General features: G+C 40.6%; 3 protein-coding genes and 2 long non-coding RNA genes across 5 annotated transcripts in view; 3 read left to right on the top strand and 2 right to left on the bottom strand.

The window, feature by feature from the left end:
* LOC138975750 (FACT complex subunit SSRP1-like) overlaps positions 1 to 12,645 on the top strand; it is a gene marked incomplete at its 5' end in the record, with an annotated part of 34,689 nt that extends 22,044 nt beyond the window's left edge. The window contains 7 exon segments of the mRNA XM_070348498.1: positions 681 to 753; positions 1,101 to 1,236; positions 2,342 to 2,387; positions 3,081 to 3,279; positions 3,700 to 3,897; positions 9,563 to 9,847; positions 10,662 to 12,645. Coding sequence (XP_070204599.1) covers positions 681 to 753; positions 1,101 to 1,236; positions 2,342 to 2,387; positions 3,081 to 3,279; positions 3,700 to 3,897; positions 9,563 to 9,847; positions 10,662 to 10,844 — 1,120 coding nt within the window.
* Positions 12,646 to 79,270: 66,625 nt separating this feature from the next.
* Positions 79,271 to 97,150, top strand: LOC138976900 (serine-rich adhesin for platelets-like). The gene is made up of 9 exons (XM_070349794.1): positions 79,271 to 79,300; positions 80,103 to 83,684; positions 87,429 to 87,584; positions 88,036 to 88,176; positions 88,658 to 88,834; positions 89,799 to 90,026; positions 90,690 to 90,879; positions 91,579 to 91,665; positions 92,753 to 97,150. Exons 1-9 carry the CDS (start codon positions 79,271 to 79,273, stop codon positions 92,875 to 92,877), a joined length of 4,716 nt encoding a protein of 1,571 aa, XP_070205895.1. The 3' UTR covers positions 92,878 to 97,150.
* Positions 97,151 to 103,741: 6,591 nt separating this feature from the next.
* On the top strand, positions 103,742 to 112,316 carry LOC138975755 (synaptosomal-associated protein 29-like). The gene is made up of 4 exons (XM_070348502.1): positions 103,742 to 104,101; positions 105,102 to 105,543; positions 106,847 to 109,846; positions 110,373 to 112,316. Exons 1-3 carry the CDS (start codon positions 103,880 to 103,882, stop codon positions 107,011 to 107,013), a joined length of 831 nt encoding a protein of 276 aa, XP_070204603.1. The 5' UTR covers positions 103,742 to 103,879; the 3' UTR covers positions 107,014 to 109,846; positions 110,373 to 112,316.
* Positions 112,317 to 124,359: 12,043 nt separating this feature from the next.
* Positions 124,360 to 131,427, bottom strand: LOC138975748 (uncharacterized). The gene is made up of 3 exons (XR_011458734.1): positions 131,287 to 131,427; positions 125,492 to 125,538; positions 124,360 to 124,556 (listed from the first exon to the last, which is right to left on the bottom strand). It is a non-coding gene; the product is annotated as an uncharacterized lncRNA (long non-coding RNA).
* A 595-nt stretch (positions 131,428 to 132,022) lies between these two features.
* Positions 132,023 to 133,844, bottom strand: LOC138977404 (uncharacterized). The gene is made up of 3 exons (XR_011459262.1): positions 133,139 to 133,844; positions 132,629 to 132,670; positions 132,023 to 132,101 (listed from the first exon to the last, which is right to left on the bottom strand). It is a non-coding gene; the product is annotated as an uncharacterized lncRNA (long non-coding RNA).
* Positions 133,845 to 144,179: the final 10,335 nt, after the last annotated feature.

The following is a 144,179-nucleotide window of genomic DNA, read 5'->3' as shown; positions in this document are numbered from 1 at the left end:
GTCCCTACATTGCAGGTTGCTTTATTTTTTTTTAGATGTCCCCTCATCGGAGGGGCCTGGCATCGTAGATACCACGACATTGTGTCTCTGGCTGAAGGGGTGTTTGAATGTCAGATTTGATATTCAAAATCTGTGTATTGGTAATAGTATTCGAAATCAGCATAGGATTTGGTATTCAGAATCTGCATCGGATTTGGTATTCAGAATATGCATTGGATTTGGTATTCAAAATCTGCATAGGATTTGGTATTCAGAATTCGCAAAGGATTTGGTATGCAGAATCTGCATCGGACTTAGTATTCAGAATCTGCATCCGATTTAGTATTCAGAATCTGCACCCGATTTGGATATTCTGAATTGCCAGCTTTTAGGATATCAAAAAGTTAAATGAAAACTTTTCTTAAGTGTCAGAAGGGCTCGTAAACAAGGGCAGATACAGAATGTGTTTTCTTTCATACAGAGAGAGAAAGGTATTGCTGTGGGTGTACAACCACACAAGACATGTGGGCTTTATACAGATGTATGTTTCAGGTTGCTTTTGTTTGGTTGTGTCAGGTTGCTATCATTGCAGGCACCACTGAAAAATCTGACAGAGTTTGGATACTGTTTGGTTAGGTTCTGTCTGTGATGCCCAAATGAAGTGCATGATTACAGATGCTTTTCTTTATGTTTTATTTTAGAGATGAATATGGCAAGCTGTACGACTTTGTCACAGGCAAGAACCTGCGCGTCAAGAACATCGGTGGAACCTTGGTAAGTGATGGATAATTAAACGAGAGAAAAATTGAAAGAAGACATGAAAACTCGGTATCTTAGATACAAAAGTAATCACATCAGTCGTGCTTTTTATTCTGAACAGAAACACATTGTTATGGGTTTGTTATCTGATGATTTAAGTACTTTCATTGTGTGAGTGCGCATGCAAGCGTGCGTGCGTGCATGCATGCATGCATGCATGCATGCATGTGTGTGTGAAAATGTGTAAGAGGGAAAATGTGAGTCATTGAAAGTTTAGTATGTGTGTATTTAGCACAGCAATGAGAATGCTGCGATGACAACTAAAACAGCTGTGAAGAGTCTGATGGTGGTTATGTTAACAGGACAACAAAGCGTCTGCCAACTACGAAGACATGGCAGACAGTGACGAAGACAAGGGCGACCATGACGCTTACATGGAGAAGATGAAGAGGGAGGGCAAGCAGAGGCAGGATGACGACGATGATGACGACAGTTCAGGTCAGTATCCACCTTTCTTCTTGGGCAATAAACACAAAATAAAAGTGGAAAGAATACTAACAACAATAATCTCAGAACGTCAGGTCTGGACAAGGAGTGTGCCTTAAAAATGGAGGTTAATTTGCAGACAATAAGAACAGAAAATCTAACAAAAAATATGGTCTTAAAAGGAGGGAAGTCTTAACATTTGGGGGATCTTAAAAAGTGGGGTTGTGTTGGATCCCCCTGCGGGTTAGGGGGAAGAATTTACCCGATGCTCCCCAGCATGTCGTAAGAGGCGACTAACGGATTCTGTTTCTCCTTTTACCCTTGTTAAGTGTTTCTTGTATAGAATATAGTCAATGTTTGTAAAGATTTTAGTCAAGCAGTATGTAAGAAATGTTAAGTCCTTTGTACTGGAAACTTGCATTCTCCCAGTAAGGTAATATATTGTACTACATTGCAAGTCCCTGGAGCAATTTTTTGATTAGTGCTTTTGTGAACAAGAAACAATTGACAAGTGGCTCTATCCCATCTCCCCCGTTTCCCCGTCGCGATATAGCCTTCGTGGTTGAAAACGACGTTAAACACCAAATAAAGAAAGAATTTTTCTTCCAAACCTAAAACTTGAGGTGTGCGGAATCAATATTAGCTGAATGGAAAACAATGAAAAATAAGTAGCAAAACCCCTTCCAGATCATACTTTTTTTGGCCATGGTTACCTAACCTAATCTAACATCGGGGGGGGGGGGGAGGGGAGGGGGGGGTTTGAAGGTGTATGTCTTACTTGTGGGGGGGGGGGGCTTTTGAAGGTGAACATCTTGCTTGCTGGGCATGAACAACTTTTCAGATATTAACTAAGGTTGTGTGTGTCTACAGAAAGAAATTAGAAAGGGTCCTTGTTTTTCCTTGTGAAGCATTTTGTTGCATTGATGCCTGCAGGGTTAAAGTTTGTGCACGTGCACACATGAGAGAAGTATTTATGTGTATGTGTAGAAGTTCCTCTGACTAGACAATGAGTCTTTTGTCTTAAATTTATGACTGGGCGTATGGTTCTGTGTTCTGTTTGAGGACCAAAAAAACCATGCTGTTCTGTTCAAAAGTGACATGGTTTACTGTTTTACAGATGTATCGTTCAACCCTGGCGACAGTGGCAGTGAAGTGGCTGAAGAGTAAGTCAGATTTTAGTTGGGTTTTTTTTCCCACCGTCATTTGAAGAGATGTTTGTGTGTCACTCTTCGTGCAGACATAAAATGCATGCGGCACTATAAACTCTTTTCTTTTTAGTACCCTATTCCCATTCCTGAACAAGGACTGGTTTCGACACATATGTCTTGTAATTTAACTCATCGTTTGTATTTGTTAGTGTTCTCCGACGAGTACATTTTCATAGTTATTTATTTGTACTATTTCACCTGCAGTGTCACTCATTTCATATTATTAAGGACTTAGAGATCTAAGTGGGGCAGGGAAAAAGCTGTCGGTAGCGGCGGTGGCTTCAAAACCAGTTGTCTCTATTGACGTGTGTTCGATCCCCACATTCCCAAGGGATTTATTTCCCAGAGTCAACTTTGTGCAGACTCTCCTCGGTGTCTGAACACCCTTGTTTGCACGCATGCATACGATAAAGGACCCAAGTTCACAGCAAAAGTCTCAGGGCTTGGAAACAGGAATACACGCATGCAGGAAAAATAAGATAACAAAATGGGTAGCACCGCACTGTATGGCAGCTCGCTTTGCCAAGCAAGACATCAGTCTGAATTTCCACGAGGGTAACCTCACATGACTATATGAAATCTTATCCTCATCCTTATCTCTACAACCCCCTCCCCATCCTTCTCATTTCATGCATTTTGTTCGGACAGGTACGACAGCAATCCGCCGTCAACAGATTTTGATGACGACTCGGATTCAGACTACAGCGGAGCGGGTGCGGCCTCTGGGAGCGAAGACTCTGCCGCTGATGAAAAACGAGAGAAAGAGAGGGAGAAAAGGAGAGCAGACAAAGAGAAAGCGAAGAAGGAGAAGAAAGACAAGAAGAGACCAAGGACAGCCAAGACTGTGGTGCGTTGGTGAAGGCTGTCTGTTCTGTGTGTGTGTGTTTTCACACTGATATTTAAGGAATGTTAGGTAAACGCTCAGTACATACGAGTTAGCAATAGGTAGCTGGGCGAAATCTGAGTCTCTGAACTATTGCCCGAGAAGGAAAATGTGATTTGTCTTTCTCTCTACTGTCTCTGCGATAGGAGACTGGTTTTAAGAAAATAATTAAGGTGATTACCAAATATGTACCGTATTGCCATAATTATATGCGCCTACATTTTTCATACTTTTATTCTTTTCCTTTTGAAATTTTTTTTTTATGTGAAAACATTTTTATTTTTAAAAATTTGTTTGCGGTTGTCTTGTTATTTTATGTGTGCATTTTAAAGCAGCTCTCTCCTTCCTATGTAATAAATGTCTGTGTTCTCATGTCCTCCCCAGCCCGAGGGTGGTGAACGCAAGAAGCGAAAGAGCAAAAAAGGCAACAAAGACCCCAACGCCCCCAAACGGCCGCAGTCTGCGTACTTCCTGTGGCTGAACGAAACCCGGGATTCCATCAGGCAGGACCACCCTGGCATTGCCATCACGGAAGTGTCCAAGATTGCTGGAGAACTCTGGAAGGGGATCGACGATAAAACTGTAAGTGTTACACTGCAATTAATTTATCTCCCACAATTCCAAGAAGAATTGGATAACGTGAGAGCGAACGCGGGAAATCGTCAATTGACCGTGTGGTTTTGTCAAGTGTAGACGTGCTGGTGCTCTTTTCTTTCTTGACTGTCCTTTTGACGGGCGCAGTGGCGTGGTGGTAAGACGTTGGCCTCCTAATCGGGAGGTCGTGAGTTCGAATCCCGGTCGCTGCCGCCTGGTGGGTTAAGAGTGGAGATTTTTCTGATCTCCCAGGTCAACTTATATGCAGACCTGCTAGTGACTTAACCCCCTTCGTGTGTACACGCAAGCACAAGACCAAGTGCGCACGGAAAAGATCCTGTAATCCATGTCAGAGTTCGGTGGGTTATGGAAACATGAAAATACCCAGCATGCCTACTCAACGAAAACAGAGTGAAGCCAGAGTTCCACATCACGTAGAATTAAGGGTATAATACCCTTTGACCCTCCAAATCACGTACGAGATGCTCTCTGAAGAGGTATAAATACGTAACTGTTTTCTTCCAAAGAGGTAAAAAAAAACATTCAAGTCAAACGCTGAAAGGGTATAGCCTTTGCTAGTTTACAAAAACAGCACGCATGCCGCCTGCTCCTCTGTCGACACTGACACGCCGTGAAGCAGAGGTTGCCTCCCTTGTCCTCAAACTGCGCGATATCTTTAAACTGATCATCTCGATGGCACTGTTCGCTTTAGCCTATCCGGTGCTGTCGCCTGCTCAAAAAAATGCCTCGCAAAACAAAAGAACAAAAACCTGACCCCAAACAGACAAAATTGTCGTTTGGTGGTTGCAGCCAGAGCAGCAGTGAGTCGGTATCATTATGGGTTGCAGCAAGAGCAGCAGACTTGAATGCATTGATACACTATGATATACATGTATTGTCACATCGTCAAAATGGCAAAGGTGATAACTACAGGGGTGAGTTTTGGCGCTCGCCCCCGGCGACTTCAAATCGCGTCGGGCGGGTTCGAAATTCCTCTAAAATCGCCCGCCTGGCGAGTTCAAATTTCGCTGAAGCACAAAGTTGTTAGGCAACGTAGTCAATCGGAACGGCCGGCGAACAAATATCTCTGCGGGCGATCTCAAAATCTGTCACTTCTCTACTGCCCACTCATCCCCACTTTCAGAAGGACTCAGGACTACCACCAATCAAGGCCAGACACATTGGCAAGACATCTACCCCCCTCCGCCTCACTTGACCGTGTCATCACCCTCAGCAGTCAAAATAGTTAAACCCCCCTTCGTCCCCCCTCTTTGCGCTATTCACTTCACCCCCTCTCTTATATCTTATCCTGCGCTCACCAATCCTTCAGAGACTTTCACATGTTGTAAAACAGTTTCCTCTCAGATAAAAACTCGGTCATTGACCCCGAGTAAGAAGGTCAGTGTCTCCACAGGCAGCTGTGTTCAGATTGCAAGTACCGTTCATTGACCCAGGTCTCAAGGCCAACCAGCTTTTACAATGCATCTGCCTTTGATCTGACCGCCCATCCAGAGCAAACATATTCCCCCTAGCCCTCTGTATTTTCCTTTGATGTGCCTGCTATGTACCACTGATCCAGTTTCTGGGAAATGTATAATTATGTCATTGACTGCAGGGATACTCATTGAGACCATTTTCCAAAATATGTTAACACCAGCTTTGCTGACCAACTTAGTACAAGTAGTGACAGTACTACTGCTGTCAATTATTTCCCTTCAACTAAGGAAGTAAAAAAAAAAACAACCTGATCCACTATATGTGATAAAGAAGAAAAGACAGACCTTCAACAATAGGACAAGGGATGCAACTCTGCTGAATCAAAAGCATAAAGATCACCTGTGAACAATTCTAGGATCAGGAAATCTGAACATCTGTTTGTTTTCATTAGGAAATAGAAATGAAATATAATGCTTTTGATTATTTATGACTTGAGCTGTGGTAAATTTGGCTGGTATGCAACTTTTATACTTCTGCTTGATCTAAGGCCTAAAAAAAAAATAGGTGTGGTTACGGTAACCCGACCTACCCTATTTTTAGGGGCCGATCCTATAACTTTTTATTACATTTGTCAAAAACAAAAAAAAAAAAAAAAAAAAAAAAACCGAGTGCAAAAAACGCAATGAAAGCGAAAGCGCCCGTGTCGCACACTTATTTCCCTGTCAAGTACCGTACTTTCCGGGTCATAAGGCGCGACTTTTTTCCTCGAGTTCGACCCCTGCGTCTTGTATAACGAAGCGCCTAATCCGTGTATGAAATACGAAAAAAATCAAAGAGACCGCTTGAGTACCAGTCAAACAACTTGTGATAATGCATGTTTCAGCTAGGTACTGCCCTGCCTTCGATCTGGCCGCACACACAGATTTCCACTCTGTTAAACTCGGTCACTGACCGGTCACTGACCCCGATGCAGGAAGTGTTTCCTCTCTCAGATATGACAGGGGAACCACCTCTCATGGCAAAAACTGGGTCATTGACCCCTGGGAAGAAGGTCGTGTCTTTTAACAAGGCCACCCAGCTATCACAATGCCTTTGGTCACTGACCGGTCACTGACCCCGATGCAGGAAGTGTTTCCTCTCTCAGATATGACAGGGGAACCACCTCTCATGGCAAAAACTGGGTCATTTTGGTGCGCCCTATTGGCCCCCTGCGTCCAATGGGTGACTGGATTACATTTTTTTTTTAAAAGAAGGGGGTGCGTCTTAGATAACGAAGCCCTTGTCACCCGGAAAGTACGGTAGGTTTAATTTGTACACATTAGAAAAAAAAGTTAAAAAAAAAAAAAGTGATTGCCTACCTACCTACCCTATTTTTTTTGGCTATGTTACCGTAACCACACCTATTTTTTTGGGGGGGGGCCTAATAGTAATATTAATAACACAGACATAAAGAAAAAGAAACAAAACAAGAAAGCAACTTAGAATTTTTTTGTTTTGTAGTCAGCTTTTTGAGTCACTTGAGAAAAAGTGACTCTATGTAATCGGTCAGTGTTAGTCTGTCCGGCTGGCCGGCCGGCCGGCCGGCCGGCCGTAGACACCACCTTAACGTTGGACTTTTCTCGGAAACTATCAAAGCGATCGGGCTCATATTTTGTTTAGTCGTGACCTCCAATGACCTCTACACTTTAACGATGGTTTCGTTGACCTTTGACCTTTTTCAAGGTCACAGGTCAGCGTCAAAGGAAAAATTAGACATTTTATATCTTTGACAAAGTTCATCGGATGTGATTGAAACTTTGTAGGATTATTCTTTACATCAAAGTATTTACATCTGTAGCCTTTTACGAACGTTATCAGAAAAACAAGGGAGATAACTAGCCTTTTCTGTTCGGCAACACACAACTTAACGTTGGGCTTTTCTCGGAAACTATAAAAGTGACCGGGCTCAAATTTTATGTGAACGTGACTCATTGTGTTGTGAATAGCAATTTCTTCCTGTCCATCTGATGCCTCATATAATATTCAGAACTGCGAAAGTGACTCGATCGAGCGTTTGCTCTTCTTGTTATACTTGGTTTTACACAACAAAAAACATAATTTAAATTTAAAAAAAATGCTGACTTACTCTTTTGTAGTGTGTGTTTATGTGGTAAGTAGAGTTCCATAGTAAATTACTTTGTAAATTGTGTGGTGGGGGGTACATAAAGGGGGTAACTTTTAGTGAGGTTTAGTGTGTGATTGTGTGACAGGGTGTGAATGTGGTTTTGATTTCTTGTTTCTTTGTGGCGGCTTTTATTTTAAATTCTTTATAAAAACAAGGTTAATTATCATTATATTAAAACATAGCACTTTAGTCATCAAGTTTTGTGTGTGTTTGTGGTAGTTATTAGTAGTGCAAATCCACATGTATGCATTATAAGTATGAATGTACGTCGTTTGTGTATGTGGTTAGCACGCGACGAGCCACTGGGGCGGTTGTAAGAAATCCCGGCAGGTTGGGGGCCGGTTTGGGATTTTGGGGGGCCGGTTCAATTTTTGACTTACCGGCCCCCCTGGCCGGTAGCAAAAAAAGTTAAGGTACACCCCTGTAACTACCAAACAGGCAATCATATGGGAAAAAAAATGACATTTCATGGATACACCGATTGTTACTCATACCCTGTGAAAAATCTGGAAGGGGTATAAAAACCCTTTACTTTTTTCCTGACAGGATATGAATACCCTTGACGTTTGGGGTTGTGTGGAACCCTGGAAGCTGACTACGCTCTCAGAGTATAGTTTGGGGAACCCAAATGGACAAACGAGCTCACACGTAACCAGAAAATTCTGGAACGCTGAAGAAGAAGACTGTCCTTCTGAACCTTTTCTTTGTGCAGGGTTGTGTGTGCTGAGCTGGATTAGGGTAACCATAAAAACAAGTCGTCTAAAGCGATGTCGAAGTATTCGGTCAATCTGTCAGCCTAATCATTAACACTGAACTAAACTGAGTTCACTGCTGATCGAAACCCGTATCCCCAGGGGACCTAATTAGCCTAAAACTGATTTTTGTTGTCCATGAGTTTAATATCAATTCAAACAATCTATATCTTTGGATGGATCGGCACGGTTGGCCTAGTGGTAAGGCGTCTGCCCTGTGATCAGGAGGTCGTGGGTTCGAACCCCGGCCGGGTCATACCTAAGACTTTAAAATTGGCAATCTAGTGGCTGCTCCGCCTGGCGTCTGGCATTATGGGGTTAGTGCTAGGACTGGTTGGTCCGGTGTCAGAATAATGTGACTGGGTGAGACATGAAGCCTGTGCTGCGACTTCTGTCTTGTGTGTGGCGCACGTTAAATGTCAAAGCAGCACCGCCCTGATATGGCCCTTCGTGGTCGGCTGGGCGTTAAGCAAACAAACAAATATTTTTGGATTCAAGGGTGAGAAAAAAAATGTGACGCAACCACTTTTGTGTCTGTTGTTGCAATTTTAGTTTCCAGGGAACTTTTGATTTACAAATTAATTGGAGTTTAGTTTTTAAGTTTTCATGCTCAAATGCAATCACATAGTGTAAACTGAATCAATGAATGTTTGACCAAAATTTCAATCAATTTGATGGGAAAATGCAGACCTGTGACGACTGCATTTTCCCATCGAATTGATTGAAATTTTGGTCAAACTTTCATTGATTCAGTCTAGACTATCAATGCAATGGTCAAACATTCATTGATTCAGTCTAGACTATCAATGCAATGGTCAAACATTCATTGATTCAGTCTAGACTATCAATGCAGTCATCACAGGTCTGCAACAATGTTTTGTTTTTTTGAAAGTCATTAGTGACATTTATGAGAAAAAAACTTATCTTTGAAAACAATCCACATTGTTGGGATCAAGACAGGCAAATGTCCACGTGTCCTTCTGACCGGAAGTTCATGTAACCCTTAAGGGGTATGGATTTCACCCTGGATCTGCTATTATAGGCTGGGTCACAGGGTACTGCAAGTCGGGAATAGAGCACTCTCACTTGATAGAATTCAAGCTGTACTTTTTTAAGTTTTGCCAGTTTTAATCTTTGAAACAAGGTGTCTAATTTTTAAGCTCAAACCCATCACATACAACATACTTTTTTTCTTTTCTTAAAGTCAGTTATTTTTTAACAGTAATGAGCTCATGAAGTACAGGAATGATTATAATTAGCCTGCTCCTGTAATTTTTGCTCTTGACACTATTTCTCACAGGAATGGGAGCAGAAAGCAAAGGAAGCGAAGGCAGCCTATGAGGTGAAAAAGGCGGAGTACCTGGAAAAGATAAAGAACGAACCGCAGGTTTCAGACTCGGAGGATGATGGGGGCAAGAAAAAGAAAGCCAAAAAGGCTGCCTCTCCCCGTAAAGCTGCGAAGAGCCCCAAGAAAGCAGCAGGAAAAACAGAAACAAGCTCCTCTTTCAAGTCAAAGGAGTACATCTCGTCAGATGAATCCAGTTCGGATTCTGACAAGCCGTTGAAGAAAAAGTCCAAGAAGAAGGTGAGTGGAACCCCCCCACCCCCCAAAAAAAACTCACCAAAAACACCAAAAAACAAACAAAGAACAAGATAACACTAAAATGAACATGGACATTCATTGGGCAAGTTTTGACTAAGGCCTTCCTCTGCAAATAAAAGAATTAAAATCGAGAGTTAACAGGGATAGAGAGATAATGAAGAAAATGAGCTCACAAGAAGACAAGACAGAACCTAAGGTTACACAAGTTTGTAGTGTAGTTTACTGTCAGTACTCGGTTTGCTATGAAAAGTTGAACAAGATTAATTCTTTGTGAAGCAGTAAACAGCATCATGGTCATTAGGGAATCAAGACGAGCGCAATGGCCTAGTGGATAAGACGGCGGCCTCCCAAGCAGAAGGTCATGGGTTCGAATCCCGTCCGCGTCTTGTGGGTTAACGGTGGATCCGATCTCCCAGGTCAACTGATGTGCAGACCTGCTAGTGCCTTATGCTAGTGTACACGAAAGCACGAGACCAAGTGCGCATGTAAAAGATCCTGTAATCAATGTCAGAGTTTGGTGGGTTATAGAAACACGAAAACACCAAGCATGCATCCCCGAAATATGCGTATGGTTGCCTAAATGGTGGCGTTAAAACGGTCATACATAGTTGGGGTTTTAGCCCATGAACGAAGAAAAGAGATCAAGTGAGTTACTGCCTGTCTTCTCTTCATTCAGGAATAAGACAAATATATGCAAAATCTTTGACATTTTTTCTCATTTTGAAACTTGTAAACACTTTTTTCCCATTTTGGGCTATTTCCCATTCTCATCACTGTGTGTGTCTGTGGTCTCCAGGAGAAGAAGGAAGAAGAAGCAAAGAGTTCTCCACCGGCGTCAAGCGGCGAGGGGGAAGCCGCTGCATCTGGCGACGAAGAGAAAGAGGAAGCCGCCGCATCTGGCAGCGAGAAAGAAGCCGCCGCATCTGGAAGTGAGAAGTCGGGAGGAGAGGAATCGGGCGGAGGGTCTGGATCTGACTAAGGGTTGACTTGATTGCCGGAGCGCCGAGAGACCGACTTGAGCTTTGACGGACTGGCTGGAGAGTTGAAGGACTATTTGGAGAGTTGACGGAGTGGCCAGAATATTGACAGAATGGCAGGAGTGTTGACGGACTGGCATGAGTGTTGACATACTGGCTGGAAAGTTGACGGACTGGCTGGACTGTCGACGCACTGGCTTGAGTGTTGATATACCGGCTGGAGAGTTGATGGACTGGCTGGTATGTTTACAGACTCACTGTCTGAAGAGTTGACAAACTGGCTGGACTGTTGACGGACTGGCTTGAGTGTTAATATATCGGCTGGAGAGTTGACGGACTTGCTGGTATGTTAACAGACTGTCTGAAGAGGTGACAAACTGCCTGGACTGATAAGTGGGCGGACAAGACTGTTGACTGACAGACAGACAGTAAACTCTTTTTTGGAGGCTGAGTTTTGGAATTGCGGAAACTGGTAGGACAAGGCAGTGAAGACCAATTGACAAGCAGTGATATTTTAGTTGCGGGGGGGAGGGGGGGGGGGGGGGGTGTCTGACAGGGATATGGTACCAAACATATTTTTTAGTTTGCTCCGTAAAACAATTGCATTCAGGGTGGGTGAAAATTTAAAAAAAAGGTATTTTTATTTTACTCTCATATTTCTTTATTTGCCGAATTTTACTCTGGAAAAAATATTAGAAATAGTGAAGAGAGCTAGATGATAGGATATCAAGTTAGATCTTATTTATCAATGTTCTTGTCAAGCATATTATTAAATGTCATCTAAATTGGATGTTCAGTGAACTTACATGCCTCTTCAAACATCTGAAAATAGAGTGAAAATGTGGTTAAGCAAAAATTTGGGAGCGAATTGAAAATGGGTACATATTTATGACCACCCTGTATTTCAAAATTGTTGTCTTGCATTTTCTTTGGCGTTTCTTTATTTTTGTTTTGTTAATTTTGTGTGTGCTTGGGAGCATACCTGAAGAAGGCAGAAGAACTTGTTACTCCTTGACTTTACTCTGAGTGTAAAGATTGGGGGCTTTAACCCTTACACTGGTGCAATTCTGTAACACATGTTACATAGCTACTGGTGAATCAACAAAGAGGAAAATAAAGAAAAACGGTCATATAGGTTTTGACATCCATGGGAGGTAATCGGAACCGACCAAACAGGCTGAGCCAGTAGCGCGACATATGTCGTGACAACCAGCCTAAGGGTTAATTGTACAACTGGACAAAGCAATGTTATTTAGAATGTTTTGTACCCTAGTGGAATACATTTATACATGTACTGTGGAAAGTGTTATCATTCACAAAGCAAAGCTGTCAAGGATTTTTTTCTGTTTTTGTGTCGTAACTCTTATTGATTTATCCCATCCCAGTAATGAAAAAAGTTATTATTTGAAGATTTTCCAAGGCATTTTTTTCTGGAAGGGGATGCTGGGAGACGGAATAAGTCACTTTTTTCCTTTGTTTTTATTTACAAACGCTGAAGTTTTGTAAACTTGTTGATTTGGTACATCAGTGCAGTTTCAGATCAGTTCCTATGTTCGGTAAAGGCTGCAAATTATGTGAATGTGATAAGGTGGTTACTTACTTTGATGTCAGTTGAAAAATAACATGGATAAGATATGTGAAAATGATGATGGGCATTGCTTGTCATGTTCGAATAACTGTATTATTTGTTGGCATGAGTTGCAGAAGAATGTACTGTACATGTTTCTAGTGAAAGACTGTAAATGGTACTGCGAAAGTGTGTTAGATCAATAGCATGTGAATAAAAGGTTTGTTGTACAGTAAGCTCCTGTGTTGATTGGTCTTTTTTGAAGCTAGACTTCAAGAAACTGTCCATCATGTGTGCATTTCTTAAACAAAGAACAAATAATTCAAAACAATGTTAAGGATTCCCCTCAGCTCCAGTCCTATTTTTCCCTCCTGACCCTAGAGCTTTTTTTTGTTGTACAAGTAGATATTGTACAAGTAGATACAATACTCGTTGATTGTCATTCAGGTGCCCCAAAGAAAGATCACACACACACACACACACACACATCAGGAAAAAAAAACAAGTCGCGTAAGGCGAAAATACAATATTTAGTCAAGTAGCTGTCGAACTCACAGAATGAAACTGAACGCAATGCAACGCAGCAAGACCGTATACTCGTGGTCCACCGCTCACGGCATAGGCAGTGAAATTGACAAGAAGAGCGGGGTAGTGGTTACGCTATGCTGCATAGCACGCTTTTCTGTACCTCTCTTCGTTTTAACTTTCTGAGCGTGTTTTTAATCCAAACATATCATATCTATATATTTTTGGAATCAGGAACCGACAAGGAATAAGATGAAAGTGTTTTTAAATTGATTTCGAAAAAAAAATTTTGATAATAATTTTTATATATTTAATTTTCAGAGCTTGTTTTTAATCCGAATATAACATATTTATATGTTTTTTGGAATCAGCAAATGATGGAGAATAAGATAAACGTAAATTTGGATCGTTTTATAAATTTTAATTTTTTTTTACAATTTTCAGATTTTTAATGACCAAAGTCATTAATTAATTTTTAAGCCACCAAGCTGAAATGCAATACCGAACCCCGGGCTTCGTCGAAGAGTACTTGACCAAAATTTCAACCAATTTGGTTGAAAAATGAGGGCGTGACAGTGCCGCCTCAACTTTCACGAAAAGCCGGATATGACGTCATCAAAGACATTTATCAAAAAAATGAAAAAAACGTTCGGGGATTTCATACCCAGGAACTCTCATGTCAAATTTCATAAAGATCGGTCCAGTAGTTTAGTCTGAATCGCTCTACACACACAGACACACAGACACACGCACATACACCACGACCCTCGTTTCGATTCCCCCTCGATGTTAAAATATTTAGTCAAAACTTGACTAAATATAAAAAAAGTTACCAAGATTTATTTGTAAACTAATTCATATTAATATTATCTGCAACGTGAAAGGAAACGAACGTCATCTGTGTTCTTTCATCCCCTGCGGCTCTCTCTCCCCCTCTCTCTCTCTGACACAAGTCAGAAATGTAAATGCAGACATGCAATTTTGACGGACAACTGTAGCTTCAAATTACTAATAAAATATTGGCAGAGTAACACAGAAGGTTGACAGACATGGAAACAAAATACAACTGATTCAAGTAGCCGTATTATGAGCAGTAAACCTGTACGACTCGCAAGATCTAGCTGTGACCAAAATACTGGCAGAACAACACAGAAGTTTGACAGACATGGAAACAAAATACAACTGCTGCACTAAGAGCAGCAAACCTGCACGACTCTAAGAACTAGCTGTGACCCAAATATTAATGTGTTTGCACAGTGTGCGTGTGTCTCTGCCATGTAATAGACGTGTTTCCAGAACAGCTAAGTATAAAGATTCTGGATTTTAAAAAAATGTTTGTTTTATTTTCGGAAAATGGAGTTTGAGTCAATTTGAAAAGGCTTATGAAATAAATGGTTGGCACCTCCAAAAACATGACTGGCATGTCGTGTTTTAAACAATGAGATAATCATTAAACACATTATTTGAAAGAAGAAGAGGCGAAGCCATCAAGGCTCACGTAAGAAATCGACAAACAGTAACACTCACTCCGTCACACACACACACACACACACACACAGAAAGAGCATAGGTGAAACTGTGCAAGAAAGCGAAGACACTAGATCTAGATCTGTCTGTCTGCATGTAGCCTACTTACAGGGACACGACTGCCAACTAGTTTCGGCCCGCTCAAAATAATAATGACCGAGACTTTCAGTACTTCCTTCGCGTGACGTCTAACCCTCTTACGTCATAATCTGACGTCAATGTAATGTGACGTCTTCAAATGTTAGAGTTTCTACCACAGACATACGCACGCACGCACAGACAGACAAAGTTACGATCGCATGGGCTACACTTACGTGAGCCAAAAAAGTCACGATACGGATCAAAATTTCACGACTTCTCTCCCTTTGTATCAGGTGCCTGTGACGGGAGCCGAAAAATAAGGTTAGTGCGAGTATGACGTATGTAGTGACGTAATTTATATGTAGTGACGTACTTCCGCGCTTTTTTTCTTTTGAACGAAACGGCTAAGGATCGTGTTTATAACGCTCATCGTTCACGTTACTGTGCATCTTGCAGATAATGTCAAAAATGAAAGATTCAGGTAGGTGATCCTAATCGAAGCATGTGTCGATGTGAGTCGGAGTGTGGCTTGGCTCTGAATGACCCTCTTTCTTCAAAGGGCAGAGGAACGAGAAATGAGCCACAGATCACACGTCCCGGGTAAGATGTCATCATCATGGTTGATTAAAATTTAAATAATGGGTGACTTTTTTCCCCATGACGATTTCATCTGTGTTTTGTTCCTGTTGTTGTCCTGCGTCAAGTGAGTCTTTGATTAGAATCTTGACATTCTGCGTGAGCTGGGGAACTGACAGAGGTTTTCCGTCGCAGCTGAACTGAAAGACTGTCTTTTCAGCTTGCTGTCTCAGTGTCTGAGAATCAGATTCCTGAAAGACAGCTGTGTCATCAAAGCTTTCTTCTTCTCCAGAAGGGTGTTGATTCCATTCAGTGGCTGATCCACACCCAGCAAACATTATGCATGCGTGAAAGCGTGCGTATCGCATACGATTTTGCAAATCGTTTGGCATGCGATACGCATGCGTATTTTGCTCGAATATCACACGGCACATGTACCGCATGCGTATCGCATGCGTATTGAGGATTGTTCATGCTCTTTATAGAGCTGCTCATATTTTCATGCACTCTCAGTCTCTGACATTGTGTGACAACACTCACTTAAACATACAACCATGTAAGCAGAAACTCAAAAACAAATTGTTTCATCAAAATATTATGTTATTCAACAATTTTCAATTTGTAAAAACATTCACAATCTCAGTGAAAATGCGTAATTAATTTTAGATACACTTACAACTAACATTATGAATCATATTCTACCTAGGCTTTACATTTTGAATTTCAAGGCATTTTGACACATTTTTGATTAGGACAAATATAATTAGAAACCCTTGCGTACCAAAGAAATAGTCACATTTGTTTCAAAATACAAAACCTTGTAATGCTGATCAATTAGTGATTTTTAAAGAATAAGCATCAAAATTGCGAGAGAGAAAAATTGAGCATTTGAAAATCCAGTAATAAAAGAATATTTAACAAAAGAACACAACCCTCAAATAAACGTTAGATAATTACATAACTACACGTACACTGAATACATAGTACAAAGTTTATAAATGTACATAATATAATAACATCTGTCTTCAAAACAAGAAGCACATGTCAACTAAATATGAAGTTTTGTCGGCCTCTGACGTCACATGGCTCAAAGAAGGGAAATCCAGTATTCAGTTGATACATTGTCGCTTATTTCTCTTGCCATTTCTGTCGGCGGCGGACCTAAACCATTCTTGAGCACATTTCTTAATGTCGTTGTTGGTAGCGTCTTTGGTCTTGGAGTTCTTGCGGACGGCTCCTGTTTTGAAAACAGATAACAAAACAAAATAATGTGTGTTTGTTTTCTTCAACATCAATACTTGGCAGTCACAGCAACTTAGACACACACAAATGTTCCCCAGGAAACTGGATATAATTATAATTTATATAAATATTTTTCATTAGAAATGTTCAAAATGTGCTATAAGCAGAGAAACATTGTGCAATGAACATCTTAAACATGACAACATGACATCAGAAGAGAACTGAACATAACTGAAAACAAACTTATACAAATAAAACAAAGCATAAGTTTCAGGGTACTGCCACAGGCCGTAGTACAGTATCCGGTTTACAAGTTTTTCTCGCACTGTAATTTCTTCCAAATCCTTCTTTGCCTTTGCTCGTCTTTTTTCTGCAAGGATCAGCCTCTGCCCTTCTCCCATTTAGGTCACCTACGCTAAACAAGATGGCTGGGTGTCCTAAATGCCCTTCTCCAAGCTCCTCTCCAGGTACTTCCTTCTCATCCTCTTTCCTTCTTTACGGGACTTATCTAGGTGTAGCATTCTTTCTTCAGGTATCAGGGACTTGAGCCATTCGGCAGTTTTGTTGAGACTGAACATTGTTAATTAGAAAAAAAACACAGTAAACACCAAGTTCCAAAGACTTTCGGGCCACGCCCTTCTTCAGTGAAATGAATGTAAGCAAACAATGACGTAAAATTCTTGATTAAAATAGAAAAAAATCGTCATGTAAAACGTCACAGCCAAACGTCGTAAGTTTCGTTAAGATTTCCCGGACAAGATTGATAACGTTCTAAATAAGATCAAGAGTTTTAACAAGATTTAACTGAACATTGTGTAAGTCTCGTTACAAAGTGTAGTGGCTGCAGATCGACACCGAGTCAGAGCGTCCAGCAGGGCAACCACACGTTCTGGACATTTATTGTGCGTGGGGACAGATCTGGTTTCACTTACCAATGCTTCATTTGGTTCTGCAAAGGAGAACAAAACAAGTTCTACATCACCCACTTTTTCTGACGCTTGCCTCTCCCTCTTTCTTCTTCTTCGGCCTCGTCAGCAGTTGCCAAGTCTGAGGTGATGAGGGACTTTGGCAACACTTTCATGGCCCTTTCGTAGGAATGTGAGATACAAACATATAATATCAAACTTACATGCCCATTTCATGCATAGAGTATGAATGACCATAATGTCATAAGTAAACCACACCATACTGCTTTGAGTGCGATGAAGCATTGAACACGTCCTAACCAAGTGTGTCGACGTTCAAGAGATTCGTGACAAACACTACAGTGCAGAAACTCGAAGGTTTTATTCCGGGATGTTCCCCCGGACAAGATTGATAACATTCTAAATAAGATCAAGAGTTTTAACAAGATTTAAAGTACAAAAAGTGAAAGTGAGGACGTTTTAGAACCTTCTTTTTACAGTGATGGGCCTGATTGTAAATAGATTTTAAGCATGGAGGTTACCATGTGAACTGAAAAAGGAAACACGTTTGCATCGGTCTCGAATAGCATTAACTGCTGAAGAGACAATAAACAATAATAACTAACCAACCAGGTTCTGCAAAACGACCTCCACAAAGGTGGTCACTTGCAGCTTACCATAGAACATGCCAAGCAGTAAACAGAAGCTGCTGAACAGCACACGTCTCACCATCAAAATCGTCAGCCTCCATCAGACGAGGGTACAAAATTCATCTTCTTGGACAAGATCGGGAAAGGGGACGAAATCCCCTGTGAGGACGTCTTTTGTTTGTTTGTTTGTTTTGCTTAACGCCCAGCCGACCACGAAGGGCCATATCAGGGCGGTGCTGCTTTGACATTTAACGTGAGGACGTCTTTTGCAGCTTGCAGGAAATCATTGGGACTCTTGTATACAACAGTATTTGCCCCCTGAAGATTGTATTTTCTTTTCCATGTGACGTCAGAAAGGAGATGTAACTAACTTTGAGCACAGGCCCAGGGCTTTCAAGATTGCACGGTAGAGATGATGCTCTTGAACGTCAAAGAGAACAGCTTTTTGGAGTCTGTTTGTTGGCGTGTTGACGTTGTTCGTGTTGACGTTGTTGAAGAAATTCGTTACGCCATCAGCAAGAAAGAACACACGTTCAGCGTTGAAAAAATAAAATGTTGAATCTGTTCCCCTTAAATGGCACAAGGAGCTTCCCTGATTTGGTTGACTCAGTTTCACAAGAAAAGTAATCTTTGAAGTCCCTAAAACAATCATTCTTGTCATCACCTCCTTTTGCCAGGCACTTACAAGCTGTTCTGACTAGCCTAATACTAATAGCTCCACTTTTACTTTCTTTCTTTTTTAGTATATGTAGCTGTTTCAGGGTAAGCTTCTGCTCTAAGCCTGCTGCGGTCTTCCTTCATTGAATCTTCAAAACTGCCTGTAACAGTATCCGCAACTTCTGCAAAGTCAACCAACAAATGCAAACCACAAACAAAGTTGTTCACGTTAGACAAATGTTGCTGTTCACCAGCTGATAGTTCATTCCAATATGCAATGTGAAAATACAGTTCGAAGAACATGGTTACAATACGACTGAAGGAGTACCGTACATAGAACTTCTTTTCTGTCGCTGCTCTATCCGACATTGTTTTTAATGGTGTCACAAAGCAAGACATGGGTTGTTTGGTTTTTCCCCCCACTGACGGACAAAAGGTCTTCGGTTTCTTCTGTTTTGACCCCCCATCCACACCCACCATCTATGTTTCACGATATAAAGCTTTGTTTTTCTGGATGTTGGTTCTTAGGTCTGTCTGCATTGTCTTGGCTTGAGACTGAGAAGAACTTTGCACCAGCCAAAGAGAAGGCCCAGAACGAAACTGAGATTAAGATCGATACTGCATCAGTCACGCATGACCCTCTGGGTTCTCGAGACAAAAAAGAAGAACAACAGCAATAAACAAACACACACTGTGACACACTGAGTTCTCGAGACAAGAAACAACAATAAACAAAACAAAACATTGTCTGAGGTTGAGAAGAACTTTGCACTAGCCAAAGCGGCAAGACTTGACTATGAACAGCCGCAGGGAGTGTGCATTCTGAGATAGGGCGTTATTGTTGGATGGGGGCAACAACTACTTGGTGTCAACGATATACGGGAGTGGGCAGGTATCCTCCACCGTCCTGGCACTCAGGCCACGGGTAGTCTATTAACCTTCATATTATAGTTTAGTAATGTGGGTTTGTGCGTGGGGACAATATGTGTGTTGTCCTATCTGACCCCTTGGGTTGTGCGGGGGAGAAAGACGTAATACACGTCCCGTCAATGGGCGGAGTCTGGACACGTCCATCTTTACGTCGATATATTTTGAGCATTCAATCCAATTGTTGTATGTTGATAGAAATAGAACATTTTCAATTTATTTTGTATTAATAGTTACGAAGAATTGTTTGTTTAATCAACAAGATTTAAAACACTGACTGCCAACGAATCTGAGTTTTAATGAACCTTCTACCTCACACCGTGATACGCCTTAGATTTAAATATGTTTTCAAAGAGTAGACCGAGAACGAAACAGTGCTGAATCGGTCTCGCATGACCCCTTGGGTTCTCGAGACAAAAAAACAACAACAATAATCAAACAAACAAACAGACAAAACAACAAACGATTATAGTCTTGAGTGCGATTGAATCCATGCAATTGTGGTTAATAAAGTATGAAGCTCAACATATCACCGCAGAAGCCGAACAATTATACTTGACGAGTTTTTTTTTTAGCTGTTCTGGATCGTTCGACCGCTTTCGCCGTCTTGGCCATAGAACTTGTGCATATGGGTCCTTCCACAAAGCTGTGTACCAAAAGCGTGACATGCTTTGTGAAAATTGAAAGTGTCTGAATAGGTTGTTTTTACGGTTTATGTAAAAGATATAGACATATGTCACGTTGCCATGCTAAACAAAAGATAAGTTTATGCTTTTTGGATACGAGGGGTGGTCAGAAAGTTGTGTAACATCACACATGTTTAACGTAACATGGGATCCAAACACACAAAACAGATAACAAAAAGCCATAGTATATAGTAACAAGTTTTATTTGCTTCACATTTAGAGCTTATTCCGAACAAAATGCAGTCAGGAAAAAGAAATTGAACTAGTTATAGGTAACAAAAACGTATTTTTTGGTTGTGTCAACCAACAAACAAACATCGTCTGTGTGAAGTAACAAACAAATCCATTCGTGTGAGTCAATAAATAACACTGAGTCAACATGTAGCAACAAGATGTACACTGAATGCCCAGAATCAGGTTATCACAGAGACAAGTAACGCTAGGTTAGCCGAAACCCGAAAGTTGAGACGGTGAGCGCGTGTCTCCGCGAATACCGTTTTGTCTATTTTTGTGCACATTTTTAAAGCAAACATGACATATCTATATCTATTTTATTCGGGAACTGATCAAGAATGCAAAGAAATCATGTTTGGAATTGTCATTACAATTTTCTTAGTTGGGAAGAAATTCAGCCTCAGAAATTATTTGCCCAAAATGTCTATAAATTTAGTGTTAAGGCGATGTGTGGCACTAAAATTAAACTTGGAGAATAGTTTTCTTGGTAGTCATTGAAGTGACATAACAATAAATGAAAAATGTGTAAATATTAATTGACACAGATTACCGTTGCTATGGAAACAGCCGCCATATTGGATTTCTAGGAAACGGTTATACAGCGACATCATACATCAGAAATGCATAATATTTGGCACACAAATACATATGACTTTTATCTACAATCATATAGAACGATAAATTTACTAAAGACTACAGTTGAATTTATATCAATTTTTGTAACAAGGATTAACGAATTTTTAACCGCATATTCATTAATCTTTATGTAGTCTTTTCTAAAACAATCGTTCTATAGGATTGTAGATAAAAGGCATGTGTATCTTTGTGCCAAATATCAAGCATTTCTGGTGTAAGATGTTGCTGCAAAATTTGTTTCATAGAAATCCAATATGGCGCTGTTTAAGCCAGTTTCCATAGCAACGGCAGTCTATGTCCTGTAGTATTAACACATTTTTTTTAAATTTTAGTCTTATTTTAAATTTAGTGATTTTAGTGCCTCACATCGCATTAAAAAAGCACACGCACACACACGCCCGCGCGCACACCCTCTATGATCTTGAAACGCAAAGAAGATGCATTAAACATGAGTGATACCAGGTGTCAATGCTTTTGAGAAGTCGTGCGCAGCAGGCATGCACGCACCCACGAACAGGAATTACTCGTACCGTCTATACATCAAGCTGTGCTTGTGGAGGTGCGACCTTACGTGCTGGTGGAGGTACGACCTTGCGTGCTGTTGGAGATGCGGCCTTGCGTGCTGCAGGAGGTGCGCTTTTGCGTTCCGGTGGAGGTGCGATCTTGCGTGCTGGAGGAGGTGCGACCTTGCGTGCTGGTGGAGGTGCGACTTGGCGTGCTGTATGAGATGCGACCTTGGGTGCTGGTGGAGGTGCGACCAGTCGTGCTGGTGTAGAAGCGACCTTGCGTGCTGGTTGAGGTGAAAACTTGTGTGCTGGTGGAGTTGCGACCTGGCGTGCTGCATGAGATGCAACCTTGCGTGCTGCATGAGATGCGACCTTGCGTGCTGCAGAAGGTGCGACCTTACCTGCTGGTTGAGGTGCGGCCTGACGTGCTGGTGGAGATGCGACATTGCGTGTTGGTGGAGATGTGACCTTACGTGCTGGTGGAGATGCGACATTGCGTGCTGGTGGAGATGTGACCCTGCGTGCTGGTGGAGATGCGACCTTGCGAGCTGCAACCTTGCGTGTTGGTTGAGATGCGACCTGGCGTGCTGCGTGAGATGCGACCTTGCGTGCTGGTAGAGATGCGACCTTGCGGGCTGGTGGAGATGCGAACTTGCGTGGTAGTGGAGGTGCAACCTGGCGTGCTGGTGGAGATGTGACCTTGCGTGCTGGTGGAGTTGCGACTTGCCGTGCTGGTGGAGATGCGACCTCTAGTGCTGGTGGAGATGCGACCTGGCGTTCTGGTGGAGATGTGACCTTGCGAGCTAGTGGAGATGCGACTTGCCGTGCTGGGTGAGGTGCGACCTGGCGTGCTGGTGGAGGTGCGACCTTGCGAGCTGGTGGAAATGCGACCTGGCGTTCTGGAGGAGATGCGACTTTGCGTGGTGCATGAGATGCGACCTTGCGTGCTGGTGGAGATGGGACCTTGCGTGCTGGTGGAGATGCGACCTTGCAAGCTGGTGGAGATGCAACCTGCCGTGCTGGTGGAGATGGGACCTTGCGTGCTTGTGGAGGTGCGACCTTGCGTGTTGGTTGAGATGCGACCTTGTGTGCTGGTGGAGATGCGGGCTTGCGGAGATGCGAACTTGCGTGGTAGTGCGACCTTGCGGGCTGGTGGAGATTCTCTTTTTCCAAGACGTGATATGAGGATGGAGATCTTATTGAGCTGGTTAGAGCGAGGCAACTACTTTGGGATCCTAGGCATCCTGATTATAAGGATAAGGATCAACGAAACCAGGTGTGGGAAGATCTACATGAACTACTTCGACCGCCAAAAGGTTAGTTTTGATTGATTTTTTGAATGAAAATCCAACAGACACAGACGTGGCAAACAAAATAGGCTATGGCCGAGAGCATACACTGATAATTGTCCAGAAATTTGTTTTCATCTGAAGAATCCATTTTCGAGCGCTAAAAATCAAAAACAAACCATCAACATAGGGAGCGTGAGGCGTGATGTCCTACCAAAAAAAGACGTGATACGTGAGGCGTGATAGTCCATGGCCCAGCAGCCTAAGACACCAACTGACGCTGCCCTTGTTGAGCAGATTTTTCTCATTTTCTGCTGTCAGCTAGGATTTGACAGTCAGAAAAGTGCAATTGAATTGTTACTCTTACATTTTTTTCTGTCATCCATAGCAGTGACATCGCCTTGTTTAGCTTACATTTAGGCGAGCATCTGTAGACAGACCGGCGTTCATTTGGTCCCAACGATTGAGCCCTCGTTGCTGTCGAATTCCCGGAATGAAACTGAACGCACTTCGTTTTTTCACCAAGACAATACAGCTTGGTCAATCCCCGCGACGAGGAAATCGCTCACTCTTCACGTGGAAAACGAAGTGAAATTGACAAGCCAGTATAGCGGGGTAGCAAATTGCGCTAAGCAGGAAAGCACGCTTTTCTGTATTCTTTTTAACTTTCTGAGCTTGTTTTTAATACATACATAACAATCATACATCACAATAAAAAGTTCAACACCAAGCCAGAATGTCTCATCTTTTGTTTCCAAATTTTCGGCCCGCAGGCCTTCTTCAAAGGTACACAACCAAGCGTCTATAGTAAAAACATAACATAACATAACAATCATATCTATATGTTTTTCAAATCAGGAAAATTCTTTCCACTGGAGTCCTTCTGCAGGGAGACGTCTTTCCACTTCATGTGGTGGTCCGTGACAGCTCGGAGTCCGAAAATAATGTCTCGTGTTGTTCCACCAGAGGGTATTCAGTATGGTGTCCGGTGTGGTCATTCCAAGCTGCTGGGTGGTATGAAGCAGCCCGATTTCTTCTTCTGTAAGGGGGGCAGCTTTGTTTACCAGGTTCCCATGACCCTGCTTTTTCAGACCTTTTAGTTTTGCGGCGAGTGTGGCTCGGGCCTGTTGAAACTCAACATCTTTGAAAATGTCACGCGGGTATACCATATCTTTCAGTTGGCGGTGAATACTGGCCCAGAAGCTTCGGATTGATGTTGTTTCGTAGTCGCTGCCGTCTGCTTTCTAAGAAGGATTATGTATTCGCTGAGGATAACATTTAGCTTTTTTGGTGGCAGTTGGCTGATGCCAGTAGTGATGTTTTGGTGTTTTTCTTTAACGAAGGTTGTGGGCAGTTTGATGTCACATTTTGTTTTTTGTAGAGTGTTTTTGTTTGCTTGTGATTTTATATAGCCATGGATGTCGTGTACGTTTCCAAACCTTGGCTTCTTGGATGGTGGTGGTGGTGCATAAGGTTCTTCTGAGTCATCCATGTCGAACTCAAAGCTTGTGAGATCGTTCAACACCTCTGGTGACAAGAATAAGGTGCCAGTGATGTTATGAGTGGTGCCAGTCAGACTAGCCAGTCGTTGTACCGGGCAATGATCGGGTTGACTTTCCTTGTCAAATCGCTGCTTGTCTTCACCTCAAGTACTGCGAACCCCAGTGGTTTCGTTATTTTGGTCACCACTCCCTCCTCAGCTCCGTTTATCTTCACTATGTCGTTTACTTTAATGGGCGACAGGCCTGTCATTTTGCCTTTGAAGGTTTCACGGAAGAACCGGTTATAATGAGCCAGAGGACTTCACTGATACAGTCCGATGCACTTCAGTTCCTGCCATCGTTCAGAATTGACAAATCAAGGCCTTTCATTTTAAAACTTGTCTAAAATTCTACCAGAACCGCGAAGGCTGTTCGGTGTTACTCCCACTGAACCTTATTTGTGTGATCTGTTTGTAAGATATTTTAATTTTTTCTTTCTTTTTCTTCTTCTTCTTCTGCGTTCGATTTTTTTTTCTTTTTTTCTTGAGGCTGGAGGCCCGGCGCCGTCCTACCCTGGCTGCGGGACACCAGGACGACACCACATCGATCCAAGGATAATTGTACGGCCATATTATCGCGGGAGCGTAGACAGCCGATTTTCTCCCCACGCCAAGTTGGCTGCTGTTTTCCGTCTTCGGTGGTTGAGGTTCTTACTCAGGGTTGCCTCCTCCCCAAGAGTAGCTGCCTTGCTGGGCTGTCGAGTCCACTCTACCCGGTTCTTTCTTTTGAAATGCCTTATTTTCGTCTTAAAAAACGAAAGAGTATAATTTGAAAAACGAAAAGATCAGCAGCAAAGTTGCGAAGCCAGGATTTTAAAAGACAATCCTACATTTCCTACATCAGTGGCACTAAGTAGCCTTCCTTCATTTTGACCGAAATCGAATGCGTTAAAATCGTTGACGTTAGATTTGACTTTGATATTCAAATGTATGAATTTATCAGTCAAATCTAACAATAAGCCTAACTCCCGCCGCGCTTCGTTCAATAATCATTTTCTCGATTAGCCCACACCTCTCAGTGATGTTTCAATAATCCAAATTTATGATTTTATCGGTCAAATCTAACGATAAGCCTAACTCGACCTGCCCAAGCAGTGCAGCTCACTGAAAAAACACGGCAGCGGATAAACGTGGGCTTGTCTTGCGTTTACTGAAAATCATCACAATATCGTTTTTGAAACAGAGTGTGCTAAGAGATTTAGAGAGGGAATCACAAAAACGATTATTGAAATCTGCGTCCCGCCGAGCTTTGTTTAATAATCATGTTCTCGATTAGCCCACACCTCTCAGTGATGACTGATAATGCTGAGTTGGTGGCATTTGGCCGATGATCGGACAATCCATTTTAAAATCAACAAACACACAAACGGTAAACAAAGTAACCACTGAAACAAGATTGCGAATGTTGCATTGGAAAATATTGCACAATATTTACCCCACAAATATTTTATTGTATAAAATAGGCATTTCCGTGAGTAATTGCTGTACTCACTGTGAGAACGAAATTGATTATATTGAACATTTTTTTTACTTTTGCCCGAAAATTATGTCCATTTGGAAATGCGTTGAGGATAAAGTGAATTGTAAATATAATATGATTATTAAAATTACCGTAAAGGAAGTTTTTTTGGGCGTATTTGAAAATTCACAAAGTTCCAAGGCACTAATAAGTTATGTGAATTATTTGATTGTGATAGCCAAAATGTGTGTTGGTATTTATAGATATGGCTCCCCTCTGGATATTGTATGCATTTTTGAGAGGGAATTGTTATATAGAAAAGTTACTTAAAATACATTTAGATATAGTAATGTTATAGTAAAAACATTACTTAAAAAAAAAAATTAAAAAAAAATAAAAAAATCAATGAAGAAGGATGCTCCCCGCCAACAACAACAACAACAACAACAACAACAACAAAAAAAGGCAAAAAAGAAAGGGTTGAAGCAGCCTGCATGCAACTGAGATTTAAAAAAAAAAAGAAGAAAAAAAAAAAAAAAAAAAAAAAACAAACAAACACACAAACAATTAACCTACCGTTCCAGCATCCCGGTGCCTGCTGCTGGTCTCTCTCTCTCGATCTCCCTCCTCCTCTCATCTATAACCCTAATCGCCTCTTCTCTGAGAGCCGCGGCAGCCATTTCGTCGGAACTGACTCGGAACCGGCTCTGAAGTCAGTTTGCCGCCAAAATTTGAACTCCACACTGTGTGCCGGTAAAATTCCGGTTACACTTTTTGTCGACACCGGATCCAGTAAAAGGATGCATACGTTCCGAAAAGGATCGATCCTTTTGCACGATCGTTTGACCCTTTCTGCGCGTCGGGCGGAAAGGGTCAAACGCAAAAAGTATGCATCCTTTTACTCGATCATTTGACCTTTTTCGCCTTTCATAGTTTGCAAGGTGGCCTGCACGACCTTTTGCAGCCACACTTGACAAACTCCTTGCAGGCAGCTGCAGCGTCAGGGAGGTCAGTCCAGTGTGGTGTCCAGCTGCTGCCCGACGCTGGACGCCACCCCCAGTGGGCAGGGTCCGGGAAGTCTTGCAGTGCACATAAAACTTAGCCCAATGTGTGCCCCCTTTGCAGTGTTGCTCTGTTGGTGCGTTTCGACGGTGCTCCTTGGATTTAACAAACAGCTTCTTTCTTGCAACATTGACATCAGGTTTTTCCTTAAAGGAACACCTCACATCTCTCAACTGGTCTGTATGTCTCATCGTTTACTATTCTGATTCCTGCTGAGAGTACAAAGAAAGCATCTGTAACAGGGGGGATAGCTTTCCAGACCTCCCGTGCTGTCTTCTTCCCAACAATAGCGCACTGGAGACTGTATCACAGCCGGTAATTAAACTGTGAAACACTGGTAGGCAATCACATTTGATGTCACCCAGCTGTGCAGCTATGGAATGGACTTGAATGTAACGCAAACTGCTGTCCACACCAAAAGGATCCAAAGTTCTGTCAGTGAAATCTTCCTGAACACAGCGATTGCTATGACGACAACATCGGCGTCAACCGTCAACAGCTGTGTGTCAACATAACCACACACAAAAACACCACTTAACTTCCAGGCCCTGGCTGCGTAATACATTGTAGGCGCCTCAAACACAAGTTCACGCAGTTTAGGTGTCGCTGTTCATCCAAGTTCAGAAAATAAAGATATTTGGAGAGATTCAAAGTTCTGGCATTGCTCTCTGAGCAGACGGCAGGAATTTCGCGCGGCAACAATAGTCCTAGGGGGCCACAACGGCGAATTGCCAATAAACCAGGATCGCATTCGCATGCGCAGTTGATGATGTTCGTGACAGTCCATACCCGGTTCGGAACCGTACCAGCCAGCAAAAGTCAGCTTCGTGAGTGTCGCCATTTTTCCTCTTCTCTTTTTCTATGACTGACCCAAACAAAAAAGTCAAAGTAAATGTCACTAGGTTATTTAGAGGAGGCCGAGAAAAAAACAGAGAATAAGAACAATGGTGAATCGGTCTTGCATGACCCCTTGGGTTCTCGAGACAAAATGCAACAACAAACAAACAACTCTCAATCCGTCTTCAAGGGCCAGTTTCAGCCCAGTTTTGTTTTCTCGGTAATTTTAGGCTATTTTAACCCAAGCCTCTCGGTGCTTTCCACACCCTCTAAGGCCAAAAAGAAAAATATGTCTGTTTCCGGTAACCCGACCGACCCTATTTTTAAGCGCCGACCCTAAAGTTTTTTTTCGCTTTTCGCACACACACACACACACACACACACACACACACACACAAATGAAGTCAAGTATACTTTATTTAGTTTCAATATATCTAGGTCAAAAACATGTGCTAAATAATTGTAAGTAATCTAAGGAAGCGTTTAAAAAAATTTTTTAAAACACGTAAACAGACGTTAACAAAACGTAAGAAAAAGGTAAACAACAAAAAAAACGACCGACCAACCCTATTTTTTTCGGCGATGTTACCGGAAACAGACATATTTTTCTTTTTGGCCTAATGCGAGAGCTGCAGTATTTCAGAGTTACATTAATTTTGTAAGAATGTGATGGCTGTCTATCACGCCAAGTAGAGGAAGAGTCGTCCCACGCTCGTTAGTTCTTGTTGCCGGGTAAGAAAACCAGTGAAAAGAGTCCTTGTCATTTTAGTCTTGGTTTTGTCAGAATGTCATGGCTGTCTATCACGCCAAGTAGAGGAAGAGTGGTCCCATGCTCTGTAATTCTTGTCACAGGGTGGAAAAAAAAACTATGAATATCAATTCCCAATCAGTCTCGCATGACCACCTGGGTTCTCGAGACAAAATGCAACGAACAAACAAACAAACAAGCGAAAACAAACAAACAAAACTCAGCTGTGCCAGTTTAAGCCCATTTTTGTTTTTCTCTACAATTTTTAGCTATTTTAACCCATGCCTCTCGATGCTGTCCACACCCTCTAATGCCAGAGCTGCAGCATTTCGGTCTTACATTAATTTGTAAGTATGTGATGGCTATTATCACACGGGGCAGAGGAAGAGTGGTCCCACGCTCGGTGATTCTATGAAAACCAACGAATTTTCGGCTATTTTAACCCATGCCTCTTGATGCTGTCCACACCCTCTAATGCCAGAGCTGCAGCATTTCGGTCTTACATTTGTAAGTATGTGATGGCTATCTATCACACGGGGCATGATATGGCCCTTCGTGGTCGGCTGGGCATTTCTGTGCACATGGTGCACTTGCACCATGGTGGCGGCGAATAACTTCCAGTGGGTTGTGGGCCTGCTGGACTGCTGCTTCCACTCTCCTGCAACAGCTCTGTCATGAGTCCAGGGTTCAGTTCCACCATTCGGAGGGCTAGGGCTTGCAGTTTTTCCTGGCCTGCTTCGTGGATAATTTTCTGGAAGTGGAAAGTTTTTGTGGGGTGTATTTCCACACAGAATACATTACATGTAAATATAACATGATATATCATAGATTATATGTATCAGGAAAGTAATGTGATAAATGTTTGATAACTATGATTATGAATGAATCGTTGAATCACACCAAAATAAACAATGATTCAATGAATTGTCACATTGGTGTTGTCCATTTTTATTTGTGTGTGCCTCTCTATGTTAAAATGTTTGGAAAAAGTTCAAGAACTGTTTACAAAAGGCATTCTTGCAGTAAAATTGTATCACACAACTGTAGTATAACTTTCTTGCTCTTCAGAAAATGTTTGGTGGGCCCTATAGACAGACACATGCACAGCACACCTGTATTCCTATCATACTTTTAACTATGAAATCCTTTTTATATTCTTCACACCACAAAATAATATCTTCTTTTACTGTGTTAGTGTTATTGTAATCCAAGTTCACCCCACTCTCATTTCAAATTCTAAAAACCTTTCATTGTGTAGATTACCTTTGCAGGAAAAAGCTTATAAGTACTCGTGAAAGTGCTTATGTCATTTATGATTCTCTCTGTGTGTGTGTGTGTGCGTGTGTGTGTGAACCCGTGCAGGGAAAGTTCTAGGAAAAGCACTAAAAGTAATCCTGATTTACCTTCAAATTCGTTTTGCGGTCAGCCAACTTGGTCGGCAGTCCACTTTCTGATTGGGACGGAACACCTGTTGACCCCTCCCCCTGCTTCTTCCCACACCTCTCCTGCCCCTGCCTGCACCTCTGCTTCTCTCCGCACCTCTTCCTCTCCTGCCTCCCCGCCTTTCTCAAGCACTACCAGGGGCAGCATGCTGTGCTTGAAGCAAAACTTCCATATCCTGGAAATTTAGAGAAACGTTTAGTTCTCATACTTCATCCTTACACACGTTACACTTACAGTATCTGTATCAAAGCTATCATACTAAAAAAAAGAGCTCGGTTGCGTATAAATTATAAATATAATGTCTATTGGGTTTTTGTTGAAAAGAAAACAAATTTAGCTCTCATTTTCTATCACTCCTATGAGCTCTTCTAGTAAATGTACTAGTAACATTGTTGGTAGCATACTGAGCGGTTGCTCTGAGTCTGATAATGACTGTTCTTCTCACTCTTGCAAACAAAGCACACTTCTACTGTTTGTTCAGTGGCATGAATGGTAGTTCTTAAAATGCATACATATGGTCAAAAGAGTAAAAATGCAGAGGCTTATAATTCCCATTTACTTTGGAAGGGAAGTCCTTGATTATCCATGATCTGTAAGTACAACCACACATACTGATGCAGTTATTGGGAGGGCGTCATCCCAAATTACCTTCACACTGAATTAATGTTTCTCGGGCTGGTGACAGAAAAGGTTTGTGGACAGAAAAAGGGGAATAAGAAAGAGAGAGAAGGAGAGATCCTGCGTAAATGTGAAAACGTTGTAACAACCTTGAATTTGACGAGGTGTAGAATACGTATTTGACAATCACACATATAATAAAACAAACAAACAGAAAATGTATAATAATATCAATTTTATTGTGATCAACAATATTCAGATCATGCAAAAACAAACACCATACTTTGAAAAATCCGAAAGAACAACTGACAACATAATGTGCCGGATATACAACAATAAAGCTTAAAGCAAAAGGCAACTAATACTGCTAGTGCTGTCCATATGTGTTTTATCTGCCACTCATGGAAACAAAGTGCACCTCACCAGGCTTTCTGTCCAATACCTGCAATATAAAGTTTATAGTATCAATCTTTGGATTGTATTATTGTTACGGAGGGTTTTTCGTGTAATTGTCTGTGTGTGTTTATGCTCCTAACAGAAAAATGCGTGTGCTACTCTGTTTACAAACTCTCGTCTCACACACACACACACACAACACTCAAACAAGGCACAAAGACTGAACTTAATTTCTGCCCTTTGCCCTCGTACCTATATTCAAGCAATCGCAAGTATTCACCAGTAATCACAACAAAATATAAATATAATATCTCACATTCACTCAAAAGACTCTTTCATTCAATACAACATATTATTAGCTTGAGTAGGATGAAATGAAAGCCTCTCCCTCGATGATGTCGTCCTTGTTGACTCTCAGTTCAAGGATCACACATACTTAACTAATTACTTCACGTGTCAACTCACAATTCAGTGGCCGCACACACTATTCTGGATTCGTCCAATCCTTTTCTACACAACTTAGCTGGTTACCTCACTTGTCAACTCACAGTTCAGTGGTTACAAGTTATTCTGGATTCGCACAATCCTTTTCTATACACACAGTTCTGTGGGTGCGCACACTCTCCTAGGTCGCACAATTCTGTTTACTCACGAATCAGCGGGTCCGACACTTGCACCATATCACACCCATGACATGTCGACATTCATGGTGATATGGGGTGGGGTTCCACCGGATACAAGTTCTCCTGCGCTGCTTTACAACCCTGCGCCGTCTCTACTCGTCCTGGCAGCAAGGAGGGGACGCTCCTCTTCTCATCTCGTCTACCCTTCGGTCGAGCGCGTCCTGCTCCCACAGGGATGCTGTGTTAAAAGTTTATGCTACCGTGAGTTTCAATTCTTAGATAAACTTCTCCACATAATAATACTTCCATTCTTTCTCAATATTATTCAATTATCCGTCAACTAACTTATGCTGTTATATTATTTACATCAGCTCATTTACAAGTGACTTCATTACAAAAGAACATACAACACTCCTTTTCAAAAATGGCTGACAACAGCTCACGCTTTCCAACCCATTTCACAACATGACTCTCACAGTCATTTCACAAGTTAAGGTTACTGAACAAAAATACAATTCAATAAATACCTGTATTCACAGCATTTGAATCATACTCAGATTCATTCCACAGTATAGTCACTAAACAGTTGACTCACTGCTCCTTGAGAAACATCTTACAACAGTGTAGAGTAAACACACCCTCTCCCGAGAGCGATCTGAGATGTTCTACCCAATATCAATATGGCCACTTCAAGGTTGTCATATTTTAGTCATCTTCTCTCTCATTGGTCAATAGTAGCCAATGACAATACAGTTCACAAAAATCAGCTCACTATTTCAACAGGTGACACTACGATCACGCAGTCGACTCATGCTAACTAAAAGTATGGCAAGCCAATCTGTACATATTTGTTAAATACTTTTAATACTGAATTATGTACAAATCCATTTGTCACAATTATTACTGTCCAAATATATAAACAAATTAACTTGCAATTCTATATGTGTTTTATTTGTATGCTATGCATGACCGCTTTACTTACCGGCACGGTTGGCCTAGTGGTAAGGCGTCCGCCCCGTGATCGGGAGGTCGTGGGTTCGAACCCCGGCCGGGTCATACCTAAGACTTTAAAATTGGCAATCTAGTGGCTGCTCCGCCTGGCGTCTGGCATTATGGGGTTAGTGCTAGGACTGGTTGGTCCGGTGTCAGAATAATGTGACTGGGTGAGACATGAAGCCTGTGCTGCGACTTCTGTCTTGTGTGTGGCGCACGTTAAATGTCAAAGCAGCACCGCCCTGATATGGCCCTTCGTGGTCGGCTGGGCGTTAAGCAAACAAACAAACAAAATGACCGCTTTACACTTCTCTTGCTAGCATGATTATAATTATTTCTACAATGAACGCTTTAAGTTTTATATTCACCATTCCTTTAAGAACGTTTGGTGACTTTGTCCCTCTTGCTTGGTCCATTTTCACAGGAACCTTGTCCTCCACAAAATATAAACAGTCCTCAACGTGAAAACAGCAATATGTCACTTCTAAAATGCAAAGCAAAACTGTAAACGTGTTGTGCATACAGGAGACAACCGTTCTATGTAAACTGCCCCCCGGACAATTGCCCCCCGACAACTGCCCCATGACAATTGCCCCCCTAGGACAATAACCCCTCGTGATAATTGCCCCTTGACCCCCATTATTTGTTGGTGTTAACTGAGATATTAGGTGCTTTATTGCTGTTTCAAGGTAAATAAAGGTAGTTCACTTGTATGATTAACTCTTCATCGCTTTGACGCTTTCTGGTTTCGACATATACAGACATACACAGGTTCAAACAAATACACACACGCACAAACACACACACACAAACACAAACACAAACACACATACGATTCTGGGGAGGGAGGGGGTATTCGGGGGGCAGTTGTCTGGGGGGGAGGGTGGCACCTGTCCGCCCATGGTTTGGGGCATTTGTCTGGGGGGCAATTGTCATAGGGGCAATTGTTCAGAGGGCAGATGTACAAGGGGGATTTGTCCGGGGGATAATTAGCCTTCTACCGGAGACATCATTCACTGGTGCGCACAAAATTTGGTCACTGGATAAAGCATCAGATTCATAATATTCGCTTTTGAGAATGCAATACAATGTCATAAGTGAGCAATCTAGGTGAGCATACACCTTTGTTTTAAGAAAAGGTTTTATTTTAAATCGCAAGCCATTCCGAAGATGCCGTTTCGCTCACTTCATGAGATTACAGGACTGACAAGCGAAACCCGGTGGGGCTGAAGAACTTCATGGAATTCACCCTTGCGTGATTTTAATTTGATTTTTTTTTTTACAAACATGCTTATAAATGAATGAGCAACAAAATAATACCAACCTTGTCATGTGAGATTCCCAGGAGTTCAAGCAATCGGGGTCTGCATCTCGCCGGTAGCAGAGGGCGTTACGAACGTAGCCGTCCAAAATGTCAACTACACCTTCTTTTTTCATGAATTACGTCATTATTCACGACAAATTGTGAAAAAAACCGTCACGCATCTGTATGCTTTCATTCAGTTGAATTGATGCTAGCTTATAATGAAAACGGCCGTTACGAAGCCATCACGTGTGACACAAAACACTCTCTGAGACATCAAATTCGTCCAAAGTGTGTCCTCGGTTGAATGAATGCATTTTCTGCATCTTCAAGCTGCACTTGTTGACTTGATCGTAAAAAAATTAGTGATTATAAAGAAATTCATTTGGTTACAGAGGTCGGAAAAATCTAAGTGAGCGTGACAACATTCGATGCGTACGTCAGGCTGTTTTCAACTTCATGTTTGGGGGTCTCAAACACAAAGAAAATAACAACAATTGCACAGGAATGAACCTTTATCGTTTCACAAAGTGACTTTTCAACAAATCATGCATAATAAATTTATCGTGTCAATGGACCGTAGCTTCCAATATATGTACCGAGCCTGTTCCCATTTTTCTGACGCCATTTTTGTTGATTTACTGACATTATTACACTATATTAAATATCAAAATACAAATATGTTCATTCATTTTGCTGTGGGTGCTTCTTCAAACATATCTTTATCCACATAAATAGGGGGAAAGGTCTAACCACATTTGCTTCTGTAAAAATTTCGTTTTAAGTGACCGACCTAAGAATTCACCAGCTTTGGAGAATGACTCGTAAACAATTCATTATATATGTTCTGCGCGAACTTAGAATCCGGTTTCATTCTAGAATGGACCGGGTCCAGGTTGGAATTCTAACCCTGCGCAAGTACAGGGGTGCCATTCTAGAATGAAACCCTTGTTGCTGGTCCATTCTAGAATCGGCCGTGCGCAAGGTTGGAATTTGGGTCCAAGTTGGAATAGTCATTTCAGTTAGACTATCACACAGCCAAAGCCACAAATGTGGATTTTCTGTTTGTTTTTGTTTTTTGTGTGTTTGGTTGGGGTTTTTTCCGGGTTTTTTACACTTTACTCAAAGACATTGGGATTGTGATGTTCTGAAAGTGATTACGATTTTGAGAGACACTCAGCACTGATCGCTACGAACGGAAATTTCCGGACTGACAGTGTTTTGCCGATCTCGCTTGTATTTTTTAATCTTATTCATATACATGAAGTTGGTCTTCTGAATTGTGAAGATATAATGTCAACTTTTTTTTAAACCTGTGACAACAGCTCTATAACTCACTCTGTCCTTCTGTTGGTCTGTCTGTCGGTTAGTCGGTCTGACCGTCTGTCTGTCTGTCTGTCAAAAAAATTGTCAAAAAACCGGACATTTCCGAGAGGGAGACAGCGCTGACATTGCAAGCGGCCGCAACCGGCTCTCATCACAAAAACAACTGCCCTGCAAACATTACCGCCCTGGTAGTCCCCCTTGCTATGGTCTGCCTTTGTTTATTCCAGCGTACTCAGGAGTGTCAACTTTCTTGACATGACATGACATCGCAAGATCGCCAAAAGATTTTTTTCAGGGGTAGACAAATCAGCCCCATTTTATCAAAGGGAAGGTGCAGGTGGAGATAATTCAAGGGAAGACAACTCTGTCTTACCTACAAACATTACGGCCCCCTTTATTCAAGGGTTTCATTCTAGAATGGCACCCCTGTACTTACGCAGGGTTAGAATTCCAACCTGGACCCGGTCCATTCTAGAATGAAACCGGATTCTAAGTTCGCGCAGAACATATATAACTAAATCTCTGTTTCCTTTCACTCAATCATTATCTTATCAATAATGAATCAATTCTAAAATACATACAGTAATAATTACATGCACATTGTAAACAAAACGATAACTATTCATTGTTATGTCTTGCCGAGATCTCGTGTATTACGTCATCCAAAATGGCGTCATCGAAGAGAAGATTATGTTCAATCGTGTTCAGGCACGTTTCATGATATTGAGGATTGCAGTTTCCCCCTCACACACAATATTCCAAAATAATAAATAGTCAAACAGGGGCCAAAAACAGTTTTGCACCAAGAGTTCAACTTTTTATCTATCCAAAACAGTAAAAAAAATTATATGAACAGTCGTATTTTCAAGATGATTGGCGTTCCAAGACGCTATATCCTAAAACCCCCAAAACATGCTTTTACAACTTCAGTGCATAATAACTGCCCAAAGGTGCTGTTTAAAGCAACCATTGATAATAATTTTTTACATACTCCTTGAACACATTAAGAAAAATGGTTAACTTGCAAATAAAGGGACAGCATTGATCAGAACAATGGTAAGATAAAGGACGCTACTTATATTTTGTACATTTTTTATCTTTATCGTTTCCTGTAGACCTCAGAAGTTCTAGCCAGCTTAAGAAATCATTCTAAAATCGAAAAACAAACATCTATACATTTTGTACGCAAAGTAGATTGATATTTGACACAGTCACACAGACATACGTGGGCTATGGGGCAACCCTACTCCCTAAATTTGAAAACGGGGTCAATTTCTTAACTGCATGCATTCAGCAAAACAATCCCTAAAAAACATTTTTTCACAAATGAACTTATGACTTTAGAAAAGCATTCAAAAATGCATATATACAACGCTTTTTCTTTGGTCCCAATTCAAGGGGGGGTGCTATTCTCAGGTAACACTGTGAACGCTCAAATGAGACTTGGTCACATGTCAAAAATAGTAATCCCCCCTGTTGTTCATGGTTGGTTGGTGGGATTTTTTATTTTATCTGAGCCATTGGCAAGCATGAAATGTCATCAACATTAGGAAAGACATAGTATCTCCCATTGTCTTTTGCGCGCAAACACTTCACACAGATCTCCTCTCGATCTGGCCCATCGGGGAAATGGGTTGACTTGGGGATGATCACCGCCCTGTATCTCTCCACCTTTCCATCCATGCTGACAAAGTCAGCGGTCACAAAGTCCCCAACTTGAATGTCTCACTGTGGGACAAAGAACCTGGTTTTCACGACTGGCACCACATGGTTGGCTGACCACGCGGCATCCAGTGGCGTGTTGTGGGTAGACGTCCATTGGACATAAATTGGGAAGGACGTCGCTGGATCATCTGGTTTGCATACTTTGTTCATGTACAACATTTAGTCAAGCTGTCGAACTAACAGAATGAAACTGAACTCACTGCATTTTTACAGCAAGAGCGTATACTCGTAGCATCGTCAGTTCACCGCTCGATGCAAAGGCAGTGACATTGACAAGAAGAGCGGGGTAGTAGTTGCGCCGAGAAGGATAGCACGCTTTTCTTTATCTCTATTCTTTTTAACTTTCTGAGCGTGTTTTTAATCCAAACATATCACATCTATATGTTTTTGGAATCAGGAACCCACAAGGAATAAGATGAAATTGTTTTTAAATCGATTTCAGAAATTTTGTTTTAATAATAATTTTTATATTTTTAATTTTCAGAGCTTGTTTTTAATCCGAATATAACATATTTATGTTTTTGGAATCAGAAAATGATGAAAAATAAGATGAACATAAATTTGTATCGTTTTAAAAACAAATTATTTTTTTTTACAATTTTCAGGTTTTCAATTACCAAAGTTATCAATTAATTTTTAAGCCACCAAATTGAAATGCAATACCGAAGTCCGGCCTTCGTCAGAGATTGCTTGGCCAAAATTTCAATCAATTTGATTGAAAAATGAGGGTGTGACAGTGCCGCATCAACTTTTACAAAAAGCCGGATATGACGTCATCAAAGGTATTTATCGAAAAAAATAAAAAAATATCCGGGGATATCATTCCCAGGAATTCTCATGTCAAATTTCATAAAGATCGGTCCAGTAGTTTACTCTGAATCGCTCTACACACACACGCGCGCGCACAGACAGACACACACACATACACCACGACCCTCGTCTCGATTCCCCCTCTACGTTAAAACATTTAGTCAAAACTTGACTAAATGTAAAAATAAAAAATAAAAAATAAAAAAAATGGGATAGCGGCGAAACGGGATTGCGCCAAAATGGGATGCGGTAGTAAGATGACGCTTGGCTTGTGAAATGTCGCCAAAATGGGACGGCGGCAAAACGGGATTGCACGTAAATGGGATATTGCGCGAATTATAAACGAAGGAGTAGGCCCTAAGTTTCTCGTACGAGATGTTTACTGGGAGTAAATATTTGGGGAGTAAAAATTTAGTTCCTTGTGGAGTTCTTTTTTCGTACAAGATTTTTACTGGAAGTTTACTCCGGAGTCAATTTTTCGTAGGGTAAAAATTTCGTGTTACACCGGTTCATGACCGTTGTGGTAACGAGCGCACATTGCTGTCTCCATATTGTGTTCCTACGAATCGAAAGTACGATCGCCAAGCCCTTCTGTCATTGAAGGCAACGTTCGATATTTCCGTCTGTCAGCGTCGCCAACGTTCGACAGATTGTACTACTGTTACTCACAAACTTTCCATTTACACAATGAAATGCCAATAACATGCAAACACAACAATGGGAGACGAAGGGAAAACCTACTAGCGATTGAAATTATGCAAACGAACTCACAAATCCCTCACTTTCCGAATGCAAACGCTGCAAATCCGTATTCGTGCGTCGCTGTGTCGAACGTTGGGTTGACGAACGTTGCTGACAGACGCAACAAAACTTGATCAAAAGGCACTAAAAACGATTAAATGTTTTACTCACTGTGTATCGCATTCCTCTTTTTCTTCCTGCAGACGATATGAAGCGGTTGAAACGTCGTTTCCGATGAAAGGATCGGTTATTTCCGTTAAAAACGAAGTTTGCCGAACGTGTGATTCAGTCTACAGACACCGTCGGATCACAACAAAAATGTTCATTCTTTGCGATTTTGTGATACTGTTGATGATACACCTGCTTTCCAGTGAAGAACATCAATAAAATGATGTTCACAAGCAAGAATAACAGACAAAAGCACGCGTTGTGTAAAATTAGGCTTTGCTTTTCAAACAAAGCACGTGTTTTTTTTACTGACAGACACTTTCGGTGGCGATTGAAAATTTTTCCAGAAACGGTTTTATGCTCCCATTTGATATTTTTTCCCTATTTTTATCTAGTCAGGGACTAACCTTGTGTATTAATTGAATTAATAACCCCATTATCATAAGTTTTGTGTAAGAATAAAAAATAACACCCAAACACCAAAATGAAATAAATATTTCGGAGTAAAAACTCCTTCTTCAGTAATGGAATCAAAACAAACGATCCCGCTATTACGAGCTAGTCGTGTGACAGAGAGTTTTCTTGCACACGAGACTGTAGATGTTTCACGACGGCTTTAGCCGGAGTGAAAGAGCAGCAGTCGAGTGTGCAAGAAAACTCTCTGTCACACGACTAGCTCGTAATGGCGATTATGTCTCACAGCTTCAACAGAGGAGAGAACAAACACGTTTTGCGTACTCACGCTTGATAAACCTAAACACAGGAGCAGCCATTGTGGAGAGATCTACTTTTTGACGAAAGTGACCGAACAACTATAAATGACGTCTCGGTATATGTGAATGACGTCACAGTCATCGTCACAGTCTGTATCTTTTGAAGCATCGCAATCTTCATGACGTCTTTCTGTGTCTGCATCCGCGAAATGTTTGTTCTTTCCGGGATCTTTGTCATCTATGTTCATAACTCTGTCCTTCTAGATTCAGACTAACAGGCCTCCTGAGCGAGCCACTTTCCAAGGGCAGCTAAATTCGCGTATGGAAACAGTACTGTCGTCTGGGATGCCGTTTTCAGTATTCTCAGCGTTGAAGAATTTGTAAAGAGAAGAAACGATAACAGCAGGAGAAATAAAAGTCGTGTGTGCATTTTGGGGTTTTTGGAGGGACAATTTCGAGTTTGAATCCGTTCTTGCACATGCTCCAAAGCGTGTAACATACAATCTTGCACACGTTTGCTTTAGTAGTGGCAAAGAAGGAAAGCGTGTGACATACGTCTATATTACAATACACACAGTATTACCCACTATCTTCTAAAACTAACCGAGACCGAGTAACATTGTTCGGATTGAAATCTTGCAACAGTACCTTCGTGCTTTATGTTTCACATCGCCCAACAATAACTCGACTCCTTGAGAACTCCACCTGTCTAGCTTGAATAATCTTCTTGGCCTAGTGCCTCAAATTATTCTCACACGGGGATATATATTTGTCTCGAAACCAGCCTCGATTTACCTTGAGTTACGCCGGATTATTTTCTTCATGTGATTATTCACGGATTATTATCTTCATGTGATATCTTCTTGTTGTAAAGTGTTGGGTGAACTTGTCATTTCTCCTACTCTGAGAAGCGCATAAAACGCTAACGTGCACATGGCCTTGAAACGGTTTTGAGCATACAAATTGCCAATTGTTTCCTGACTAGCTCCTACTACCTTGTCTAAAATGTGCAAAGTAATAGGAAGCCTTGCATCTGCCGGATTGCTCAATCTTTTGCAGCCTTGCAACATTTTACGTACAAAAAGGGAGTCAGCAGGATCGTCTGCCCCTACTACTTTGTGGACAAAACTTATTTCGGAAACAGCCGATGTAATAGAACTAGAGGCATACTTGCGCTCATGCATGAACGCTACAAATCGGATCAAAACAATTTCAGCAGAAGGAAATTCAAACATTATTTCGTGTAACCGGTGAAATTCTATAAAAAAAAACTTCCATGTGCGGTGATACGCTTGCCGAGTGGAATTGCTTATAGAAGAATATAACAGAGTGTGAGCTGTCTCATCTAGATGAAAGCAACTGGTAGAGGGGGAATCGGCACTGCTTCTCCGTCTGCCCAAGAACACAGGGTCTTGAACCGCTCCATCTGCAATCGCGACAAAGCATCCGCAATTGAGTTGTCAATACCTGGTACGTGCCTTGCTGATATGACAATGTTATGTTTTTAAACACATTAAAACTAGTTTCCTGACTAAAACCATCACCAAGGGCTCCTTAGATGTTTGCTTTTGAAGAACACCTACAATCGCCATGTTGTCTGTGTACAAAACCAGGTGTTTGTTCTTTAGCCTAAGGCTCCATATTTCTACCGCCAACACTATGGGGTAGAGCTCTAGCAGTTTTATGTTCTGGTCCAGCCACCAGGGGCTCCATTCCCCATTGAACCATTCCGAACCACAGAGAGCACCATACCCAATTGACCCAGAGGCGTCTGTGTACAATTTAATGTCTGGGGAATGGACTGGTTGCTGGTCCAGAAACATACATCTGCCGTTATGTTTAAGTAAGAAATGTAGCCACAATTTCAAATCTTCTTTTACCCCTTTGTTTAACCGGATCCTAAAATGAGGCGCTGCCACCTCAATTGTCAGATCAATGAGTCTTCTCAATAATCGTCTGCTTGGCAATACAACTGCGCAGGTAAAGTTAAGGAGGCCGATGATTGACTGAAGCTCTCTAAGGGTGGCTTTGGTTTTCTGTAACAAGTTCTGTATCTCTTGAGCGCACTTCTGCAGTTTATCCAGAGGTAGTCTTACTTCATGGGCTAGTGAGTCGATTTCATACCCTACGAAAGACATAGTTGTGTTGGGTGGAAAAGTTTTTTTTCTGGTGCCATTGGTAGTCCAATGTCTCAGCACATGGCTAAAAATATTTCAGCTGAAATTTCACAACTTCTCTTGACACCGAATCCAGGAAAACATCATCTAGCATATGTAGCAGGTTAATGCCTAGCTTTGTTTGGGCTATCCATTCAATTGCGGTGCTAAATGACTGAAAGATCTTACATGAGGAGGAGCACCCCGTGTACAGCCCGATCGACCTAGTACATACCACCCCAGCAAAACATGAATAAGTGATAATCGTCCGGGTGAAGGGGCAGAATCATGAAAGCCTTTTCAACATCAGTTTTTGCCATGAAAGCCCCAGGACATAAACCCCTCACCAAGCAAAATTGTGAAAAAGAACGCTCCTGAACAATACAAGTTAAGCTGTTACTTTCATCTTTTAGTACCACAAACACAGGTTATAGTTTGGCTCACAAGCAGTTTGGTAGTAACTTTTATTTGTTTTTACATTTGCTGTTTTTTGGGTGACATGACTGTGGCAGCGAGTGCCGCTTTTTCTACAAGTGCATCTCTTGAAGTTGCAGGATGTCTGACAGGCGCATTTTGAATACCCCTGACCACCATGGGCGGAATGCACAGTAGCGATCTTTCTAAAAGAAGAAACGGCCGGGTTTGTATCTTCAAGCTGTAGGATTTGACAATCTGCCTTCTGTTACTGGTTTCTGGAATAAGCAGTATTGACGACGCCGTGCTTTGTAGCGATCCTATACGCCCCGTGTTCTGTGATTTCCGACACGACTCCAGGGATATTTCTGGCGTCGAGTCGACCCCTGTCAAACTCCGACACTGGAAGTAGGACACAGTCCCCGACGTTTAGGGAGGGTTGTTTGACATTGCTTGAAGACAGCCTCCACTCGGCGCGCCCTTTTCTTCTTCATGTGTTCAGCAACTGTGGGGTCATCAGATGTATTGTCATTCTGTTCTTCTTGAGATCTGGGAACAATCGGATTGTGCTGTAGTAAACGTTTCTGTTCTTTCGATCTCCATCGCTGGACAAGACATTCACCATGTACCGGTAGTCGTCTGCGTTGGGCAATGTGTACTTGGAAAACTTCATTTTTCATTTTTTTCATCAAAACACGCATGATGCTTGCCGTCCATGCTGACTGTTCCTCTCCTGTCAGCAAAATGAAAGCTTAAACTAAAAGTTTAAAGTTGGTATTGTTTGTGAGTTTCAATCACTAAGGCCCCTTGTTTGATTGACAATACTGGCACACGAGAACAAGTATTTTCTGAGGATATGCTCACAAACCGTCCACCATGTGTGTGGCTCGTGTTCTTTTCTGTTATACTGTCATCGACACTGTTAGCGAGAGAGAGAGAGAGAGAGAGAGAGAGAGAGATCGACCACACACACACATACACACTAAACTCACTATTGCCGATTTCGCGGAATGGGCAACGTGACTTGCCCATTACGCGTAATCGGCTGCCGATTTTGACCCCACTTTGAAGATGATAATATAAATATGTTGGTCTCCTCATTCAGTGAAGGCTGAAAATTTAAACAAACAAAACAAAGCAAAAACCGGGATTAGGCGATTTGAGAACAAACAAACGAACAAGAATTCAAGAATTGATTAAAAACTAAAAAAAAGCTCTCGACCTACCCACTCTGTTACTTTGAGTGTTACATAGAGAATACTAAATGGCTTGATGTGTCGTACCATATTTACACGAGTTGCTTTTTTACATATTGAACTGCGAGCGAAAGCGAGCTTTTCAATATTTGAAAAAGCAATGAGTGTTAATGTGGTACACACAGCGAGCCATGTAATATTCTGTTTATCTTACATACTGTACTTACAAGCCTTCAGCTCAAAAAATCCCTGATACTAGTCGACGCCTACAATTTGAAGAGGCTTCTAATGGAACCTCGATCTGTTACAATGCCTGGTGCAATTTTTGACGTCAAAGCGAAGTAACGTCACTGTGGAAAGTATTGCGTCACGTGTTTGTTCTATAAATTCTTTCATGGGAAACATCAAGGGCAAAAGTGTTTCCATAATGACGTTTGTCTCGGTGACTCTGGCATCATTCGCAGCGGAAAAACAGGTCCCTGCCAGACTAGTTTTACATGACCTCATTCACATGAACTGTGGTGAACGATATTGTTATGTCATGAGTGGTATCTCACAGTATGTAGGATAAATAACTGTTAACACAGAAATTATGGTAAGTTCAAAACATAACAGATCACAAGGGAAACACTTAAAGACGGACAAAAGGAGCAAATTTTTGATTAGTGCTTTTGTGAACAAGAAACAATTAACAAGTGGCTCTATCCCATCTCCCCCCTTTCCCCGTCGCGATATAACCTTCGTGGTTGAAAACGACGTTAAACACCAAATAAAGAAAGAAAGAAGAAAGAAAGAATGAACATAAAATGGAAATCCTTCCAAGACGGACAGTGACATTACGTCGGAGCCATCCCAAGTCACGAATCGACAGCTTTGAAAGTTATGATAGTTTTTGGTTTGGTGACTGCAGCAATGTTGGTGAATGTGCATTGTCCCAACGTGCACCGGTCCAGTAAAAAGTGTAGTCAAAGTCTGCCGAGCTGTAATCGTGGAATTCTGACTGGATACTGTGGCTACTGTGGCTGTAGTCGGCGCGGGCAAAGTGACGTCTGTCGACAGCCCGGCCGAGACCGATCCGTTGCCGTTCAACATCGTTAGAAAGTTAACTTCGGGAGTTCCCACTTTCAAAAGAGGCCTCTACTTCCAGTGTTTCTGACTTCCAGTTCATGCATACGGGCCCAGGCTGAAGTCACGGTGCTCGGTGTCATCGTAACCTGCCGCATCCCAGCCTGCCGCACCTTACACGCAGGTGATGGGAAGCGTGTGCAAGAGTCAAGTCTGAGAGTTCTGTACCGGGAGAATCATCATGTCAAAAAGTTTTTGAGGATACTCATGGCAATTGCATTCTTGCCAGTCATAACGGTGCGAACCGTTTTCATGGCACTGAAGGATGCCGAAGTCTGCAGAGATATTCCTGACGTGGTGAGCTTGGCTCTGTATTACCAGTCTACCTGGCTGTCTGGCGAATATCCCCCTTCGATGTGGAACGTCCACGACACGGACATCAGAACAAACAATCGCGTGGAATCATGGCATAGCAAATTGAACAAGATTGTGGGCCGTCAACATCTAGACGGAAGAGCAGGCTCAAATGGAGATATCGTTGAACAGGGCTCGTCTCGAGGCAAGACCACCATCTCGTCGCCGAAAGTACCGTGAGCTGGACGACCGTCTCATACGACTTCGGGAAATGTCCCCCCACGGCGATATGACAACGGAGGAGTTCCTCACCTATGTGTGCCACATCGTACACCACTACCGTAAACAAAGTGCGTGTGTGTGTGTATGTGAGCGTGAATGGAATGGCAGAGTGCTAACTGCACATATACAACATACAGTTTTTGTCAGTCTTTCATAACTTTAATACCATACGTAAACTTTTAATATGAGAATGTTTTAACGTCAACGACAGGTATTTCTAATGGCATTGAACATAATTATGCTTCTACGTACGTTGGAAGTTAATCTGACAACTATTCTGTTTTCGAGTGTGTGTCTGTATGTATGTCTGCCTGGGTGTCTGTACTGGTATACTCATGTGTGTGTGTCTCTCACTCTCTCTCTCTCTCTCTCTCTCTCTCTCTCTCTCTCTCTCTCTCTCTCTCTCTCTCTCACACACACACACACACACACACACTGTGGCACTGTCTTTCTGCCTCAAACACACACGCACTGCCACACAAATATACCGTAAACTACCTTGTATACGCCCAATATTGAGTAAACGCCAACCCCATACTTTTGGTCAAATTCTGCGCGCAGGGTACAGTACGTAGTAAACGCCCACCCCCCAGTTTCGATCATTGTAGTAGACAAGGGAAGACATTAAAGAGTATTTAGTCTGCTGTTATTGTTGTTTTTCAATTGTTTCCCTTCCTTGGAAAGGTTTCGCGGAGTGGACAGAAAAAGGATTCTAGAGCGGCTAGAGAATCGCGATACATTTTTGATGCATCGGGGACTGTGAGGGAAAATAGAAAACGGAAGCTTCATCTTGGGCGGGATATCTGAAGAGGATGATTTAGGTGTTCTTGGATTTTTTTTTACCAAGAACGGGTAAAGGGCCGTGTCGTCAGGAACAAAGATCTTTCGAAATTATAAACTTGTTAACAGATACAAAAGCAACAAGATTATCTTCGTGGTTTGTTTGCAGAATTCTTTGTCAGTGTGTGTGTCTAGCTGTGTGTGCGTGTCAGTGTGAGAGAGAGGAAAGTTTTGTGCAATAACGCATCATTTGAACACTTCTATATGCCAAGTGACCAAAATATCGTTATTCTAGCATAGGAACCGCTCCAGCAGAGGGTATAGTACCTAGTAAACGCCCACCCTCAATGTTTGGGCAAAACTGGTGCATTGAGGGGGGGGGGGGGGGGGCGTATTCAGTAGTTTACAGTACACACACTTACATTGACTATTTGAGAAAATGAAATGTTGACAAGTGAATGTTTACACGTTTGCGGAATCTGCCCCAGCGCGTGGAAGGAAAACAAATATTTAAACACGCACACATACACACTAATCAAATGTAAATCGACAATGCGGCATGTTGAGGTGCGGCAGGCTGGGATTCGGCAGGTTGGGGTGCGGCAGGCTGGGATTCGGCAGGCTGGGGTGCGGCAGGCTGGGGTGCGGCAGGCTGGGTGCGGCAGGCTGGGATGCGGCAGGCTGGGATTCAGCAGGCTGGGGTGCGGCAGGCTAGGATGCGGCAGGCTGGGACGCGGCAGGTTGGGCGGTGCTGCAGGTTGGGATGCGGCAGGTTGGGCCTGCGAAATACGACTGTTGTTGTATTATGCTCTGGATATCCTTGTGAGTGTGGCCAGACATCTGGTGGGAGGAACTTTGTTCCCTGACACTGACAGTTTCTGTATAAGGAATTTGCGTGCAGAGTGGTTTGTGTAGCTTGGGTTGATAATCCCAGCTTTTTTGCACATGTCAAGTTCTTCGTGATTGCTGACAGGTGACGCTGAACCAAGCAAATTCTGCAGATGCTGCATTTGTGTTCGTTGCACAGTAGAATGGAGAACTTGTCATGAATAGTGCTGCTGAGAACGCCCCTGAGCGTGGATGGTTCATATTCTTTGCCATCCGGTTTTTTCAAACTCAAGAAGAAAGAGCTGAGAATTTTGCATAATTCAGTCTTATATGGTTGGATGGTGGGAATTTTTCTTTTGTCTCCGTGTTTGTCCATAAAAGTTGCAAGGTGACACAAATCATAAACGGTTTTTCTGAGAGTGTTTTTGTTCTGGTTCTTGTATTAAAATGTCTCTATGTGGGTAAAATCATACTGCATTGTGGACTCGATCACTTGTTGTTTTATTTAGGGGATCACCAAAGCGGTCATCATACAGTTCGTCACTTAAAAAACGTTTCATTGTTCACATCTCTGAGTTAATTGAAGTTGTCATTTTGTTGCAAAAGTAGTTCTTCATGAATATTAAATAATAATTAATTTAGTACATAGCTTGACCTGTTGACCTGCATGTACATGGTATACACACCTGTGATTTGAACAATATTGTTATTGCATGAGTGGTCTCTCTCACGTATGTAGGATAAATTACATTCCCATATCTGTATCATTTTCAGTTCAGTATTGGTGACAATTAGTGGTCGGTCACTTTCCGTAGCTTCATATGATACTCTACATTCAAAACAATTTGTATTCTGAAACTGGATCAAAGATTGTGAACATACAATTACAATAGGGAAGCTGTCATAAAACGCAATAGCGGCATTCGCTTTGTGGATTGTGTAAGTATGATTATGATAATGTAGCCTAGAAAGAACTGAGTAAAATTGGCCTGTAAAATGGCTTCCAAAGGTGAAATTCAGACATTAAACCATTTTGTGGACTGCTTGTGTTGATCTTGTCAATATTTAAGCTTATGATGTCCGCGTATGAGTATCCCTCAGTTAAAACTGTCACAAATCGTTTCAAATAAAAATCAAAGAGGAAATCACTTCCGTGTGCCCGGTCTGCATTTTGGTCCTAAACTGATTTGAATGTTGCTTGCCCGACCATGGTGACACATTTTCTCTTGACATTTGGAAAGAAAATAACTGAAAATGTTGGTGATAAAAACAAAAGAAAAGCCATTTCACTTTCTTTCTGGACCTTTTTCCAAGTTGCCAAGTTGGTTTAACTGCAGGGATAAGTGTTTTGGCAAGTCTGAGATGCGTTTGACTAGTGACGTCGTTATAGTGTCACACTGTGACATTTGTTGTGTCAGAAATCCGTGTCCCATATTTGTTGCATGGTACACTTTTATCTCTATGATCAAAAATTGTAAGCGCTGTTCGACAATGCCGGTTCTCTTGTTGTTTGTTTTTGTTTGTTTTGATTTTTTTTAAATGGCAGTCAGTCTCGACTGAATCAGTGGCGTGACGTTTTCAGTGTGCGGGCACGTTTCATGATATTGAGGATTGCAGTTTCCCTCTCACACACAATATTCCAAAATAATAAATAGTCAAACAGGGGCCAAAAAACAGTTTGCACCAAGAGTTCAACTTTTTATCTATCCAAAACAGTAAAAAAAATTATATGAACATTCGTATTTCCAAGATGATTGGCGTTCCAAGACGCTATATCCTAAAACCCCCAAAACATGCTTTTACAACTTCAGTGCATAATAACTGCCCAAAGGTGCTGTTTAAAGCAACCATTGATAATAATTTTTAACATACTCCTTGAATACATTAATAAAAACGGTTAACTTGCAAATAAAGGGACAGTATTGATCAGAACAATGGTAAGATAAAGGACGCTACTTATATTTTGTACATTTTTTATCTTTATCGTTTCCTGTAGACCTCAGAAGTTCTAACCAGCTTAAGAAATCATTCTAAAATCGAAAAACAAACATCTATACAGTTTGTACGCAAAGTAGATTGATATTTGACACAGTCACACAGACATACGTGGGCTATGGGGCAACCCTACCCCCTAAATTTGAAAACGGGGTCAATTTCTTAACTGCATGCATTCAGCAAAACAATCCCTAAAAATTTATTTTTTTCACAAATGAACTTATGACTTTAGAAAAGCATTCAAAAATGCATATATACAACGCTTTTTCTTTGGTCCCAATTCAAGGGGGTGTGCTATTCTCAGGTAACACTGTGAACGCTCAAATGAGACTTGGTCACATGTCAAAATAGTAATCCCCCCTGTTGTTCATGGTTCGTTGGTGGGATTTTTTTTTTATCTGAGCCATTGGCAAGCATGAAATGTCATCAACATTAGGAAAGACATAGTATCTCCCATTGTCTTTTGCGCGCAAACACTTCACACAGATCTCCTCTCGATCTGGCCCATCGGGGAAATGGGTTGACTTGGGGATGATCACCGCCCTGTATCTCTCCACCTTTCCATCCATGCTGACAAAGTCAGCGGTCACAAAGTCCCCAACTTGAATGTCTCACTGTGGGACAAAGAACCTGGTTTTCACGACTGGCACCACGCGGCATCCAGTGGCGTGTTGTGGGTAGACGTCCATTGATTTTGATAATAATTTTTATATTTTTAATTTTCAGACCTTTATATGTTTTTGGAATCAGAAAATGATGAAGAATAAGATGAACGTACATTTAGATCGTTTTATAAAAAAATTATTTTAATTACAATTTTCAGATTTTTAATGACCAAAGTCATAAACTAATATTTACGCCACCAAGCTGAAATGCAATACCGAAGTCCGGCCTTCGTCGAAGATTGCTTGGCCAAAATTTCAATCAATTTGATTGCAAAATGAGGGTGTGACAGTGCCGCCTCAACTTTTAAAAAAAAGCCGGATATGACGTCATGAAAGACATTTATCGAAAAACTGAAAAAAACGTCCGGGGATATCATACCCAGTAACTCTCATGTCAAATTTCATAAAGATCGGTCCAGTAGTTTACTCTCAATCGCTCTACACACACACACGCACACACACACACACACACACACACACACACACACACACACACACACACACATACACAACGACCCTCGTCTCGATTCCCCCTCTATGTTAAACATTTAGTCAAAACTTGACTAAATGTAAAAAGAAAAAAAAAAAGAAAAAAATGGGATAGCGGCGAAACGGGATTGCGCCAAAATGGGATGCGGTAGTAAAATGACGCTTGGCTTGTTAAATGTGGCCAAAATGGGACGGCGGCAAAACGGGATTGCAAGTAAATGGGATATTGCGCGAATTATAAACGAAGGAGTAGGCCCTAAGTTTCTCGTACGAGATGTTTACTGGGAGTAAATATTTGGGGAGTAAAAATTTAGTTCCTTGTGAGTTCTTTTTTCGTACAAGATTTTTACTGGAAGTTTACTCCGTCCGAGTCAATTTTTCGTGGAGTAAAAATTTTGTGTTACACCGGTTCATGACCGTTGTGGTAACGAGCGCACATTGTTGTCTCTATATATTGTGTTCCTACGAATCGAAAGTACGATCGCCAAGCCAGTCTGTCATTGAAGGCAACGTTCGATATTTCCGTCTGTCAGCGTTGCCAACGTTCGACAGATTTTACTACTGTTACTCACAAACTTTCAATTTACACAATGAAATGCCAATAACATGTACACACAAGAATGGGAGACGAAGGGAAAACCTACTAGCGATTGAAATTATGCAAACGAACTCACAAATCCCTCACTTTCCGAATGCAAACGCTGCAAATCCGTATGCGTGCGTCGCTGTGCCGAACGTTGGGTTGACGAACGTTGCTGACAGACGCAACAAAACTTGATCAAAAGGCACTAAAAACGATTAAATGTTTTACTCACTGGGTATCGCATTCCTCTTTTTCTTCCTGCAGACGATATGAAGCGGTTGAAACGTCGTTTCCGATTAAAGGCTCGGTTATTTCCGTTAAAAACGAAGTTTGCCGAACGTGTGATTCAGTCTACAGACACCGGTCGGATCACAACAAAAATGTTCATTCTTTTGCGATTTTGTGATACTGTTGATGATACACCTGCTTTCCAGTGAAGAACATCAATAAAATGATGTTCACAAGCAAGAATAACAGACAAAAGCACGCGATGTGTAAAATTAGGCTTTGCTTTGCAAACAAAGCACGTGTTTTTTTTACTGACAGACACTTTCGGTGGTGATTGAAAATTTTTCCAGAAACGGTTTTATGCTCCCATTTGATATTGTTTCCCTATTTTCTCTAGTCAGAGACTAACCTTGTGTATTAATTGAATCAATAACCCCATTATCATAAGTTTTGTGTGTTATTTTCGTGTCTGTTGAATCACACTTTGAGATGGGGTCATGTGACAGAAGGAAATGGTGTCTGTCAGGATTCACACGTTCGCTTCGAAAAACGCGCTCAAATAATTGCTCAAACACAAACATTTTAGCTTTTATTTATTTTTTTGTATTGCAAATACCATACTTACTCATGCCAAGCAGAAAAAATGATGAAAATCAACACAGTAAGCAAGTAATTTGAAGGCAAAGTTTACACACATCAAAGAGTCTGATTACCGTGAAACCTGCCTGCGGTATGATTGTGGTGTCGAATGTCCTTCGAACTTTTCGACATTCAGTGCGCACAAAACATTTTCTCCAGTGTGAATTCTGATTTTTGCCAGTGATTCAACCTTTCTGTAAATGGTATTGAAGAATGACTCATCATGTTCTTATTTTTAATCTTTTAAAAAAATATATAGCTATTCTGATGAACACGTGGGGGAATTCGGGGGCTGTGATTGGATGGTCTCTTCCGATCATCAAAGCATAATGCTGCGGAAGTCGGCCATTTTTCTCAATATCCAAAAGCATATTGTCGTAAACAAAGACGCATGGTTCCGGTTTCTTCCACGTGTATAAAGTACACGCATACCTCGCCAGGTTTGTTTCTGTGACTAGTCGACAGACGATGCCATTTGCTGTGTGTGTGTTTTTGTTGTTGCTTACTGTACATATATACATTACGTGTAAAATCCAGTTCTTTAACAGGCAACAAACCTTGCACATTTCCAGAAGCTGCAATCTGAAGCGACCTATCTCTGATTCTAGCAGACGATATCTCCAATGTTTAACACAAAATCAGCAAACTCCTGTCACATAGAACGTCCATTGTACAGTGCAATGTTGAAATGAAGTTACTGGTCTGAAACATTTAGTCGTTTCTTCTGAGACAATCCTTGTTCTCTTATCATCTACAGATCATATTTACCGCAGTCTTCACCACGCGAATTCCTAACAGAAGTCAGACTTTCGAACATACAATATACGTAGGCAAGACCGCCCTGATAGTGATATGGCCCTTCGTGGTCGGCTGGGCGTAAAACAAACAAACAAACGTAGGCAAGCGTGACGTCATGACTGACGTCATATGATTCCTAGCATACTATTGACGTAATGCCAAACATCCGGTTATCTCGAGTTTTGGCAGGTTTCACGGTAATCAGACTCTTTGATGTGTGTAAACTTTGCCTTGAAATTACTTGCTTACTGTGTTGATTTTCATCATTTTTTCTGCTTGGCATGAGTAAGAATGGTATTTGCAATACAAAAAAATAAATAAAAGCTAAAATGTTTGTGTTTGAGCAATTATTTGAGCGAGTTTTTCGAAGCGAACGTGTGAATCCTGACAGACACCATTTCCTTCTGTCACATGACCCCATCTCAAAGTGTGATTCAAGCAGACACGAAATATCACACAAAACATATGATAATGGGGTTATTAATTCAATTAATACACAAGGTTAGTCTCTGACTAGATAAAATAGGGAAAAAATATCAAATGGGAGCATAAAACCGTTTCTGGAAAAATTTTCAATCGCCACCGAAAGTGTCTGTCAGTAAAAAAACCACGTGCTTTGTTTGCAAAGCAAAGCCTAATTTTACACATCGCGTGCTTTTGTCTGTTATTCTTGCTTGTGAACATCATTTTATTGATGTTCTTCACTGGAAAGCAGGTGTATCATCAACAGTATCACAAAATCGCAAAGAATGAACATTTTTGTTGTGATCCGACCGGTGTCTGTAGACGGAATCACACGTTCGGCAAACTTCGTTTTTAACGGAAATAACCGAGCCTTTCATCGGAAACGACGTTTCAACCGCTTCATATCGTCTGCAGGAAGAAAAAGAGGAATGCGATACCCAGTAAGTAAAACATTTAATCGTTTTTAGTGCCTCAAGTTTTGATCAAGTTTTGTTGCGTCTGTCAGCAACGTTCGGCAACCCAACGTTCGGCACAGCGACGCGCGCATACGGATTTGCAGCATTTGCATTCGGAAAGTGAGGGATTTGTGAGTTCGTTTGCATAATTTCAATCGCTAGTAGGTTTTCCCTTCGTCTCCCATTGTTGTGTTTGCATGTTATTGGCATTTCATTGTGTAAATTGAAAGTTTGTGAGTAACAGTAGTACAATCTGTCGAACGTTGGCGACGCTGACAGACGCAAATATCGAACGTTGCCTTCAATGACAGAAGGGCTTGGCGATCATACTTTCGATTCGTAGGAACACAATATGGAGACAGCAATGTGCGCTCGTTACCACAACGGTCATGAACCGGTGTAACACGAAATTTTTACTCCACGAAAAATTGACTCCGGAGTAAACTTCCAGTAAAAATCTTGTACGAAAAAAGAACTCCACAAGGAACTAAATTTTTACTCCCCAAATATTTACTCCCAGTAAACATCTCGTACGAGAAACTTAGGGTCTACTCCTTCGTTTATAATTCGCGCAATATCCCATTTACGTGCAATCCCGTTTTGCCGCCGTCCCATTTTGGCGCAATTTCACAAGCCAAGCGTCATCTTACTATCGCATCCCATTTTGGCGCAATCCCGTTTCGCCGCTATCCCATTTTTTTATTTTTTATTTTTTATTTTTACATTTAGTCAAGTTTTGACTAAAATAATGTTTTAACGTAGAAGGGGAATCGAGACGAGGGTCGTGGTGTATGTGTGTGTGTCTGTCTGTGCGTGTGTGTGTGTAGAGCGATTCAGACCAAACTACTGGACCGATCTTTATGACATTTGACATGAGAGTTCCTGGGAATGATATCCCCGGATATTTTTTTTTATTTTTTTCGATAAATACCTTTGATGACGTCATATCCGGCTTTTTGTAAAAGTTGAGGCGGCAGTGTCACACCCTCATTTTTCAATCAAATTGATTGAAATTTTGGCCAAGCAATCTCTGACGAAGGTCGGACTTCGGTATTGCATTTCAATTTGGTGGCTTAAAAATTAATTGATAACTTTGGTCATTGAAAACCTGAAAATTGTAAAAAAAAAAAATTTGTTTTTAAAACGATACAAATTTACATTCATCTTATTCTTCATCATTTTCTGATTCCAAAAACATATAAATATGTTATATTCGGATTAAAAACAAGCTCTGAAAATTAAAAATATAAAAATTATTATTAAAACAAAATTTCCGAAATCGATTTAAAAACAATTTCATCTTATTCCTTGTTGGTTCCTGATTCCAAAAACATATAGATGTGATATGTTTGGATTAAAAACACGCTCAGAAAGTTAAAAAGAATAGAGGTAGAAAAGCGTGCTATCGATCCTTCTCAGCGCAACTACTACCCCGCTCTTCTTGTCAATGTCACTGCCTTTGCATCGAGCGGTGAACTGACGATGCTACGAGTATACGCTGTTGCTGTAAAAATGCAGTGAGTTCAGTTTCATTCTGTTAGTTCGACAGCTTGACTAAATGTTGTACATGAACAAAGTATGCAAACCAGATGATCCAGCGACGTCCTTCCCAATTTATGTCCAATGGACGTCTACCCACAACACGCCACTGGATGCCGCGTGGTCAGCCAACGGCATGTGGTGCCAGTCGTGAAAACCAGGTTCTTTGTCCCACAAAGAGACATTCAAGTTGGGGACTTTGTGACCGCTGACTTTGTCAGCATGGATGGAAAGGTGGAGAGATACAGGGCGGTGATCATCCCCAAGTCAACCCATTTCCCCGATGGGCCAGATCGAGAGGAGATCTGTGTGAAGTGTTTGCGCGCAAAAGACAATGAGAGATACTATGTCTTTCCTAATGTTGATGACATTTCATGCTTGCCAATGGCTCAGATAAAAAAAATCCCACCAACCAACCATGAACAACAGGGGGGATTACTTTTTTTGACATGTGATCAAGTCTCATTTGAGCGTTCACAGTGTTACCTGAGAATAGCACACCCCCTTGAATTGGGAACAAAGAAAAAGCGTTGTATATATGCATTTTTGAATGCTTTTCTGAAGTCATAAGTTCATTATTTGTGATTTTTTTTTTTTATGGATTGTTTTGCTGAATACATGCAGTTAAGAAATTGACCCCGTTTTCAAATTTAGGGGGTAGGGTTGCCCTATAGCCCACGTATGTCTGTGTGACTGTGTCAAATATCAATCTACTTTGCGTACAAAATGTATATATGTTTGTTTTTCGATTTTAGAATGATTTCTTAAGCTGGCTATAACTTCTGAGGTCTACAGGAAACGATAAAGATAAAAAATGTACAAAATATAAGTAGCGTCCTTTATCTTACCATTGTTCTGATCAATGCTGTCCCTTTATTTGCAAGTTAACCATTTTTCTTAATGTGTTCAAGGAGTATGTTAAAAATTATTATCAATGGTTGCTTTAAACTGCACCTTTGGGCAGTTATTATGCACTAAAGTTGTAAAACCATGTTTTGGGGGTTTTAGGATATAGCGTCTTGGAACGCCAATCATCTTGGAAATACGAATGTTCATATAATTTTTTTTACTGTTTTGGATAGATAAAAAGTTGAACTCTTGGTGCAAACTGTTTTTTGGTCCCTGTTTGACTATTTATTATTTTGGAATATTGTGTGTGAGGGGGAAACTGCAATCCTCAATATCATGAAACGTGCCTTTTCTCCGTAACTAATACATGTCCGTGGGTTTTTCAATGTTCGGTTATTTCCGTGGCTTCATGCGGAAAGGGAACCGTCGTCTGCAATCAACGACATGGACCATTCTGGTACCGGCTTGTTGCTGACAAAAACATGATTTTAACACAGAATTTTCGGGCTGGGACGTAGCTCAGTCGGTAGCGCGCTGGATTTGTATCCAGTTGGCCGCTGTCAGCGTGAGTTCGTCCCCACGTTCGGCGAGAGATTTATTTCTCAGAGTCAACTTTGTGTGCAGACTCTCCTCGGTGTCCGAACACCCCCGTGTGTACACGCAAGCACAAGATCAAGTGCGCACGAAACTGAAGATCCTGTAACTTGCCCATGTCAGAGTTCGGTGGGTTATAGAAACACGAAAATACCCAGCATGCTCCCTCCGAAAGCGGCGTATGGCTGCCTAAATGGCGGGGTAAAAACGGTCATTCACGTAAAAGCCGTGGGAGTTTCAGCCCATGAACGAACAAACAAACAAACAAACACAGAATTTAATGTCAGAATATAGCTATATAAACGCTATTGTGTTTTCATCGTAGCAATAGGGTCCGATATTTAGACTCGAACAAGTATAATGCGACTCGTCGGCATTATACTTGTCTCGTCTAAATATCGGGCCCTATTGCTACGCTGAAAACACAATAGCTGGTAATGTTGCTCCAGATGCACCTGTTGAGAGGTAAGAGTAGTTTCCCTTGTCTGAACTTCTGTGTCGGAGAGCAAAATTGCCAGAAAAGTGATAAAAAATGGCGCGACCCCTGAGCAAAGGAATCGCTCCGATTTGATATTAACATTATTGGCATGTTTCCGCATATACGTGAAAAGTAAAGGTAGCAAAATGGAGGAAATCGAAACCTTCGTCCGCAGGTTATGTGCTGACGGAGATTTTTGGTGAGTTGTTGGTTAAGAAAATGAATGCACACCATCTGGCAAATGCAAACCCTCCATGTGTGGGTTGGTTCATTCATGATGAAGTTCATGCGCTAGATATAATCTAGTACAACCGCAGAAGGAGTCTAATTCGACCAAAAGTGCCTTGTGTGGGAGCACAGGTACACGATTCTGGAGCCTTTCAGGGATGTGTTGACTCATTGAACAATTATGTACTTTCGAATTTTTTGAAAGCGGTTAAACCATAAATGTCCTGTTCAATCTGTTCATTCTGAAGAGCTCGGGACATTTATTTTATAGGTGTGAATTTGTAACACTTACAACATCCCTGAAGTGGGTGCATTTCCTGTGGGTGCACTCCTGTAGGTGTTTTCTATGTCTAGAGGGAATGCGCCAGGTAGCAGTTCCTATGAGGCTATGTAACGTGCATTATGTCTTTTCCGCAGCCAATGTGCCCAGATGGCACTGCAATGTCAAATTCAAAGTGATCATTTCCAAGGCAACTGCATGTAATTTGTAAACCTTGAGCAAATTTTCACAGTTGTGTTTTACTTTCAGCATCCTTACCAAGAAGCTGATTCGCACTCAGTATCAAGCCCACTGTGGCAAGCAGTCTGTGTCAAAAGAAGAAAAAGACAAGATCAACGAGGTGCTCGAGGCTGTCATTCTGGAGCGAGCTGTACAGTCTCAGGTATGCTTGGGCTACCACTGCAGAGTGAATTGTGACTTTTATGTTCCTTGTTGCTTTTTTTTTCTCACCAGAACAACAATATTGAATAATTACAATTGAATTGTGTCTGGTTGATGTCTTTTGTACTCGCATAGATATAATGTTATGTTCTGGTTGATTGTTCTGTACTAGTCTACAGTAATGCTGTAATAATTATTATAATAGCATGTTGAACTGATCCTTCTTCAGGCAGTTACTGAATTAGTCACTAACGTAAGATCATTGTTAATTACTCTGGATGGTCTAATGATCACACTGTGACTGTGACTGAAAAGTGTATACAGTTCTACAAGCACTTGGGTGCGTCTTTCAGCTAATATCAGAAGGTCTAACACAAGAATAAATGCCTTACCCTGATAGTCACATATTGACTGTTAAATTTTTCTTCTGAAACGCTAAAATCACATATTATGACTTTCAATTATGATTTAGCTATCAGCTGACATTGCCCAAGGCAATTTAGGACATACATCAACAGCATAAATGATAATTTATTTTATTGCGCCTCGACCTTTACACCAAGGGTTGACTCGGGTCATGCATTAATATAATAGATCTTGAATTCAGTTCTTCACTTCACGAACATAATAGTCTTATTGTTGATTGACTTTGACGTCAATATTGTTCTCCGGAAATGTGGCTCGATATCTTGCAATCCCAAACGACGACGATGAAAAGTTCTTTTATTACATGGAGGTAACAGAACAGATGTGAATGTACTTCCTTGATATGACAGGGATGTTGCTACAAATTCATACCTATAGGACAAATGTCCTGAGTTCTTCAGCATCAATAGGACATTTGACCGCTTTCAGAAAGTGTAATAGGACATTATGAATTTGCGCCAAACAGCTTATAACACATTCCATGGAATTGTTCCAAAGTCATGCGCCCACACACACACACCCACGCGCGCGCGCTGTAGAACACACACATATAATATAGTAAATACATCAACACAGTGTGCGTATAATGTTGTATTTGTTTAGTTTCAAAGAAACCACAAAAAAGAAACCAACATGAACAACTTCAGAGCTCGTACTTTGATTAAATACTGCATGATTTGGATAAAAGTTGACAAACAAAATGATCGGTTTGATCTAATGCTGATCTTTTGCAGGCTTTAGTTTTTTTTCAGCGGCATAATTCAGTGCTTCGTCTCGTATCGAAAACAAAAGCAGACTACAAATTTAGTCAGTTGGAGTTGTCTCCCGTACTCCTGTAGCATGCACTGATCTAAAAAGAATCCACTATTTTTAGATCAGTGCGCTGCACCGAGACGGTTATACCCAAACGGCGCATACCGCAAACGGTTCGGGAATTCCCGACAAAAGAAAAGATCCGCACGCGGCACTGACAACTTCAGTGTCAGCTGAACACGAGAGCGTTCGGTCTTTTAGAAGATTTGTATCTTGAAATGAAAATTAACGAATATCGCGCTGTCCGAAGGAATGGAGTACATATCGGACAATGACCACGCTCAGGCTAAAACGATGGGACATCTGACCGACATGCGGCAATGTGAATTGGACATTTGGAGATTTTCATCGTTATATGTCCGATGTCCGACGCCTAACGACATCCCTGATATGATGAAGGATGACACAATGGATGACCACAGTCTGCGGAGACGAAGCTCTCGACTATCGGTGGTGAACCATGACGACAGGACCCATGACGATGGAATCCATGATGATGACGTAAATTGACGCTCTCAAAACGTAGCTCGATCGGTTCTCTTGATTGTCCGTCTCCCCGTGCACGAACCTGCGATCAAACGTAGAAGCTGTTAGTTATCAGACATTCCCTAAATGACAACTTTATCAATATTCATTCAACGACAAAACTAAGGAAAGAAAGAACACACACACGCATTCTTCGTGACGAATGAGTATGATACTACCTGGTTCGTTCTCGATCGAAATCCACGACTAACCAATAGACTAATTACCTCGCAAGACAGCAAAACGGGTTCTCCCTCTGGGACAACGACGTCCTTCATCTGCGGCACTAGCAACGACCAGTTCTTCGCAAGAATCTGGAGCTCTCCGAATCCTGACCAGCCTGTTGATTATCAACGGCCTTTTCTCTGACTTCCGGCGTCTCCGTCTCTAAGCAGTGTCCTAGCGATGAATAAACATTTCGTCGCTAAGAACAACAAGCCGAAATAATTTAATCACAAACGACATTTTTCCTTTCTTTTGAAGTCTGCAAGAAATGAAGTTAGAACGAACTGTGGCTGAAGGAATGACGTACATCTCTCTGACGTAGATAGTCTCGGACCCGCACGACGTCATTACAGAAGTCTCGGCTATATCTCGTCCGCGTGCTTTCTAATGAACTATAAAGAATCAATCCTTTACATTGACGTCGTCATGGAATTTTGGCGTAATTCATTCTAGACAGCTTTTCAGCAGAAGGCCGCAACTAATTATTTTTATCATGAAATAGTATTTATATTTTGTACCTGGAATGGATAGAAATTAGAATTAGAAAGATAAATGAATGTTGAATCATGCATTGCCAATCATATTTAAGAAAGTATTTTTCATGGAGAATGATTACTATGTCTAAATCACAAAAACATGAAAATCGCCAAGAATCGAGTTACGCCAAATTTCCTCGTCAGAGGTCAGTCCCCAAAAGCCAGAAGTCCTGTTTGTGAATGAATGCAAATGTGTTAGTACGCTATCATACCTGAACAAACACAACTCCAAATGTAGGTTCCCTCCACTGTATTATACAGTTACAATAAACATACACACAAATACACACAATCATGAACATAAATGTTAAGTATTCAAAAATTGGGTACTCACAGGTTTGGATGCAAAAACAACTCGAGATTACAATCTCATGCACAATTTCACTAACAAAGCCCTACGTCCTTCACTTATCTAGAAAAATACACAAACAGTCCGTGAACTCACAGGCACACGATATCTACTTTACTGGTATCGAATCACGGCTCGTGTGTAGTCAGAAAAACAGTTACAGTTCATATTCCTGCAGACTCAAATCACCATCTGCTCTGCCTACTAAACACTCATTATATCTTGTGTAATTAAGATCTTATAGACATATTTTAACTCTGTTCATACACAGAATTACACAGCGTCTATGGCAGTTCACTAGGAAATGTATCTGAATACTAATTCCTTCCACTGGCGACCTCGGTCTACTCAGTTCCTTTCGTCCTGTGACCTGTATGGTCCAACTATACGGACAACCATAACCTTGCAATAACTTCGCGAAATCCCGTCCAATTTCAGCTATGCTGGTCTAGAGTTATGATACTTCGGCGGCTTCTCAGATCCTTCACACTTGTCATCTGGCCGCTATCTCCCTCTCAGACCGGTTATACGACGCACTGCACAACATAAATAGCGGACATCTTGTCTTAGATATCTGTCTGCTATGTTTACAGTTTACAGTGTTTGTCGATTCAACTTATGCGATAAACACTGTAGCGATATTCGAATGCTTATTCTATTTACCTGTTAAGTGCTTTACTGTCGCATCTATCCGGGCTTCCTTCCTCCCGGCCGATTATTTGGACAACCCCTCAATGTGCAAGGACAGTGGTAAAGTGTAACAATACCCTAGTTGCGATTTACAACGTCAACTATCCCCGGTCAGTGAGCTGAATTCACAGTGCGTGCAACACACTTTGCTATGTCACGCCATATCTCTGGTTAGCTCTCTAAAAGCGTGGAGGATATCACTGTCAATCTTTGCCTGTTACAGTGTTATTCGTGATTTCCTTCACACTGTTTTTTCCGTCATGGAAACAGGTCAGCTGTACTGTTTAATCCTATTATGGAGGACTGCTGACTGGAATTTCACTGTTACATTTGTGGCTTACACAAACAAAAACGTGAATAGCGTCAAATGGTTTCCAAACAAACAAGAGTGTGCAAGTGAGTGCCATCCCCATAGACCCCTGTTCCACTTTATTATGAGTTTATGAAGAAAAGGGAGGTAACTGCCGCAAAATCTTAGAGAAAGGGGGAATGTACGTTCTGGCTCACCGATTCCGACAGACCCTAAATATTAACGCAAAATAGGCTTCTGGACTAAACTTTTACTAAAATGAAACATGCGACAAAATCAGAAAAATACTGCATAAATCCATACAAAAAAAATACAGTAAAGTAAGGTTGTTTTGAACCAATGCCGGGTCTGTCGGAATCGGTAACCCAGAACGTACATTCCCCCTTTCTCTTATACAACATTCTTAAGCTCAATACGCTCTCTCATTTACAAACTTTACTTCATGTGTTCTTTCACTGTTAGAATTATATCTGATACATGCAATGTGACTGTCTAAACGAATAGTTAACTCTTTACAAGTGATTCTATTTTTACTTTTTCTTCCCGTCCTATTTGAATTCCCTTTTTTAAAAACTGCTTTTTCAGATCTTCTATATCGAGTGGCTTGTTATATTCAGCTCGTGTTTTTGTTTGAATACTTGCTTTCTTACTTTTGTAGTCATCAAAGTCTGTTTGTATCTGTTTGAATTCTTCGTCAGAAACTTTTGAATCTTCAAGTGCTTTACTGATGGACAGTTTTAGGCTAGACAATTTTGATGATGCAAGAGTGGAAATGGATTCGTGTTTTTCAAGCTTTTTCACAATTTTTTTCATTATAGCTGATGCTATAAATGATAAACCACCAACTGCTGCTGCGACACCACCTAGGATTAGAGAAACTGGAGTCCCTACTCCGGTAGCTAACAGAATTGTTCCCGTTACACCTGCAGCTGATGCAAGGATAGTAGAACCAGTGCTGGCATTAGAAAGGCTGTTGTAAGTTGTTGAGTACTTACGTCTAGCGCGAGAATATTTTTCTAATTCATCTTCTAGTTGTTTTTGTATATTACTAATGTGTGCCAGTCTGAATTGTTGACTTTCTGCTGCACTTTCATCAATATTAGGATAAAGCTTCACACTGCTAGTCATCTTTTTAATGCAAAATATAAAATATTTATCTTAATTCTCACTGGCCAGTGTTTCTGCTAAGCTTTGAAGCTGTTCATTGCTTAACACCTTATCTGTATAGTAGAAAGCAATCAAATCAAGATAAGTAAGATTAATACTTCTTATTTCTGTTAAATTATTTATATCTGCGTTAACAACAACATTTTGGTTTGACGTCTGTTTTTTTATTGTGTTAGAATCCTTTTGAACAGCAATAAATACTCTGACTTCTTCAACATTTAATGGTCTCCAGTTGAGATTTATTCCTCTCATTAGAACAGTGTTTGTGGTTTCTTCCCTTTTCCTGACAACTATATCAAATATCATAGTTGCATTCTGCCCTATTGGAAGCTTGGGTATAAAATCGACAATGGTGTCAGCGTCCTTTTCAACACTTTGTTTTCTGTGAATGAGATAGTTGTTCTTATGGAAAGGTTTAACTGCAACTTCTCCCCTGCTGTTAATCGCAGGAACAAGGCTAACAATTAGTGGTCCAGCATTGATTGACTTACGGAATGTGTCGTCTTTTCCAACAAGAGTGTATGGACTCACAAGTTCAAACTTCATTTCCCAGTCAATCTTTTTCATAACAGGACTAAGTACCCATTTTTTATTCTGATGTTTCCACATGTAGAATGTGTCATCGACAATTGGATCAGGTACATTAACATCACGGATTTGACCTAGTTTGAGGAATCTTGGTTTCTTTTCATCGTCGATTTCCTTTCTCTTGTAATGACCAGTGTCTGTAAACTCGAATGCATACACTGCACCAACTTCAGCATTGCTCTCAAAGTCGATAGCGTCTGCTAAATCTTTCAACTCTATAGTTGAACATGCAACAGGATAAGCTATTGTAGGTCCACTCGACATTTTAATACTCAATATTTTATGGAACTATTTCCAATGTAATGTTAAACAAACAATCAACTGGTTGTCCACTTTGATTTTTCAGATCAATGTGTAGGAATTCATGACACCCTTCCTCCAAGTCCTTGAACTGAAGTGTCTTAAATGTTGGCACGTGCATTTTACAAAAAGAGGCATCACTCGGTGGAAGAATCCTAAGCAGATCAGAACGCTGATCATTAAACAGATTATAGGATGTGTTAAGCTCTCTCATGTGAACAAACAGTACACTGTTAACATCCATGTCAATGGGACGTGTTCCCTTGTATATTTTTGTAATTCCAAGCATATCAAGGAGTTTGGTTGGAAACTCAATGTTTACTTCTCTAGTTTTGGGCATAGTAAGAGTAGCAATGAGACTTGCATGATTTAAACTCGCTGTAATACCTACTGGAGCAAACAATTCTTTCTCTAAAGTGCAGAAGTCATAGTAACCATCTTCTACAGAATGTGTTTTACCATTAATTCTAACCCAGTTGTTAGCCTTTTTTTTACTGATATTATACCAAGTAACCTTGTACATAATTTCATGCAGTGCAACTTTCATTCCTCCATTTTGATTGTTGATAGGGTTTGCAAGTTTAACTGGCACACTAGTCTTCACATTTGTTAGTGTGATAAACATTTTTTATTCAACAACAAAAATGATTCAGTATAAATTCAACAAAGACATTAAATACAAAACTGGACCATATTACAATCCAAAGACTATTTCTTTCCATGAGTTGGACTTTGCTGTAACAGAAACAGAATCCATTCGCGTTAAAGTGCCTGACCCATTCCATTCTTACCTAAATCCCCCAATCAAAAATGATAGTGTTCCAAAGATGTGGAACTCTCACCCAATTCAGTTCTATCAGAATCAGTTAAACTTTGCAATATTCTGTGCAACCACAGGATGTGGAGTGTCCTATGCAGACCACATGAATAATTCAAACTTACTGACAAAGTGTGTGTACACATTTCACGTTTACTATCAGTGCAGGAGAATCTTGTCTGAACTTCAGGCACCAATGCCGCATGAAAAGAGCTGGAACCCATTCAACAATAGGATAAACATGAAAGTGTATGAGCGTCTCTGCAATGAATTCAATATAGATTTTAAGACCGACTTTAGGCAAAAGCAAGACAAAAACCATGGCATGGGAACACTATATTTATGGGGTGTCCACAGGAGGTATAATTTTGATTACTGGCCAGGTCATACATCTTTTTCTTCAAATGTGCAGGTACAGTTAGGATCAATAGAACAACAGCACCACAATGCATGGACTACTTTTATATTAGACACCGGCAAAGGTTTCACTGGATCAGGTGTTGAAAGGATCAATGAATCTATCCGAACATATGCGTGGTGCTTGCTAGGCTCGCAGGCACAGACACGATCAAACATAATGAGAACAAGCACAGGGTTTGGTGCACAGAAACAGTTGTTATCAAATTTAGAAGATGTCATAAACTCTGCAGTTGATCTGCCTTCCAGCATCAAAAGGTATCAAGACTCTCTCCGTTATGCAAGATCAAAAGTTGACTTTGCTGTTGGTAACGGCCTTTACATGTTACCTTCTGATCTCCAGCTGCAGATTGGAACAATAACAAATTATAACAATGAAATCATTATTGCTAGTGACACCCAGCCGCTTGGAAAGGGTGAAGAACTGAATTCAGAAATCAGAACGATGCTACAGCCATATCACAATGAACAGAAACAAAGCGTGACAAGTGAAGATCACGCTGCAGGTGAAGATCATTCTGTCACTAGTGATGATCAAGCTGTTAGTATTAGTGATGATCATGAATCGCAGAAGACTGCTCTAGTAATTGGTGGAGTGGGTGTAGGCTTACTTTTGCTTTATTCTCGTTAGCAGAACACCTGCAATTAAAACTATTAGAGTCCAGAGATGTTCAGCCATGAAACCAACAACTTTACCTGCAAAAGATAACAGCCAGCTAACAATTGAACCAATGATTCCTGGAAGTGCATCCAAAGCTTTTGCTGCTAGTTTCTTTAATAGTTCTGCAATGTGTTTGAGTTGTTTCTTTACCCATCCCGGATCAGATGGAGATGAAGGTGAAGGTGGAGGTGGAGGTGTGACAGTGCCACCTGTGAGTGTTAACACTAATGTGCTTATTGCAAATCCTAACGCAGTTAGTATACTAGCTATTGTGATTCCCTGCTCTCTGAAAAGCGTTCTAATTCTTTCAGCAAGAGTTGTGTCTTCGTAAAGGATTCTTTGAATTGTATTTTTTATTCTGCTGACCTGTGTTCTCAGTTGTTCTCTATTGTTACTTAGAACTTCTAACCTTATGGCTTTCTCCTCCTGCAAATCTTTTAAACGCTTAGAAATTCTGTTTTTTACTTCTTGTTCTAGGTTCAAATCATCAGCATCAGCAAGTTTTTGTTTCTCTTTGTTTATATCTTCATCCAGCTGACCTAGTTTTGACAGATTATTTGCTATTTCACCTCTGATGGTTTGTAGTGATTGATTAAGGGCTTCTATTTCTCTCATAGGTAATAGTTCATGTGGAGTCTTCAGTGAAGTTTCCTCAGAAAAAGAAGTCTCTATCTCTTGTATAAGTTGATCAGCCTCATCTGCAAGTTTATTAAGATCTTGCAATGGAACAGATTCTATTTGAGTAGCAGTTGGTAGTCCTAGTTCTGCTTGTTGAAGTAAGGAAACAACATGGGAAGATGATGACCGTGTGCTAGGCACAATATCTAATTGCCTAAGTCGATTAGCAGTAAGTTTTTGTTTTAGTGAAACTTTTGATAGAAACTTAGCAGGATTAGATTTATATGTAAGTTGGACTTTTTCTCCTTTATCGCTAGTTGTATATAAATGATTTGCTTCCATTTTGAACTGGTTTGGATCTAAAACATCAGGTTCTTCTCCTAAACTTTTGTAGAAATCTCTAACTTTACCTTCCAGAAGTTCATGTCGTGCCACCTCATAATGCAGTGAATGATGGTAGGGAACCAAAGGGATTGCTTCGCTCATGTCGTCCGCTGGCTCAAATAAATCTTCAAATCCACCTTCTGCCATTTGTAACTTATTTTTTATTTTGAAAATAAAAAAAGATGGCACAATCGTTCGGTTCTGTTCTTGATCCTTACAGAAGGCTGAAAGAACCTCTCGGGGTAAAAGGAATAAGGCAAACAGTTATAGTTACAAATAATCCTTCTACTATTGATCAGAATGAAATACTTACTGTTAGGTTTCCTAATCTAGGTAAGAACGATGTTATTGTACCAGGCACTGTAAGACTATCATTCAAATTAGAATTAGAATCTGGCTCAGATGAAAATAGGACTTTGGCTTATAATGTAGGAAGAGCAATTGTGAGGAAGATTACTGTCAAACTGGAAGGGCGGGAAGTGATGTCATTGAATAATGCAGATGTTTTTTTAGTTTACGCAGATAATTGGTTGACTGACAATGAAAAGAAAAACAGAGTGTTTCAAGGGATTCAGTCAGACAATGGGATAAAAGTTAGAATAGGAGCCGGAGATAAAGCTGACAACAAAAAAGATAACGCTGTCAATGTTGCTTTTGGAAACAAATTTTGTATTCCACTTGACTTTGAACTCATAAATTCACATCCTCCCTTCTATCAAGGAGCATTGCGTGACAGGCTGTCATACGACCTGACTTTCAATAGTTATGATCGTGTTATGCTTTCACAAGACCCGGAAGCAAAGTATAAGGTGTCTGGAATTTCTTTAGAGTTTGATGTTGTAAACCATCCTGAACTGGCTAGACTTATAGAAAATCAGTACAGTTCTAAGCTGCCTATCTATTATGAAAGAGTGTTGAATCACAGTACACTTTCAAAAAGCCAGGCTGATCCAATCTGGAACATTAACTTGAATACACCAGCTAGGTCAATGAAGGGAATACTTATGTTGTTTGAGGAACCAAAAGATTCATATGAAAGGCAAATAGAAAAGTTTTACAATCCACTAATCAATAGAGTATATTGCACAATTGAAGGGCAGCCAAACCAAATATTTGCATCTGGCATGCTGCCATACCAACACTATGATGAAGCAAGAAAGTACTTTACTGGAGGAAGATTGAAAGACCCAACATCTGATCTTGTGGCTAAAGATCTACATTTACACGGTGTTGGCGTAGAAGATTTCTTGACAAATAAATATGCGTTATGGCTGGATCTCAGAACAACTGACGACAACAAACTGCATGGAAGTGGAAGGCGAATTGAAAACGGATCAGAAGGAATCACAATACAAATTGAAAAGGAAGTAGGGAGTAGTAGTAAATCAGTTAAGATCTACGTGTTTGTTGTGTCAGATGCGCAGTTAAACATCTCTGAAAGCAGATTACAGGATATTGTTTATTGAACGTGTTAAAATGAAGTATCTAGATTTTCTTCCAAAAGATCCACACTGTTCTTTGATTTGTGGAGCAACAGGTTGCGGCAAAACAAGATATATTTTGGATTTATTACAGACTGTTTACATAAATCACTTTGAACACATAGTCATATTCTGTCCAACCATAAAGCATAACAGAACATACAAGGAGAGAAAATTCATATGGTCTGATCAAAATATATTTATTGTAAATCCTTCTGATCGTCTAAATGTTTGCTTGGAGCATTATTTCGATCTTTTTCAGAACACGCCAACACTGTTTATTATTGATGACTGTGCAGCAGAACGTGACATTGTTAGAAAGAAAAGTGCACTAGCAAAGCTTGCATTCAGTGGACGACATGCATTAATATCAGTTTGGATATTAACACAAAAATACAATGCAGTTCTGAAAGACTTTAGAGAGCAACTCAAAACAATAACATTGTTCTATTCAAAGGACCGTGACAGTTTTGAAGAGTGCCTTCGAGAAAATGATGTCATTGAAAACAAACAGGAGAGAGAAAGAATAAAGAATAATCTGAAATCTTCTAAGCACTCGAAACTGGTTTTAAAAACTGATCAACCAGTTCAGTATGTATGTTTGTAGAAATCCTTGCTAAGTTCTTGTCAAGTTCTTACTCAAGTTCTTGTCAAGTTCTTACTCAAGTTCTTGTCAAGTTCTTACTCAAGTTCTTACTAAGTTCTTGTCAAGTTCTTACTAAGTTCTTACCCAAGTTCTTACTAAGTTCTTGTCAAGTTCTTACTCAAGTTCTTGTTAAGTTCCTACCTAAGTTCTTGTTAAGTTCCTACCTAAGTTCTTGTTAAGTTCCTACCTAAGTTCTTACTCAAGTTTAATTACTAGATTTTAATTTTATTCTGCATCAAAATAAAATGAACTGTGATGAATTGCTGATGCAGACTGCTACAGATATTGAAATCTGTGACAGTAGGACTATACCTGATAAAAAAGAAAGATTGTATTCACTTGCTGTTTGTGGAAAAACAAAACACTACCTTGGGCAGCAGTTAACTGTGGAAGAAGTACAACATCTTTCCTCAGAAGATATAGAAAAGTATCATGGACGGTATGAATCAGTGCTTGGTTCTAAGATGGTTAGAAGTATTGGACAGACTGTTATAGGTTTGTACACAAAGATTTTTGGACATTTTACACCTCTCGACTCGGAGGAAGACTTAACACATGATCTAACTCATGACCCTGTTGTTTCCAAGTCCCTCGAATCTCTTGCCTGTGGCCTGTATTATCGATTTGGTGCTTTATTAGTACCATTTGTTGCTGGATTAATTACTTTCAAACACATTAATTTTCAGAATAAAAAAGATGACAGATCAGTTGAAGCAGACAGTGGAGCAGACGAAAATACCAGAAGTGAACACAGTGACAAAGAAACCTGGTAGAGTAGAAGCAGGAAAAAAACTAGCCGAATGGAACAGACAAAAAAAGTTAAATCAAAAGGCAAAGCAGAACATTATGTCTGAAGTTGAGCAGACACCAAACATTCCTGAAGTGACTAAGGTCACACAAACTGATCAAGAATTAAAATCTTCATTTCTATCATACAGAAAAGTAGCTGTAGCAGCTGTTGTTGGAGGAGGTGGATACTTGCTTTACAAACTTTGGCAAGGCAAATATAAAGTGTCAGAAACACCAAAATCAGAAACACCAAAACCAACAAACAAAGCAGTACAAACAATAAAAAAGCCCACAGTAGTACCTGCAGTGGATTCATTTCATATGGAATAATTTTAATATTTTAATTTTGATAACATAAAAATGAGTTCTGAAAAGACAATAGTTAATCTAGTTTATCACGCTGCAGTGATTGGAGGCTTGAGTGTAGGTTACACAATGCTGGGTAAAAGTCTCCTCAGAATGAAACCAGCCGACTTGGGAAAGTTAGACTTCGAAGACGGTGCTAAACTAATTGGTGTTGTGACAGCTTCCTTTGCAACAAAAGACTTTTTGGTGAAGCAAGGAATTATTCCAGAAAATATAAACATGTAAGACAATAAAATGGCTAGCTTGGTTATGATGGTGGGAGGTGCGATTGTAAATGCGCTTGCATTTTCTGGCAGCAACTATTTGTTTTCTAAACTGCAAAATGGTGAAGAGAGGGAAAGGCACAACAAAGCCATGGAACAACTGGAGAAAGCACAGGATGAATACGAGAAGAAACGAATTGCGCAGTTAGACTTTATGAATGATAAACTCAGGCAGCAAGGACATGCAAACAAAACCTTTGCCAATGTTGATGCAGCCATTCAAGAATACTATCTTGTAACTGGAAAGAAAATGAAGACAAGTGCTCCTCCAAAACTGGGTGACTTTTATCAGCCTTCAGAAGAGCAGAAAATGGGGGAGATTGTTTTCATTGTTATTGGTATGGCTGTTGTTTACTTTATTGCGCGTGCTGTCAAATCTTAATATTCTGTCATTTAAAAAACCATGAGTGATGCTTTGTTATCTAAAATATATTATTCCCCAAAAGGATACTGGAAAGGAAGAACTGCTATTGACAAGCTCAGTGACGCAGCAGGTGTTTCTCAAGATACAGCAAAGAAATGGTTGTCAAAGCAGGCAGTTTGGCAGATCTATTTACCTGCACCAAGAAAAATTACACGACCACACTTTGTTAACATTAAACCGAATGACACTCATCAAATAGACCTGCTCTATTTACCGCATGACACAGTCAGAAGGAAGAAATATAAGTATGCACTGACTGTAGTTGATGTTGCAACAAGATACAAAGATGCTGAACCGTTGACAGAGAAAAGTGCTATAGCTACAGCTGTTGCCCTGCAAGAAATTTACAGACGTGGACCACTAAAGTATCCCAGAATGATTCAGTGCGATGATGGTAAGGAGTTTAAAGGAGCTGTCAACCAGCTTCTGTTAAAACATCATGTTACAGTGAAGAGAGGTATTCCAGGAAACCACAGGTCACAGGCTATTGTTGAGAGCTTTAACAAACAGTTGGCAGAAAAACTGTTTTCATATCAGTACCATCAGGAATTTTTGGACACAGAAAGTAAATTGCGTAACACTGAATGGGTCAAAAGATTACCATCAGTACTTAGAGCAATGAATCTGGAGGTATTTAAAGCTACAGGGTTAAGACCAGTTGATGCAATCAAACAGAAAACAATACCTGTTGCTCCAAAGTCAACAACACCAGTGGCATTACTACCTTTCAATCAGAAAGTCAGATATTTATATGCACCCGGTGAAGCTGAGGGTGACAGCAGGAAGCGTGCAACGGATCCAATCTGGAGTATTGACATTCATGAAATCAAGAGAGTAGTAGAGACAAATCCACCTATATATTACTTGAGAGAACCAGCACCGCAAAGAGCCTTTGTAAAAGAGGAATTACAATTAGTTCCACGTGGTACAAATGTTAAATGATTTTTTATTTCAGATTTTATAGTGTTAACAAAAATGGAAGCTCTGAGAAAGAATTCTAAGCAACTTCATTTTTTTAATTTATATTTTTATTTTGAGTTATAAAATCAAACTCACAGCGATGGAAGACTCTGTATTAGAATCTTTATCGACAGTATTTGACACCGTTGAATTACAAGTAACGGATCCTCAAAATGTGCAGTCCAGTGTGCAAGACGCCATTGAACAAATTCCAAACAATTTATTGATTGAACCTCCAGTAAAAGTGCAGATAGTCAGTTTAATAAAATACAAAACAGTCAGTGATGAGGTGCTAGAAGTTCATGTTTCAACCAGACAACTAGCACTTAATTCTATGGCAGAATTGAATGGAAACTGGGCAGATGAAATGATGAAACGGTTTGAGCAAGCTGCAGAGGATGCAAAGATGAAAGGATCCGGATGGTCAGAAGGTGAAATTCTAAAAATAGAATTGAAGCTAAGTAAATTTGCCCCCATCAGAGGTAGAAGTTACATACCTTTACCTCCTGCTCTTGTCAAAAAACGTGCTGTGCTGAACATAAAGAATGATGATGACAAATGTTTTATGTGGTGTGTTCTGGCAAGACTGTACAGTGTAAAGAAAAATGCAGAAAGAGTGTCTAACTATCATGCATACAGAAATAAACTAAACTTTACTGGTATTGAATTTCCTGTCGGCATTACAAGCATTGACAAATTTGAACAGCAAAACAAACCCATCACCGTAAATGTTTACACGTGGGATGAAGAAGATGAACTGAAACCAGTCAGAATATCAAAGAACTCACCAACGATTGGTGATTGTGATACTAACCATGTTGACATGTTACTAATGACTGATGGTGTAAAATATCATTACACTTTGATTCGTACAATGAGTAGACTGATGGCGAGCACAAGCAATCACCATAGTAAACAAGACTTTTGTAGGCGATGTCTCTTGCGTATTCCATCAATTCATGCAGCACTTATACACAAGCAACATTGTAAGAGCGTTGATGATGCGGTTGTGAAGTTAACAACACCACCGCCAGACAGCAAAGTGTATTTTAAGAATGTATGCAAACTACAGAAAAGTCCTTATGTTGTTTATGCTGACTTTGAATCTATCATTGTGCCATATGAAGGACCGTTACCAAAAGACCTACCTAAAACAGTAACTCTAAGTAATCATCAAGTCTGTTCATATGCATTTATTGTTGTTAGTTCAGATGGTAAACATTCTAAACCGCAATTGTACAGAGGACCTAATGCAGCAAAGAACTTCTTACAGCAAATGAACCAAGTGCGAAATGACTGCTCCAAACAACTGAATCTTTCAGACATTGTTATGAAACCTGAAGACCAAGAACAGTTTAACTCTACCACACAGTGTTGGATATGCGAACAAAGTCTAACACCAAACACAGACAATCCAATAGTAAGAGATCATGATCATGTAAGTGGGCAGTTCCGAGGAGCAGCACACAGCAAATGTAATCTACAATTAAAGTTTGATCCTAAGACTTGGAAGCTTCCAATCTTCTTCCATAACTTGCGCGGTTATGATTCACATCTGATCATGCAGGCAGTAACTGATGAATACAAAGCAAGATGCATTGCGCAGTCTTCAGAAAAGTACATGGCCTTTACTCTGAATAGTTTATACTTCTACGATTCTGCTCAACATCTGATGGGAACACTTGAGTCTTTATCTTCATCACTAACTGCTTTCCCAATCACATGTAAGTACTTTGACAGTGACTTAGTTAGAAAGGGAGTCTATCCATATGAATACATGGATTCGTGGGAGAGGTTTGATGAAGATGAGTTACCACCAAAGGATGCTTACTTCTCACGGCTGAAGGGTAAAGGTATAAGTGACGAAGACTATGAACACGCTAAGACTGCATGGAATAAATTAGGATGTAATACAATGGGTGATTATCATGATCAATATTTGTTGGCTGATGTTTGTTTACTTGCAGATATATTTGAGAATTACAGAAGAACATGTATGAAGCACTACAATCTAGATCCTTCACATTACATATCTGCACCAGGCATGAGCTGGGATGCATTTCTTAGATTTACAGGAGTAAAGATTGACTTGCTATCAGATCTACCTACACTTCAGATGATTGAAAATGGACTACGTGGAGGAATCAGTATGGCTTCACACAATTACTGCAAAGCCAACAACAAATACTTGGACGACTTTGATCCTATGAAACCTTCTAATTACATCATGTATCTAGATGCAAACAATTTGTATGGTTGGGCAATGTGTCAGACGCTTCCACTTCGGAACTTTAAGATCTATTCAGGACCATTTTCACAATGTGTTGTGCTGACAATATTAAAAGCAGGCCCAGACAGTCGAAAGGGATGGATACTAGAAGTTGACTTAGACTATCCACTATCACTTCATGATCTACATAATGATTATCCTTTAGCGGCTGAGAGGTTAAAAGTAAACCCAAGAGAACCTCCAAAGCTGGTGCCCAATCTGTTTCACAAAAAGAAGTATGTGTGTCACTACAGACTGTTACAGTTTTACATTAGACATGGATTAATTTTGAAGGCTGTTCATCGTATAATTTTATTTGATCAAGAACAGTTTATGAAACCTTACATCATGAAAAACACAGAACTGAGAACCAAAGCCGCTGATGCATCAGAGAAAGACTTTTTTAAACTGATGAACAACAGTTGCTTTGGTAAGACAATGGAAAACCCACACAAGAGAAAGGATGTTAGACTTGTTACAAGAGAAAATGAGGCCATCAAGCTGACATCCAAACCACAGTATCAAGACTTTAAATACTTTCATGAACAGCTGTATGGTATCTTAATGAAAAAACTTGTAGTCAAGCTTGACAAACCAGTATTCATAGGCTTTACTGTGCTAGAGTTGTCAAAACTGTTGATGCTTGAGTTTTTGTATGATTATTTGAAACCAAGATATCCCAAATCGAGAGTACTTTACACAGACACAGATTCATTCTTACTTGACATTCCAGCGGATGACATTTACAAAGATCTAGAAGCTGAAAGTCCTGCAGTAAAAGGAAAAGATTCTTTTTATGACACTTGCGACTACCCTAAAGAATCACCATTGCACTCAAATGTTAACAAGAAGGTTATTGGAAAGATGAAAGATGAAATGAATGGGAAGATAATTAAGGAGTATGTTGGATTGCGTGCAAAGATGTACAGTGTTGCAAGTGAGAAAGGGGTGGTTAAAAAAGCAAAGGGTGTAAGCAAACAGGTTGTAAAGTCGAGCATATCGCATGATAACTACAAGGAAGCACTGTTTCAGAAGCGAGTGTTTCACCATGACAACCCTAAGATCAGTTCCGCGCTTCATCAGATCAACACAACTATTGTAAACAAGAAATCTTTAGATGCTAATGACACAAAGCGCGTTTATTCATCACCAGAATATTCTTATGCAATTGGGCACTGGAGAACAAACGCGGCTTCAAATAGTATGAGTGTGTAATAAGAATTTTTGTCAATCGGGAAAACCCGCTATGACAGCTTTGTTTTGACTGCAGCGGGGGAGAGGACGTTGCTTGCGTTTGGGAAGTGTTTGTGAAAGGGGAGTTAGTAGGCTTTGTTGAGTTTCAAAGCAGCCACCAAGTACACTTATCAAAAGCTTGAATAAAATAAACAAGTCAATTGAATAAGTTAACACTCGGCGGCCGCCCGAAGGCAGCCTTTGAAGCGAAGTAGAGCAGTGAAGCACGGCGGCACGTTTTCCCAGCCGGATCCACCGGTTATTCTGAAAACATACACAAAAAGAATGAAAACTTGTAGCTAAGGAGGGGAAATGCAGTTCCTCTACTTAGTTACAGGTAAACAAATGTATGCTATAGAGAGAAATAACACTGACCAATCCAGCTCATCGTTGCTAAGGAGGGGAAATGCAGTTCCTCTACTTAGTTACAGGTAAACAAATGTATGCTATAGAGAGAAATAACACTGACCAATCCAGCTCATCGTTGCTAAGGAGGGGAAATGCAGTTCCTCTACTTAGTTACAGGTAAACAAATACATATTTAATAGAGCTATACTAAAAATAAACCATTATGCTCATCGTTACTAAGGAGGGGAACTGCAGATCCCCTCGTTGGTTACCAGTAAACAAATGTATGCAATAGAGAGAAATAAGACTTACCAATCCAAAAAGCTGCTTCCTCTTCATTGTTTTCCAAGGCTTGATGGATGTGCTTGCGAAGAGACAACATTGTTTTTATTGGAAGATTTAGTTGTTGGAATTTGGGATATGTCTTGAGAAGAATGCTTATGTTAATGAGATCTCTCGCCCATCTAGGTGTTATACGTAACACTTCTAAACAAACACCCTTGAATCTTCCAAAATGTCTATTCCTCAGCACTTCTAAATATTGTCCATAAACAACCACAATTTTTAGGGTATCTGTTGCTTTACTTTTGTATTGTTTTTCACAAACAAGAAGCTTTTGTTTGAGTTCCTCAATATCTGTTGTTCGGCTTGTACTAAACAACAAAGATTCGCTTGTTGAACCATCATAGTACAGATGATTTTTTAGACCCTCTAGGAGCTCCGACCCTCTAAGTGAAGTCAAGACTTTTGATTTCTTTTCCCGTTTGTTTTGGAAGGTAACAGGTATTGGCTTTTTGGGGAGATTTGCTTTCAATTCAAACTCTTCTGCAGCCTTATGTCCTCTCTCTTGGAAAATTGAATCAAGTTGTTTGTAAAATTCAAGAAGTTTTGTATGGTACTCAATGTGTTTTTTTAAACTCTCTAGTTTTTCAGAGTCAACTTCTGTTTTAACTTGCACACTTTCAAAGTTAATGAATTGATCACATTCGGTACTTTCTAAATCAATCACCTCAAAGTCTTGACTGAGCCCAGTATGAAGTCCATTATCATCCTGCTCCATACTAGAAGAAGTGTCTGACTGTGATAAATTCCTAACTTCTTGTTCTGTTTGCTGATTCATATTTTCAGGAAGAATTAAATAAGTTGATTGTCTAGAATAATCCAACAGAGCTTGTTGTGCAGCGTTTGCTTCTCTAACTTCCTGAGCTAACCCTATAGATTCTTGAGACAGGCAAAACACTTTTCTCACAGAAAACACGTCTTCACACCACCACAGCACCAGGAAAAATGACAAACACACGCTGGCTCTTTGGAGAGCGTCTAAAAATAAAGTGGCTTAACCAGGTTGCAGGCCTGGCAAAACACACGCTGTCTGTTTGGAGAGCGTCTAAAAATAAAGTGGCTTAACCAGGTTCTGGGTTACTGATTCCGACAGACCCGGCATTGGTTCAAAACAACCTTACTTTACTGTATTTTTTTTGTATGGATTTATGCAGTATTTTTCTGATTTTGTCGCATGTTTCATTTTAGTAAAAGTTTAGTCCAGAAGCCTATTTTGCGTTAATATTTAGGGTCTGTCGGAATCGGTGAGCCAGAACGTACATTCCCCCTTTCTCTATCTTCCACTAAGGAACGGCACAAATTAGAAAAGGGTTTTGTTTTTATTTTGGATAATCAGTTGTGAAATTTGTAATTGTTAAACAGTGGTGTTATTCTGCAAGTTTGTCAAAACTGGGTATAGAGATGCTTGTTATTTCAATTTAAAACACTGTACCTCTTGTTGATTTAAAAAAAATAGTTACTTGATTTTGTGAATATTTCACTAACTATATTTCTATTTGTGATGTGTCCCAACCTGTCTCATTTTCCCCTAATGCCGTTATGATTCTCTTTCTCTTTTGACTAAAGCCTGTTGGTGTGAGTGCGTGCGCATGCTATTGCTAGTGTGAGTGTGTTTGCATGGGGGGGGGGGGGGGGGAGGGACTGTACATGCGTGTGTATTTGTGACTATCCTTGTGTGTTTGTATCTGTTCTTTGTGTCTCTGTCTCACTCTTAGTGTCTGTCTGTCTGTCTCTCTCGTCTGTCTGTCTCTCTCCTGACCACAGTGGAACCCCCCATTTAAGACTTCCTCCCTTTTAAGACCCTGAGATGTTCTGTTCATGGCCTCTGTAAATTGACTTACATTTAAAGACTCCCTCCTTGTTAAGACCTGATTTTCTCACATGTTGTTGGAGGCCTTAGAAGACGGGTTCCACTGTATAGTCAATGTGCGGGTGTGCGTGCTTTTGTCAGTGTTTGAGTGCGCGCATGTTCCAGGTGTGGGTGAGAAGTTAAACAGAATACATTCATTCATGCATTTGTGACAGGGTGACGCAGGAGTCCCCTTTGTCACAGGCAGCTGCTCTGCATTGACAGAGTTGTCTCCCTGCCAAAGTGTGAGCTGTTTATACTTGACATTTTGGAAAGTTTGTAGACAGCACACCAACGAGATGTAGAGTAGCTGTTTGTGATGGGGTCTGGCTGCTGTTGTCACCTGGTATGCTCTTGCGAACCTTTGCGTTCCCATAGCAGTTTCTATATGGCTATTAATTTAGCTCTAAAATCTCAATCCTGTTTGACTGGCTTTGCCTCCAAAGGTGATACTTGTGCTTTGGGCACTCAGTTACATTTTGGCGCTAGCAAGCAGGGATGGGACTGGACGATGGTATGATCAGGAATGGCATCATGACCACTTGTACATTTCTGTGCTGTTCCCATCCCAACGAACCTGGGAGGGACTTAAAAATCACTGGGCGGGTCCATGGTTCGGGAACTGAGGGGACAAAGTTCAAACAGGGGTGGGTAAGACCGGGTGATGCAGTAGTCGCCCTTGTCGCAGGCAGCTGCTCTGCATTGGCGGGGTTGTCTTTCTCCCAAAGCGTGAGCTATTTATAGTAGCTTGACGTTTTAGGCACCTCAGTAGACAGCACACCCGTGTGATGTAGAGTAGCTGTTTGTGATGGGGTCTGGCTGCTGTTGTCACCTGGTATGCTCTTGCGAACCTTTGCGTTCCCATAGCAGTTGTTGCAGAGCTATTAATTTAGCTCTAAAATCCCAATCCTGCTTGACATGATGATAATGAGTTTGATTTAGGTCTACGTGCTTAAATTAATTCTTTTGTGCAGGTTTTGTGGAGAGTTTCCAATTTTTTTTAAAGAAAATTAACAAAAGAAACCTTTACAATGTTTTTCTTCTCTCTGTTTTGCTAACAGTGGTTATGGCTGTGGAAATAGATTTGAAAGATGCCTACTTCCCTTTATAATTACTTATACAGTAAAACCTGTCTCTAAAGGACACCCTTGGGGTATGGTAATGGTGTCCCTATTAGACAGGTGTCCTTTCTTCACAGGTGGAGGGGCCGGGGCAATATTTTACAAAGAGCACGTAAAATGTACAAGACACTTTTTGTCAATCCTGGAGTATGTAAATTTATTTTTCAACACAAAACACAAGGTAAAAACTTAAATAAAATTACTAGATCATTGTACAAGGCACAGATTGAGGGCGGTGACAGGAATTAAAACAAGATTAAATTAAATTGAATTGAATAGTGTTCATCAAGACGATTTGAAAAAGTCCTGGATGCCTGTTTGTTTGGCTCGTCCAGCTTCCCTAAGCTTCCCACTGAAAATGTGAGTAAACAAATCAAATCAAATCAAATCAAATCAAATTTTATTTTTCGAGGGTTGTGGCGTAAGCAATACAACGAGCTTTTTTTCAACCAGCCCTCGCCCAGAGAGGGGACTAATCTAATCACATATTTACACGGATATTAACGTAGAAAAAAAGGTAGAGAAAAACAACAACATATAAAAATATCATTAGGGAAAATGATACATGTAGCAAACAACAACAACAACAACATCCCCCACACTCCACCTACGGCGTTCCCTACACACACTGTGCATTCAAACTTACGCAAGTCGGACGTCACAAAGCTAAAAATAGCTGACTCTTCATCGGTCGTTCAACGGGAAATTCTGCAGTGTGTCTCGACCAAATTGGGTCAGCTAGCTCTTGTTTCATTCAGTTTTTCTAGTCTCGGCATAAATGCATGGAACAGAAATTTAGCTGTGTTAACTATTATTTCCTTCGAACGATTGCTCACAAAGAGAGAGATCGAGAGAGAGATTAGTAGGAGGGGGGAGTGGTAAATGATAAATGGTTGCATTTTCTTACCTGTATAAGTGGTCCACTGACGGGCAGATTCTTCGATCTTGCAGTACAAAACCACTCCCATACCACGTTGTTCAGGTCTTCATATTGCGTTTTCCGACGTTTCACAGTTTTTTGGTCGCTTCGTGCCCCTGACTCCCACTCCTTCATCACGTCTTCTTTTTCCGATTTGATCCTCGCGATCTGTGTTTTACCACATCCCATCTCCTTCGCCACATCTCGGCATGATTGGCCGCTATCTAGTTTTTTCAAGGCAGCGACACGCTGCTCTAAAGTCAACGCTTTTCTTTTTCCTGCTGGAGATTCCATTTTCAAACACAGTACTGTTGCTTTTGGTTGTGACTGTATCCACAATGCGGAAAAGCGAAAGTGAGGGAGCGAAAGTGAGTCTCCATCTAAACAAGCCACTGATTGGTCAGAAAAGGGACAGGACAACCAATCAACAACCATTTGTGCTACGGCTGCTCCGTCGCGATATAACCTTGAACGGTTGAAAACGACGTTAAACACCAAATAAAGAAAGAAAGAAAGAAAGCTACCGCTGCCGAGCACTGACCTGAATAACAGTCGAGTTTTCGAAGTTGCATTTTTATGTACGTAGTGTCCGTTTGTGACAGTGTTTACACTTTCTACGGTCCGAAAAATCGTGTCCGCGTCCGTAAGTGGCAGGTGTCCGTCCGTTAAAGGTTAGTTATTGTTGAAATCGTGTTCGTTCCATGATAAACTGTCCGTATGTAGCAGGTGGCCGTTACAACAAGGGTCCGCTAGACTCAGGTTTTACTGTACATCTATAGATTATGACAGATCTATGTAGGTTTTGATATCATCTGTTCAAACATAGCCTTGCTGTTTTTTAATTTGATTACCAGTACAGGTGGCATTTTAGTGTTAGAAGTTTGTGCAAAATGGAAGTCGTGACACAGTTGAAAAGTAAGTTCTATATATCCTGAAGAAGAAATGTTTCAGTGTGCATGAGAGCAAATTTCTTGTTCTATTTTGTGAGTTTGGAGTTACCTTTAGCTTTATGTATTGAAAAGCGAGTCGGTGTATTCTCACACTACTTTTAACGGTAACTTTAACAAGTTTAATCATTCAAATACAGTGGGTGTTTTTTTCCCCTCCAGCTTTGGTTCCATTTCATGGACTCATCATGCTGTCATGTGAACCGTGTTTTGCTTTTCCTAGGATCCACCAGTACAGACAAACACAGCAGGAAACCCAAACCCTACTTCACCCGGGCAAGGCAAAGAAAATCTTCGCAGTGACTATCATGCATGTGTGTCAAACACTGGCCCCCCTGCTTCATTACTGCAGCAGAAGCTTGCCCAGAGAGTTGTTCGGACTGAACTGGGTGGCTCTTTCCTTGGTCACAGTCATTTGAGAAGAATCCAACTGTTACTGGACCAGGGTGGCAGTAAGAGTCATTATTCCCCAGCGTTGAAAAGCTCTCATTCTGCAGCAGACAATGCCTCGGCAGAGAATCATCAAACGTCGCAGCTGCCTGGGAAAGCACTTTCTTTTCGGAGAACGAATGGACGTTCCGAAGTCGAGGGTATCGCTCAAGAAGAAAGTGACACTGATGGGACAGCAGATAGTCAAGATGCCAGCAGTGAAACTTTAGAGTCTGCAGGGGTGGCCTGTGCTGGGCAGGTTTCAGCTTCAGACACTTCCCCTCTTCCTCCTGTGACTTGTGATCCAAAAAACAAAGTTGGTGCTTCCACCATCCCAGCTCGGGCAAATCGTTTGTCCTGCGAGGTTGAGAACAAGCACCTCTCCAAGGTTGACAATGCTCCTATAGAGCATGAATCCTCAGAGGATGGGGTTCTGCTTCTCTCCACCGATGACTCTGACGTGGCTGGAGATCATTCAAAATTAAAGGAAACATTCACTTTCAGAAGAGACAGAAGCAGGATGCACCTGGAAATATCAAATTCTGAAACTACCACTGAAAATTCCTCCGATTCAGCTGATTCCCTACAGAAGCAACAGATCAGACCCAGGAGAAAAGTTTCTCTGCAGGAAGTGATATCAGCATTGACACGGTCCGATGAAAGTGACGCTGATGACTCTGCCGATTATTTGGACGCAGAAGGCTCTTTATCTCCACTTGAACAGCCTTCTTATCGTTCAAAGTCTTCCAGAGATACACAAAGGCGAAAGTTTTCTTCCAAAAGTTTGCAGTCTTCTTCCAAAAGTTTACAGGCTTCTTCAAGTATTCTGCAGTCTTCTTCCAGTTCCAGGGTTTTATCATCTCGTAAAGATTTCCAAACTTCATCAGGAGTTTCACATGAATTGTCCAAAGTTTCACAGCCCTCTAAAAAATCTGGGCGTGTGGACGAGACGAAAGAGAAAAACATTTACGTTAGGCTGAAAAAGAGATTCGGCATTGTGGAGCAGACAGAGCACAATGCCAGCCAGCCAGCTCCTGACCATAACAAAAGAAGCTGCAATGAGAGCCCTGACAGGAGCTTTGATTTAGATGAAGATCAAGGTGTTACGGATGTTGTAGCAGATGATTCGTTAAGAGTGTGTGAAGCAGAAGAATCACAGAAATTCTCGTCTCCTTTGTCCAAGATTTCAAACGCTTCAGAAGGCTCACAGTCCACTCTAAAACAGGGCGGGTCATCGAATGTCAACACAAAACCTAACCAAGATGGAAGGTCATTGGATGATACAAGAAACCCAAACATTTACATGCGGTTGAAAAAGAGGTTTGGCCTCCTAAAACAGACCCTGGACTCTGAGAAAAAACCAGCCGTTGACCAGTGGGTAGAAAAGAGCAGTCGCTGGGGGAAATACAGAAACTTTGAATCAGACAGTTCAGAAGGTGCAAGGACTGTCGCAAGAGAGGACCCTCCAGAAGTGGTTGAAGTTGAAGAATCGGAGGAGTTTTTGTCTCCTTTGTCACAGGTTTCAAAACCATCCAACACCGCTCAAAGTTCACCGACAGTTGGTAGGCGTGCAGGTAACGGTATGTACCCTCACCCGAAAAAAAGGCTGTTTGACTTTGACTCTGGTAGGCAAGCAAACACGGAAAAATCCCCCTCCAGTTCAAGCCATCAATCAGCCATCAGAGAAAACAGGGGTGCACCTTGTACAGATTTTCCTGCCAAATCAAAAGACTTGTCACACACTGGGTTCTCGTCTGCTAGCTTTTTCAGGAAGAAACCTGTACAGGCTAGCAATTCAACGAAGAATGTTTCTCCAAAGTTGAAGAAAAGCAAGGTAATAGTCATTAGTTCAGACTCAGATTTTCCTGAGGATGCTCTACCTATTTCAAGATCTGGAATTTCTGGAAGTGGACCTCTCGAGGGAAGAACTGGTATAAGAGAGGGAAGCGGTTCGGATTCAGATGATGTTTTATTGTCAGAAGTGAAAAGAAGTGTGGTTGAAGATAGAGAAAATGAGAAGTGCACGAGAGGAAGGCAGAAAACTGCAAGACCAACCGACTCTGGTGACAAGCACATTAGAATCAGAATCAAAACAGAATTGAAAGAGAAGACACAGAGAAAAGAAAAGGGAGCAGAAAAATACAGACAAGAGAATTTTAGCAAGAGCAAGTTTTCTGCTCACAGTCAGGCAAAAGATGAAGTGTTGGACATTAGTGATATACCACTTGGACGTCTGAAACAATCAGTTACCAAACCAAGCAAAACAGACACAACAGAAACCTCAGAATCTGATGATGTACAGATTGCACAAGCTTCATTGAATGGTAAAGCTGGACAGAAACCTCACTGTACGTTACTGAAAATGAAGCGAAAGAAAAGTAAAGTTTTAGCGACGGTGAGAAGGGCAGAATCTGAAACAAGATTTTCACCATTTTCTATGTCCCCTCCTGTGTCACCGGTGGTGAAGAAAAGTGCTAAGCAGTGTCAGCAAGCCTTGACAGGAAAACGCCAATTCTCAGAGATAGGTGCTAGACATCTTGAGAAGTCTGTGTACTCTTTGTCTGAAAGCACAGAAGAGGATGAAGCTGTCCCAACACGAAACCACAAGTTCAAACCCATATTCCCAAAACAGATTACTTCCAGCATAGGAATGAATTCTTTCACAAATGGCGTTCACCACAATCTGTGGGATCATTCATCGTCGGATACGGAAAGTGTTACTATGAGTGATGATGGGAGCTCTGTTTCGGGAGAACTAAGAACATTGACTGAAGAGCATGCAGGACTGCCGAGTTCTATGCCATGGAGAGCTGTCCCCTACAGGGGTGAGACTCTCAAATACCCTGTGATAAAACTTGTTGATGTACAACCTCCGCCTGACGCATTGCACAGTAGAAAAGAGACCTCTTCCGCATCCACAAAGGGGAGAAATGTTTTCGAGTTTTTGCAGTCCAGTGCTAAAATAGAAACAGAGGGACAGCAACTGAACGAAGGTGGGGTGGGAAGTGACCACACTGACAGTGATAGCTCACCTGTAACGGTGAAATCATCAGTATCATCCCCTTTGTCAGTATCACCACAGAAACGTAGAATTCTTAGTTGCACTGAATGTAGAAACATCATCGACATGCTGCAACCCGCTACGCTGGATGCGTCCAGAACAGAGTTGAAGAAACAGCGGACTGTGAAGAAAATTGCTCCCAAACTTTGCACCACACTAAAGTTAAGGAAGCAGCCATCGCCGAACAAATCCCCGAGTTCGTCTGAAATGGAGTGGGCGGTTGTGAGCCAGGATTCTGATTGGACTGCAGATGACCTGCACCACGATGATTCCATTGCGAACGAAGAGTCACTGAGCTCAAGGATGTCGAAAAAGGTGTGTTAAATGTATTTTGGTGTGTGGCTTTTTGGTGACTGTTCCAACAGTAGGTGAAGTGATCGTGCTTTGGTGGCTTTGTATTGGTGTCAAATTGCTATTTTTGTGTGGACATGTAGGTTTTTCACTAATTGTTGTGTGCTGGTTTGATCAATGTTGTTTATTTACATGCATGCAGACTTTGTAGATCTATGCTTGCCTAATGACTGCTGGTTGATGTTGTTTTGATTAGTTTGTGAGTTCAAATACAGAGCAAAGAGTTTTCAAGGCAAATATGTGGGAAGCTCTTTAAGTGTGCACATGTGCATGTCTGTTAGTGTTAACGGATGATATTGAAATTTGAATAGTTCTTCAAAATTTGCAAGACCACAGGGACCCTTGTTTCTTATTTTCAATTTCATTGGAAGAGGCTCATATATATATGATATATATAATGCATTGTCTGAGACTGCTTGATTGTGCATAACTGCATTTCTTGGATAGCATTGCTTGACGTGTTTTAGAGGACTAAATTGACTAACTACCCTAACCAGTGTGATTTTCAGATGCAAAAGCGCTTTTCTTCAGTACTTACTGAGAAACTTTAGCCACACAAAAATTGCTACCAGACTGTAACACATTAAAAATGGATTATATTTGAAATCCTTTCATCTTTTATTATTTTTCTTGACTGTAGATCTATCACTACATCAGTACATGCATTACAAAAATCTTTGTAATAATGCATTTATTGCTAACCAAAACAGAGGGTGCTTACTAAGTTACATATATCCAACACAAACATTCTGATTCATCAAGAGATTGCTGGTACTAATGATAAGTTACTGTTGTTGAGAATATTTTTGCAGTTTGATAGTCTGAAATTGAAAAGAAGAGTCAGAAAGCTATTGGCAATTATACTTTGAGGAGTAAGGTTAGGATCAGAAACATGTTTTAGAATTGTTGTGAAATGTCTTGACAATGAATGAAGCGTACCACTTGGAGATTTTACTTCAAACTTGTTAGAAATATTTCTGTAACATCCCTCTTCCTTTGTAACCCCCTTCCTCTGTTTGTGGGTTAGTGTGTTTCTCTGTCTCACCCCACCCTCCTTCCCCCACCTCCCCTTTCCTCTATTTCTCAGTCTTTGATTGTAGTGGAACAAAATATACTGCATGCATTATACACTCTCTATTTTGTTTTTGTTTGGTGTACGGATATTTTGATAACCCTAGGTTGCCACGTGATTTTGTTGCTAGTGCTCTGTGATATACTGGTTACTTCTTCTTCTTCTTCTGCGTTCGTGGGCTGAAACTCCCACGTACACGTGGGTTTTTTGCACGAGTGGAATTTTACGTGTATGACCGTTTTTACCCCGCCATTTAGGCAGCCATACGCCGCTTTCGGAGGAAGCATGCTGGGTATTTTCGTGTTTCTATAACCCACCGAACTCTGACATGGATTACAGGATCTTTTTCGTGCGCATTTGGTCTTGTGCTTGCTTGTACACACGGGGGTGTTCGGACACCGAGGAGAGTCTGCACACAAAGTTGACTCTGAGAAATAAATCTCTCGCTGAACGTGGGGACGAACTCACGCTGACAGCGGCCAACTGGATACAAATCCAGCGCGCTACCGACTGAGCTACATCCCCGCCCATACTGGTTACTGTTATTATGGAGCACAGATTTTGATCGGTTGTCATTATTTTTCAGAAGGCGTCGTATTGAATTTATAGTGTGATTCTAATTCCTTGCATTCAGTGGTGCATAAGAGGGGGGGGGGGGGGTGAAGCTGGTATGTAAGCAAAGTATGTTAAAATGTGATTTATAGCTACCAGGTTTCTTACGTCATAAATACATGTAGACCGATGAAACTGCAAAATCACTTTATTTTTTAACTAGTGTGCCAATCGGAATGCTTGGGGTTTTATAGCATTGTTGTACGAACTTACTATCTATTTCTGTGTGCTTTTGGACAATGTTGTAGCTACAGTAGCAAAGGTAAATATGCAATTGAAACTGTTCTGTTTGATATTTTTCACAACTTCAGGTGTGTCAGAGCTCTCTTGAATAATTGATCATTATCAACATTTTCCCTTTCTCTTGAAAATTATATTTGTCAACTTACTGCTCAGGTTTCATCAGGAAGATGGTTCCTATTTTCATGTTTGCTCCCATCCCAATAATGTAACGAACTAATCATTGTGGTATTGATAATATTTAGATAACACAGATAACAAGACTAGCATCACAATAGTTGTACTAATAGTAATAGTTAACCTGTATAAACATTGTTTAAAAGTACTGTGTGTGATGTCATTTGTTAATTTACTTGGCAAGGATGGCCAAATCTCAAAAATTGTACTCGCCAGGCGGGCGAGTAACTTCAAGAAAGTCACTAGCTCGGCACAAATTTCACTGGCCCGGTGCATACCACAGTTGATCTGCAGTGTTTATATGGCTTCTTGTTCTTTCATGGGCTGAAACTCCCATGTTCACTCATGTTTTTACTAGCCCCTGGCGATCGGGCGGACGATTTGGCCATCCCTGCTTGGTATCTGTGATTGTGTCTCATAAGTATGTGCACCCCACCCACAAATGCACACCACAATCAGGCATGGGAATTGTCCGCCGAAATTTTTTTTTGTTCCGCCGAAAAAGCAAAAATGTCCCCAGAAAAAATAAATGGGGGAGGCAAAAATGGTTCTAAAAACTGAATTTAATGGCAAACTTGGAGCTTAGATGACACCAAATTGCACCATTTGGGTTCTTTGGAGAAAAAAATTCCGGGGGGGGCATGCCCCCAAACTCCCCTAGCAGGGCTAGGCGCTTCGCGCCGTCGACTTTGCCATTACTTACAAATTTTCAGCCTTTTTTACTTTTTTCAATTCCCATGCCTGCACAATGTGGCAGTCAACAGATTCAATCGCCTGCAGAAACAACATACAGTAATCAGGTATTCACCCCCCGCGGGTTAGGGGGAAGAATTTACCCGATGCTCCCCAGCATGTCGTAAGAGGCGATAAACGGATTCTGTTTCTCCTTTTACCCTTGTTAAGTTAATAAATGTTTCTTGTATAGAATATAGTCAATTTTTGTAAAGATTTTAATCAAGCAGTATGTAAGAAATGTTAAGTCCTTTGTACTGGAAACTAGCATTCTCCCAGTAAGGTAATATATTGTACTACGTTGCAAGCCCCTGGAGCAAATTTTTTATTAGTGCTTTTGTGAATAAGAAACAATTGACATGTGGCTCTATCCCATCTTTCCCCATCGCGATATAACCTTCGTGGTTGAAAACGACGTTAAACACCAAATAAAGAAAGAAAGAATCAGGTATTCTGCGGGCATGGAGATAGCCCAGTCTGTAGCTTGCTGGCTTTGAAACCTGTCGTTTTGCGGTCATAGACATGAGTTTGACACATGTTTCAGCTAAGGATTTACTTCCCAGAGTCAACTTTGTTCCGACTCCTCTCTGTGTCCAATCATCCCTGTGTGCACACATGTGCACGGTAAAGATCCCAAACTGATAGCAAAAGCCTCAGAGCTTGGAAAGCACAAACACAGCACACATGCCACTTAGAGGTGGGGTTTTTTGTTTTTTTTAATGGGCAGCTCTGTACTCTAAGGCTTGCTTTTTTTGCCAGGGAAATAGGCCACATTTCTATGAGAGAAACATTACATGACCATAGAGAATTACCTATCCATACCTAACCTTCAAGCTTAGCTGCCCATTTGATCATGATTTACCTTTTATCTACAGAAGGCCAAATCAAGGAAGAGGAAAGCTCCATCAGGCTCATCATCAGACGAAGATGATCAGCCGTTGAAGAAAAGGCGCTCACCGGCTGTCAGAAGATCAGACAAAGACAGCTCTTCTTCCTCGGAGGAAGATTTTGAAGAACAACCACCAGTAAAAGTGAGGCTTGCCTTTGAGGAATATGCTTTATTTTTCAAGTGTTGTATATGACCTGCATTTTGAAGAAGTAAAAGTAAAGGTTGGAGACTCCAGTGAGACTGATCTTTGGATGAAACATGTTCTTTTTGCTGTTTAGAGCTATGGTAAACAGTATCTCTGCATGAATGTAGACACTTTGTTTGTTCAAGTTGTGTGTGTGTGTTGCAAGCCCCTGGAGCAATTTTTTGATTAGTGCTTTTGTGAACAAGAAACAATTAACAAGTGGCTCTATCCCATCTCCCCCCCTTTCCCCGTCGCGATATAACCTTCGTGGTTGAAAACGACGTTAAACACCAAAGAAAGAAAGAAAGAAAGTTGTGTGTGTGTGCTTTCTCAGATTTGTTTTCAAAACTTTGGGATGTTATCAGCTCAGTCAGGTCAGATCCTTTCATATTTTTCACTCTAATTACAGAAGATAAAGAAGAGGAAAGTTATGGTGGAATCCTCGGATGACGATGATGCACCGCTGAAGCCCAGAGACATAACAGCAAAGGTGCATGGTAAAGCTGAGACTGATTCTGACAGGGATGACGCAACGCCACTGAAAATAAAGGTCAGTGAAGTTGAAAAATTTTAATTATCCAGAGGTTACAAAAATCGAGGGAGTGCATGTGACCATTCCGGGAGCGGGAATTCCGAACTTTTGATAGGTGTGGTGCCGGAAGAAAATACAGGTCAGAAGTAAGAGTCCAGGCAGAAATTTGAGACATCATATTTGCCAATAAAAATCCAGTCTCTTTCATTCATGTTTATTTCATTTTTTTTAGTGGAAGAGTTGAAATACAATGAGAGAGAAAAGATCTCAAAAGCAGACAATGTCTCGGAGAAAATTCACTGTGCTTAGCAATTTGGCAGTTGTCCTATACATCTCATTAACTAACTTTCTCAAGTCTTTGGTGAGTGTGTGTGCTACAGCTAATGTTTAATTGTTTTATTCATTTTCTATGTCCTCACCTTCTCTTGATCAAATAATGAAGAATAGAGTCCTGAATGCTGTGGTCAAGCCTCAAAATCCATTAATGTGTCTTGTCCAGAAGGCAGCCAGAGGCAGAAAAACAAGAGTGCAGCTGGAATCTTCTGACGAGGAGGATGTCCCATTGAAACCCAAGTCTGCCCGAACCGAGACTAAAGATGAAAGCGCGGAGGAGGACAGTGAAGAAGATGTTGCATCCGAGGGAGACAATGACAATGCCACCCCAGTAAAGAGAAAGGTAAGTGAGAGCAAGAGTGGCAGAAATCCAAAAACATAGTTAGACTGCTAACATTCCAAATTTAGAATAAAACAAAACTTGACTAAATGTAAAAACAAGAATTGTAGGTTATTGGACCGTTTGATTATTGACAAAACAAAATGTTACATTTACAGTACGTCAACAAAGTGGTCTTTTAAGAAAACAGACAAATACTGAACTTATCTCAAGATCGTCGATGAATCTTGCATGCAAGATGCCAGTGAGGTAAGAGTGTTACAGTGGTTGGAGCAGGCTGATAAAAACAAAGTGGTCAAACTCACAGAAATAAAACAAGATACTCTTGGTAAGAAGAGTAGGAGCCACACTCAAAAGCGCTGAGCCTGAGGCAAAAATAAAAATAAATTAACGTCTGGCATTCCAGGGTTAAATCACCACAAGCAGCTTGTATAAATGCCCAATTTGTCCAGGAACTTTTCGGTCTGCAAGGCTGCAAATGGGTACTAGATGCTATTCAGGGTTAAAAAAGGTGTATGTGGTGAGGGGAAGGTTAGCATTTTTGAAGTGAGATTCTAACCTGTTTGTATCAAATGTGACTTGTCCTGTTTGTTATGTTATCTATATGGCCGTTTTATTCTCTTTCGGGCAGAAGAGAATTAAGTTTCTCTGAGTCGGCTTTACATGTGCTCTGCTGCATGCATGCGTAGATCCCGCGCCAAGATTGTTATTCCCATTAAGGATTCTAAAGTCACTTTCTGACCTAGAGCAGGCTTAGTGATCAGTGGGTTAGATACACACCAATACAGTGCATGCGTAATCCCTCAAAAACAGCATTTGCTGCCCATATGGCAGGCACGAACGGCACATGCAGAAAGTCAGAAGGGATTAAAAAAAACAAAGACTACTCTAAGCTCCTAGTCATATCCACGTTTAACTGAGCATAAAGTTTTCACTAGCAGAAAATCTGTCTTTTTTCTTTCATCAGGTGTCGCCAAAAGTAGCCAAGCTGACATCTGAATCTTCTTGCGACGATGACTCTCCCGTAAAAGTTAACAGGAAGAAGTCAAAGCCAGACGACGACCAACAAGACAGTGACCTTGACACCAGCAGTCTGTCGTCGGACGGTGAGAATGAGGCTCCAGTGCAGACCCCTCAGCGATTTGGTCCCAACATCGAGACAAAAACACGGGAATCAGAGGAGAATGGAAAACAGGTCAGATTTATAACAACTTTCAAGTACAGTGCCCTTTTGGGGTAAAAACGGACCCACGTAAAAGCCGTTGGAATTCCTGCCCATGAATGAAGAAGAAGAAAATCTGGAAAAATTGGATGGGATGGGGGGCTTTGTCAGCTAGTTTTCAAGGATTTTGTTTCATACGCTGTTCTCCATCCTATTTGATCAAACAAGTCCATCCCATTCCAACTCCCTAATCTTCTACTCTTCTTATTCTTTGTTCATGGGCTGAAACTCCCACGTACACATGTTGTTGCACGAGTGAATCTTTACGTGTATGACTGTTTTTACACGGCTATTCAGGCAGCCATACGCCGATTCTGAGGGAAGCATGCTGGGTATTTTCGTGTTTCTATTACCCACCGAACTCTGACATGGATTACTGGATCTTTTTTCGTGCACACTTGGTCTTGTGCTAGCGTGGACACACCATGGGGGGATAAGGCACTAGCAGGTCTGCACATAAGTTGACCTGGGAGATCGGAAAAATCTCCACCCTTAACCCGCCAGGCGGCCGCGATCGAGATTTGAACTCACGACCTTCCGATTAGGAGGCCGATGTCTTATCCACTAGGCCACTGCGCCCGTCCCTGATCTTCTAGACTTTGTCCACTAACCAGCAGATTTTGTTCCCCTGTGCAGAAAACAAAGAGCAAGCAAGACACAGCACCCAGCACAGACAAGGGAGAGACTCCTTACCTCAAGAGGCTCAGAGTTATCTGCAGGAAAGTCGGAATTTTTGTGCGCAACGACATCCACTTTTTGGGCTGCACAACAGACAATCAGAAGATTGAGCGTCTCAAGGAAGCGCTCAAGAAAGCTGGCATGAAAGGTTGGTGTTTGTTCAGTCAGGGTGCATAGCCTGGTGGATACTGTGTTTCACTGCAGTGTCTTAGTTCTTGAGTTCGACTCTCCAGTACCGTCAGAAAGAGAAGCGATAATTGTCGCCAAATTGACTTCAAAAATGTGTACTAGTTATTGCCTGAGTTGCCTTGGTATGGTGAGCACTCATCATCATTAGGGCACATAATAAAGATCCCATGCTGAAGTGTGAAGGAAGATGGGGACATTTTAGTTCTTCCTCCCTTTATAACATTGTAAACTTTGAAAATGTTGAAGGGTGTGTGTGAGAGTTTATATGAATGAAAGTGGATGGATGAGTGAGTTGGTGGATGAGCAACAAGTGAACATTATTTAATCTCCCGGTCAAACAAAACTGCACCACGTACGAGAATGTAAGTTGACCAGTACGAAAACAAAATTCTGTAATTTCTTGATTTGACTAGAGTTATTCCCCTGTATGTTTCAGTTGCACCTGTCTCCATCTTTTTTCATTAATTTTTTGGTTCTCTGCTTTTTGCTCTTGCTCTTGCTTTTATTTATACACTTTGGTTCACTTTTTATTTATGTCCTAAAGAAGCCTCCATATGCAACAAATATGTCTTTGTATTTGTGCTGTCCTTGTCTTGGTGAGTACAGAATTTTGCGTTGCTCTGATTTAACGTAACAAATGCCATGTTTATGGACACAGGTCAGCCCAGCCTGAGCAAGGTGGACAGTGTCAACCTGAAGAGAGAGGCCGAGGCTCTGGACACCACCAACATCATAGAGACACAGGGTGAGAAACACTGACAAACTCTCAGTCAAATACCTACTGTGCATAGGGGGGGAGGTGTGTGTGTGTGCACGTGTGGGATTTTAACGTAAACATGAAGAGGGAGACTGAGGCTCTGGAAACCACCAACATCATAGAAACACTGACAGAAACTCAGTCAAATAACTTCGACAGTGGTACCTGCCATGTGTGGCCCCCTTCAGTGAGAGGACACCTCCCTTAAAAGGACATCTGTTGTCCCTTTGTCTATTATCTCGACCAAATTATACCTGTCATGACTGGCCACCTGCCATGTAAGGACACTTTTGGCTGGTCTCTAGGGTGTCCTTTTATGGCAGGTACCACTGTATACATAAGGGGGAAGGTGTGTATGCATGTGTGAGATTTTACCGCAAGACAAATGTGGCATTGTCCCGAATTATCCCTGTGGAAGTGACGTCATAAACTGAATGAAGATCGACCATTTGAGATTCATTCAGTGTGACAGTGAACCTCCCACAGGGCTATATCGGGTTATTGCCACACATATTGCCAATGTTTTTATAGAGTGACTTAAAGTAAACGATTTTATCATCATCAGTCAACTGCTGTGCTACTTATGACAAAAGGACACCTTTTGAGACCAGCAAAAAGTGTTCCTTTAATGCTTTATTGCTAATTGTTCTATTTTGGTCTTGATAATCAAAGAGACATTGAAGGTGTCCTTTTGTTTGAGGTGTTTTCTCATCATAGGGGCTTAACATGTACCAACACACACACACACACCCTCCCCCTCCCTTTTAAAACCAACAACAAATTCAGGAAATAAGTTCTTTAAAGGGAGTGGGTCTTAAAATGGAGGTTAATTTACAGAGCTTATGAACAGCAAGTCTGAAAAAGCAGAATTTTAAAAAGGGGATTTCTTAAATTGGATGATCTTACAGGTGGGTCCCACCGTACCATTTTTAGCCAGTTTGAAAAATCACAGCCTGGCGTTCGTGAAGACTTGGAACTAATTGTATCTAAAAGCAGCAAGCGCTCATGACTTGTTCTGTAGTATTGTGAGAACTGCACCTGCTAGCTGACAGTTGTGTTGATTTGTCTGTTGCAGGCCGTCCGAAAAGGCAACCCAAGGATGTCTTCACAAGAACGCACTCACCAAAGAAATTGCTCACACCAATCAAGGAACAGTTCAGCAGGATCAGAGACCTCATTTCTGACTCGGATAGTGACTAGGGTGTGACAAGTGTGTATGTGTATGTTTGTGTGTGTGTGTGTGAAGGAAGGGAAGGAGAAAGATTTTTATTTGAAAGTATGAAAAGGAAGTTTTGTCGTTTACACAGAGACACTGATGTCCAGTATTCCTTTCTCTTTAGTTTTGGATTATTTGTTTGTACTTCCAGATCCCCAATCAAAACATGTGCTTCACAAAGTCAAATATATGTATGTGTTAAAAACCAAACCAGAGACTTAAAAATCGTCAGCAGTGGCTCTTATAGAGCTACAGTATTATATTTCCTAAATTGTTTTGTGCCATTTCTGATTTTGTCTGTTTAAATGTGCATTTCATTATGGACAAAAACAAGAAATATTTTTTTTCACAGTTTTAAAAGTAGCTTTTAAAGCCCGCTACTAACTACAGCCGAAGTAGGTCGGCAAACTTTGAATAGTTAGACACTGGCTCTGTTTATGGAATGTCTTTACATTATGTACTTTAATGTTAAACGGGTCTTGTACTGTATTGCTATGTTTTCTGAACAAGTTCATACTCTGTCCTGTGTTCTGAACATGTGTTCCTACTGAGATGTGTTCCTGCTAGCAGGTGCCATGACAATATGTTACCCCCAGCGGGTTAGGGGGAAGAATTTATCCGATGCTCCCCAGCATGTCGTAAGAGGCAACTAACGGATTCTGTTTCTCTTTTTACCCTTGTTAAGTGTTTCTTGTATAGAATATAGTCAATGTTTGTAAAGATTTTAGTCAAGCAGTATGTAAGAAATGTTAAGTCCGTTGTACTGGAAACTTGCATTCTCCCAGTAAGGTAATACATTGTACTACGTTGCAAGCCCCTGGAGCAAATTTTTGATTAGTGCTTTTGTGAACAAGAAACAATTGACAAGTGGCTCTATCCCATCTACCCCCTTTCCCCGTCGCGATATAACCTTCGGGGTTGAAAACGACGTTAAACACCAAATAAAGAAAGAATGACAATATGTTCTGCAAGTCTTTCTGCAGGTCTTTCTTGGACCGATTCTTTTACAGTCCAGTATAAGCATTGCACCTCGATGTGTTCTGATTGTCTAGCCTTCACAAGCACATGCGGTTAAAATTCTGCATTTATCACTGCATTATGTGTGACAAGCATTTTGGAGCTTCCAATGATATTGGAATGTACGTTGCTATTTATCCATTGCAGTTGCTTTTTAAAAATAACGATATGTGTTAAAAACATTGTATATTGTGCTTCCATGACATTGTATTGTTTGGTCATGTGATTTTCTTCTAAGAAAGACATCTGTGTCGTTTCTAGGCTTGCGGTGTCTTTTTTATGACTTTACATGTACTGACATGAAACTATAGATTATTGTTTCGCAGATCGAGTAAGATTGACTGAATTTTAATTGTACGCGGTTGCTTCCCTTGACAAAAAGCTTGCTTCACACTTTTAAAAGGTTTGCTCTGAATTACTTCTTAAAAGTTCTTCTGTCATCACTATTTAGAGAAAAAATTAGCACCAGGTTTTTTTCCCCTTTATTTCAATGTTATGATAATTGTGTAAAAGTCAAACTATCTGTCAGGAAGTTACCTTTATTTCAATGTTATGATAATTGTGTAAAAGTCAAACTATCTGTCAGGAAGTTAATTCTGTGGTAGTTTTTTGGTGTGTGTGTGTTTCTTTTGATAGAATTAATAGCAAACATGTACAGCCATATACAGGCACATTTTCCCCGAATGGTTGATTCCCTTGATAAAGTGCTTCCTACTTAAATTTCAGGGCAATCTTCCGATTTAGCCTTGTGTGAGCTTTGCCAGTACACTGAATGAATCTCAAAATGTACACTCGTGTCAGTATTTGATCAACTTTTCATGCAGAGGTAAAAAAGGTGAAATTTTAAATTGTGTGTATTTCTTTTGTCGTAGTTTGAAAAGAAGAGGTTGCCAACAAGGGGTTTTTTGTTTGCATTTTGCAGTGATGTGACGGCATACAGAAAGATCCTGTATAACTGTAAGTTGTACAACACACTTGCGAGGCACACACAGAAAACCATAGGAAGGTGAAAATCTATTGATGTTCAGATTTTGAGCTACTTAGAATTTCTTGGGCTCTATTTACATAGTTACTCAATAGTTTTGTGGAATTAACATTTTTTTTAGAAGAATGGAAGATCTTTTTTTTTTTAAGCGACAAGATCTGTGCTTTATAAAAATGTGTTTGGTTGAATTTGACTGAACAGCAGTCTTTTGTGAATTACAACTGTTGTTACGGGTGGTTCCAGACTTGTATATTTTTGTTGTCTTTTTATTCATGAAAATTGCAACATGTATAGATTCTAGAAATTCATCTCGGAACAAATGTTGATATTTTGTTTACGCCAAAAGATCACAGTTACGTCTTCACAATTTTTTTTAGGCATGTATGTGCATGTATTTTATTGGTTGAAGTAGAACGTGTATATTATATTAATTCAGCTGAAAACAAATGTTCATACTTTTGTGATGCCAAAAGATCAAAGATTTATCTTCACACGTTTAAAGGGATTAAGTGTATTTTATTGATTCAAGCATGACATGCGTACATTTTAAATATTCAGGTGAAAACAAATGCTCAGTTGTTGTTACATGTAAAAGATCACAGTTCTATGCTCACAACTTGGAGGCATTAGGGTCTCAGAGCATTTTCTACACTGTTGTTGTTGTTGTTGTTGTTGTTGTTGTTGTTGTTGTTGTTGTTGTTGTTGTTGTTGTTGTTGTTGTTGTTGTTGTTGTTGTTGTTGTTGTTGTTGTTGTTGTTTTAACATGTTTACGCTGTCATTTCATGGTACATGTACACTCCTGCTTGTGTAAACCATCGTAGCTCTGTCCAGTCTTTTACATGGGGTAGGAGCATCCTTCCGCTTAACCACATGCAGTGGAACCCCCCTATTAAGACGTCAAAAGAGATGTCTGAGAAAAGTGTTAGTAGGTAGTGTTAGATTTGATGTGGATTTTTGTTGTTGAAACATGTCAATAGGCAGGTCAGTGTCTGTCTATGTGTAACGAACAATCTGAACTGATGTGTAAGCTTTTACTTCATTTTAAGTGTTTGGAATACAGTGGAACCCCCCTTTTAAGACCTCCACAAACAATGTCGCCTCAACAGAAAAGAAGTGACAGTTCTCTGTCGCTTACATGTCACATTGGTCACAGTCACATCACACATTCTTATCTGCTGACCCACCATATTGTTTTGGATGCGACGAACCATGGACATTAGAACATGTCCTCACCAAATGTGTAGACGTTCAAGAATTTCGAGACAAACACTACAATGCGGAAACGCCGAAGGTTTTATTCCGGGATGTTCCCCGGACAAGATTTTTAACTTTTTAAAAGAGATCAAGATTTTTTTCATGATTTGAAGTACCAGAAGTGATAGTGATTAATTTTTAGAACCTTCTTTTACAGTGATAGATCTGAATGTAAATAGTCTGAAACGTAGAACTTGCCATGTGAAGTGAAAAAGAAAATAACTGCATCGGTCTCGAATAGCAGCTAGCATCTGCTGAAGGGACATTAAAACTCAAAAACCAACCAACCAACCTCCACAAATCTGAGAAAACTAGGTCTTAAAATGGAGGGAGTCTTAAAATGGGGGTAAATTTACAGAGGTTATGAACAGAAAGTCTGAAAAAACCAGTCTTTAAAAGGGAGGGGGTCTTAAAAGGGGGTTGCACTGTATAACTTGTGTCCAGTTTTATTTTCCTGAGAGAAGTACCAGATAGTCTTATCACTTACTGTTGCTGGTTTTTGTTTTGTTTTGTTGTTTTTAAGTTCTCCATCTGTACATCTAACATGGGAGATTAACTGAATTTATTTCATGTCAATTACTTCATTCCTAATCAATTAGGTTCGGAGGGAGTTGAGTTATTTTAGGTGGTTTTTTTGTTGTTTGTTTTCATTTGACAAAAATTGAAGCTTGACTTTATGAAGCTCACCTTTTGTATTTGTCCAAATTTGTTCGACAAGTTCACTGGAATGGGCTTAAACTTGTATTGAGCCATTCATTTAAATAACTTGTATTTGACATCTTTCAAGATTTTCAGAGGAAAGAAAATGTACAAATGTACTCAAGCTTTTTTTTTCTTTTTCCTTTTTTTTTTAAATAACTAATTTTGTGTTGGTTGTTGTTGAGTAGATTAGATACAGTATGAATATGAACTCTTTGATGTTCGTTGTTCTGTGACCTGTTGTTTTGTGTTGGTTTAGGTAGATGTGCAGAAGAAGCTGGATAAAAGCAAGAATCTTTGAACAGCTTGTTATTTTGTGTGTGTATGTGATCCAGCACTCTGTACCTTTCTGAGATTTGGTGAGAATGTGATGCGACTTAGATGACAAGCATTCCTCATTCCTCCTTTGTGTGTTAAAATGTTTCAATCACTAACAAAGAGAGTTGAACAGAAAACAAAACAAAATCATTTTTACACATGCTCATCTTGGCATGAAAAAAAACTGACCTCTTGCACTATCTCTCTCTCACACTATCCCTCTCTCTCACACACACACGCCCACACTCAGGTACGCACACACACTCGATCACACACACAAACTCAAATACAAATAAAACCAACAACAGATGCCTTGTACATTTTTTGATGTGGTCTTTTCTGGTTTTGTTTGAACATTGAATGTTGAAGTTTAAAAAAAAGAAATCTGTTTGGACTTGTTTTCAAAACAGTCACTGGTACTTCTCCCCCCTTTCCCCGTCGCGATATAACCTTCGTGGTTGAAAACGACGTTAAACACCAAATAAAGAAAGTCACTGGTACTGGAATGTACTTTCTGATGACCAATTTTTCGGTTAATAACTGAAATAACAGGTGTTGAGAATCACAATAGTGAAGTGCATTGTACAGTCAATGGAACCTGTCTCTTTAGAGACCTCCTTCAAGCTTTATGTGTACAGTGGTACCTGTCTCAATGTCCGGAGACACTTCAACATGGACAGAATGCTGACCTTGGAGTCCAAGGTTACCACAGAAGTCACGACCTCTCTCGGCATCTCCTCCAGGGCTGGGAAAACTTGCAGCTGGAAAAAAAATATGAAACGAAAATAAGACACATGAAATTGAGACACATTATATTGTGTGATGATTATCATGATATTTACATTTCATTGTACATGCAGGTATACCTGCGATGAAAGGACACCCTTTGGGACTGCCCACGACAGCAATATTTTGGTTTAATTAAAAGGCAGTTGGACAGCAGAAAGTGTCCCATCATTCTACGTTATTTGTATTTTTGACCATGATATTTTACACAGATCGAGACGGTCAGCGTTCGTCCGAGACCGCGCCAGCACCCGAGCTGAACAATGACTCTCGATCTGTGTTAAATGTCATATTTTGGTCAAAAATACCAATAGTGTTTATGTATCGATCGATTGTTGTTATAATTTTTTTTAATTTTTACGATTGAACACACACGATTATACACTCTTTTCTAGTCTCAGCTAGCTACCTACCTAAATTTGAGTTTTTGGCGGACACGTCACTTGGCTCGAAAAGGGGAAATCCAATGTTCAATCGATACATAAAGAGATATTCACACATCCCAGGTGTACTGTGCGATGATCAAGTCAGTGTAGTGGGAACTTTCTATGCTGTCCAACGTTCTTTTCAACAATAGGCTCAATCAGGCACCCTCACTTTATATCATTATGCTGACCAGCTATAGTTCCTCATCTTCCTTTGTGTGTACACGCAAGCATAATTGACCAAGTACTGACACAGGGTTAAGATCCTGTAATCCATGTCAGAGTTTGGTGGATTATAGAAACACAAAAATACCCAGCATGCATCCCCTGAAAACGGAGTATGGCGGGGGGAAAACGTCATACACTTAAAAAATTTAAAAAAACACAAGTGTACGTGGGAGTTGCAGCCCATGAACGCAGGGTGGAGAAGATGGTATTGCGGCCACAGAATCTTGCCACTCCAGGGTTGCTGGTGGTCAGTGCCCTTCGGTCAGCAGGACTCATCCGCTGACCAGTGGCGTTCAGCTGGACCTGGGTCAGCGGGTCAGTCACAGTGGTGCCCTGCCAAACACAGCAAGTGGCTTTGAATGAAGCTGTTAAATTAACTTTCGAAAAAGGTCTGCCATGAGAACGGGTTGCAGCTAACGTTAACTTAAAGTTTGCCTCAACAACAAAAATTCAGCTAACGTTTATTTCACGTTAATGTAACGTTTATTGCTAACCGTTAACCCAAATCTAACCATGCTAATGTTAATCTTACGCTAAAAAATATAAAAAGCCGTGAGCATGCTATCAGGGCACCGGGCAGTTCTGGCAGAAGTCGAGGTAGTCCGAGGGAGGAAAGAAAGGGCAGGGAGTGTACGATTATTAGTCGGCACTTAGAGGTTGCTGGCATCCGTTGCTGACAGGATCGATCTATACCCATGTACTGTAACCTGAGCCCCCTGCCCACCCACCCCTCTCTCTCTCTCTCTCTCTCTCTCTCTCTCTCTCTCTCTCTCTCTCTCTCTCTCTCCCACCTCTCTTTCCCTCTCTCTTTCTCTCCCACTCTCTCTCTCTCTATCTCTTTATTCATTATATTATGTTGGTTATATGCATGCGGATGTGTTAGCGTGTGAATGTAAAGGGCACGTTGTAAGATTAGGCCCTTGGCTTAAAATGTTTACCCTTTATGTCAATAAAATGTTCTAAGTCTAAGTCTCTCTCTCTCCCACCTCTCTCTTTCCCCCTCTCTCTCTCCCACCTCTCCCTCTCTCTTGTTCTCTCTCCCACCTCTCCCCCTCACTCTCTCTCTCACTCTCTCTCTCTCTCTCTCTCTCTCTCTCTCTCTCTCAGAGAGAGGTGGGAGAGAGAGAGTTTGCAGTGCCGTGGAACGATAGAGCATGATTGAAAGCCGATAATGTATGTTAGCACTGTAAACTTGTTTGTCGTTGCACCTATCCATATTAATTCATGCGCTGGATAATTATGTCTTTAGGTTTAAGAGAAAGAGAGTGAGAGCGTGCGTGCGTTCGTGTGAGTATATGTTTAATAGAGAGACTGAAAGAGATAAAAACCGGGTGATTGTCCATAAATACAAACACACGGCATGTATTACTGACCTCCCCACACCCCGTTGAAATGAACCTTGTGTGTTTAATCAATAAAATGTCTTACGTCTCTCTCTCTCCCACCTATCCCTCTCTCTCGTTCTCTCTCTCTCTCTCTCTCTCTCTCTCTCTCTCTCCCACCTCTCTCTCTCTCGTTCTCTCACTCTCTCGTTCTCTCTCTCTCTCCCACCTCTCCCTCTCTCTCGTTCTCTCTCTCTCTCTTTCTCTTCCATCTCTTTCTCTCTCTCTCTCTCTCTCTCTCTCTCTCTCTCTCTCCCACCTCTCTCTCTCTCTCTCCCTCTCTCTCCCTCTCTCAATTTGGTCTATCTCTCTTTTATTTTTGTTTCTGTGTACTGAATCACAGCAATGAGTATATCAAAGACGACGCTTTTGCTTTGTCTCTCTCTCTCTGTCTCCCTCTCTCTGTCTCCCTCTGTCTGTCTGTCTGTCTGTCTGTCTGTCTCTCTCTCTCTCCCCCACCCCTCTCCCCGTTTGTGGCTTCAAGATTCCACTATCTACTGATTGGCTTTTGAGTCAGTCATCAATGTTTCTTTCAAGGTGCTAAAGTGCTATACCGAGAAAGTTGCACAAAGGAAACCCACACAAATACAAAAAGACAGAGATGAACTCAAGTTTCTCTCAGCAGAGGCCAATGTAAAGTTGAGTCCAGCAGGGGTGGGGATGACATAGCAGCCGGTTCGCGGCGTCCTGCTTTGGTCACTACCACCTGGAATTCAGTGTCCATACGTACAAGTGCACGCACGCACGCGTACTCACACACACACACACCGCATACACGGACACACCGCTGACACAAGCACACACATGCACACACACACACCGACTTCTTGTGTTCGTGTGCCAGTGTGGAGGGGGGGGGAGGTATCGGATGTGTGCTGTAACTGTGACAATGCATCGATGAACGTACAGGTGTTACAGTTTATCAAGGATCAAAGTCAAGTCAAAGTCAAACAGTTTATTTACCAAATGCAAAGCACAGGATTTTGTTATGGTGTATGCATAAAACTTCACACTCCTTCCACACGCATATATCATAATAAATATGTACAGATAAAGTGTTCAATTTCACTGGGCCTATTTACGTGTGTATACCAACCAGACAGTACAAAACGGACTGGTTGTTCTTTTAGCACCAATTTGACAGGAGTAATCACAGTTTACATGGATAAAGATAAATAATTCCCTAAAATCATATCTAAAAATATAATCATCAATATAATAAATCCGAGTACATGCTGACACAGTTATTCAAAGGACACAACCCTTATATCTATTAAGATATTTCATTTAAGGATACTCGATCCATTTCAAAACTTTAGCTGACACATATCACAGATCTAACAGATCTAAGAACGATCCACCATTGAGGCCGCAAGGACTGCCTCAGGAAAGAAACTGTTCCTGAAACGAGAAGTCCTGCTCTTCAGAGCGCGGAAGCGCTTGCCTGACGGGAGGGGCTCGAACAGATGGCTGGCTGGGTGAGATGAGTCTGCCACTATACTCTTTGCTAAACGTGAGCTGTACAGTGAGGCGACTGACAGAAGTTCGCAACCCACAATACGAGACGCTTGTCTGACAATGCGCTCCAGCTCTTCCTTGTTCCTAGCACTGGCACCGCCAGGGGCGGACCTAGTGTGGATAAGGGGGGGGGGGGGGGGTGTTCCAAATTGGAGTAGGGGTCCAGCGGCCGCTCAGGCCCCGGTGGGGTCCATGGGCAAAGCCCTGGTGGGGGGTCTGATGCTGAAGGAATTTTATTTTTTTAGGTCAATCGGAGGCCTCTCGTGGAAGATAACAAGGTAAAAAAAACCGGATGGGGGTGGGGGGGGGGGGTCCGGGCACCCAGGAACCCCCCCCCCCCCCCCCTAGGTCCGCCCCTGACCGCTAAACCACACGGTGACTGAAAAACACAGAATGCTTTCTACAGTAGCCCTATAGAACTGCTTTTGGATGGCTTGGTTCAGTCTAAATTTCTTCAGCTGTCTAAGGAAGTGAAGCCTCTGCTGACACTTCTTGATAATGGGCTCTGTGTTTTTGTCCCATGTGAGGTCGCTCGAGATGATTGTGCCTAAAAATCTAAAGGAGTCGACCTGCTCAACACTTACACCGTTGATCTCTAAAGGGGTGAGTGCGAGTTTGTTCTTTCTAAAATCTACAATCATTTCTTTGGTTTTAGAGACATTGAGCTCTAAGTTGTTGTCAGAGCACCAGCCAACCAACTGTTCCACCTCCTCTCTATACACACTTTCATCATCGTTGGAAATCAGCCCCTCAACTGTCGTGTCGGAACCAGCACAGATGGATCTGATGATCATGACACAGTCGTTCGTGAAAAGTGTGAATAAAAGTGGAGAAAGCACACACCGGCCTGGGGTGCCCCTGTGTTCAGCGTGGCTGAGCAAGAGTATGCCCCGAAGTTCACCTTGACTACCTGTGGACGGTCTAAGAGAAAGTCTAAAACCGAATGACAGATGGATGGATGTACGTTCAGGGCTGACAGCTTGTCAAACAGCATGTGGGGGATAATTGTATTAAAAGCACTACTAATATCGAGAAATAAGATTCTAGCGTATGAACGTGGCTTCTCCAAATGACGCAGGATGTGGAACAGACCTAGCGCTACAGCGTCCTCAACCGATCTGTTTGCCCGATAAGCGAACTGGAGAGGGTCACGTGAGGCACCAGTGCATGCCTTTAAGTAGGACAGAACGATCCGCTCAAAAACCTTCATGGCCACTGATGTGAGTGCGACTGGGCGGTAGTCATTAAGCTGGGCGACACGGGGTTTCTTGGGGACAGGGACTATCACCGACGACTTAAAACAGCGGGGGACAGAATGCTTCTCTAAGGACTCATTAAAAATGTCTGTGAACACGGGTGCTAACTGATCAGAGCAACACTTAAGAGCAGCAGTCGAAACACCATCCGGACCCGAGGCCGCTTTCCTGACGTTTTGTTGTTTACCTCCGCCTCCTGGACAGTGAAAGGTGGGATCAGAAGTGATGCCTAGTAGTTGTACATGATGTGACCCATTATGGTTATCATCATCGTACTCGCCGTCGTCATCATCATTAATGGAAGACAGTTGACATCTTCACCACCTCTAAGCTTATTATTGAAAAGCAGCAACAACAACAACGACAACAACAGCAGTAGTTACTGGGATCATGTCCGGGCAATGAATTTATCAGCCAATGTAGAATGCACACAGGCTCATATGAGGCGAAGTAACTTAAAACTGATGCTTCATTGGGGTTGTGCACTATATTTTTTAAATCACGAATCATCATCATCAACAACAACAACAACAACAACAAACAAAACAACAACCGCTGAACTGGCGAGGTTTGACTGAGTATCATGCTATTGGGGTATGGATCAATAAATGAAAATCAGTGCGATAACACACAATCAGCATTGCTGATACTCTCAGTCCTTTTGATATTGGACAAAGATGTCTGTTCAAACAGTTCGATGAGACAGTCTTATTTTTGTAAACTGACGTGCGTGACTGACATTGAGTCAAATCATCGTTCACATAATATCTATCAGCAAACCGGATACGGAATCATTAGAACTCCGGCAGAGTGTAGACGTTATTGAAATGTTCACATGGGAATTTCCAGTAGAAAAACTTCCCCACTCCCCTTAGTCTACTCAGCGTTATTAAGTTTTGTTTCTCAAAAAGACGGACACTAGTCTTTCTCTACCAGTTTGGGTAATTAGTCAATAACGAAAAACCGAAACCAACCGGAAGTTGCGCAAATTTTAGCATTTCCGCCTACAATGATAGACTCTTTTTCTTTGATGTAGTCTGCGTCTGAAACAGTGTTTGTCCGTTTAGACAGTGTTTGTCCGTTTAGAACACTCTGGTCAAGACAGAACTCGAGACAAGATGTCGCGCTACAATTCTAAGAGCTCTAATCCCTTTGGGGAGGAGGAGGAAGATGACTTTGTACAGGTTCCTTCACACGGCCAAACTGGAAGCCCTTTTGACGACAAACGTCAACAACTCTCTCGAATGGTGAACGAATCTGAGGACAGACAGTTGGAGAGCACACAGCGGGCCATTGCCAGTCTGTATGAGTCTGAGGCAATGGGAAATGTGACGGCAGAGGTAAGATTTCGTTAAGGCAAAAGCTATACGCACTCAGACTCAGAGTGTATACAGGATCGATGAGTCTGTATACCTCCGGCAATGAAAAGCTCTGTTACAAATCTGTAGCCAATGAAATGCCCCTAAAAAGTCGTTAGGAAAAATCAGTCTGACGTATGGACTTCCCCTATCTCTTTTTCGGAGTGTCGAAGGTTGGCAAATACCGAATGTACATTCACATAGTATACAACCGTTTCTAGGTCGATATACACACTCCAAGTGTGTTCCAAACTTCGACAATAAACTGCCATGAAGCATCAGTTTCGTGTGTGTGTTTGTTTTTGTCTGTGTTTGTTCCCAGCATACTTTGATACCATGAATCGAAAGTAAAGCGTACCTTTGCAAAATGGCGTCGAATGACGCTCCGAGTGGTGGTGCGGTTCAGTGTCGAAAATGTGAAAATGTAATCTACGTCACAGCAAAGGCCGTGCAGCATCAGATTGTTTTTGTTTCTTTGTACTCTTATAATCAAGTGCTCTGCGTTCCTATCGCAAAGTGGTGTTGAATGGCAAATTCGCTTCGCGACCGGAAGTTAAAGCCGGAGCGTATACAGTGGTCAGGTCTTGTATACACTCCGAGTGCGTTTCGTTAAACCCTGTGTCCGTAGATTTTATCGAACTCCCAGTTCCCGTTCCAATGGTGCTGCCGTAGTTTGACAGAGAAAGTCTCAAGAATGAGACATGTGAATCGGCTATCTCGCGAGAGCTGTGAAGGCCAATGTTCAAAGTTCTCACGACTTTCGAAGCATAACAAAGAGCACATCTCACGTATATCTCGCGAGAGCTGACCAGATACCGAAAAGGCCTGTTGCAAATCCATGATTTCACTGTCGACTTCATGAGATTAGCAGTCTAGATAGTAATTAACATACAATACCAGCATGAACATTAACTTAGAAGCAGATGCATAACTCTTCGGTTAATAACTCTTCGGTTAATATTTTCCATCATGTATATTCCAGGAGCTCCTACGACAAAGAGAGGTGATTCAGAACATCGAAAAGAAGACAGACGACATCAACACCACCCTGACCACATCACAGAAACACATCAACAACATCAAAAGCGTCTTTGGCGGCATCAAGAACTGGTGGGGCGGAAAAAAAGACGCAGCCCCTGGTCCTGCTGAGCAGAAACCCAGCTCTCTGGACTCTATAGTGAAAAGGAACCAAGATGTTGCCGGCACTAGTGGCAGTGGGACCTCTGGCCGCGGCTGGGGCGAGGAGAAGAGTCCAGGGTGGGGGGAGAGCGGAAGTGATGGTGACCTTGACAGTCGGTTTTTGGCCCGGTCACCGCAGTACGGTGCTGGCAGCGGTGCCAGTGGTGGTGGGCGGTCGGCAGGCCTGCAGTACGTGCAACCTATCACCAGGAGCGCCAGGGAGGAGGATCTGGATAAAAACCTGGGTCAGTCTGCTTTGTGTTTTTAACGGCACAGTAAGGATAAGGATAAGATTTTTATATAGTCCTGTGAGGTTTCCTCTCTTGGAAATTCGGATGGCTGTCTCGCTAGGAAAAGTGAGCTGCCATGCTCTGATGCAGTACGGCGCTACCCTTTTTTTTTCTCCTGTATTCGTGTTTCTAAGCCCTGAGACTTTTGCTGTGAACAATGGGTTTTGAAGCCAGCGCCGCAACCACCTGAGCTATTTCCCTGCCCCCAATCCTTACTGTGTTAACAATTTGAATCTTGAATCATCATCTGACTCAGATTTTGCCAGGATTTCACATTGCATAACACTTATTAACAGTAAGATTATCCCTCCACTCAACACTTGCCGAAGAATCAACAACCTATCTGCTTTCTGTGCAGGGTTTGGGTGTTTTGAAAAAATTAATTTTGTAACTAATTAATACAAGTGTCAATCTGCAAAATTTACTCACAGCACACTCAACATTCCTACTCTTCAGTCTTCGCTTGAAACAGCCAAGGGCAAGGAGTTGATTGTTGGTGTGTGTCCAAGTGGAGGGAGTGTCTTATCCCATACATAAAAGCCTGGACACGTCTGAGGTTGGGACTGGAATTTGTTTTCAGGAGAAAGAGTGCGCCTTTAATTTTTTGTAAACTTTGATTATTTTGGATGTAAACCTTCAAACCTATGACACATTTTATAACATTTTCCGGAAGATTGCTTATCATCTCAACTAATATCTGTAACAATGCGAAATTTTTACAGGACATACGTCTCATATGTAGACTTCAGATCCTGAAAGTTTCAAAGCAATCCATTCAGTGCATTGCTGAAATACAGCGCTTTTTGTCATGTTACCCCTCAAAATGGACGCAAGCAAACTCTCGTTTTCTACTGTCTTGTACATGTACAAGTTGCCACGCTGCGCCTATTCTGAATTGATGTAGATTTTTTAATTGGTACGTGATGTTATTGTCAGGTCGATTTTGGGGGTGCCCTTACTTCGGCGGCAGTCACATGATACTTATAACAGAAATCTTGTAACCGAAAAGTGTGCCAGGTAGCCAAGTGTGGGCCTTCAATGGCATATAAAGTTTGAAGAAAATGACACGGGAATAAATGTTTTAGTTGGGGTACGAAAATGGGCGCAATAATATTTTTTGCTCAGTTAAGAACTGCTGAGGCTGGCTGCGGAGAGTAATCAGCTCAGCGGTCCTACCTAATTTCATTTGCTTACTTTCGTTAATACACTAAATTAACACTGTCATGAAAAGAGTGTTAAAAGTTTGTCGTTGTTCCAGGCGTGATGAGCGATGGTCTTGGGCGGCTGAAGATGCTCGCGCAAGGACTGGGAGATGAGATCGAGCAACAAAATGAAATGTTGGATAGGGTCGACCCCAAGGTCAACCGAGCCAACGACCTGCTGGAGATCCAGAACCACCAGATGAACCGAATCCTCAAACGATGACACCGCCAGTGAGAATGTTTGAACCAAGAATCTTGCACAGCTGGTTGATATCTTCAGCATGTGAAAGCGTCAGTTGGTGGTATTAATACTCTGAAAAAACGTTTGTAATCTGAAGTTGATGAAAGCAGTTGACAGTATAAGTTGCTCTGCAAGCTGGAACAGTGGGTGGTCAGAATCTACAGTCAGTGACATTGTTTGTTTTGTGTACTAAAAATGAGAATTACATTTGAACTTTGAAGCTGAGCAAAGAACAGACGGATACCCAACATTGCGAAAGCGTTTGGCGTTGTGCAATTTCGCAGTTGCCACACTTGAGTCAGCTGATACAAAAGTCAAAACGATTTATAATGATGATGAACAAAACATGTTAACCTTTGTTCCAGCGCAGACAGTGGGATTTTTTCTGGAACAACATGTTGGAAAGTAGACCATGATTGGAGTTGAAACATCCACAGCTGTTACTAAGGCCTAAAAAAAAAAATAGGTGTGGTTACGGTAACCCGACCTACCCTAATTTTAGGGGCCGATCCTATAACTTTTTATTACATTTGTCAAAAAAAAAAAAAAAAAAAAAAAAAAAACGAGTGCAAAAAACGCAATGAAAGCGAAAGCGCCCGAGTCGCACACTTATTTCCCTGTCAAGTAGGTTTAATTTGTACACATTAGAAAAAAAAGTTAAAAAAAGAAAAAAAGTGATTGCCTACCTACCTACCCTATTTTTTTTGGCTATGTTACCGTAACCACACCTATTTTTTTTTTTGGCCTAAAAGAGCGTTCAACAGTTAGATGTGTCCAGGAATCCTCAATGAGTCAATCACAAAGGATTTTGACAAAATCTAATTGGAGACACAACATTAATTTGTTGGTGCTCAGCTGCTGTGTTTGCTTTGATACAAAAAGTGTTTCAGGTCTTTGATTACAATTAGGCATGGAAACAGAAATTTCTCGTTGTAAAAAGGGGGAGAAACTGTGATGACAGAATAAGATCTGATGTTTTATTTGCATGTATGTGCATTAGGCAAGGGAAGTCACCCCTGGTTGCGTGGAAAAAAATTGGTGTTATGGTTACTCTTTCCCTTATATACTTTTTAAAATGTGGCTGGGATGTCAAGGCTTATCAGTATTTACCTTAATTTGTATTGTTATTCTGGTACTGGATTTATCATAAAACATTCCACCAACTGTTTTGTGTGGTAAACATTAAATACTTGACAGGACATTCTTTTATACTCTTGGTATATTTTGTCTTCTTTTGTTTCTGTTTAAAAATAAAAAGGTGGTTGGACATAAATAACCAAAGGCTGTTTACTTTTACTTCGTTTTAGCCAGATGTAGTATTTCTTTTTTGGAAAGTAGGTACAGAAATCATTGTAACTGGAAATGAAAAGAATGAATGGTAATCATTCAGTTAACTCATTGTCTCGCAGGTACGGATATATCCGTACCCACTTATTGGTATCTGACCTGGTACGGATATATCCGCTCAGACTGTTAGCTTCAGTCGCTTCCTGTAGAGGTCCATCGAACGCCTGCATTCCAGCGTGTTGATACACAGTTTCTACACAGTTACTACAAGTATTGGCGTTAACCGGTAATTACCGGTATTTTACCGGTTGAAATGAGAAAATACCGGAACAAAATTGGCTACAGGTATGACCTACCGGTTGATTTTTTTTTACAAATACCATTTTTTGTCGCTGTTTAAACAACAAAACCAGTACTCTTGAGTTGGACTTTTACTGGTTCCAAAGACCAGCCTCCCGTATTTTTCTGGACTGTTTGCATCATAAAAGTTTGCATACTGGTTTGAAAAATTACTAGCGCCATCACTGTACTACAATTCTGAGTGACCTGCTGCAGCACAGCTGGTCTCGGCTAAAAAAAACCTTGGTTTACATAGGTGGGGTAGAAAGTGTTAATCATATGCGCATGATAAAGTGCTGGTAACGGAGCTCCATACCCAAGTACCAGTGGCCTTTTTTTTTATTATTTTTTTTTTTTAATAAATGTTTGTGTAGTGATGAGAGAAATAGGCAAAAGGTTTTTGTTTCAGGTGGGAATTTTTTTTTTTTTAAAGGTTTAAAAGTTCTGAAGCCTTCATCAACGTTCATCGAATTTATGAAGCTTGGATGTCATACCTGTATGGGGTTTTTCTTTCGATGTAGAGAGAAATTTGCGTATGTATGTGAACGAGTTATTAATATGAAAGAATGGTACAAATCAAAAACTGAGATTGGAAGACAACGAGGTTGGCAGTTTGACTCCGAGTGTTTTTGAGTGAATACTGTACTGCAGGTTGAAAACCACCGAACCCCAACAAAAGTTAGTATTGTAATAATAATAATAATAATGGACATTTGCTATAGCGCATAATCATATATATGCTCAATGCGCTTTACATATTAATTTCTGCATATGTTATCAAGTATTAGGTTGTCATCCAGTGATAAAAAAAGGGGGCGCAAAACCTCACTGATTACAATACGGCATGTAATTATATTTATTGATCCTTTGCGTGAAAAAAATGGCGTTTTTTTTAAATAATCCTTAAAAAACGCTTCTTTGCTTTTGTTATGTGTTCTTTTCCCTCATGAATCCCGAAATTTGTTTGATTTGTCGAAAAGGAAATTTTCTAAAATAGTTTGTGAAAGCAGCCTCTTTTTGAGGGACGGAACCGGTGGAAAGACCAAGACCAGCCAAGTCGATGTGCGCATGTACGAATACTTTTTCGGTTATGGCCTTCTAAAAATGCCGCCGAAAACAACAAACAAATAGATCAAAAACCAGAATTTTCACTGGCAAGCCGGGCGAGTTGCCATGCGGTTTCCACTGGGTGGCCGAGTGGTAACGCACATGCACTCGGAAGCGAGAGGTTGCGAGTTCGACCCTGGGTCAGGGCGTTAGCAATTTTCTCCCCCCTTTCCTAACCTAGGTGGTGGGTTCAAGTGCTAGTCTTTCGGATGAGACGAAAAACCGAGGTCCCTTCGTGTACACTACATTGGGGTGTGCACGTTAAAGATCCCACGATTGACAAAAGGGTCTTTCCTGGCAAAATTGTATAGGCATAGATAAAAATGTCCACCAAAATACCCGTGTGACTTGGAATAATAGGCCGTGAAAAGTAGGATATGCGCCGAAATGGCTGCGATCTGCTGGCCGATGTGAATGCGTGATGTATTGTGTACAAAAAAATTCCATCTCACACGGCATAAATAAATCCCTGCGCCTTGAATATGTGCGCGATATAAATTGCATAAAATAAAAATAAAAATAAATAAATCCCTGCGCTTAGAACTGTACCCACGGAATACGCGCGATATAAGCTTCATATTGATTGATTGATTGATTGATTCCACTAGCCTGGCGGATTTTTTACTAGCCGGTGGCGACTCGGGGGACGATTTGGCCATCCCTGTACACATGTCACGTTTATAATCCTTACAGTACCAAGGGTTTGTATGGTTGATTGCATATGAATGTGTTGCAATTGTTGCTCTGCGTAGAAATCCTCTAGTCCCTTTAACGAAACCAAGCATGGCATGTATTGTGTAATTGTGAAGTATATTCATGCATTTTATTGTGTTTATGTGAATAATATTTTTAAAAACTGTACTTTGAATTTACTTTTGGTTATAGAAGACCTATAAACACCAAATTAGTCCAACAATTTAGAATGATCCTCCTGTCTTCAGGTGTCTTGAGAACTGGTTGACTTTCTTATGATTCGTTAAGTTATCACAGGATTCTAAACCTATTACTGTAAAATGGTCATTATATGAGGATGCGCTAAACTAGAAATTGGTTGCAAGATTAGAGAATTGACCATTTTTGACTCACATGCGAAGCAAAAGTGAGTCTATGTACTCACCCGAGTCGTCCGTCCGTCCGTCCGTCCGTCCGGAAAACTTTAACGTTGGATATTTCTTGGACACTATTCAGTCTATCAGTATCAAATTTGGCAAGATGGTGTATGATGACAAGGCCCCAAAAAACATACATAGCATCTTGACCTTGCTTCAAGGTCAAGGTCGCAGGGGCCATAAATGTTGCCTAAAAAACAGCTATTTTTCACATTTTTCCCATTTTCTCTGAAGTTTTTGAGATTGAATACCTCACCTATATATGATATATAGGGCAAAGTAAACCCCATCTTTTGATACCAGTTTGGTTTACCTTGCTTCAAGGTCAAGGTCACAGGAGCTCTTCAAAGTTGGATTGTATACATATTTTGAAGTGACCTTGACCCTGAACTATGGAAGATAACTGTTTCAAACTTAAACATTATGTGGGGCACATGTTATGCTTTCATCATGAGACACATTTGGTCACATATGATCAAGGTCAAGGTCACTTTGACCCTTATGAAATGTGACCAAAATAAGGTAGTGAACCACTAAAAGTGACCATATCTCATGGTAGAAAGAGCCAATAAGCACCATTGTACTTCCTATGTCTTGTTTTTAATGAACATGACTAAAAACTATATTTGTGAGGCTATCTGAAAAGAAAAAGATAAAAGAAAAAGGATTTAGTCGCTGCATATTACTTGCACGGTTCAGGATGGGTTTCAAATTAAATATACGCAAATGCTAACAAAAGCTACAAATGTTTTTCAAATTAGTGTGTACCTTAGGTCCCAGGAACGATCTGTGTATGCATGTCTTTTCTGTGTTTATGTGTTGTGAATGAATTTACAATATTCTGTGATTATGTTTTCTATTGAAGACTATTGGGGCCTGGTAGTTGAGTTGGTAGAACACTGGACTTATGATCCTTGTGTCATGGGCACGAATCCAGGCCTGGACAGACACCGGGCCAACTTTTTGTGCAGACAAAAGACATTCATTATCCTGTCATAAACGCAGGTGACTGATTACCCCTAAACACACACACACACCTTGGTAGCGTAACTATTTTTGCTGTTAGCTTTTCACGTGGGGGGAGCGACGCGAATTTCACAGCAATAGGATAATAAAGAAATGGAAATGAAAGAAATAGCATACTGTACATACGCTAACGTGATCCTCTGTGCATTGTGCAGAAGCTGTTTTGTGGGAGATAAAGTGTTGAAAGGTTCCTGGGTGTGTTGCATTTAAGTGGAGGTGTAAAGCTTCAAAGATCTTTGCACATTATATTTAATACGCCGTCTGAATCATTGTTTCGTTTGTAATCCCACCACTTGGAAGTCTGATTCTTGTGCTCTTGTTTGGTTGCTGTTAATTAATGATACATGTACTATTTATGTACCGTGGATTTTAGATTACACAGTAATTGTGAGAACAATGAAAATGAAAAGAATGTTATTTATGTGACTCATTTTGTTATGCACTCTCTCTCTCTCTCTCTCTCTCTCTCTCTCTCTCTCTCTCTCTCTCTCTCTCTCTCTCTCTCTCTCTCTCTCTCTCTCTCTCTCACACACATACACATGCGCACCAACATACAAACCACGCATCTTGCTTGACCCCCCTCTCTCTCTCTCTCTCTTTCTATCTCTCTCTCTCTCTCTTTCTGTATGTGTGTGTGTGCTTGATATACCTTATCCAATCCAACACCTTTTGTTAGATTCTCTGAGCTTTAAGTTGTTGTTTTATGGACCCCCTCTACCCTCAGAAGCACTTGCAGACCACATAGGGGAGACCGGGGCTAGTCCGCCCCCGGGGCACATCCGTCTTTGTCTGTTTATTCTTACGTTTGCCACCTTTTAGTCTTTCACACCATGTGAGAATGGTGTCCCTACTTCCCGCCATATCCTGCAGAAGTTCAGAGGTTGCGCGCCCATATATCGTGAGTACAGATCACAAAAAGTGTTTTTCTTCATTTTTGTAACATGAATGCATAGCAGTTGACTTAGGTTTTGATGCATTACCTCTGAGAACAAATACTTAGTCTTGGTGTCAAGTGAAAGTGCGTTAATTAAGGTCGAGTTCTGACGAAAGTTTTGCTTCTTCCTTCCCATGTTGTGCTCGCTATCTGGCACTAGAGTTGCCTGCCCGTGCGGGGGCAAGTCCGCCTATTTGTCATGGGGCAAGTCCGCCATGAAGAATGTGCAGGTGTGGGAAACAGTCCAGTTTACATCTGCCATAACTGTGACTCTGATGGTGACTCCATCTATTCTCGATGGTAAAGATTGCAGATTCATGTCTAAAAAAGACTGACGCCGATTTGTGTTACATTCTTTCGACATTCTTTTGTATTTTGTCATTGGCATTTTTGAACCTAAATATTGAAGGGAATTAAAAAAAGCTTTCCCACTGATCGGGTGCTTGTTTGACTGACTGTGTGTGCTTGCGTGCGTGTGTGTATAAAGCTTGCCCACTACTAGTCTTGTACCTACTATGGGATGAGAGCGGCGGACTTGCCCCACCCTGTAGGCGGACTTACCCCGACTTGGGGCAAGTTCGCCTACGTTAGGGTAGGTCTACTTAAAGTAGTATGTACAACAAATGTTCATGCGCAAATAAAAACTGCACATTGATATCAGCCACACATTTGTCTTGATGTAAAATAAAAAATCAGTCTTCTAGTTCATCAAACTCACCAGTTATGCTACCGAAAGCATAAAAGTAGGCGGACTAGCCCCGGTCTCCCCTACCACAGATACAAACAGGGAATAGCCTATTGCAACACATGTAGTCACCAGTTTCAAAAGCGTGGCTAAAAGGAAGTTATCCAACATACGTGAGAGGCCCTTCATGAGATAACACAATATCGTTCAAACCACACGTGTGTATATCATGTAAATGAGGTCCTGTCAAACGTGTCTGGCAGGAACCTGCTTTTCCACTGCTTATGATGCCAAAGTCACCGAGACAAACGTCATTTTGGAAACATTTTTGCGCCTGCTGTTTTCGATTGAAGAGTTTTTAGAACCAACACGTCACGCTATACTTTTTAGAGTGACGTGTCTTTGCTTTTACGTCAAAGATTGCATGAGGCTTTGGAAGAGATCGAGGTTCGTCAAGGAGCGTCTTTTATTTGGACGCCTCGAATGCGAGACGTTTCGAGTAAAATACACCTAAGTACAGTATTTAGGATTAACAGAATACTACATGGCTTGCTGTGTCGTACCAGATTTACACTTGTTGCTTTTTCAAATATTGAAAAGCTCGCTTTCGCTCGCAGTTCAATATTTAAAAAAACAAACTCGTGTAAATCTGGTAGGACACAGCAAGCCGTGTAGTATTCTCTATATCTGAATTACTCATTACAATGAGAAACAATATCTTAAACCCCCTCTGGTGTAAAAGAAAGGTGACAGAAAAAAAACAAGAAAAGAAGCAATATTTCATATCAGACAAGAGGCGAAGCCTTCAAGGCTCCCGTAAGAAATCGACAAACGGTAACACAAACTCATTCACTCCGTCACACATACACACACACAGTAAGCATAGGTGACACGGTGCAAGAGTGGGAGACACTAGATCTAAATCTGTCTGTCTGTAGCCTACTTACGGGGACACGACTGCCAGATCGACACTGCGCTTTCGACAGCGCTTCCTCGCGCACACATTGGAAACACGCTGTGCAGATCAACCTGTAGGAAATATCCTTTGGTATCTTCTTTATCTATTTTTCTGGGGCTACGAAACCGAACAATGTGAAATCGTCTTCCCCGAATCGGCGAACCACAAATCCTTCACGCGATCTGACTTAACCTTGACCCCTGACCTGGTCTACATACCACACACGACACAAACCAGTCACCTGTTTTACCCCCCCCCCCCCCCCCCCCAAAAAAAAAAAAAAACCCCACCACCCGTTTTCTTTGGATACACAATTAACTACATACGTGCCGACGAAATGTTGATCATTGCTTCAATACTTTGAAGCTGTTACTTGGATAATAACCAGGTAAAATTAGTATTTCGGTGTTAGCATCGCATAGGCTACACTTACGTGAGCCAATACGTGAGCCAAAAAGCAGTAACAACGTCAATTTATTTTGGTTTGTTTGTTTGTTTATTTCGTTTTTGCCCATGGCATGATCAAGTGTCTGGTTTTAATTTCAAACACGAAAGCTCAAATGTCTTCTTAATTGTTTCTCTGTTGTGTGTTGTTTTTCTCGAAAATCAACCTTCACAGAAGTGAGTAGGGGGTCAACATGGGGGGGGGGGGGGGGGGGTTCAACTGTGCGTCTTATTTGTTATGCATGAGTACAGGAGGACGTAACTGACCCGTAAGGGACGACCGGGAAATCTCTGGATCAAGAACGATGGGGGGTGAAATGTAGAACGTCACTAGGAGAGGGGAAGGGGTATTACTATTAGTGATGGAGATTGAGGTGGGGTGGGAGAAAGGGGCGGGGAGGGGGGGGGGGGGGTAAAATGCGACCTTACCTGTGAACTTACCAAAAATAGCTCATGGGTGAGTCCTCTTGCTACGAGAGACGAACAAACTCACAGCTCGGAAGGTACAGCTGAATTGGTGGTTGTTGTGGTGCTTTTACATGTGTGTGTTGTTATATTTAGTCAAGTTTTGACTAAATATTTTAACATCGAGGGGGAATCGAAACGAGGGTCGTGGTGTATGTGCGTGTGTGCGTGTGTGTGTGTGTGTGTAGAGCAATTCAGACTAAACTACTGGACCGATCTTTATGAAATTTGACATGAGAGTTCCTGGGTATGAAATCCCCGAACGTTTTTTTCATTTTTTTGATAAATGTCTTTGATGACGTCATATCCGGCTTTTCGTGAAAGTTGAGGCGGCACTGTCACGCCCTCATTTTTCAACCAAATTGGTTCAAATTTTGGTCAAGTAATCTTCGACGAAGCCCGGACTTCGGTATTGCATTTCAGCTTGGTGGCTTAAAAATTAATTAATGACTTTGGTCATTAAAAATCTGAAAATTGTAAAAAAAAATAATAATTTATAAAACGATCCAAATTTACGTTTATCTTATTCTCCATCATTTGCTGATTCCAAAAACATATAAATATGTTATATTCGGATTCAAAACAAGCTCTGAAAATTAAATATATAAAAATTATTATCAAAATTAAATTGTCCAAATCAATTTAAAAACACTTTCATCTTATTCCTTGTCGGTTCCTGATTCCAAAAACATATAGATATGATATGTTTGGATTAAAAACACGCTCAGAAAGTTAAAACAAAGAGAGGTACAGAAAAACGTGCTATCCTTCTTAGTGCAACTACTACCCCGCTCTTCTTGTCAATTTCACTGCCTTTGCCATGAGCGGTGGACTGACGATGCTACGAGTATACGGTCTTGCTGAAAAATGGCATTGCGTTCAGTTTCATTCTGTGAGTTCGACAGCTACTTGACTAAATATTGTATTTTCGCCTTACGCGACTTGTTGTACTTTGTTATCATGGAGACATACTGATGTAGATTGCATTGTACTATTGGTGTGGCCTCCCGGCCTTCGGGCTGGGAGCTGGGTTGGTGAGGAGAAGAGAAGAATAGAAAATAAAGAGAAATGTGAATCGACAGACATGGTTTTCCAGAGTTTCATGTTGCATCAAGTGATTCGTCGGTCTGTGCCAGTGAACTCTTGTCTATCATTCTCTACATGTGAGTGAAAGTCCATTACGAGAGCAAGTGATGTTCGTTCAGTGCAAGACACTAAAGAGGCACCCACATGGTGTACTCCTGAACTTCGGGGTTTACTTCTACTAGGTGACTACATTCACCCAACTACTACATCAAGAGTCAACAACCAATATTATCCACATCCTTCCACCCCATCACATATATAAATAAACAAATCACAAACACGTTTAAAAAACCCATGAAACTTTCGACCTACATAGCTAGTCATTCTGAGAGGCATAGTTTAATTGACACTTAAACAACTTTTTTTTTCTGTTGACCTTATTGTACTCCTCAAGGTTACGAGACATGTTTATATGACTGACTTATAACAGCCCAGCTGATTTCACAGTCGGTTGGTCAATGTAAACATTCACCAGCCAAACATTTGAATTTTAATCGTACCTGAAGTTGTGATCTCCTGACAAAGAAAATAATAAAACGCAAAAACCCGGCTTTTTGTGAGCTCATAAAGTTTATTCAAGCGCATGGGTCACATCCGAGGTTTACTTAAAGGGCACCGGTTGAACCTAAAATGGCACGTGGAGTCAAGTTTCAAAGATGCAGTGCAGGAGTCACAGATTACGATAAAAACAGTCAAAAGCTTTGCACAACTGTTTCACATATGACTGCACATACCCTTAGTGTTGACAGCCAAACGAAACTGCGCCTTATCAGTTCGCGTCTCCCGCCAAAATGTAATTAACATTTCCCGTGATCACGTTTTGGGGCTGAAGGCTGTGTGCGGGACGCCAAAATGAACTCATATACATGTATAGAGAATACTAAATGGCTTGCTGTGTCATACCAGATTTACACGAGTTGTTTTTTAAATATTGAACTGCGAGCGAAAGCGAGCTGTTCACTATTTGAAAAAGCAACGAGTGTAAATCTGGTACGACACAGCAAGCCATGTAGTATTCTGTTTATCCTACATACGGTACTTACGTGTATTTTACTGAAAATGTCCTGCATTCGAGGCAGCTAAATTGAAGACGCTTGTTTTGGAACCTCAATCTCTTCTAAAGCCTCGTGCAATCTATTACGTCAAAGCAAAGAAACGTCACTCTGAAAGTTTGACGTGACGTGTTAGTTCTAAAGATTCATCGAGGGTAATTAGCGAGCGCAATTTGTGTTTCTATAATGACGTTTGTCTCGGTGACTTTGGCATCATAAGCAGTGGAAAAACAGGTCCCTGCCAGACTTGCTTGACATGACCTCATTTACATGATATACACACGTGTGATTTGAACGATTATCATCTCACGGGTGTCTCTCTCACGTATGTAGGATAAATAGTCAGTCGGCTAAGGACCGTTTTGGTTACTTTTTGGTGTCACGTTAGCAAACACATTTTTCTGATAGATTTTAACACCACAACACTAAATCTAAAGTTTTGGGGCAATATTCCAAACCACCGGTGAGAAAAACGTTGGTTTGTGTGTATGTTTTCCTTCTTTGGCGTTACTATTCTTGTTTTGAGGGTTGGGTTCATAAAACGGACATAAAACTTAAACCGCTTGACAGAAATTCTATAACTGTAAATCATTCGAAAGGGAAGGCATTCATGTACACGTTTGTGCCACTTAAAATGACGTCATTATCTGTTTGTTTTTGTAATTATGACGTAATTCAGTATGCTAACAAAAATCATAATGAGGCAAGTAATCGGCTTTGGTTTTCAGTGTAAAACATTTGAACAGTCCCAAGAAATGAAACATACACATGTTGAATTTAAAAAAACATAAGGAAGGCAAATCAAAAAGAGCATCTTAATATCATTTGCAGGTTTAAACCTTTTGATTGTGAGTAGTTCAACGCCGTATATTCGGCTATACTGATTTCGAAAATTTAATTTTGATCATAATGTTTATATTTTTAATTTTCAGAGCTTGTTTTTAATCCAAATATAACATATTTATATGTTTTTTGAATCAGAAAATGATGAAGAATAAGATAAACGTAAATTTGGATCGTTTTATAAACATTTTTTTTTTTACAATTTTCAGATTTTTAATGACCAAAGTCATTAATTAATTTTTAAGCCACCAAGCTGAAATGCAATACCGAAGTCCGGCCTTTGTCGAAGATTGCTTGGCCAAAATTTCAATCAATTTGATTGAAAAATGAGGGTGTGACAGTGCCGCCTCAACTTTTACAAAAAGCCGGATATGACGTCATCAAAAGTATTTATCGAAAAAAAGAAAAAAAAACATCCGGGGATATCATTTTCCCAGAAACTCTCATGTCCAATTTCATAGAGATCGGTCTAGTAGTTTGGTCTGAATCGCTCTACACACACACACACACACACAGACAGACACACACACGCACACACACACACACACACACACACACACACATACACCACGACCCTCGTCTCGATTCCCCCTCTATGTTAAAACATTTAGTCAAAACTTGACTAATTGTAAAAAGGAGGAATAATTGCAATCACACACACACACACACACACACACACGCGCACACACACACACACACGCACGCACGCATACACACGTACGCACGCAGACACACAAAGACACATGCACAAACATACCGACAAAATGACAGACATACACACAGTGAGACAAACCGACACAGAAACACCCACACATGCACGCACGCACTTATGTACGCGAACAAAGACGTAGAGATGCTTATAGAGAAACACTTACGCAACCAAAAAAACACGCACACAAACACACAGACAGACAAACTTCATTCTTGGTAGAGAAATGCATTTCTTTCTGTATTGCTTTCTCTTTAAGTGCACCTACCTCGCAGAGAGAGAGAGAGAGAGAGAGAGAGAGAGAGAGAGAGAGAGAGAGAGAGAGAGAGAGAGAGAGAGAGAGAGAGAGAGAGAGAGAGAGAGAGAGAGAGAGAGAGAGAGAGAGAGAAAGAGAGAGCGAGAGAGAGAGAGAGAGAGAGAGTGAGAGAGAGACAGACAGACAGACAGACAGAGACACAGAGAGAAAGAGAGAGAGATAGACAGACTGATAGACAGACAAAGGGAGAGACAAACAGACGAACACACAGACAGACTTCACTATTGTATGTGCAAGTAATTTTGTTAAACCACACGTTACGTTCACCACTGAACCTGTAACCATGTAAAACGTTACTATCTCTTTATATGTGTTTACTTGCATTGTAATCCTGGGGGGGGGGGGGGGGGTGTATAAATGTATGTAACGCGCAATACATGCCTTTTAACTTACTAGAATTGGAATTTTCATTTAAAGACTAGCATAAGAGTGTGACACGTGGTTCATTCGTTATTACCTTGTTACAAAAAGAAAAAGAGAACGGCACTGACGCTACCGGAAATAGAATTTATCAGTGAAATTCTACCATCAATTTAGTAATCGATGCGATGTAAATTATCCTAAAACTGTGGTATGATCACGACATCGTTTAGCATTTAGGATCAAATGGTGCCAATGTGTCCACAATGCACTAATCACAGACAACAGTTATACGCTTTACGTACATGTAACTCTCCAATTGACATTGTCTGCCACTTGAAACAAATGACTTTCGAAGGAAACGTAACTCCAATATATAAATATTATGTATGATTTTTAATAATTACTTGCACTTTTTGAAAATAAAGCTTTTTCTACGATAAGGTGTTTACGCCCTAAATGTATAAGTCATCCGGTAGAAAAACCGGAAGTATCGTGTACTAAGCATATGTATATGTTTAAAAAGTTAATTGTGTTAATGTAGAACATCTTGCCTATGTATATGTTTAGGTTTTGAATACTTTAGGGGAAAAGCATAGCCATTATTCAGTCATCTTTAACTAACACCCCTAATCTCAGGGCCCATTTTGTTAGTGGGGGTAGGGTTTCAATCAGTCAAAAATCACTTTCATTCAATATTGTCTGCCACTTCAAATACAAACACGTAATTGCACAATTTCGTGAATTTTAAGATGCTTTAACTGACTATACCAAGAAAACCTGCACTTTTTGTAGAATTAGTTTTTTGTCCATGATTTATGTTTAAAAATGTCAATTCTTTCGACAAAAAATGCTAACAGTTGCCTCACCAGACGACACGTACCTACGACGTGAATCGTGTCTGCCAATTAAAATGCATATATTTTGAAATAAGGGGAATCATAACATATTTCACTGTAAAGTGTCTCACTCTAATATCTTCTGGGTTCATGGTGTATTTGGTTAAGTGAATTGCAGATAAGGTTTTTTGAAAATGACAGCTATACATATATTTTATTAAAACTGAAACTGGTGGAGTGAAAAACAGACCTGTTTTGAAGAAGTCGTACTAAAATCATTTATGGCCTTGAACTTCACAGTTTGCGTGTTATCTTTTAAAGAAAACCCGTTTTCATCACTAACAATGACCTAATTTACACATACATATCGGTCGGTCATAGTCGCGTTTTTTTTTAGAGAGGTAGTGTACAAAATGTCGTTTTGTACGTTTAAAATACATGTCCATTATTTTAGTCATATATCAATCAATAAATAAATGCGCATACTTTTATTAAACGTTACTTTCACTTTAAGATCGCTTCTAACATTTAGAATAATTTCTGACAAATGCACGCTATGTAATAAATTGATAATATTATGGACGCCATGTGGTAAAACCGGAAGTTGAATTATTTTGCGATAGCAAAATCCTTTTACAATGATCACTTTCCTTTTATATTGAGCTGATCTTTAACGTTATGGGTAAACATCTAACAGATTGAACCAAATTATCCTTTTTCAAGCCTGTGTATGTGTAAACTCTTTTTTGCTTCGACCCGGTTCGGTTTTCGGAGTTGATTCAGAATCATCCATTATTTATCTTATATGACTGTTGTTTTCCTCGGTAAATTAACAACTGTTGATGTAAAATAATTCTAGCTGTGAGAATAAACAATTTTCAAGATGTTTTTGATTGCGGTTTCAACCAGGCGTTCAGTTAGCTATACATATCGATTGAGAAAATGGCATTTCCTGTTTTGTCGTCCGCATGTTATACAGATGTTGTTAAAAATAAAACTGTGTATACGAATTAGGCATTTTACTTGCTGTCTGATGGCAACAATCTTTAGCTTTCGTTTAAGGTATAATTTGCTTATATCCGTACGCAGTCAAGCGGTACATGACGTTTTTTTGTAACCTACCCCCTGCGTCATGGCTGCATTTTTGCAGAATATGGGTCATGTTACAAAAACGCTTCTCATTCTTAGGTGGTTGGGTTTAGCCATTTGTCGTTTACCGAACTGTGGCTGCAAATAAAACGAACTGTCCAAAAAACATAATATCTAATGTGACCACCAAAAGTAACCCTCCCACTATTCACGACTTTCCGACCTTGACATTTTAGTGGGGGTCAAGTGGGCGTCGGCATCATTGTCCAATCAGAAATAGGGATGCGCTTCCGCTTCCTGTCCCGCCCAGTCTGCGCAAAAGAAATGGCGCAAAACTGTTTGCGCGGAAAAAGGTGATGAAAAAAAGAACACAACCTGGTTTGATAACCAAATGATTGCGACCTTGCATTCTAGCATCATTTAATGTGGAACAACGACACATCTGATAAACAAATAGCCAGTTTGTTACCAACATGAGAAACTAGGGTTTAGAATCGAAGCGGTAAACCCGGACGCTGTTTGTACGTAAATCCGGAGAAGCTATCGAAGTAGGTGACATGTCGTTTCACTCCGAGTGTGCCAGCACCGGCCCTCTACCCGCCAAACCCCACGGACTTACATTACCTTCTCGTGTACGTCCGTGCCAAACCCCCACTATGCAGGGAAAGTGGTTCGACCTTGCATGACTGCAGGGCAAGTTCGATTTTGCTAGCTAAAATTGCTGTTAGTGCTGCCTTGTCTAGATCTGGAACTTTTTCAATTGGATTTTTTTTTTCTCTATTATACTGGAATGAGTGGGTGCTTTTCTAGATCTAAGCATAAAGATGTTCCTTGCATTGCATTCTCCTAAATCTGTTATTCTAACCAGTTTGTTTAAGAATATAATTGTTCGTTTTTTGTTTGTTTTTAGTTGATAAGCTTACAAGATTTTGTCTTTTTTAAGTAAGTGGTTTCACACGTATAACATGAGACCCACATGCACTAGACAATGGAAGTTGAGGTCATCGTTCAATACCACAAATGCCAGTATTATATTTCAGACTCCTTTTGGAGGAATGTGTCGGGTTTGGGTGTTGAACTTGAAGTTGTAGATTGTTTGCACAGGTATGAATATTCGTACGTTCGAACGTGCACACATGTATGCAGGCATTTGTTTGTCAAGCAGGAACATGCAACATTTTGTTGACCGTATGTGAGTGCGTGTGTAATAAAACCAACGACAAACAATACAAAAAAGCTCCAGCTCTGCTTCTTCACCAGTCACAGACGCATTGCGTTGTTCAGCTTTCCAGAAATATATTAACTCAGTCAGAGCCCGCTTCATGAATATTTTATTTCAGGAAAAAGTCAATCGAAGCTACACAAAAAAAGGTTATTGCGTTGTTCTGTCTTTGAGACTGTATCACATGATATTGAGCTACGAGAAGAAACATGTCTGTGGCATAGTTTGACCCAACAGATAGAGAAGTCAACAGAGGTATTCTGCCGTCAGCAGCTTTATTGCTGTTTTGAATTTGATCTTGCATAATTTAATTACATAATTTTGCAACACACAAAGAAATCGTAATTGAATATTTTACGCAAAATTGAATAATTCGCAAACATGTTTGTATGAACAAATATTATTTTAAGAAAATATGAGTGTGAGGATGGACGTATTTTTTGAGTGAAGTAGCAGAAATTCTTTTTAAGTTCTTTGGCTACATGCACACGTTCTGTTAATTACGTTCTTAGCAGGGAGATCCAGATTAATAATACTGCTGTGACAGGTTGTGGTTTCCATACACACTTTGAATACAGGAGAAACAAAAACACAGTTAAAAAAAAATGTGCACATAGGATTAAAATATTAAAGTGTACAGAATAAAAGCAACATATTTACAAAAACAAATCTCGTGGTTCTCTTGTCAAACCCACTGTAGTAAGCACAGAATAGGAGAGAAGATTTTGGAGAAGGTGGCTTAACCTACTGAAGTAAATGATCAAGAGGATTCTAAGCATCCAGTGCTAAAGCTCTCAAATCACAAGACAAACACACTTGTTGTGGCTATCCGAACTGTTGATTTAAAAAAAAACATACCCACAAATTGTAAACATCTATTACAAAATTATATATATTGTATGGATCGGTCTTTGTAAAATATACTGTACAGAATTTTTTTTAATAATCTGCACAAATCTCGTGGTTCTCTTGTCAAGTAGTAGGCACAGAAAAAAACCCAAAAAACCCTGTGTTTTGTCTTGTAAATTATACTTTACTAAATGTGTACAGTATTCTAAGAAAAGAAAAATTCTTCCTTTTTATCATATCAATTGCCTCCCTTGAATTTTATTTGTAAAATAATTCTGAGAAAAAAAGCTTTCTACTTAAAAGCAGTGCAATCAAGAAAATGGGTACAACCTGTGTGTATACCTTTATTCCTTATTCTTTTTATTTAATTGAGGATGTCACTATGCAGTTTTACTGATTTAAAAAAAAAATTCGCTTCAAATTATCTCCCTTGAACAAACACTTCTTTTTACAATTAAATTTTGTTTACACGAAGAGGTAGTTTTAAGGGTATATACAAGAAAACAATATTGCAACCTTAGATGTATTTACATTTGGACTAATTCCATTAAAAAAAAATTTCAAACTATAAATGATAAATCAAAATAAAACAGATTTTGAGGATGTGCACAAGCTAATAGGATTAAACACGAAAGTCGTACCCACGAATCGTCAAATACTTTTGCTAACAGCTATACTTAAACATAAGAAAATATGATCTGCATCTCTTGTTATGAAGATGATGGCACTGGTCCACCGAAGTGCATGCCATATATGCTTTACTGTGCGCTCTCCCTCTCAATGGTCTTTCTCTGGCTGACTCGATTCTGAGGAAATAAAAGAAAACACATTCAGTACAAAATAACAACAAAACTAGTATTACTTAAAGTAGCTGCTGGTTTCTGAGTATTTGATTGAAGGCCCAATCCGACTTGTAAGAAGTTTGCCCGACTGTCGCAGATTTGGTCAGGTAATTGCATGGAGTAAAATCATGCCTCAATTTGGTAACATACAAACTGCAATATTCTAAGGCTGTGAGTGTGAGAATACATCGGCGCCACTTTTTAAAAACGTTCTTTTTGTGTGTGCGCATGTTTTAGTGCCAAAAATGAATAGGCCGAGTGCTCTCTCTGGAAAACTTGTGTGAAGCTTCAGAGCTCTATCAATGGTTTGAAAGAAAAAACATACTTTTCCATTTTTGACGTTCTTGTTCCCTTCCCTGTGAAATTTACTGTCCGTAGGTTACCGGATTTTGTTAATGTCCGTGAAAACCTCAACTATTCATTGCTGAGTGCCTAGTGATAGCTATCCCCCTCAACGGCCTAGCACTGCTGAATCCTGATTCTTCCCATTGTTTGATTCTGTAATGAAATTGTGTAGTTGGTAGTTATGTGAGCTTCTTCTTGGGGTGGGGGGGTGGGGGGGGGGGGGGGTTATTTAACCATCAGATCACAAAGTAAGACTTCATTGTAATGTGCAGATATTTGTTCAGGTGCCCACCATTTTCTATGTGAAAACATGTTGCTAACTAACATGAACCCAACCATAAAACGTGATGTAGGTGAGTAGCCCATCTAGAAAAAAGAACCTGTTCTAATTCCGAATTAGAACAGGTTCTTTTTTCTAGATGGGCTACTCACCTACATCACGTTTCATGGTTGGGTTCATGTTAGTTAGAAACATGTTTTCAAATTCTCATCAGGCAATCACGGCTGAAACTAAACACAGAACAGGTGGGAAAGACATAATTCAATCTACTCACCTTCCTTGCATTGTGAGACTGGCCATATGAATCTGCTGAAGTAGTTCCTGCACATATTTAATCAAATATTCATCTTAATAACGTGTTAATATCGCTTGTTCCAGCAAATCAGACTTGACAGTTTTCTGAAGGCTTGCACAATTTAAGAGCTTGCCTGTCCCCAATCATTACAATAAGAAACAACATCTAGTATGCAAGTATTTTCAGGGTATGAAGGTTTTAATATAATGTCGGTTCTTCTGGGGGCATGGAGAAACACCTTACACAACAAATTTCAAACAATTGAGGTCACACCATAGGTTTACTCACAAACAAACAACAGCAATACAATAAACAGTCTGCAAACGCCTACATGTTGTCTACACTAGGTATAAAGAAACAAAGAAGCACATGAAGACGGGCTTTGTCAAGTAGACCATTATAGCGAATGAGCAACAGCTGATGATCCAGACCACCAAATTGACATGATTTCCCCTTATTCCAGCGTCGCGGACGACGCTGGTATCTGTGGTTGGGAAGAACGTGCCTGTGGAGAATTAGTCTCCAAGCCAAAGCGCGCTGACTCTCCAAGCCAAAACAATTTCAAAGCTGAAAAAAATGTACAATTTACGCGAAACGACACACAGGGCACGTTTCATGATATTGAGGATTGCAGTTTCCCTCTCACACACAATATTCCAAAATAATAAATAGTCAAACAGGGGCCAAAAAACAGTTTGCACCAAGAGTTCAACTTTTTATCTATCCAAAACAGTAAAAAAAATTATATGAACATTCGTATTTCCAAGATGATTGGCGTTCCAAGACGCTATATCCTAAAACCCCCAAAACATGCTTTTACAACTTCAGTGCATAATAACTGCCCAAAGGTGCTGTTTAAAGCAACCATTGATAATAATTTTTAACATACTCCTTGAACACATTAATAAAAACGGTTAACTTGCAAATAAAGGGACAGTATTGATCAGAACAATGGTAAGATAAAGGACGCTACTTATATTTTGTACATTTTTTATCTTTATCGTTTCCTGTAGACCTCAGAAGTTCTAACCAGCTTAAGAAATCATTCTAAAATCGAAAAACAAACATCTATACAGTTTGTACGCAAAGTAGATTGATATTTGACACAGTCACACAGACATACGTGGGCTATGGGGCAACCCTACCCCCTAAATTTGAAAACGGGGTCAATTTCTTAACTGCATGCATTCAGCAAAACAATCCCTAAAAATTTATTTTTTTCACAAATGAACTTATGACTTTAGAAAAGCATTCAAAAATGCATATATACAACGCTTTTTCTTTGGTCCCAATTCAAGGGGGTGTGCTATTCTCAGGTAACACTGTGAACGCTCAAATGAGACTTGGTCACATGTCAAAATAGTAATCCCCCCTGTTGTTCATGGTTCGTTGGTGGGATTTTTTTTTATCTGAGCCATTGGCAAGCATGAAATGTCATCAACATTAGGAAAGACATAGTATCTCCCATTGTCTTTTGCGCGCAAACACTTCACACAGATCTCCTCTCGATCTGGCCCATCGGGGAAATGGGTTGACTTGGGGATGATCACCGCCCTGTATCTCTCCACCTTTCCATCCATGCTGACAAAGTCAGCGGTCACAAAGTCCCCAACTTGAATGTCTCACTGTGGGACAAAGAACCTGGTTTTCACGACTGGCACCACGCGGCATCCAGTGGCGTGTTGTGGGTAGACGTCCATTGATTTTGATAATAATTTTTATATTTTTAATTTTCAGACCTTGTTTTTAATCCGAATATAACATATTTATATGTTTTTGGAATCAGAAAATGATGAAGAATAAGATGAACGTACATTTAGATCGTTTTATAAAAAAATAATTTTAATTACAATTTTCAGATTTTTAATGACCAAAGTCATAAACTAATATTTACGCCACCAAGCTGAAATGCAATACCGAAGTCCGGCCTTTGTCGAAGATTGCTTGGCCAAAATTTCAATCAATTTGATTGAAAAATGAGGGTGTGACAGTGCCGCCTCAACTTTTAAAAAAAAGCCGGATATGACGTCATGAAAGACATTTATCGAAAAACTGAAAAAAACGTCCGGGGATATCATACCCAGTAACTCTCATGTCAAATTTCATAAAGATCGGTCCAGTAGTTTACTCTCAATCGCTCTACACACACACACGCACACACACACACACACACTCACACACACACACACACACAGACACACATACACCACGACCCTCGTCTCGATTCCCCCTCTATGTTAAACATTTAGTCAAAACTTGACTAAATGTAAAAAGAAAAAAAAATTCAAAAAAATGGGATAGCGGCGAAACGGGATTGCGCCAAAATGGGATGCGGTAGTAAAATGACGCTTGGCTTGTTAAATGTCGCCAAAATGGGACGGCGGCAAAACGGGATTGCACGTAAATGGGATATTGCGCGAATTATAAACGAAGGAGTAGGCCCTAAGTTTCTCGTACGAGATGTTTACTGGGAGTAAATATTTGGGGAGTAAAAATTTAGTTCCTTGTGAGTTCTTTTTTCGTACAAGATTTTTACTGGAAGTTTACTCCGTCCGAGTCAATTTTTCGTGGAGTAAAAATTTTGTGTTACACCGGTTCATGACCGTTGTGGTAACGAGCGCACATTGTTGTCTCTATATATTGTGTTCCTACGAATCGAAAGTACGATCGCCAAGCCAGTCTGTCATTGAAGGCAACGTTCGATATTTCCGTCTGTCAGCGTTGCCAACGTTCGACAGATTTTACTACTGTTAGTCACAAACTTTCAATTTACACAATGAAATGCCAATAACATGTACACACAAGAATGGGAGACGAAGGGAAAACCTACTAGCGATTGAAATTATGCAAACGAACTCACAAATCCCTCACTTTCCGAATGCAAACGCTGCAAATCCGTATGCGTGCGTCGCTGTGCCGAACGTTGGGTTGACGAACGTTGCTGACAGACGCAACAAAACTTGATCAAAAGGCACTAAAAACGATTAAATGTTTTACTCACTGGGTATCGCATTCCTCTTTTTCTTCCTGCAGACGATATGAAGCGGTTGAAACGTCGTTTCCGATTAAAGGCTCGGTTATTTCCGTTAAAAACGAAGTTTGCCGAACGTGTGATTCAGTCTACAGACACCGGTCGGATCACAACAAAAATGTTCATTCTTTGCGATTTTGTGATACTGTTGATGATACACCTGCTTTCCAGTGAAGAACATCAATAAAATGATGTTCACAAGCAAGAATAACAGACAAAAGCACGCGATGTGTAAAATTAGGCTTTGCTTTGCAAACAAAGCACGTGTTTTTTTTACTGACAGACACTTTCGGTGGTGATTGAAATTTTTTCCAGAAACGGTTTTATGCTCCCATTTGATATTGTTTCCCTATTTTCTCTAGTCAGAGACTAACCTTGTGTATTAATTGAATTAATAACCCCATTATCATAAGTTTTGTGTGTTATTTTTGTGTCTGTTGAATCACACTTTGAGATGGGGTCATGTGACAGAAGGAAATGGTGTCTGTCAGGATTCACACGTTCGCTTCGAAAAACGCGCTCAAATAATTGCTCAAACACAAACATTTTAGCTTTTATTTATTTTTTTGTATTGCAAATACCATACTTACTCATGCCAAGCAGAAAAAATGATGAAAATCAACACAGTAAGCAAGTAATTTGAAGGCAAAGTTTACACACATCAAAGAGTCTGATTACCGTGAAACCTGCCACAGCTTTCGGGTGTTTTTTTTAATCTAAGATGTACATAAATATACCACTCCGACCATAAGGAAAAGAAAAAAAAAAAAAAAAAAAAAAAAAAGACCGAGAGGAGCCGAGTCAATCCGAGACCAGCCGAGAGGACGTGTTTCGCGCCGTTTCGACGTCGTTTGTTCAGATGCGGCCGGTTGGATCAGTTGCGGTCATACAGGGGCGCCTTGCACAAGAAAAGATCTTCAACAATCCCGATCATCATCATGGTACAATAATGTTTTGTGCGCCCCCATGTATGTGTTCTGTGCTAATAATGCACGGTTGTGAAATGTCCGTACACATTTTGTGGCACTATGTAATTGTTAGTGCATCCTCCTGCGGATGCTTCGTGCTAAAAATGCACTTCCATTAAAATATTGTACGCTCATGTCAGTAATATATTTTCAATTGTTTCTCTGTCAATTTCAAGTGTTTGTTTCCAATTACTTCAGTATCTCCCTGTTGCAATTCCAGGTGATTCATTATGCATGTGCCAATTTGAGGTGTTTAATTCTGATTCCTGTATTTACAGTGTAAAATTAAAACTATTGTTTTCAAACATTCCTATGACACCTGGTAATGGTTCTGTGGTTTTGTTTTTAATTTGTATTTTGTTTTTCTGCAATAAATATTTGAAATGGATCTGAGGCCGACTTACTACTTTTAGCACTCTTTTTCACCACATTCCCACGTACAGATATTGCAATATCAACTCTTCCTTTCTACCTGTTTCAAACAAGCTCTATTTTTTAATTAAAAAGTTTTTACTAAATGTTTTAACATAGAGGGGGGAATCGAGACGAGGGTCTTGGTGTATGTGCGTGTGTGTGTGTGTGTGTGTGTGTGTGTGTGTGTGTGTCTGTGTGTCTGTCTGTCTGTCTGTCTGTGTGTGTGTGTGTGTGTAGAACGATTCAGACTAAACTACTGGACCGATCTTTATGAAATTTGACATGAGACTTCCTGGGAATGATATTCCAGGACGTTTTTTTTTGTTTTTTTTATAAATGTCTTTTATGACGTCATATCCGGCTTTTTTGTACAAGTTGAGGCTGCACTGTCTCACCCTCATTTTTCAATCAAATTGATTGAAATTTTGGCCAAGCAATCTTCGACGAAGGCCGGACTTCCGTATTGCATTTCAGTTTGGTGGCTTAAAAATTAATTAATGACTTTGGTCATTAAAAATCTGAAAATTGTAACAAAATAAATAAATTATAAAACGATCCATGATTTACGTTCATCTTATTCTTCATCCTTTTCTGATTCCAAAAACATATAAATATGTTCTATTTGGATTCTTCTTCTTCGTCGTTCGCTCAGACAGCAACTCCGGAGGCCCCGATGAAGGGTTAAAAACAAGCTCTGAAAATTAAAAATATAAAAATTATGATCAAAATTAAATTTCCGAAATCGTTTTAAAAACTATTTCATCTTATTCCTTGTCGGTTCCTGATTCCAAAAACATATAGATATGATATGTTTGGATTAAAAACACGCTCAGAAAGTTAAAACGAAGAGAGGTACAGTAAAGCGTGTTATGAAGCACAGCGCAACCGTTACCGCGCCAAACAGGCTCGTCACTTTCACTGCCTTTTGCACTAGCGGCGGACTACGTTCAGTTTTATTCTGTGAGTTCCACAGCTTGACTAAATGTAGTAATTTCGCCTTACGCGACTTGTTTTTTCTTGTGGCTGTTTGATCAATTCATAGCAAGCATTGACTGAAATAAACAATTTATATATCCAGCACAACATGCAATTCATTGACTTTTGACCCTAACCTTTTAACACTTCCCAAAATAAATCTTTGGTGGACATTGCATCGACGCTGTTCATTTTGAATGAACATTTTTCTTGTTCAGTTTGTGATTGTAGTCATATTGACGATGCATGACTTCAATTTTTCTAAGTAAGTCTCTTGGTGCGTTTACGGATACATTCATTGTCACAATTACGACATGCTAATGTCTAACCTGGGTAAACTTCAATTCATGACTTTTTTTTAACTGGCATAGACATTATGAGCATACCAGAATTATTTTCCTGTTAGACTGTCTTCTTCTTTTTCTTCTTCTGCGTTCGATATTCATGGCTGTCATATCGTCAGGTCAGTGGCTGCCATGAAGTCTGCATAAATCAATTAAATAAATAATTAAGGAAAAAAACCACCCTTACATCATAATAAATCAGAACCATCAAAACCACCCCCCACCCATCCAATAAAACCTGCATACAAAAACACTTCAAAATAAAAAAATGAAAACATTTAATTCCACTTCAAAAATATAAAAGTTGTTATGTTTTATTTTCATTATCTCTTTACACACACAAAAATTGCTGTGAAAATCTTTTTAAAAACATCAATGCCCGAGACACCAGTAACCTGTTTATGTTGTTGACCTTTTAGCTTTTCAGTTTAAGAGGCTGTTCAAAAAACCGTTTCCCTGGAATCTGCACTATGATAACCATGAATAATACCGTAGGGAAAATATTACATAACCAAGACCTAAGAAATAACACCAACCGACACTCCTCACCCTTATTTCACCCACTATGCCAACCCAAAGACTGGAAAATAATCATCAAATACAGAATGAACAAAAATGCTTGATTTCATTTCTTCAATGATAAGTTGAAAATCTTCATTCTTCATAATAATGTTATTGGCATAATGTGTAATTGCCACAATTTACAGAGTTTTATGAAAAAATGGTGCGATAATAACCAAAGGGAAAACATTTGTTCATATACTGATACCTTATTTACCTTGTGGCTAATGTGCCCCAGGTTTAGGAGCTGCTCAAACGTCCATTGCTCCTCAGTCTGCAAGAAATTAAGCGATGGCCTGAAGGAGAATGGAAAAAAATCCTTTGTCAGCACCCTGTGTATGTGTGGGTGGGTGTTTTAGATAAATAGGCAGGGGGGGGGGGTGTGGGTGTGTGCAATAGGTACCACGCCTAATGCAGTCTGCAAAACAAGTGCAACACTTCTACAGAGCTTTTATGATACAAAGCTTCAAATAAGAAACACATTACAATCAAATGAAAGCTGAGCCTGTCATTGCAAAATAAGAAGGAATATACAACAATCCAGTGGCATGTAAAATATTGTTCCTTCAGAAAGATGGCTCTGACAGCAGAAACAATTTAACTTGGAGTTTGAGTCAAAAATTATTTCTCTACATTAGCGAACGTAGGCTACTTGCAGTTATACCCCTCACACATGAAATATTCACAGATTGAATAACAGTTTCTTCCCAATGTTGGTTCCGTGTATCGGTTAGATCCATCTCGGTTAGATCCATCTGCAGAGTACGGATTGTCATCCGTTTAAAAAGGAAAAACAATCAGAACTTATCAGTGATCAACCTACCTTGCAAGAGTGGGGTGAAACACTCACTTCCTGCCAACATGTCTGCAAAAAAAAAAAAAAGGAAACAATGCCAATGAAAGCTTAAAATGATTCTTGTGTTCAATATGTGTACACGTGCTTCATTTCTGGGGTGAAAGTGTAAAATATATCGATGGATTGATAGAACAATATAGCCTCAAGTTCACCGCACCAAAAAATACTTATCAATCAACATTGCCATCACTCGATCAGCTATTCCATCTCTTTCATTTTGATTAGTGCTTTTGTGAACAAGAAACACTTAACAAGTGGCTCTATCCCATCTCCCCCCTTTCCCCTATCCCATCTCCCCCCTTTCCCTCGTCGCGATATAACCTTCGTGGTTGAAAACGACGTTAAACACCAAATAAAGAAAGAAAGAAATCTCTTTCATGTGTGTGTGTGATGGTGTGTGTGTGTTTGTGTACGTGTGTGTGTGTGTGTGTGTGTGTGTGTGTGTTTGTGAACAAGCTTTGAAAAACGTATGTTTACCTTGCTCTAGATCTACTGATTTTCGTAGGCGGAGACTTCTCTGCCGTGAGGGCGGCTTCGTTTCCCTGGCAGAATTCAACATCTTGTACAGATCTGCTGGTGATTTTCTTTTCCTCCGCTTCGTGAGTCACTTGATCCACAGATTTAACGAACATTGAATGTTCTTTTAGTTCTTGTGACGGAAGTACAATCAAGGAATTAAGTGGGCATTCCTGAGTCCTCTGCTGACTTCATGTCCACAAAGTAAATCGCACAAACTTGCAGGGTTTGAAGGGTAGTTTATTGCTTTGAAGAAGAACAGCTAGTCGTCGCTGCCCGTTCAGCATTCTTCGCGCGACTTTTGCAGAGGAAGGCAATGCAGTTTTTTTTCCCTGCTGAATGTTGCCAGGGTGCACAAACTGAGAAAGCATTCCCGATTTTCCACAATGTTCTACTTCTTTAGAGTCTTTTGCACAACATGATTTATAACTGCCAGTGTACGTCTAATTCATGATGCCTACCTGACAGCTGGGTCAAAAGTTACGTTCGAGAAAATATTCGAACTAAGTTCCAAACAACTCGAAGAGCAGACATGTGGGATTTTGGCAAGCGGAAACGCCGTAGATCTAATGTCATTCAAGGGTATCGTAATGTGGGAATGTCAAGGCCAGTTTTTGACTGGTTTTGAACTGAAGTTGGGCTCCGAATGGAAATAAACACTTCCTCTAGCTGCGCGACCCATTGATAACAACAGTTGGAACTGGTAGGACGATGAACAGGTCTTGTGAACTGGCTACACACTGTTACGGTTCAAGTATAAGTTCAAAGTAAACACTCAACTGAGGTGGCAGGTAATGGCGGACTTGACTTCCTTCATACCAAATATCACTCTTCTGACAAAAAAACGCAAATGCTATGTTAAACCGGAAAATAAATAAACCGGAAAAGGAAGCGCATCAAAACCAAAATGGCAGCCCCCATGAAATACGAAAGGTCACGGAAAAAAGTCGTGAATAGCCAGCCAGGTGACTAAAACCACCTTTTATAAATTTCTTACGGTATCAAACACACTATCTTGACGTAAAGTACCCAAAACAGAACGAATTCTCCCGCTCGCCGAGACTAATATACTTCCATGAGGGCTTTTGACGTCATTAGCACACGCGCGGCTACGCTTTCCTGCTCGGAGACAGACCAAATAGTTAATTCGTAAACATTTTGCAGTTTTCTTTAACTCCGTGCATGAAAGTCAATATGAAACTTGTGTCTTGCATCTTGTCGAGAAAGAAGTCTGACATGCAGTCATAGAATGAATGACGTCCGACATGGAGTGGGGGCTGCAATCTTGATTCGGGAGTTTGTTCTACATAATCTTTTTTTTAAATGCGAGTGCCGATGACGTCATCGGCATTGGATTTTGTTTGTTTGTTTGTTTGTTTGTTTTTCGTTTGTTTTACTGTTTTCTTTTTGGCATTTGTTGTTGTGTTTTGTTTTGTAATTTTCCATTGCCCTTATCGTAAGTTTTTGCTTTGTGTTGTTATGTTTTAGGTTTCCCCCGTAAAACGATTTAGTGACGCTACAGCCCGTAATCCCAGTTTTGACTACAAAATCAAACGTTCGACTTCTAAAGGTTTGTTTATTGCAATTTGAAACAGTTGTGTTGGGTTTGCCCCCGGCTTCTTCCCATCATGCTACTGCGAATGCAACTCAGTCACCTGACAGTAAACTCCCACAATGCAATGAAGATGTCCCATAAACGCTGACTTCACGTATGAGCTCTCTGCGTGGATGCTGTGCGGAATTATCCGGTTTGTTCTGGATATGAAACGTCAGGTTTCTGTTTAAAGGCACATTGCCGCTCACAGCCTTCGTTTTGCGTTTTTGTTGCAGCTGAGTGCATTTACAATTCAAAATTCCTCCTATGGTAGTAAAACAAACCCAAAACAACTACCCAACGACGACATCTGTGAAGCTCGACAGTTTCTTGTTCACGCGAGTGCATAAATTAACCTAGTTATTACGTGGTGTTTGGTCGGAGTTCGATTCAACTGAGTGATTCCGGCCTCCATTTTGTTTTACACAAACTCATGATGACGTCTGACATAGTTTGCTAGTGACTGTCTTTTTGTGCATGATGTGGTGATCTACCTGATCTAAATTTAGATCCAAAAATAGGTCAAGACCAGCCGGGTCCTTCTTCTTCTTCTGCGTTCGTGGGCTGAAACTCCCATGTACACTCGTGTTTTTTGCACGAGTGGAATTTTACGTGTATGACCGTTTTCACCCCGCCATTAAGGCAGCCATACGCCGCTTTCGGAGGAAGCGTGCTGGATATTTTCGTGTTTCTATAACCAACCGAACTCTGACATGGATTACAGGATCTTTTCCGTGCGCACTTGGTCTTGTGCTTGCGTGTACACACGAAGGGGGATAAGCCACTAGCAGGTCTGCACATAAGTTGACCTGGGAGATCGGAAAAATCTCCACACTTAACCCACCAGGCGGCCGCGACCGGGATTCGAACCCTCGACCTTCCGATTAAGAGGCCGACGTCTTAAATTACCACCCCGCCACAGCGCCCGTCCCAGCCGGGTCCGAGTACGAAATTAATTCGTAAAAAAATCGCATGTGCAAGTCAATGAAACTTGGTAGTTCTTCTAACGAATAGCTGCCTGAGGTATGACTAAAAGCCCCAGGGGCTCCGTGCACCTGGATTTGACAAGTTCAGTACCTTTAAGTCAGTGTATTCGCTATTAACCTAGTTAGGACCCGTAGGAAGCACGACACTGCGTTGGATCATGCACGGAGTGACGCTCACTTTCGCTGGACACCTTCTGCGTCAGGATGCGGTTAGCCTGCAGATCAAAAGAATGAATATATAATATGTCCGTGTTTGATAGTGTAAGGCTTAAAAAAAAGAGTATTATTTTGTGCGTGTGTGTGTGTGTGTGCGTGTGTGTGTGTCACAGTTAGTGCTCGCGCGCGAACAATAATAAAAGAAGCACCTCATAACACAGACCCAGAAACAGGCCAACCAGAAAGAACAGCACCCGTGAACTGTCACCCACATTCGCTTCTCCACCCCCCTCCCCCTCCCCCTCCTTATTCAAGGGCGTTACTGCGTAGTAACTTGTCTTCGTATCATGCAGGTTAGTTCATGAGTGACGTCACACCAATGTAGACGTTCTTAGTCAGAATAAAGTCAGTAGGGTTTGCACTAAGAGTGTGTGAGCTAATACTCACCAGTGGCAGGGCGGACACAATACAATACAATACAATACAATACAATACAATGCAAGGCAATAAAATACAATACAATACAATACATCTCAATTCAATACAATACAATAAAATTCAATACAAATCAACATCAACATCATCATCATCATCATCATCATCATCATCATCATCATCATCATGACAAGTACTATACGGCTTTAATGTCTGATTGCGGATACAAAACTGGGATTCCAATGTGCCTTTGTTTTGCAGTAAGGCCAGTAAAACTCAAACGATGACGTCGACAGGCTTGACAAAAGTAGGCGATTGTCTTCCGTCCAGTCAAGTAAAATAACAAGGCGACAGTCATATAATATCCAGCATGCATCCCCAGAAAACGGAGAATGACTGTCTAAATTGCGCAGGTACTTCTTCTTCGTTCATGGGCCGAAACTCCCACGTTCACTCATGTTTTTGCACGAGTGGATTTTTACGTGTATGACCGTTTTTTACCCGCCATTCAAGCAGCATACGCCGATTTCGGGGGAAGCATGCTGGGTATGTTCATGTTTCTATAACCCACCGAACTCTGACATGCATTACATAATCTTTTCCGTGCACACTTGGTCTTGTGCTTGCGTGTACACACGAATGGGGATAAGGCACTAGCAGGTCTGCACATAAGGTAACATGGGAAATCTCCATCCTTAACCCACCAGGCGGCAGCGGCCGCCGGGATTTGAACTCAAGATCTTCCGATGCAGGCCGATGTCTTATCTATTATGCCACTGCGCCCGCGCAGGTACAACATCCATACACGCAAAAAGCCAACATGCAAAACACGAGTGTTACTGGGAGTTGCGGCCAATGGTCGCAGAAGAAGAAGAAGGTATTGTAACTGGTTGTCTTGCACCACTACGATCTGAACTGAATGACATCGGATGATGGGCGTCTTAACTGAATTGGCTAGCTGTATAGCATGGCTCGCAGGTTCCCCAGAAACACTCAGGTGGTTGTCTTCAATCATGGCAAATGTGATCAGATGATGACAGTCTTAACACAAACACAAAACAATAAGAAACAAGTCGCGTAAGGCGAAATTACTACATTTAGTCAAGCTGTGGAACTCACAGAATGAAACTGAACGCACTGCATATTTTCACAATGACCGTAGTCCGCCGCTAGTGCAAAAGGCAGTGAAAGTGACGAGCCTGTTTAGCGCGGTAGCGGGTGCACTGTGCTGCATAGCACGCTTTACTGTACCTCTCTTCGTTTTAACTTTCTGAGCGTGTTTGTAATCCAAACATATCATATCTATATGTTTTTGGAATCAGGAACCGACAAGGAATAAGATGGAATTGTTTTTAAAACGATTTCGGAAATTTAATTTTAATCATAATTTTTATATTTTTAATTTTCAGAGCTTGTTCTTAATCCGAATATAGCATATTTATATGTTTTTTGAATCAAAACATCATAAATAATAAAATAAAAGTAATTTTGGATAATTTTATAAAAACATAATTTCAATTACAATTTTCAGATTTTTAATGACCAAAGTCATGAATTAATTTTTAAGCCTCCATGCTTCTTCTTCTTCTTCTTCTTCTTCGTCGTTCACAAGCCTCCATGCTGAAATGCAATACCGAAATCCGGCCTTTGTCGAAGATTGCTTGGCAAAAATTTTAATCAATAGACCTTTTTCGTATAACCTTTGCCCCCAGCGTTTCGACCAATCAGATTTTAGGGCACGGCAGCCTCTCTCTGATAACCGGAACTAGGGGGCAATAGGTGCCTGGCCTGAAATACCTCTTTCACTTTCGATGCTCGAATATTACTTTGCCAGAGGATTACTTTGAGAAATTCTGCAAGAAAACGGATTATCTTGTTCAAAATCATGAACAAAAAGTCAAGGAACTGCACGAAGGTATGGTTTGAAACTGCTATTGGTGGTATATGGACGAAAGACTTGGCGAACTTCCCTTGCATAAGCGAGGGTGCGTATCGCTTGCGCTACGTGTCATTTGTGCTGAGTGTCATTTGTCCTACGTGTCATTTGTGCTACGTGCCGCTATCGCTACGTTGATTAGTGCTCCAAATAATGTGTCGATGAGTCGCTATCATTCGTTCATTATCACTACGTGTCGACAGCACTACATCTTTTAGCGCGACGTGTCATTGTCGCTACGTGTCAATACCACTACTTACTGACGACTCTCTCTTTCTCATTTTTTCAGTCTCTCGCTCTCACTCGTGGTTTGTGTGTGTATATGTATGTCTGTGTATGTATGTGTGTGCGTGTGTGTGTGTGTGTGTGTGTGTGTGTGTGTGTGTGTGACTCTCTATCTCTCTCTATCTCTCTCTTGCTCACTCGCTCGCTCACTCACTCTGTCTCTGTCTCTGTCTCTGTCTCTCTGTCTCTCTGTCTCTCTCTCTCTCTCTCTCTCTCTCTCTCTCTCTCTCTCTCTCTCTCTCTGGCCTTAATAATAACCATTCTGAGTTCTGAGTTCTCTCTCTTCAGTGTGTGTGTGTGCCTGTGCCTGTGCCTGTGTGTGTGTGTGTGTGTGTGACTCTCTATCTCTCTCTATCTCTCTATCTCTCTCTCTTGCTCACTCGCTCGCTCACTCACTCTGTCTCTCTCTGTCTCTCTCTGTCTCTCTCTGTCTCTCTCTCTCTCTCTCTCTCTCTCTCTCTCTCTCTCTCTCTCTCTGTGTGGCCTTAATAATAAACCATTCTGAGTTCTGAGTTCTCTCTCTCCAGCCCCCCCCCCCCCCCCTCAAAAGAAAGAGAGAGAGAGAGAGAGAGAGAGAGAGAGAGAGAGAGAGAGAGAGAGAGAGAGAGAGAGAGAGAGAGAGAGAGAGAGAGAGAGAGAGAGAGATGTTAAATTTCTGGTGGTGCTATTTCATTATTTAAATGACTTTTTTGTGCAAGAAGAGGATGATTTTTCATGTATAAATGTTAAATTTTCTTCAGCTTATGGGGCCCCCATACCACCACGGGGGCTTCGCCCCTCGACCCCACCGGGGGCCTTCTGCGGCCCCCGGACCCCCGCTTCAACATTTTAGCCCCCCCCCCCTAAAAACGTACTGGTCCGGCCCTGCTCTCTCTCTCTCTCTCTCTCTCTCTCTCTCTCTCTCTCTCTCTCTCTCTCTCTCTCTCTCTCTCTCTCTCTCTTCTCTCTCTCGCTCTCGCTGAAGGAATATTTTGTTGTTCCTTTCATTTTGCCAGAGATTTGTAATTTTCGGAAGAAAGTCTCTGCATGATTTTCAGTTGTTTCTTTCGGATTTTGATCTTTTTAGAAAAAAAGGGCTTTGTTTTTGACTAATTGTAAGACAGTGTTATTGCATATATTTGTAAATGGAAATATTGACACAAGGTATAACCGAGGATATCGAAACCTTTTCTTCTCTCCCAAATTCTTTTATGAAATGAGAGGGGGAGAGAGAGAGAGGGGGGGATTGACAGACAGAAAAAGCGCGAGAAAGCGGAAGAGAGAGACAGTTAAAAGGGATGGAGGGTGCTTTTTATTTTATGGTTGGTTAGTTTTAGTTCCTAATCCACTGTTTTTGACAATAGTTTTCATTCGGTAAAAGCCAAATTCAATTACTGCTCGCTCTCTCTCTCTCTCTCTCTCTCTCTCTCTCTCTCTCTCTCTCTCTCTCTCTCTCTCTCTCTCTCTCTCTCTCTCCAGTCTCTCTCTCTCTCTCTCTCTCTCTCTCTCTCTTCATTACACACACACACACACACACCGCACACACACACACGCACACACACGCACAAACGCATACGTACACACGGTATCGTACACACAAACTCACACACAGAAAAACATCCGTGTATGTATATGGGTGCGTCTCAGAATCTCGTCCTCTGTTTGTGACATTATCACCAAAAGTAAAATCTTCCCAGAAAACGTTGATAATACTATTTACACACTTCTCAGGGTGTACCTTTTCAGTTTAAACAAGAAAAAATATAACATTGCCTTTAGTTTGCCATATATTGAGCATTATTTGGACCATGTGTGCAAAATCACCCGTGTAACATGGAAACAATAAAAGACAAAAAAACTGCATTTATAAGGCTGAAAACGACTTTTATTCAGTTATTATTGTTGAATCACAAGCCATTATAGAGTTCAATATGAAATGATTACATGCAAACAACAAAATAATGTTTTTTTCAAAGTTCCATGCATTCGTCAAAATTTCAATACAAAAATGAAAATTAATTAATGATATCCTGATCAGAACATGTTGATACATGGCATTCATTCAGTCTTATTGACATTTAACCTTCACAATAGCATATATACAAAGATTTGTTGCTCTAAGACAAAATGTTAGAAAGTTATCCCAAAAGAATGCAAAATGGTCACCGATGTAACATGGAAACATCACTTTTGTAACAAAGAAACGGTTATGCTTTTTCCCACAAACTTTACTAAATGAAGCTGATTTTGCAACCAGATTCTTCTTAGGTAAAATGCCAAACACTAAAACAGGAACAGAAAGAAAAAAAGCTGGACAAAATCAAGCAAACTTTGCCCCAAAAAAGAGAAACATTAATGAAAAGTTCATCACCCACGTAACTCGGAAACGAACAACCAGACATGTATTATAAGGTTTGACATGAAGAATGCAAATGTTCAAAAGTGGTTCATTCAATTGTTGAGACAATAAACCAAAGGCATTGGTTACATATAGAACAGTTGCCACTTGCAGTTAATTAATTTATTTTAAAAGAAATAATGCCCCCTGGCATTGAAGGTGGGGTCACGAATCATGGTTGCATCAGATGTAGGGACTAAGGAAATATCATCGATCCCTGGAAAGCAATAGTAGTTCCCCTCCGGTTTCCTTCGAAGGAACGTTACCACCAGTTCATCAGGTCGAATCTCTTGCACCTGAAACATGCAAGTACCTGCGATTTCAACTAAAGATTGATGCAATATGTGTACTAGTTTCACTAACATGAATTTGTTTAATGTCTATCAAGATTTTGATGCATCCACATTCACTGGCTAAAAACAAAATAAAGTAATTATTTTGTTCAGACTTACCATTCCATTGAACATACAACTTTTACAATTAAAGAAAACATTGACACTTACCGTTCCTTTAAATGGATTTCGGAAATTTAATTTTGATCATAATTTTTTATATTTTTAATTTTCAGAGCTTGTTTTTAATCCAAATATAACATATTTATATGTTTTTGGAATCAGGAAATGATGTAAAATAAGATGAACGTAAATGTGGATCGTTTTATATATAAAAAAAAAATTATTACAATTTTCAGATTTTTAATGGCCAAAGTCATCAATTAATTTTTAAGCCACCAAGCTGAAATGCAATACCGAAGTACGGCCTTCGTCGAAGATTGCTTTACACAAATTTCAATCAATTTAATTGAAAAATGAGGGTGTGACAGTGCCGCCTCAACTTTTACAAAAAGCCGGATATGACGTCATCAAAAGTATTTGTCGAAAAAAAGAAAAAAACGTCCGGGGATATCATACCCAGGAACTCTCATGTCAAATTTCATAAAGATCGGTCAAGTAGTTTAGTCTGAATCGCTCTACACACACACACACGCACAGACAAACAGACACACACACACACATACACCACGACCCTCGTTTCGATTCCCCCTCTATGTTAAAACATTTAGTCAAGTTTTGACTACGTGAAATCGAAAGAAAAACTATTATTAACAAATGTGTAGCCTAATTTTTCACTTCATAGAATATCATAGCAGCAAAAACTCACCTTTTCTTAAGAACCTTGGGTGTTGATCACTGTCGTAACAAAATCACAGACTTCGGAAACATTCTCGAAATCTTTCTTCGCTGCTGGAAGCTGAACTATTTCTCTCTGTAACTGCGCATGCGTAGTCACCCGCACCTCTAAGTCACTACGCGCAAAATAGTTCTAATCTTTCTTCAAAACTCTGAACATTATTTGCAAAACCGTTCACCATCGTAACGGAATTTTGAAGAAGCATGTCATATTGCGCAACTTTCAACTTAGTTTGCAGATGCAATTTTGAGAAAATAATACTTAAATAACATTTAGCTTAGCGATTTTCTATGCCCTTTCATGTCAAGATCGTGTTGAAAATGAATATGCAAATTCTAAAGTTCAAATTTAGGACTTGTTGCTGTTGCACGCGTGCGGAAACATATGTTACGACAGTGATGGCAAACTTTCAAGCGATTAATTTCGTTTAAAAAAACAATTCTGTGGACAAAATAACATTTCAACTGTCAAGTACACTTAAACCAAACACACATAACAAAAATAGCAGTCCTTGGACATTCTAAACGATTCTTGTAGTGAGGTACAAAACTAGTTGATGGTTCATGTCACAGATCAGACCTCCATTTTTCACGCATTTAATCATTTCTTTCGCAAAACAACCTTCATAATAATCATGCAAAATACTCAGTTTTGTTTGTACTATTTCTTTATTCATTTTACTTCTCAAAAATACCAATATCATGATTTAAAATTCAGTATGTTTCAATTGTGGGCTAATTTGATTATGGCACACACAAAAGGATCAGTTTCTGAGACGCACCCATATACGGTATATCATGCGAGAGAAAGAAAGAGGTAGAGAGTGGGGAGGGGGAAATCCAAGATTAAGGGTGGGTACGAAGTCAACGTAGTTGGCATTCGCTGATAGCCGTGCCATTGCCAGACACGAAGTGACTCGAGCAGACTTTTCAATGGCACGACAAACCCCTGTCGTCGGATTGCTTGCACCCATCGCGTCCTTCGCTGTTACGCCTTCGCACTTGCACCCATCGGAAAGCCATACAATGACAAATTCTGTCCACCGTATTTCTCTTTCTTCATTCCACTGTTGCACTTGCAGTTGCAAACACAACAGTTTGCCTCGTCGTCTCCGCACTTGACTTTGCACCAAGCCTCGTTGTCGATTTTTCCTTTTGCCCCCTAGTTCCGGTAGATCTGACAATAAACTTCACAGCGCATGCGCCAACATTTAAGTGAAAAAGGTCTATTTGATTAAAAAATGAAGGTGTGACAGTGCCGCCTCATCTTTTACAAAAAGCCGGATATGACGTCATAAAAGACATTTATCGAAAAAAAAAGTCGGGGGATATCATACCCAGAAACTCTCATGTAAAATTTCATAAAGATCGGTCCAGTAGTTTACTCTGAATCGCTCTACACACACACACGCACAGACAGACACACACACACACACACACACACAAACACCACGACCCTCGTCTCGATTCCCCCTCTATGTTAAAACATTTAGTCAAAACTTGACTAAATGTAATAAAAAGATAAATAAACAAAAACAAAAAAATGAAAAAAATGAGTCGCGTTAAGCAACATCAAAACATTTAGTCAATCTTGTCGGCCTGAAACTAAAAGATCGACTCTGAAATGACGTCGATATTACTAAAAAAATCAGGCTAGCCGAAACCGGTAAACCGAGGCGGGTCGAGCTGGTCTCGGCGAAGCACGCCAACATAAGACCTAAAATGTCCAAACCGATTTTCTTTAACCTAACGTACCTGTATTTTGGGATTCACGCATTGATGGACTTTGTAAATACTTGACTAAATGTGAAAAGCAACACTGAAAACCCGGGATAAGTTATCGTCGAGACTAGCAAGGCTTGGCTAGCCGAAACTCGAAGACCGAGACGGGTCGAGTCGTTTTTGGTGAGACATCATAAAATGTAGGACATCATTTGCATAAACCGATTTATTTTTTTAATTTTCCGCACATTTTTAAAGTAAACATAACATATTTATATATTTTTGGTTTCAGGGAATGATACAATGCAATTTTTTTTTAAT

The sequence above is a fragment of the Littorina saxatilis genome, linkage group LG9 (genome assembly GCF_037325665.1).
Source record: "Littorina saxatilis isolate snail1 linkage group LG9, US_GU_Lsax_2.0, whole genome shotgun sequence".
In the NCBI taxonomy this organism is placed as follows: Eukaryota; Metazoa; Mollusca; class Gastropoda; order Littorinimorpha; family Littorinidae; genus Littorina; species Littorina saxatilis.
Note: the sequence above shows the minus strand (reverse complement) of the source record. Positions and strands in the feature narration are given on the sequence as shown.

Coding starts and splice junctions, on each gene's coding strand:
- LOC138976900 (XM_070349794.1), top strand. CDS start 79,271: ATGCGGAAAAGCGAAAGTGAGGGAGCGAAA. Junction 88,177..88,657: donor CAACGCCACTGAAAATAAAG/GTCAGTGAAGTT, acceptor TGTCTTGTCCAG/AAGGCAGCCAGAGGCAGAAA. Junction 88,835..89,798: donor CCACCCCAGTAAAGAGAAAG/GTAAGTGAGAGC, acceptor TTCTTTCATCAG/GTGTCGCCAAAAGTAGCCAA.
- LOC138975755 (XM_070348502.1), top strand. CDS start 103,880: ATGTCGCGCTACAATTCTAAGAGCTCTAATCCCTTTGGGGAGGAGGAG. Junction 104,102..105,101: donor TGGGAAATGTGACGGCAGAG/GTAAGATTTCGT, acceptor TGTATATTCCAG/GAGCTCCTACGACAAAGAGA. Junction 105,544..106,846: donor GGATCTGGATAAAAACCTGG/GTCAGTCTGCTT, acceptor TCGTTGTTCCAG/GCGTGATGAGCGATGGTCTT.